The sequence below is a fragment of the Perognathus longimembris genome, chromosome 21 (genome assembly GCF_023159225.1).
Source record: "Perognathus longimembris pacificus isolate PPM17 chromosome 21, ASM2315922v1, whole genome shotgun sequence".
Classification (NCBI taxonomy): Eukaryota; Metazoa; Chordata; class Mammalia; order Rodentia; family Heteromyidae; genus Perognathus; species Perognathus longimembris.
The window spans coordinates 12629661-12773839 of record NC_063181.1 but is presented as its reverse complement, the minus strand read 5'-3'; the positions used below and the strand labels follow the sequence as shown (position 1 = coordinate 12773839).

General features: G+C 42.8%; 2 protein-coding genes, 1 long non-coding RNA gene and 1 other non-coding gene across 5 annotated transcripts; 2 read left to right on the top strand and 2 right to left on the bottom strand.

Moving 5' to 3' along the window:
- Positions 1 to 47614: 47614 nt before the first annotated feature.
- Positions 47615 to 117174, bottom strand: Cpe (carboxypeptidase E). Its single transcript, XM_048330725.1, has 9 exons — positions 116738 to 117174; positions 65239 to 65435; positions 62509 to 62676; positions 59546 to 59663; positions 57196 to 57378; positions 54584 to 54723; positions 52756 to 52855; positions 49615 to 49733; positions 47615 to 48391 (listed from the first exon to the last, which is right to left on the bottom strand). Exons 1-9 carry the CDS (start codon positions 117042 to 117044, stop codon positions 48293 to 48295), a joined length of 1431 nt encoding a protein of 476 aa, XP_048186682.1. The 5' UTR covers positions 117045 to 117174; the 3' UTR covers positions 47615 to 48292.
- Positions 110310 to 110380, top strand: Trnag-gcc. Its single transcript has one exon. It is a non-coding gene; the product is annotated as a tRNA-Gly (tRNA).
- An 8585-nt stretch (positions 117175 to 125759) lies between the features above and the next one.
- Msmo1 (methylsterol monooxygenase 1) lies at positions 125760 to 138705 on the bottom strand. Of its 2 annotated transcripts, none has more exons than XM_048330784.1 (6): positions 138636 to 138705; positions 135007 to 135290; positions 131552 to 131700; positions 129928 to 130054; positions 128232 to 128386; positions 125760 to 126179 (listed from the first exon to the last, which is right to left on the bottom strand). In XM_048330784.1, the coding sequence occupies exons 2-6, from the start codon at positions 135259 to 135261 to the stop codon at positions 125987 to 125989; spliced, it is 879 nt and encodes a 292-aa protein (XP_048186741.1). In that variant the 5' UTR covers positions 135262 to 135290; positions 138636 to 138705; the 3' UTR covers positions 125760 to 125986. The 2 variants fall into 2 exon arrangements, with proteins under 2 accessions (XP_048186741.1, XP_048186742.1); XM_048330785.1 differs by having other exon boundaries at positions 138616 to 138668.
- On the top strand, positions 127051 to 131380 carry LOC125339590. The gene is made up of 3 exons (XR_007208566.1): positions 127051 to 127263; positions 127503 to 127504; positions 131348 to 131380. It is a non-coding gene; the product is annotated as an uncharacterized LOC125339590 (long non-coding RNA).
- Positions 138706 to 144179: the final 5474 nt, after the last annotated feature.

The following is a 144179-nucleotide window of genomic DNA, read 5'->3' as shown; positions in this document are numbered from 1 at the left end:
GGTCAAATTAATTGAATCTTAAAGTCTATGTCTTACTCTTACTAATAATAAAATTAATACAGCCAATCCAATAACACCTTATCCAATATCATCTTAAGGTATTTATGCAAATGTCCTCATTAACTTTTCCTCTTTACTTGTTGAGATAAACAACTGAGGTTTGTTTTTTCTTAATCTTTGAAGCTCATGGTGTTAACAATATACAAGACACAGCATGCAGTTGGCAAGCTGTAGTTCGTTCCTTCATTGTACATTGTGCTGACCACGTGACCTTTCCTGTCTTGGCCTCAGGCCACCTTGCTCTTCTATTTGTTATTCTTCTCCTCCTCCATCTCTGAATATGGTTTCTCAAGAGATCAGGTTCTGAATCGCTTGTACTTAGGCTCACCCTCCTGCCTAAAGCCGGGGCAAGTTAACATGTCTGGTTAGCAGGTAAAGGTTTTTCTTCCTTGTTTTTGTTGAACATAGGCTTGAACTCAGGGCCTGGATGCTGTCTTTGAGCTTTTCTGCTCCAGGCTAGCACTGTACCATGTGGAGTCATGTCAGCACTTCTGGTTTTCTGGTGGTTCATTGGAGATAAGAGTCTCACAGACTTTCTGAACAGGCTGGCTTTGAACTGCAAACCTCAGATCTCAGCCTCCTGAGTAGCTAGGATTACATCCATGAGCCACTAATACCTGTCCAGGTAACTTTTAACCAGATCATTGAATTAGAAAGAAAGCTGTGTTCTCCCATCATTTTCCAATTCCAGCTGAACTGCTGTGTCTAACAGACGCCCTGCAGTTAGTTTCCAACTCTGCAGGAGATCACGGGGGCTTTCCACAGTCCCAGCATTAGCCCCCACCCATTTGGCCCTGTCTCCTGAAGGCCGTCAGCCCACCTCCTCAAATTTCATCTCTCAGCTAATGACACACCTGCATTTCCACACCTGGGACAGATCTACTCTAGCACTTGAAACACTGTCTACGACTGAATTCACACCTTTATCCTGACCAGGATCCTCTTGACTCTGAGACTTAATGACTTTTCCATCCGCCTTGTCTCCCAAGCCACAGCTCTTCTAACTCCCCATGTTCAGCTCTGCCTCTCGTATATTCTACATTCTTCCCATAGCCCCATTTCCCTTTTTATGTCCTTATTTTGGACTCTCTTGGTCTCTCATTCATCACAATCTCCTATACTGTCACTCCACAGCCAATCTCCCTTCCTCACCCCACTATTTAATTTCTCCTAGGATAATTTTTCTATAATAAGAACTACAATAAATTATCCAACCAATCAGTCACTTCCTGATTGACATCTGAACTTGTTATATGGCCCCTGCTTGACTCTCCTGCTTGACTCTGGCCAATCTCCACTGACACACTCGCATCTCAGTCATACGACACTTGCTCAAGAGCAATATGATTTGTGCATATGACTTATGTAAAAGCCATAAGCAGAAAAATAATATATGTGGTCAAGAGAAAATGAATTTTATCATCACCAGGAAGCCCCACAAATACAAATTAAAGGTTCTGAATACAAATGAAAGGTTATTAGCGAATACAAATTAAAGGTTAAAGAAACTTTTGAATATTTTTGATATACATTTAAATTATTTGACTAATTTAAAGGTAACTGTTGTCAAAGGAAATGGACATGTGAAAGAATGATTTTCATTTTTTTTCTTTCTTTTTCTTTTTTTTGCCCATCCTAAGGCTTGAATCCTGGGCCTGGTCATCATCCCTGTGCTTAAGGTTAGTGCTCTACCACTTGAGCCACAGCTCCACTTCTGGCTTTTTCTCTGAGATTAATTGGAGACAAGAGTCTCCTGGATTTTCCTGCCTGGACTAGTTTCAGCCAAGATTCTCAGATCTCAGCCTCGTGAGTCACTAGGATTACAGGCATGAGCCACCAGTGCCGGCTGATTTTCCTCATAGCATATAAACATGAATGTCTCTATCACTGGTGAATTATACAACGGGTTAGCTCTCAAATTTCATGGTACATATCCTTCATAGAGAGTTCACAGAGTCTTGGGCCAAACTTCCGACATTGTCTGACCCCTTTGTACGAAACTTCCTTCCCACTCATTATCCCTATCTCCAGGTATACACCTCATCCTTCAAAAGAGCCTCTCTCCTCCCATAACCTAATTCCCAAAGCACAGCCAGGACCCTTCATACACTTTCTTCTAATTGCCTTTTTGCCTTATCTGTGAGCTCAGGCCAAGCTCAATCAGGTTTGGTTGACCAATAAACCTCAACCCCTTCTCATTGTGCTATCCTGTCTTTAATAACTGCTTAGTATTAAACAATAGATAAGTGCTCACATTTGACTAGACATGATAAATACCAAAGATAGGAGAAGGAGATAGGATAGAGGGACACAATGTAAAATGTGCTATCTTGCATTAATTTATTCCTTTTGGAAACTTAGCAAGGATGTATTTAGTGAAGCAAGACAAACCCAAGAGAAATAGGAAGGGAGAAAGAAGTAATCCTACCCACATCGACATGGAGAAGGTGGGAACAACAGACTCAAAACAATAGTCCTGGAGTATTCATTCTGAGTATTCTGGTACCTTCTGAGCTGGCTAATTTCAGCTTGAACCCTCACCTGACATAGCTTCACATGGCCTAGCAACCCCAGATTAACTTGCAAAATTGCCAAGCATAGAGACAAAGGTTTTCTACAAGCTTACCATTTATATGGGGGGAGCAAAATGAAGTGAGAAAGACTAGTTATATTGTCTATCAACAATCCTTTTCTCAACCTATATTTTATACAGAAAAAAAGACTGAATTTTTTTTATTGAGAACAAGATACCCAAAGGAAAGTCAATGATGGCATTCTCACAGCTTAAGACTTTCTTGTCTTCTGGCTTCTTCAGCAAGCAAAACATTCTCTCCTTGCAGCAGTCATAGCGAACTCTCAATTTGTCCAACCATGTAGGCAGCACAGCCTGTGATAGCTAGTTTTATGTGTGAGGGGATTGTATTTAATTAATGCGGACCATAGCTGTTGATTTTTTTTCCTGTGCTCTTAAATTTTCATTCTCACAAATACCCATCCATCATGTCACCTTGTCTTGGAACTTGAATTTATGGAATACGTCATTTGCAAGCTGGTCATAGTCCATATTGCTGTCCCCGATTCCAGGCTTCCATTCTTAACAGCTTGATAAGGCCATGGCTGTGCACCTACCACCCGCTTAGTACATTACTAGGGCAATGTCATGCTAATTTTATCAATGCCAAAAGTCAGGGTTGAGTCATTTTCATTTTTTGAACAGAACATCATGAGCACTTTCCACCAAAACTTAATTAATCATATTTTTTAATCACTGCCTTGTTAACACATGCATGGCAGACTGTTCAAGGGAAAAACAGTAGGTTAGTCAGCTGGCTAATAAAACTCAATTGGTAAATTGCTGTGTTTACTGCTTGCTGTATGGACACGACAGGCAGACATTTCTGGATCCTTAGACATGACTCAGAGGCTGAAAATGTCCAGGCACATTCATAGATAGCTCACCAGGGGCCAGAGCAAAATTCTTCTCTCCTTTTTTGTTAATTTGTGGGCTTTAAACAAGCTATAGACTTGGGGGAAATCTATGACAGGCCATTTTCCCAAGTGCCAAGGAAAGAAGTCTGCCACCAGCTAAATGGCCCCTGTAAGTGTATGCCTGACTTCCATCAATCTATTAAGTTGACTTAACATTGGCCCAGGTCTGTAACTCAAGAGGTGGAGAACTTGCTTACCATGCATGAGGCTTTGCGTCTGATCCATAGCACCATGAAAACAAACAAACAACAAAAAAAAACCAGAAAAACTTTATTCTACATGTTCAGCCTACCTGGCTAGGTTTTTTTTTAAGATTATATTGTCTACAAAGACAAAACTGATATGTCAAAAGCCTCCATTATGCCACCTGAGATGAGAGAAGAAAGAGCTGAGGATATGGGAGCATGCTTCATATTGATCAGACTGATACAATCTAGAAGTTGGAAATGCAAAGGTGAAGCTTATGGTGATGGTTCCCTTCAACAACATTATCATAAATCCTAATAGGAGAACTATATGTTAGATGAAAATAAGTCCTTTGCTATTTAGAATTTTTTTTAATTTTTTACATCTCTCTTAAATGGTTCCTGAAAAAATGATCTGGTGAGAATACATATGCAAGGTAAGAACAATTAAATGAAAGTAAAGTGTTAATAGAGAGTCGAGTAGAGGTTACGATGGGAGCCTCAGTCAATATGGAAAAGTTAGTAAGGGCTTTGGAGAAGAAATAATGTCTAACTCAGGACTTGAAGACAGACATTAGGGCCTCATTTTTATAACCTAGCTACTCAGAAGACTGAGATTGAGGGATCTTGTTTCAAAGCCAGCCTGGGCAAGAAAGTCTGTAAGACCTTTATCTTCAGTTAGCCAATAAAAAGGTCTGGAAGGGAAGCTGTGGCTCAAGTAGTTGGGCACCAGTCTTGAGCAAAAAAGCCTAAGAGTTAGTAGCTGTGTCCTAAATTCAAGCCCCAATACCAACACACACCAAAAAAAGTGAACATTTCAGAAAATACAAAAAAAAAATGAGAAGACTGAAAGTGTGTATTTTTGAGCCTAGTTCACTCTCAAGTTTCTCAAATAGAGCCAAAAGAAAACAAGTTCACTAATTATCATACCAAATATATGTGGAGCGTGTATGATTGCCACAATTTGGATGTAGTCAGTATGCTATGACTAAAACTGATTGTCCCATGCACACCTTGGTTCTGGCATTGTCCTGATGACCTTCCACTGGGGTTTTGATGGGGACACGTGTCTCTAACATTTCACTGTGTTACATCCCATTGCACAGTGAAGATGACTTGGGTTAAGTTGACACTCACTTCCTAAAGCATTATGTTCTCTGCCATCTTCTGGGGATTATCGCCTTCCTCTGTCCATCCCCCAGCCAACACACAAGACTTCCACACAGTGAGAAAAGTGTGATACCAGAAATTCTAAAGTTAAGCAAATAACACCACTTGCTTTCATCCTCCATCTCAGGATATAACCTTGACCGTTATTTCCTCTGTAATCATAAATTGGCATTACAAAATGAAACATCTGTCTCACAACCGTTTAAATTCTCCACTGAGAAGTCAACTATAGCTTCTGTGGCAGATCTACAATTACTTATAGTTAGACATATTTGTCTCCTTTCTCTATATCCTCAGCTCCATGGGGGCTAAAAACTTAAACTTCTTTGTATTTCTTGTGGGAATAATAAAATTATTTTAAAGCAGCAGGTGTTAAATGATTATTGTTGATGGAAAAACCATATGAGATGACAGTAATAGGTTTTATTTGGAGCTCAAAGTTGGAAATAACTTCCCAGACAGAAAGAACAGAAATACTTTGAAAATAGCAGACTCCTTTACACTCTCCCTTTGTATCTTAGCAAGAAAAAAAATGTTCTAAAAGCAAAAATATATTAGATGTGTTCATGTGCCATTCCTTGAGCTTCAACTCAGGGCCTGGGCGCTGTCTCTGAGCTTTTTTACTCAAGGCTAATGTTCTACCGCTTGAACCACAGCTCCATTTCTGGCTTCTTGGTAGCTCATTGGAGATAAGAGTCTGCCTGGGCTGGCTTTGAATCCCAATCCTCAGATCTCCACCCTCTGAGTAGTTAGGGATACAGGCATGAGCCACCAGCACCCAGCATATCCTAGCAGATACTTTTACCCAGGCTCCTGTATATGTTAAATCACCTCTCAATTAATTCTATACCAATACATTGTGAATGATCTGTGAGTGATTGTTCTACTGTGTTATTTAAGGAATAATGACAAGAGAACAATTCAATACTATATATGTGTGAGTGTGTATGTGTGTGTGTGTGCATATTTATTCCAGATGCAAATATTTATGAAGAAATAAAAGCACAGAAGATTTCATAATTTGGTCACTGCAAGAGAAAGCGATGATTTTCAGAAGAATTAACGTCTTCATCTGAAATATTTTACTCTAAGAGATGGAGATTCAGATGCTGCAAAGTTTGACAAAGAGAGATATGGAATAAAATATTTTACTAAAGGTGTCCCTTAATTTAATTTTAAAATATTTGAAGTTAAAATTTAAGTTTGAATTTGGTAAAGCATTTTTAAAAAGAATTAATTTGGAAAGCATAATGGCTTCTAAATCCTGAACTCACACCCTATGATTAGACTATCCCAAAGAATATTGGTGTTTCAGCAAAGTCTTACTGCCTCTCTAGCTCTGAATGAGTTATAGGCAAATCTCTGAACCACTGAAATACTGTGGTTGACACTCAGAAAAACAATATGGAGGTTCCTCAAAAGACTAAGCATAGAGCTTCCCTATGACCCAGAAATTCCACTCCTGGGCATTTATCAAGTAGACCACAAACAAGGCCACACTGAAGCTACCAGCACAACCATGTTCATTGCTGCATTGTTTACCATAGCCAAGATATGGAATCAAACCTGTCGCCCATCAGTGGACAAATGGATCAAGAGAATGTGGTATATATACACAATGGAATTCTATTCTTCATCCAAAAAGTATGATACTGTACCATTTGTAAGAAAATGAAAACACTTGGAAAAAATTATATTAAGTGATATAAGCCAGATCCAAAGAAACATAGGATGCATGGTTTCCATCATTTGTACGAATTAGAATGTGCTTATAAATCTACAAGTAAACATGAAAGGTTACACTTGGGCATGATAAAGTAAACAGGACTCTAAACATTCACACAGTGAGACCAAAGAAGGATCATAAGGGCTCAATAGCTATGTTCATATGATCATAAAAATGATGTTTGTCTAAATGAACTCCAAGAAATGGAAATGAGGTCTGTTGTTTATTTTGCTTTTTGTTTTTTATTTGGGGTGGGGGATTTTTTGTTTTTTATTTCTCTTTTGTTGCTATCTTTTTTATTTCTGTACCTTTTCTCTTGTATGTAAGTTTATCTGTTGAGGGGAAGGCAAGGTGAAGGGGAGCACAGAAATGATGGGACAAATGGGAACAAATGAAGCAGTGATACACAACTTGTGGGGAAGGGAGGTTAGGAGGGAAAAATAACTGGGGGAAAATAAAAGAAGAGATGACACTGTTCAAAAAGAAATGTACTTATTACCTGACTTAGATAACTGTAACCCCTCCATGCATCACCTTTACAATGAAAATAAAATTAAGTACTGTGATTAAGACCTATGGGAAGGGGCTGGGAATATGGCCTAGTGGTAAAAGTGCTCGCCTTGTATACATGAAGCCCTGGATTCGATTCCTCAGCACCACATATATAGAAAAAAGCGGGAAGTGGCGCTGTGACTCAAGAGGTAGAGTGCTAGCCTTGAGCAAAAAGAAGCCAGGGACAGTGCTCAGGCCCTGAGTCCAAGGCCCAGGACTGGCAACAAAAACAAAACAAAACAAAAAAGACCTATGGGAAAGGCTAAGTGTCTAAAGCTGGTAAGAACCCTTTTGAGCTGGAAATGGGTTGTCACTCAAACCACTGGCTATGTCTGAGGAAGGAGGTTTTCTCAACAGAAACTCCAAATATTATAGGAAGCGGGATGCTGGGCAGCCAAAAACACAAATTTCTATTGAGGTAAAAATATGAAGATATCTTTTTTTGCATGAGTACTAGAATTGTCAAAATGATAAAACCTTCTGAGGACATTTCCTAACTATGATCTCCATGAATCTGAATAACAATGGAGTCCTAGAAAGCAGAAAAACACCAAACTCTCACGTAGCTAATTTACAATGCTACCTGGCCACTTGTTACCCTTAGAATATATGCAGCCAACTTTTTGGAACCATTAAAAAATGATCACATACCCATTCAAGAAATATTTCCCAAGAGCAAAAAAATACAAGAGAAATTAGTGTTTACTTTCTTGATATGTGCAAGAAATCCTTCCAAAAGCACTACCAGAAAGATGTACTCATATTTTAACTATGTTCTTCAAGAACTAAACTATTAAGCCTGCACTGGAGGCTCATGCCCATAATCCTCGCCACTCACAAGGCTGAGATCTAAGGATTACAGTTCAAAGCCAGCCTGAGCAAGAAAGTCCACAAGACTCTTATCTCCAATAAACTACACAGAAAAGGTGGCCAAAAGTGGCACTGTGACTCAAGTGGTAGAGTACTAGTCCAGCACGAGGAGGGACAGCACCCAGGCCCTGAGTTCAAGCCTCAGAGCCAGCAAAAAAAAAAAAAAAAAAAAAAAAAATACAGAAAGCTTATAACACGCTTGCAATTAATTTAGCAGGCTGTATCTACAATTACACCCATGTGCGTGCCAGCACACACTCAAACTAAAGTAGCCTGTGGAATAAACAAATGAAACTGAAGTCAACTAAGGAGCACGGTCTATTTGACTGAATCAGAAAGGAAAGATATTTTCAGTGACTCTGCATAGGCAAAGAGTTCACGGAAACCACTTTTATGATAAAGCTAAAACTGAACAGATGGTCATTATCTTCATTTCCAAAGATTTACAGTGTCTTACTCGAAACCACAACTATTACCAATCATTTGTTCCTTCTCTTCTGGACTCAGTCTCAGAACCTTATTGTCTGTTTCTTTTCTGTGTTGAAGGTCAGAAAGGATCACAAACAATGACTGCAGGGCAGCTGCGTTTGGCCTGGTGATGAAACTCACTGTATCAGCAGGATTTTCTGCTTTGGTGTGTTGGAGATGTGAGCAATATCAAAAGCAGTGCTATTTATTTGATCTAACTAAAAATAGACTTCGCTCCTGGCTCTTATTTTTATTCCAGTTTATCAGAGGTGTTAGGACTCACCCTCTCATTACCCCTCACTGAAATACGGAGCCCACCATGCCATTCTTTCTAGAAAACGCCACTCGCCAAAGTTAGTGCTTGGTTTCTTTTCTGTGTGATCTTTTGTCTCATTATTGGTTCTACTAGGAACTGGTTTGCCCAAAGATTTTACTCTCCTATTAGGAAATAGTGTTGAGTTACTTTCAGAAACATACAAATGGTATCCGTTAGTTATTGAGTTCCTCTGCTTTCATCTCAAGAGAACCCTGCTACAGGGAGTCACTTTGGCAAGCAGCTCCCAAGCGCCCCACCCTCCAATCTGCTAGAATGTCTCCATGAGGTCATGGTTTTCCCCAGACTGCAACCAAGCCATGACTGAGCACCGAGAGCGTGAGATGTGAACCATTTCTACTCGGCCAGGCCTCTCTGATTGTCTTTCTCTGGGTCTTCCTATCAGCCTGGTAACAACACTAAGAGCGGTATTTGGGTCTGAAATTCAACCTGCCCAGATCTCTCTCATTCCTTCTTTTACATCCCCGGTGTCAGTCAACATCATGGTCTAAATCAAGCCTTCTGCTATTTGCTCTTCCTCCTCATCGATTAGTACAGATTAACTCATAAACATCTGGTAAACTGGGCAATGAGGTTGGTATAATGTGGACATTGTTTATGGGCAATGATTTATATGCAATTTTTGTTGCTAGATGAAATTCTTCAATGGAGCCTCCAATTCACTAACAGCCTCAAGGCATTTTTCAACTCAGAAAACCCAGAAGCAACAACGACACACTAGGGTTCTGCCCCCAAAGAAGTTCATCCCCCAGGGCCCCCACATTTCTAGCCAGGTCCCCTTCTTCTGTGTCTACTTGTCCACAATTCTATTGGTCTACTCATCAGAGTTCCACTTCCATCTCTTCTCTTTGGCACCCATGGCCCCCATTTGGACTCCACTGGATTGTGCAAATGACTTATGCAGCCTCTGGCCACACTCCCTTGTGCAGCTGTGTTTGGATTGTCATCTGAGATAGCAACTGTTTCTTCTGAGTTCTAGGATTACGTATTGAATCGGGGTACTGATGGTTAACTATGAACTTTCAGCCCCCATGTTGTCCATATTCATTTTTTCTAACCCTGTGTATACCCAAGGTCTGTGGTATACAACCTCAGTCAATGGTGGGCTCACACTGCCCATGGCTCAGGGGTCTGATGAGAACTTAGGTGCGGCCTCTGCTCAGGAGCTCCTGATGCTGCTGTCTTGGTGCTGGCAGCACTGTGGTTCTCTCTTTGAGAGTTCAGAGCTGTCCTCTAATTCTCATGGGCAGCTATAGCAGGATATGGTGTTAGCACTTTCCATCCCTTCTTTCTTGCTAGCTGCGGGCCAGGGACCACTCTCAACACCTAGTTGTGATATGATCCCTTGGGTAGTTCACAACATAGATCCTTGCTTTCTAACCGGCCAGTCATGGAATGTATCCCAGAGTTCTAGTCCCTCTCCAGTAAGCTAGGATTAAAGTCTTGTACAGTGGTGCTGTAATCACAGGACGGATTATTCCAGCCTCATCAGGGAAGAAGATATCCCATGGTTTTCACAAGCTCTACCCACCTTCAGAGGCAGGAGTTGTCTAGAACTCACTTTGCCTCAGGAAGTTGAGGATCTCAAAGGTCATCCTCAAATCCTTCATTTATTTGTCAGCCAGCTTCCTTCTAAGTTCAACCTATGGCAGGCGGGATAGGAGAGAGAGGCAAGGTAAATTCTGCTTCCTGTTCCTGTAACAACCCTTCATTCTGGTAGGAGCAGTTAGTTCAAACTTCAGGGAGTTTTTGTTTTGTTTTGTTTTTTAATCATCTCAGCGTTAGTTTCCAGTCCCACTATTTTTTTCTAAGCCCTCTCATATTGGGAAAAAGTATTTTAGAGTAGCATCTTCAGGAAATGTACATAAAGGGCAATACAGATGTGTCAACCATCTACATTTTCAATGACTAAAAGTACTTCTAGCATACTTATTTACTATAAGCTAGATAGGCCTTCACCTTAAGAAGGAGATTTTAAACATCTTGCTACTATGTGTAACCCTACAACAAACTCAGGTAGAAATGTGTGCTTGCATTTCAGCTAGTTCTGAAATTCTTAGAAGTAAAATTATGAGCATAAAGAATAGCCAGGGTTTTTTAAGCCTTTCATATCAAGTTTTCCTTCTGAAGTGTTACAAACACATCCATGAGTGACATTGTCTATCTATGCTCTTATAAACACTTCTTTTTTTAAAAGTAGTTGACATTTTAACCAATGGAAAAATGGCATCTCATTTTAACTCATTATTAATTATCAAAAACCTATGTGTTCATTTGACCTGCTTCTTTTGTTAATAAACTGATGACTTTTCTAATCACTGCAATCAGAGATGGTATTGTTTCTCTCAGTCTCAATAATGCTTTATTTGATTTGATATTTACTATACTTTGTATGTGGTACTTGGCATTTTCTTTAAGAATTGAGAATGAGACTGCTTCTGTTTCTTTGCATTACTGTCAATCTGTCATCATTTTCCTTAGGGCTTATTTTGCATTTTTTACTCCACTTTATGGAGTAAATTTATCTTCTGGATAAAGATAAATTCTAATACAGAGTTGAAGCTGAAAAGTAACCTTTATTTAATCTCAGAACATATTTAAAAACTGACCCGTGGTAATTAGACTAGAAATCCCTTTGACTTCTTTCAGCATTTCTGTTTTATGTTTCTTTTGTCATCCTTCACGCCTTTTTGTCATAAGACACATTTTCAACTCATCTGATACTTATAAATATAAATTATGCATAATATTTCTGGATCTTCCCACTTTGATAAATTTGAATGAATCTGTCAAAGGCAATCAGTCCCTTAAATGAATCATGATAGTTATTTCTACAAGATGACAGTAAAAAGTCAAATGCTTAGTAATCACAATCTGATACAAGGCATGTTTAAACTCAAATGCCATTTTTGTTAATATTTCATTTAATGACTCCAATGCTTTAGTGTCCCCAGTATCTCTATTTTTCTAAATGAGAGAAACATATTTAACCAATGTGAAATAGCTAAATAATGTCCTATTAAGATTATGTAATAGTATTTGTCAGTTACATTGTCTGATAGAATCAACAAATACTTATTAATCTCTTGTACTTCAGACACTCTGGGATGTTAGAAATGTAACACCAGGGCTGGGGATATGGCCTAGTGGCAAGAGTGCCTGCCTCGGATACACGAGGCCCTAGGTTGGATTCCCCAGCACCACATATACAGAAAAACGGCCAGAAGTGGCGCTGTGGCTCAGGTGGCAGAGTGCTAGCCTTGAGCGGGAAGAAGCCAGGGACAGTGCTCAGGCCCTGAGTCCAAGGCCCAGGACTGGCAAAAAAAAAAAAAAGAAATGTAACACCAATAATGCATAGAAACTCTCTGTCCTAATTGAGTTTGAATTCTAATGAGAGGAGATGGACAATCAGAAATAAGATACCTGCATCCCATGGCATACCTTCCAAAGAGAGGGAACACAGAGTGTTAGGCAATGTACTAGGCGTGGGGAAGGTCAGGACTTTACAGAGTTACTTGGAAAGGCCTAATTTCTTTGTATTTGCTTGTTTTTGTTGGGTTTTTTGGATCCAAGACCAGGATTCAAACTCGATACCTGCCACTTTCATTCATTGACTAGCGCACTACTAACTGAGCCACACCTCCAACACCATGGAAAGGCATAATTGAAAGGAACTCTTTGAGCAGAAATCTCCAGGAATCAGGGAGAAGAACAGAAAGACGGCTTATGTTAGCAGTTGGGGTGGGAAACAGGGACATACAAATGACAGATCCCACCATAATGAAATAAATCAATTATCAACAGGAAAAAAAATTCAGATGCATTGAGACCGCCAAGGAGAATAAAATTTAAAATTAAAAACTCACCATTAACATTACCTGAAAACTAAGGCAGGAGAAGTTAGAAAAAAGAAAGGGGGGTTGCAGAGATGAACACTCCAACTTTTAGACTACCTAACACAATAGGAGAAAAAGAGCTTAGCTAGCAAAGGCTTGGAAGCTAAAACTGAAGTCATCTGTCCAAAATTCAAGGAGATGAGCATAGGATGGACAGGCACTCCCAAACAAAGGCTGGACACCACATTATAGTTTATTTTCCAATTGAGGACGAACACATGACCTCTCTGTCCACTGGATGGTTTTTCTCAGTGAAAAGTCTCTTTCAGCTGACAAGTAGGTAAGCCTGCTCAGTCCTGATCTGTCTGACTTGCCTGGACCACAGCCTGATGAAAATTTTATGCTACCTTTTATGAGGAGTTGTTGATTCCGCTGACAACATTCATTTTATCCCACAAAAATGTTCTACTTTGAATGACTTCTGAAGGTTAGCCAATGTGAACTTAGAAGAAAAAAAAACTCAGAAAAGCCCAATTCCTCCACTGTATGCTTATTAGAAGACCAATACCTGATTCATACACTTCCCTATCAAATGCACCAATTTTGGTTAAACCATATTTCCAATGCCTTGCTCACTTACTTATTTCACCTAGAAAGTATTTTTGCAAACTCTCCAGGAAACTAAAGCCAGTCAATAATGCATGAATTCTGTTCAAATAAATATCTCTGGGTAGTTTTCAGTTATTACTAAAAATATTACTTTTTCCATAATGTAGCTTATGTTTAATACTCAATTATGTTTAATACTCAGCTTCTTATTGTCATTCTTCACATTTGATTATATGTAATTAATTATAAAAATTTGATTTAAAACAATAAAAGTGAAGCTTAAGAAATATTAGCAAGTGTAAAGAAATGCAAAATTTGAACCAAATGGAATTTCTAGAAATAAGGATATAGCCTAGTGGCAAGAGTGCCTGCCTCGGATACACGAGGCCCTAGGTTCGATTCCCCAGCACCACATATACAGAAAACGGCCAGAAGCGGCGCTGTGGCTCAAGTGGCAGAGTGCTAGCCTTGAGCGGGAAGAAGCCAGGGACAGTGCTCAGGCCCTGAGTCCAAGGCCCAGGACTGGCCAAAAAAAAAAAAAAATTTAAATTGGCAGTTTTATAATCAGCTACATTGGCTAACCAGATGCAACTAAATAAGAAAATATTCTAAAAAAAAGAAGGATTTTACAAAATTATGCTTCCAATATAAATCAAGTATTAACCAAGTAACCCTGTTGCAAATACTCCTATTTCCTAGTCAAAATGTATGACGTAGTGAACTGATGGCACTGAAGATTGAACAGGCACTGGAAAATACTGAAGAAAAAAATTGAAGCTTAGATAAAAGAAGAAAAGAAAGATATATGAGCTTTATTTGCTTTCTACCTATGCAAGTGACAATCACTGGACAGTGAAAAATCTACCTATTACACAACTTCAAAACCCAGAATAAAGAGTGAAGGGTAACCAGGGCTCTTAAAAAAAAAAAGAAAGAAAGAAACAGGAAACAAGGAAGAAGCAAAAGAAGAGGAGCCCCAAATCCTGGACATGAATTTAGCCCATCTATCTGGCTATGCCAAGAATCTAAACAGGAGACTGCGCACTCCAGCCAGGCAGGAAAAAGAAACTTAAACAATGTTTTATCAGCTTCTAAAAACACAGCATGCAATTTTAGTCTAACCAAATTAATAGCCTTTACAAAGAAAAATATCAACACTCTTCAGTGAAATCCAGTGGATAATAAGAAAAGCAGTAATCTTCACCTCATCATAGTCACAAGTTCCAGGAAATAATATAAAACTATTTGATATAGGAAAGCCAGGAAAAGAGGATCCATGAAGAGCCACACTAAGACACAAAGTGCAGAAATAAAAACTCAGGTGCAAGCCCAGTCAGTGCTGGTGGCTGATGCTTTTAATCCTAGCTACTCTCAAGAAGCTAAAGATCTGAGGATCATGGTTCAAAGCCAGCCAAGGTAGGAAAGTCCATGAGACTTATCTCCAATTAAGCACCAAAAATGCTGGAAGTGGAGCTGTGGCTCAAGGGGTAAAGTTCTAGCTTTGAGCACAAAAGCTCAAGGACAGGACCCGGCCCTGAGTCCAAAGCCAAGAACTAGCACTCAAAATTGTTCATTTAAAATTTAAAATATTAGTACACAAGTGTGCTAGCAACTAACGTAACTATGCTCAATGACTTAATATATTCATAATGAAATACAACATGGGCAATCTCAGTAGAAAATATAAAACATAAATTGAAATTGTATAGCTGAATTATCTGAAAATATTCACAGCCTGGTCTACATAGAGTATTGAAGATAATAGGGATACAGTAAGTCAATAGAAATTATCCAACCTGAGAAACAGAAATGGCTGGAAATTCTATATAAAAACTCAACCATGACTCGGGGTCTTGTGGAACCTTGTCAGGAGGTTCAGGAAGCATGTAATTGGGTTCCCAAAAAGATAGAAGAGAAAGAATAGGTAGAGGATGAAAGAAATACAAAGACCAAAATTTCTCCAATTTGGCATAAATTTCCAGAGCCAAAAAAGACCAGAAAATTGCAGTCAGGTGAGTTGTAAAGAATAACATACTAGACATTCTAAAACTTTGGAAACCAAAGGCCAGGAAGAAATTTTGAATATGTGCAGAGAAAAACACCAGAAATACTAAAGAATAGTAATTCCACTTGCTGCTACAAGAAATTACAGGGGTCAGAAAGCAGTGCACCAGTCAGGCAAGAGGTGCTTACACTCACAACCTTAGCTACTCAGGGGACTGGGATCTGAGAATCCTAGTTTAGAACCAGCCCAAGCAGAAAAGCCCATGAGACTTTTAATCTCCAGTGAAATACCAAAAGCCAAACGTGGCAGAGTGACAGCATTGAGCCAAAAAGTTAAAAGACAGTGCAAGGCCCTAAGCTCAAACCCCATGCATGCTTGGGCACACACACACACACACACACACACACACACACACACACACACACCAAGCAGGCTGCGGGCCATATCTTCACACAATTAGTGGAATATAATTCCATCAAACCAAATGCCTAATAAAATAATTATCATTCACGAATTGATATAAAATAATCCAGGCACCCTATGTTCTTTATGTAGTGAAAGAAGAAACCAGTTTTGTCGGTACTGGTGCTGCTATTTTTGTGGGCAAAGTTAAGGAGTAAAAAAAGATGGTAATGTCTGTTTACAAGATGTAAGCATGAAGGATTGCTCTGGGAAATAGATAAGCCACAGTAGAATGGATGGTCAGTAAATAATGCTGCAAATAAGCCAGGTTTCTGCCTCTACTGAGCTTCCTGTGTTGGTCATTCTACATCTTCTCCATACCATACTTCTTAGAAAGAGAAGCCAGAGTCCAAATGCAGAGTCCAAATGGAAATTGACATATGGTTTGTCCGCCATCATCTGAATGTTTTCCCCAAATTCTACTTGAGAAGTAAAATTGTTGATGTAAAAATAATGGGAGGTGGAATTTTTTTATATAAATGTTTGGGTTTGGAGGAGTTGACTGCTGCCACTCTGAAAATGTCCTAAGAAAATGCATTTACTTTCTCTTGTCCATCTGTCTTTTGCCTAGAAGACACCAATAAGGTATTGATGAGATATTGATCATGGACTTCTTGCCCTCCAGATCTCTCTCTTCTATGTATACTTCTTCGCTCTCTCTTGCCTTCCTTCTCCCTTCATCACACACTCTCTTCCTCCCTCTCCCTATTTCTCCCTTCCCTACCCTTTCTCTTCTCCCCTGCACCTGTCCTTCACTCTCTCCTTTCCTCCCCCATCCTTAGTTCTTCCTCCTTGAATCAGGATGTTTTCTGCTAATGCTGCTGCCCTTGATGATCAGACTCAAGGTTCTTTAGCCAATAGACTCTGGCACTTGCACAAATGTCCCACTGAAGGTTTGCTGAGGCTGTCTTATCCATCCCCTAATTCTGGGATTTCTGGCTCCTTGGGCTGAACCATTGCTGCTAGATCTCCAACACAAAAATGGGTCTGGAGAACATTTCAACCTCCATGATCATGTGAGTTAACAAGTCTCTTTTCATATATATATAGAGAGAGATGTCTCTCACTAATGCATGCATGTTTCAGTCCAAATCCAAAAGCACAAAGAGCCAACATCCCAGCTCAAAGCATTCAGATAGAAGGAAGATCAGCCTTTTGGCTCGATTCTGACCCTCAACTGGATAGAGAAGGCCCATTCATATTCATTTTCCAGATACAAATGTAAATCTGCTCATCTCATGCAGAAACATTCTCCTAGACACACCCAGAATAGCATTTGACCAAATGTCTGGACAACTCAGACCTTGGTCACATGAGCACAGAAAGGTGGCTATCATGTCATTTTTCTATAAAAGGAAAAGTCTGATAAACTCAACTATACTAAAATTAAAAGTTCTTCATCCAAAGATAACATAAACAATATTTTTATTTATTTATTGTCAAAGTGATGTACAGAGGTGTTACAGTTTCATACGTAAGGTAATGAGTACATTTCTTATCAAACTTGTTACCTCCTCCCTCATTTTCCTCCCACCTTTCTCCCCTTCCAACCCCCCCCCCAATTGTACAGTTGGTTTACAGCATATTGTCTTGTAAGTATTTCTGTTAAATTGGTTCACCTTTTACCCTTTGTGTTTCCATTATGATGTTCCACTTCTCTTCCCTAGTTCTGATAAACATATACAATACCCAGGGTACCAACATCAGTTACAGTGACATCAAAGATAAAAATAATGGGGAAGAACAACAAAAGAAAAAGGCATAATTTCACATGGTACATTGAAAATAACAACAATAATGATAAACTACTTATTTCCATAACTTGGAGTTCATTTCACTTAGCATCATCTTATGTGTTCATATGGACATAGCTATTGAGCTATTGTGATCTTCTGCTAGGACTATCCTAGACATGTACTAATTATTCCCAATGAGGGAAACCATAGCATCGGGCTCACTTCACTTATGATATTTTCTAAGTCTTCCCATTTCCTTATGAAGGGGGCAATGTCATTCTTTCTGGTAGAAGCATAGAATTCCATTAAACAATATATTTTTAAGCCACACATTAGAAAAGGACAATAGCATTGTAAGTAATTGTCTTTGTCAGCTATAAAATAATGTCATAGACTTAACTAAGTCTATATGGCTGAAGTAACAAACACGTCTCATAGTTCTAGAGGTTGAGGAATTCACGATGGGGTCTGGGAATCATACCCTTTGTTGTTAGTAGATAGATGTTTTCTTGTTTAAGAGAGAAAGCAAGCACCACTTTCTAGTTTAAGGATAATCATGCACCAGTGGGACCTCCACTTCATAACTCCACCTAAATCTAATTACCACCAAAAGTCCCTATATCCTGACCAGCCCACTGGGGTTAGAGTTTCAACATAGCAAGTTTAGTTTATGTAGTCCATAACAGTAACTGAAAAAAAAATTAATATCTAGAATATATAAACAACCCCCATGACTCAACAACAGCTATAATCAAAGAAATGAAATGAAAACCAGAAAGAGATAATATTTCACACCACAAAATTGGTAAAACAATACCAAGTGCTGGTAAAGACACGAAGCAGCAATTATACATTATAGGGAGGGACTACATTGCATAATGACTTTAGGAAATGATCTGGCATTACCTAGTAAAGCTGAATGTGCAGAAACTCTACTCAGGAACAAATCTTTGAACAATTCTTATCCTTGAGTAATGAGCCCTAGACAGAAATACTTGTATCAGTAATGGTCACTACAACTAAAATCTGGGTTTGTCCAACAGTCCATCAGCATTAAAAGGAACTTGTCAATTGTAGCATGACCAAGAATACCAAATGGGGGCTGGGGATATGGCCTAGTGGCAAGAGAGCTTGCCTCATATACATGAGGGCCTGGGTTCGATTCCCCAGCACCACATATACAGAAAACGGCCAGAAGTGGCGCTGTGGCTCAAGTGGCAGAGTGCTAGCCTTGAGCAAGAAGAAGCCAGGGACAGTGCTCAGGCCCTGAGTTCAAGGCCCAGGACTGGCCAAAAAAAAAGAAAAAGAAAAAAAAGAAAGAATACCAAATGTCACAGACAGTAAATAGAATAGAACCACATGCATCCATATACAGCATTTAATAATTGACAAATACAGTAATAATAGTAGTGGTCATGATACTAGCTAACACATACTTGTTATTGTTAGCAAGTTTCTAAGTGCCATACATAATCTATCTTGAGAATTGGCCTAAGGAAATTATCATGAATGTGTGAACATTTTTCACTTCAGAAACTATCAAGGCAGGCACAGTGGTTCATATCTGTAATCCTAGCTACTTTGGAAGCTAAGATCTAGGGATCAAGATTCAAAGTCATGGCTGGGGATATAGCCTAGTGGCAAGAGTGCCTGCCTCGTATACACGAGGCCCTAGGTTCGATTCCCCAGCACCACATATACAGAAAACGGCCAGAAGCGGCGCTGTGGCTCAAGTGGCAGAGTGCTAGCCTTGAGCGGGAAGAAGCCAGGGACAGTGCTCAGGCCCTGAGTCCAAGGTCCAGGACTGGCCAAAAAAAAAAAAAAAAAAAAAGATTCAAAGCCAGTTCAGGCAGGAAAAAAAATGTGCGGTACTCCTATCTCCAATTAACCAGCAAAGCAAATAAGAAGTGGAGTTGTGGCTCAGGTGGTAGAGCATCAGCCTTGAATTAAAAAAAAAAAAAAAAAAAAGACAAGTGAGAGCCCAAGGCCCTGAGTTCAAATCCCAATAATGGCACATTAGAGAGAGAAGAGATAGAGACAGAGACACAGAGAAACTCTCATTAGTATATTCTTACAGTAGTAATAATTGAAAGAAATTCCCAACTACATGGGATCAAATAATGATACATATATTAAATGCAATAATTTTATTTAAATAATAATGAAAATAGAAAGTTACAAAAATTAATGTATGTTGAGTTGAAAACTAAATTGTTTTTAAAGTTAAGAGAGGTGGGGAAGAGCGAAGAGATGACATTGATCAAGATACATGGTACTCAGAAACTGATATGTTGAGTTGGAAAAGAAAACATTTCTAAAACCATATATATAACAGTATCGTGAATCTGCAGGAAGGAAGGGAGAAGGGGAAATGAATGTGAAACCTGGCAGTAAAGAGAAAAGCTTCAATAACAACCTTACTCCATCCGGATCTGAATGGTTCAAAATAAAGCCAACTTCTTGTTCTGAAACAGTTCTTGAAAGAGGATAAGTCCTAACCCTATGATAGGCATACTATTGAAGAAATGATTGAGAATATTCAAATGACCTTGGGTTTTTGATAACAAGGACAACTATAACTCGTGGGAATACAGTTTGCATATTGTCCCATCAGGACTCACTGAGTATGGCTAATGCCTGACATGAAGGTGATCAATTGTATCGAAATTAAAATGACCAATAATAGCAATCCCAAAGGAAAAGAACATCTTAGGAGAGCCTAGCTCAGTGATTGGGAAAAAAAATCACTTATAAGAGAGCCACTAGCCCTGATCGTAACTGGTGCATTAGCCCTGGGGGCTTGCTTAAGAGCTTTGCTGTGGGGAATCTCAATGCTTAAGGATTTGTACTGAAAGGAAATCAGAGTTTCTTTCACTTTCTCATGGCAGTTTATACATTCTTCGCCATCAAAAATAGGATGGGGGTGGGGAGGGGGCTTGGAATATGGCCTAGTGGTAGAGTGCTTGCCTCGCATACATGAAGCCCTGGGCTTGATTCCTCAGCACCACATATATAGAAAACGGCCAGAAGTGGCGCTGTGGCTCAAGTGGCAGAGTGCTAGCCTTGAGCAAAAAGAAGCCAGGGACAGTGCTCAGGCCCTGAGTTCAAGCCCCAGGACTGGCAAAAAGAAAAAAAAAAAAAAGAAGAAGAGGCTGGGGATATGGCCTAGTGGCAAGAGTGCTTGCCTCGTATATATGAGGCCCTGGGTTCGATTCCCCAGCACCACATATACAGAAAATGGCCAGAAGTGGCGCTGTGGCTCAAGTGGCAGAGTACTAGCCTTGGGCAAGAAGAAGCCAGGGACAGTGCTCAGGCCCTGAGTCCAAGCCCCAGGACTGACAAAAAAAAAAGAAAAAAGAAAAAGAAAAAAATCGGATGGGAGTAGAAAGCTAAGAGTATTCAGAATTGTGCATAGAGAATACAAAAATCAAGAGACAAAGGATAAAAAGACAAATGAATCCAAATCAATACTTACAAAACCATTTGATGTAAACCAACTGTACAACTCATTGGGGAAGAGGAGGGAAAGGGGGAGGGGAGAAAGGGGTAGGAGGTAACAAGTTGAACAAGAAATGTACTCACTGCCTTACATATGAAACTGTAACCCCTCTGTACTTCACTTTGACAATAAAGTGGGGTAAAAGCCAGCCTGGACCAAAAAAAAAAAAAGGAATTATGAACTTTCATTCAAATTCAGAGAGGAAATTTTGATGCACTAAGAAAACTAAGATTCTCACATTTAAGCCAATGGCTCATGCTTGTAATCCTAGCTACTCAAGAGGCTGAGATCTAAAGACTGTGGTTCAAAGCCAGCCCAGGCAGGAAAGTCTGTGAGACTCTTGTCTCCAATTAACCACCAGAACTGGAAGTGGTGCTGTGGCTCAGATGGTAGAGCGCTAGCCTTGACCTGCACCTGGGTCCAGACTTCAAGCCCCAAAACCAACCCAAAAAAATTTTTTTCACATCTGAGACACAGAATAGGTGAAGAAGACATGTGTGTGTGTTTTTAGAAAAAGACATAAAAGTCATGAAGAAGAACAAATATTTGTTGATCATAAATGCAGCCACCAAACCCCAAAACACTAAAATTAAATCAGAAAGGAGGTAGCTTTGAAATAACTTTACGGGACATATGGAAGTCATTTCTTCCACCCCAATAAATTGTATAAGACAAAATTAGAATAGTCTGGGATGGGATGGGTTATAACTACTTTGCCCATGGATTTAATACAACAAGAGAATTATATGCACACACACACACACACACACACACACACACACACACACACACACACCATCACAGCAAGGAACCAACAAACTGCTCCAAGAACAGATTCTTGTGTTCCTTAAAGTCACCAAATGCCACCTCTCGTGTTTGTATCTCTGCTGGCACAGTGCCCCATACGCAGTGGGTGCTCAGTGCATATTTATTCAATGACATCGGATACAATCTGTTTATCCCAGCTCCCCCCAAGCCATCATTAATCTTCAATCGGCTGTGTCATTGCCCTTAGGGAGAAAAGAAACTGGAGCCAGAGGTCTTTATCATATTATAATCCCCCAAATACTTCTAAACTCAGTAAAAGTAGGAAGTGAGGTCTTCTCCTTACAGAAATACTTTAAAAAGATCAAGACAGAGCCACTGAGTTAGTTTTGAGTTTCTAAAAGAGAGACAAGGAATGAGGGAGGAGGTAACAAACAGTACAAGAAATGTATCCAATGCCTAATGTATGAAACTAACCTCTCTGTAATTCAATTTGATAATAAAAAAAATATATATATAAAGAGAGAGACAATAATGTTAGGCTATTGTATTAAATGGAAGCACAGAGCAGGTATTTGATTCATAGTCATCCATTATTATGTATCTTCATATGTATTACTTATTATAAAATTTCAGTTCAGCCGGAATTACAATGTGATCTTCCTATTCCACTCCTGGGTAGCTAGCTGAAGGAATCAAAGTCAGCATACAATGAAGACACCTGCACACTGGTCCTCACTGTGGCACTATTCACAATGGCCGGTGATGAGCTCAGCCCGGGGAACCATCAGCAGCTGAATGGATAAAGAAACTGTGGCACATATAAACAATGGATTGTTAATCAACCATAAAAAAAACAAAATTATATTATTTAAAGGAAAATTGATGGAAATGGATATCCTGATGTTAAGTGAAATAGGCCAGACTCAGAAAGAAATATATCAAATCATTTCTTTCACATGGGGATTCTAGATTTAATTTTAAAAAAGAAAAAAGACATGAAATCAGAAGGGAAACTCTTAGGGAGCCACCAGGAGGATGGAGAGGATGCAAGAAGGCAATGAAGGGAGAGGGGGAAGAAGGCCAAAGTGCATAATAGACAAGTATGAAATCCATTGTTTTATCCAACTAATAACTGAGAACACTAACTTAAAAATCCATTCATTCAAGAATTTCATTGGGGGCTGGGGATATGGCCTAGTGGCAAGAGAGCTTGCCTTGTATACATGAGGCCCTGGGTTCGATTCCCCAGCACCACATATACAGAAAACGGCCAGAAGTGGCGCTGTAGCTCAAGTGGCAGAGTGCTAGCCTTGAGCAAAGAGAAGCCAGGGACAGTGCTCAGGCCCTGAGTCCAAGGCCCAGGACTGGCAAAAAAAAAAGAATTTCATTGGTATACATCCTCATCCTCCCTCAAATAACAGTTTAATACAATTCTATTACTTACCAACCAGTTGGCTTTTCAAAAGGCATATGACAACTCTACAGTTGTAGCTCTAGTTCTTATAGATGAAGAAGTAAAACTGATGAGAGGAAAAAAAAAACTTCTTTCTTTTCTGTCTCCCCTACTTGTGTGTGTGTGTGTGTGTGTGTGTGTGTGTGTGTGTGTGTGTGTGTGTGTAAGGCACACAAGGACATCCTTTTCAAGTAGTTCAGAATGCATGACTATGAACTCTGTCAGGCAAAGGAGGCAGACAAAACTTTTTAAAATGCTGGGACATAATGGCTTTCACAGGCATGCATGTAAAAAGTCTCCTGGTATTTCTCTCCTATTCATTGCACAGCTATCGCTAGCCTTCCTCTGAGCTCTTGCAATGCACTCTGTATTTACTGCATTTCTCCACGGGCCCTCTGCAGCCCACTCGTGCAGCTGCAGAGAAGACCAAGAACCAAGATCTTCCTTAGGTCCCTTGCTGTCACTTTGCATAAGAATCTGAGATGATGAGCCAGAAAGAAAACGTGTCCTATAAACTCACGGTGGCTGCAGCTTTCTGACTGATCACCATCTGAGAAGCAAGGAGGCCAAGTCCTCGGGATGGAACTCCACATGACAGACATAATTCTACCTAAGGAGTCCAGGCGGAACTTTGACCTCACGGAATGATCATGGGAGGAGAGGGCGGCAGGAGACTTGCCTGAGGGCTGGGACCGCCTCCCTCGCAACGGTTGCTACAGAGGGATTTCTGTCATTATTTTTAAAACTTTCAAATGCATACACAATCTAAGGAACCATACAGTCTGCATGAGTAACACTTCCCTCTCCCCCTGGTTTTGTGTTTGTCTTTCTTCATTTTTATTATGATCTTTAAATGACTATACAAAGAAGCTGCCATTTAACAAAGCAGTTTATGATACAGTACATGTTGATCCCCACCATCCCTTTCAGCATTCTGCTGCCCCTCCCCTACCCACCCCTCCCCGCACTCTTCTTAACTCCATAGGAAATACATTGGATTCTTGACACATTCTCCCCTTCTCCTCTCTGTTCATCTACCCTTCTCCCTTGATCCCACCCCATCCCTTCATGTACCCGCTTTCTGGTGCCAATTCCTGGTGTTTTATTTTGCTGAACTTTCACTTTGGTTTTCTAAGGAAGTACACTAGTTGAGATCTCTCTTGAATCTACCGTATTTTAGCGCATACATTTGTACCTATTTGCATACCACCCAACATAATAACTTGCAAGTTTATAAGCTAAATCTAGCTTTTACATATAAGGGAAAACACGCACATGCACACGCACATGCGTGCACATACACATACATACACACATGCATACACACAGGCACCTACTTTATTTATCTCTCTGCAGAGGCCCTGATGCATTCTGAATGTCTGCACCCCACCAAAATTGCTTACATGGCAACACTGACCTCCAAGGAAATGGTGTCAGGAGGGAGGGCTTTGGTCACAGAAGTGGAGCCCTCTTGAATGGCACTGGTGGCCTTAGAAAAGAAGATGAAGAGAGCCCCCATATCATGAGTTCACAGCCAGAAGGTGCAGGGTGTGATGTAGACCGCATGCCCTCACCAGACGCAGAATCTATTAACACCTGGATCTTGGATTTGCCAGGTGCTAGCATTGTGAGAATAAGTTCCTGTTGCTTCTAACATAAGCTTCCCAGTCTATGGCATTTTGTTAAAGCAATCCAAGTGGACTAAGACAGGAATTTATACATATTTCCTTTGTTTGTTTGTTTGTTGCCAGTCCTGGGGCTTGGACTCAGGGCCTGAGCACTGTCCCTGGCTTCTTTTTGCTCAAAGCTAGCACTCGGCCAACTTGAGCCACAGCGCCACTTCTGGCTTTCTCTACATACATGGTGCTGAGGAATCGAACCTAGGGCTTCGTGTCTATTGGGCAAGCACTCTTGCCACTAGGCCATATTCCCAGCTATACAAATTTCTTTCTATGAGTCAGTCAGAAGTATATTAGACCCAGGGGCTGGTGGCTCACACCTGTAAATCCAGCTACTCAGGAGGCTGAGATTTAAGGACTGAAGTTCAAAGCCAGCCCAGGAAATCTGAGAGACTCTTATCTCCAATTAACCACCCAAAAACTGCAAGTGTAGCTGTAGTTCAAGTGGTAGAGTACCAGTCTTGGGGGAAAAAATGTTCATGGGCAATGCCCAGGCCCTGAGTTCAAGCCCAAGTACCTGTACTGAAAAAAAATTCTAATTCTATCATTCTTTTCAAATTTTTCAGCTGGGATTCTGCTTCACATTTAAAAAAAATCCTATCTTTTAAACAACAAAATGATAAGCTGCTATTTAATTTAATTGAAAATTACTAAATAAAAAATATTTGAAACCATAAGGAAAATGAACCTGAAGCTTTGAATATATTGAGCCAAATAATAGCTAATTGTTACATATCACAACATTTAAGTCTACACATAGAGGAAAATTTCTAAACTAATTAGATCTGTTAGAAAAATAGCAAAATTCCCAGTACCCCTCATGAAGCTTAAATTTGCTTAAGGTGACTGACTCTATTACTTCATCAGGAAAATCATTTATAATGAATTGAATCTTCTTCATTTGAAAAAAGAAAGAATAGGCAAAACTCAGAAAAGCTGAGCCTTTTTAAGTCAGAGAAAAGAATACTGTATTAAGAGGAGAATAAAATAAAAGAAATAAACACAGATTGTTCCCAACTTACACAATGGTCCAAGTTATGATTTCACAAGAGGCGGGTCTCAGTTTCTTGACACCTAATAACCCCACCCTAGTGGATAATAAAACCCCACCCTACTGGCTAATAAAAACCTGAACCTAACAGCTTCAACACAATTGGCCCTTACCCAAACTCCTGACACCATATCAATATTCAGGGACACACTGTCACTTCGAATAAAAGCTTAAGCTCTCCTTTTTGTCTTCCTCTCCTCACTCGGTTGTATCACTATGAGAGCAAGGTATTTCTACATAACTTTCTGTTTCATTATCATCATAAGCGTTCAGAAGGTTAACCCATAGCAGATTTGATTCATAAGATCCTTTTCCAGTCAACTCCTCCACTGACATGTTTCTATCATTATTTAAGGGGTTTCTTGATTTATAGTTAAGATACTCCTGTTTAACCATAGACTCTTCCATCCAGACCTGGAATTGACCATTCCTCTAAGCAACTTCAAATTCATTTTGGTGGACAAAGAACACTAGATGTGTTCAAATGTCTAGTTTGAGCTGAACGAATACCACCAAGCTGTCAAGCAGCAAAATTCAAGATAAGGTGATGATTCAGGTCGAGATTTCTAAACACCGAAAATTAACTATGAGATATCATTTCTTTCTACCACAAATGGATGTCTACAATAAACTTCAGAACTGTGTGTGTGTCCAGTAATTTTAAAGCATACATTACTCTTATCAATAGAGAAAGGCATCAATACTGTAATATATTATGATGGAATATAAATCAGTGACATTTATCAGACATTGCTGTAGAGTAGGTAGATTGCTTTCTGTCACTGACTTTACCATTCAAGTTATGTCTTGCTTAAACCCATGATAAAATTAGCTTGCCTCCTCAGAGTTCAGCCTAAGATGAAACAAAATGTCTCAAACACTAATGGAAATAGAAGGAAAACCCTCACACATCAAGCACCTTCTGAAAATAATGTCCAAGTGAAAAATAATCCACTCTTTCTGTCATCCCCACCCCCCCTCCACGTGGCTATTTCCACAGTCTAGACACTCGCTGTGTCTCACGTACACCTCCACAGAACCTGGTAGGATGTCCTCACTTCCAGAGTCAGATGATGAAGTGTTTGGCACTGAGGGGATAATATCTAAAACTTAAGGAGTGAGAAATAAGTGTATAAATACAGCAGACTGTTCACATCAAATCCAGGCGCAGGATACAAGGGGATGCTTTCTATTGTACTTTCAAGATCTCTATGTACTTGAACTTCTTCTCAGGGAAGCAAGGAAATGGTTTCCCTAAATGGCTTCAACCTTTGTTTCTTCAAGGTTCTTCCGTAGCCATCAGCAGGGCCTTCCCTCAGCCTCCCCACGATCTTGTCCCTCTGATTCCCTTGCTCTGCCTGTCATGGAGCCTGTGGTCACACTGCTTGAGTTCACTACCCGCATCTCTGTAGTCATCTTCCTGGTGCAAGACCTCATCACACCACTTACAATGGCAGCCAATTTAAAACTTAGGAAATGTTTTCTAGCGTTTCTTTTCGATATGGGGAGGAGGGCCTGCTGTATACATTTGTAACCCTGGATGTACGTCTTAATCTCCTGGCACCTCAACTTCCACTTATACAAGTGAGGATGGCAACAGAAGCGCAGTACAAAGGGTCCTAAGGTTAAATGAGCTAATACATAAAACGGTGTCTAGCTTGTACTTATGGTGTGTAGCTACTAGTCCTGTGTAGAACCAAGGCACTTCCTTCCATGTGTCTATGTTTAAAGAATACTGTGACTCAAAAACACATCTAGGGGGTCAGGAGGGGAAAACGTGGAAGAAAATGAGGGAGGGAATAGCACTGTTCAAATAGAAACATACTCATTACCTGACTTATGTAACTAACCCCTCTGTATATCACCTTTACAGTAAAACTTAAATTTTAAAAAATCTCACATATGTAATCCTATGCAGGAGGCTGAGGTGTGAAGATCAAGGTTCAAAACCAACAAGGGCAGGAAAGTCTGTGAGACTCTTATCTCCAATTAACCACCAAACATCCAGAAGGAGAGCTGTAGCTCAACTGGTAGAGTCACAGCCTTGAGTGAAAAAGCTAAGGTACAGTGCCCAGGATCAGAAAACAAAAGAAGGAAGGAAAGAAGAAGGGAGGGAGGGAGGAAGGGAGGGAGGGACGGAGGAAGGGAGGGAGGGAGGGAGGAAGGGAGGGAGGGAGGGAGGGAGGGAGGGAGGGAGGGAGGGAGGGAGGGAGGGAGGGAAGAAGGGAGGCAGGGAAGAAGGAAAGAAGGAAGGGAGGGAGGGAGGGAGGGAGGGAGGAAGGGAAGGAGGGAGGGAGGGAGGGAGGGAGGGAAGAAGGGAGGGAGGGAGGGAGGGAAGAAGGGAGGGAGGGAAGAAGGGAGGGAGGGAGGGAGGAAGGGAGGGAGGGAGGGAGGGAGGAAGGGAGGGAGGGAGGGAGGGAGGGAGGGAGGGAGGGAGGGAAGAAGGGAGGGAGGGAAGAAGGAAAGAAGGGAGGGAGGGAGGGAGGGAGGGAGGGAGGGAGGGAGGGAGGGAGGAAGGGAAGGAAGGAACGAAGGAAGAAGGAAAGGGAGAGAGAGACTATTGTAAGAATTTCCAGGGATCAATGTTTGAATATCAGAACGGAGTTGGAATTAGATGGCTCTCATCCTCAGCATATCTCCTGTGATCAATATGTTGAACACCAGCTGTAGGGAGATGTTAAGCTACAGTGTGAACCCAAACTCCCCCGTGTGGTTCTGAAGACTTCTACCGCCCACCCATCAATGCCAGTCCCTTGCTCTCAGAGACTGGAGCCAAACATCCAACCCCGCTCCCTCCCTGCTCCACGCCTGCACTGACTTTTCCCCTGAGCTGTGCTTTCCACCATGGAAATCCCCACCCCCCACCCCACCTCCCAGCTCAAAGGCCACCCGGATACCTCTCCGGACACTTTGCACCCCAACCTTGCTTCCCCTGAAAGACAAACATATGACGTCCTGTCTTAGGGGCATTTTATCTCTGGTTTTATAAAATAATTTATTTGGATTCTTTGTAATTACTGAAGAAGAAAAAAAACACTTTTCAAGTTACAGAGATATTTTTTCCCACTACTGATCTTAATCTCTTCCATAAAGGAATTGTTTATGCCTAATAACGCAGGACTGATAGTATCACGTTACCTTTTATAAACATCTGCTTCCTTACAGGACTGTAAAACCTAGAGTGTAGAAGGAAAATCCTTGGTCATTTTTTTTAATCTCTAGTAATAGTTAACAGAGTTCAATAAACACAGCACAGACTAAATAACCATGAGAAAAATCGTTAGCTATAGAAGATCTGTGCTCATGGTGACTTTGATTCAAAACAGGAAACACTGAAAAGAAGTAGCTTCAGCAATCATAAATACCATGAAGAACTGACTATGTCTTCTATCACTTAAAATGCACCTGCCAACTGGAGGAAAGTAAAAGGAGTGACACTGTCCAAAAAGAAGAGGAAGCCAGGCACCAGTAGCTCATACCTGTAATCCCAGCTACTCAGAAGGCTGAGATCTGAGGATCGCAGTTCAAAGCCAGCCTGGGCAGGAAAGTCCATGAAACTCTTATCTCCAATTAACCACCAGAAAACCAGAAGTGGAGCTGTAGCTCAAGTGGTAGAGCACTAGCCTTGAGCCAAAGAGCTCAGAGACAGCACCCAGGCCTCAAGTTCAAGCCCCATGACCAACACAAAAAGATAGAAATGTACTATTTACCTGACTTAGGAAAGGGTTAGCCCCTCTGTACAATACCTTAATAATAATAATAAAAATCATTCTCAAATGCATCTACTTTGAACTGCTTAAATTAAAAGAATCTTAGCTGATTCCCTCTGTGAATTCTATCAACCAAACAAAGACAGGAATCGTAGAAGAGTTCTAATTGCTGTGAACATTTTAATTTCATTTTAGTATTTGGCAAGACGCAAGTCTCTAAGTTTACTAGGGAGAAAGTCTATGTCATTTAGGCAGAAGCTCTAAGTTGGCATTAATTCCAGTGGGAAATGGTAATTAGATACATTCATTCTGACCATCTGGAGCTATAGGAAGCGTCTAAATTGGATTTGTGTTGGAGGGATTGTGGTCAGGGAAAGAACACGTACACGGTGATTTGGATGAACCCCAATGTGTGTCCCACCTCCAAAAAAAAAAAACAAAAGCAAATGTAATCCTAGAAGAAAAATGTGAACCGAATAATGTTCCCCTTGCCCCAGCGCTGTTTCTTAGAAATCTGTCTGGAAAACTCTGAGTTCACTGATAAGTATCTAGGGGGAATTTCTAATCTCACCGTCAATAAACAAGCTGATATTTTGCCTTCACTTTAGAAAGATGTTCCAGCAAAATAAAATTTTAAAGAGAACAACAGTACAGAAACACACACACACACACACACACACAACACACACACACACCCCAGTTGCTCCTGTGAGCCACGTGTACCTCAAGCATGAGGTCGCCTCTGAAACAAAGAGAAACACTAGCAATGCACAGACAACCGTGTAGTCCGCAGTGATCATAACCACCGCAGAACCATGGGGCTCACAGCTGTTTCCAGAAATACCCAGGACCCTGCCCATGGCTTGACACTAATCCCAGAAGAGCAGTGAATCATTTTTGTAGAAAAGAGTAACATAAAAGTCCAGTGAAGCTGTATAAATGAGGTTTGCAAGCCAAACTTTCTGGAGTATACGGATATTAAAACAGGTCTCATGGCTGATGGACACAGCCACCGAGGTACGAGACTGAACAGACTGACAAAAGTGGGGAGGGACAATCTAGCTCAGCCTCTCACGGCGGCCACAGCCTAACTGACAATGTGGATGTCAGCCAAGCTCACAGAGCTCACGGGCCTACTGAGGTAGACACAAGAGAGGAGCTTATGTTTCCAAATTGCCACAGAAGCCACTATGGAAACCTAAGCGGGGCAGCAGCGGCTCAGGCCTGTCATCCTAGCTACTCCATAGGCTGAGATCTGAGGATCACAATTCAAAGCCAGCCTGGGCAGGAAAGTCCATGAGACTCTTATCTCCAATGAACCACCAGAAAACCGGAAGTGGTGCTGTGGCTCAAGTGGTTACAGCACTAGCCTTGAGCTGCAGAGCTCAGGGATGGTGTCCAGGCCCAGAGTTCAAGCCCCATGACTGGCAAAACCTAACTACACTTCGTTTCCAAAAGTGAGAGGGAGAAGGGAAGGAAGAAAGAAAAGGAGAGGAAGGAAGAAAGAGAGGGAGGAAGAGAGAGGAACCAAGAAGGAAGGGAGGCAGGAAAAGAGAAATAAAAGGAGGGAAGGAGGTCAGTAAGAAAGAAAAGGAGGGATAGAGGGAAGGAAGAGAAAAGGAGAGAGAAAGACTTTTCCTGGACTTCTGCATCCAGCTTTCTCCAACCATCTCTTTCTTTTCAAACGCTTTCCGTTCCTCTCCATGTACCCCCTGAATCATTCACTCGGTGCCACCTAAACAGTCTCAACTCCCAAACGTCTGCCTCCCATCTAGGCCTCTCTTCTTCACTCCAAAGGAAATGAACTGTTTCTCCTTGTGTGGATAACAGACATTCAAGCTTACCCTGTGTAACACTGGATTACTGGTTTTTAATTTCCCCTCCCAAAAAGAAAAAAAAAAAGAAATCTGCTCTACTCTGTCCTCTCCACCTCAATTCCCACTTTCCCCTCCCTGCAGCTGGTCAGGCCAGTGTCTGGCAGCCGTCCAGGACTCCTCTCTTTATCTCCTGAGTCCCGTCCCGTCCATCAGGAAATCCTGTTGGCGCTACCTTCAACATCTCTCCTGAATTCTACCACTTCTCAGTGCTTCTACTGCATCGGCCCAGCTTTTGTTAACTTTCTCCTGGCCTGTTGCTATCCTGGCTTCTCTCTTTGGCCTCTCCGATATTTTTTTTTGGCCAGTCCTGGGCCTTGGACTCAGGGCCTGAGCACTGTCCCTGGCTTCTTCCCGCTCAAGGCTAGCACTCTGCCACTTGAGCCACAGCGCCGCTTCTGGCCGTTTTCTGTATATGTGGTGCTGGGGAATCGAACCTAGGGCCTCGTGTATCCGAGGCAGGCACTCTTGCCGCTAGGCTATATCCCCAGCCCCTCTCCGATATTTTTATTACAATGGTCAGAAGAATCCTCCCATAACTCACATTCCTGCTCACAAGCCTTCCTAGTACCCGGGCTCGGTCTGAATGCATGTCACAGTGGCCCACGAAAGCCACAGCTGACCCACCACCACTCACCCATGATTCTTAGACTGCTAGTCATTCCATCCCAACCACAGTAGAACGCACCAGGTAACTCCTGCCAGGGGGCCTTTGCACATTCTGTGTTCTTTGACCACAACCAGAAGGCCATTTCTCCAATAGTCACCTGGTTCTTCCCCTCTCTTAGATCAAGCTTTCTGCCTAGGATGCACCCCCAGCAAGGGCTCTGCGACCACACTAGATTAAACCAGACTCTCTTCCAGGTCACTTCACTCCCTCCTCTGCTTTGCGTTTCTCCATAGCACTCATCTTCTAATTTAGGGTGCAATCAACTTATTCTGCATGTTGTTGATGATCTTCAATTCAAATATGCTTCCATATTGTTAGGAATCATTTCCTGTTCACCGCTGAGTCTCCTGCACCTAGAACAGTACCTGGTAGCACACTGTCAGTAAGAAGTTACTAAATGAAGCAAGCCTAACTATTCATTATATAAATCACTGTATTTTATGAAATCATTGATTTAATTTTCTTAATGATGAGATTATTCAATGTATCTCTTTTCTGCCAGATGAGAAGCCACTGATTCCCCTGCTATTATTGCAATCATCAGTGTACATTACTCACAAGATGCATGCTAATATTTGTTGAGTGAATAAACAAAATAGTTGGCTCTGGTTCTGTTATAGACTTTAGACTGCTGGCAGTGTCATCAACAGGTCACTGATTTACAGAAGTTATCTGGAAACTATAGAGGGTTTCGACAGAAAGTATAATGGACTGGAAACCTAGCTACTCCGGAGGATCATGATCTGAGGATCATGATTCAAAGCCGGCCCAGGCAGGAAAATACATGAGACTCTTATCTCCAATTAAACACCAGAAGTGGTAAGGTGGCTCAAAGTGGTAGAGTACTAACCTTAAGGGAAAAAGCTCAGGAACAGTGCCCAGGCTCGGAGTTCAAGACCCATGACCAAGAAAAAATTTTTTTAATATATTTTTAAATGGATTTAAACTTTTTTGACCCTTACCATACAACTACCCTTCTCTAAAGTCTTCTTTAAACTGTCTTAGCATCAAAATTAAGTTAACTTGCTTTGAAGTTGGGACAAGGATGGGGTTTGTTGGGTTGGTTTTTTTTCTATTAGTATTCTACTGCCATCTAGTGGCCACAATACATATGCTTCACCTGCACAGAGGAGGAGTCCCAACATTATAATAAAGAATCTTGATATGTGTACAAAATCTGTGTACAAAATCTGAGGGTAGCACCAGACAACAGCACTAACCATTCCACTTCAGAATTCTTTTTTGCTTTTTATCCCACTAAATTTTATTTGAAAATTATAAATCTTTTTTTTTTTTTTTGGGGGATTTTTATTCTTTTATTTTCAATTTATTTCTACAAGTAGGCAAGAGAGAAAAACAGCCCTCATTAATTCTTTTTTTTTTTTTTTCTCAAATGAAAATTATAAATCTTTCATCAGAGATCATGATTGTTTTCAAGTAGTATTTATAAATTTTTTAAAGTTCAAGGTTTCTACATTTGGACAGAATTAGGTCAAATTTTATTTTTACACAGAAAGGACTTAACAAAGTTGTATTAATTACCTGTTAAAGAAGAAGACAGAAGGATCAATATATCAATATATCTCAATTAAACATTATTCCCAAGATAACATATATTAGTAGTAGGAGAAAAGGAAAATATACCTTAACTTGGATCCTTGAGAAACTTAAGCTAATGAAACTGTTCAATAGTTAACATTTCAAATGAATCTAAGAGCTCTGGCCTGCCTAAGCTTTATGGACTGAGATGCTGGGAATCAAAATATTTGTGAGAAGATTCAGTTTAGGTCAGATGCTCCCTTCCCCCTCCCCCTCTCCCTCCCCCCCCTCCTCTGCCTTTCTCTTCCCTGAAAAGTTGAAGCTGGTAGCAGAATGTCTTCTTCCACATCAGAATTTAAGGTGACTTGGCCTGGCGAAGGATCTGGGCTTCTATTTAGCAATGGAGTCCCATGGCTGAATCTGCGTCTGAGGACCCGGACCATCTTCCTCCCTTCCTCGGAGTGAAGTCAAACTGCAGCAGCATTGGCGGGCACAGTCCTCTAGACTGTCAAGGTTGCTCCCCACTTCTGACTCCAACTGTGAGCTCTGGGAGCCCCCAGAACCGCCTCTTCGTTGGCTGTCTCCACAAAGACTCGGCACTGGGGGGAGGCTGTTCGATTCCTGGGAATGGATGACCACGAAGGGGAAACGCCCCAAAGGCGAAGCTCCACTCTCCTCGGCGTGTCACCACCTCAGCATTAATGTCACCCACGCGGCAATGGCCCATGTCCTCGTGGGCACGCTTGTTACTGGGGCTCCTTGAGGAGGGAAAATTTGATTGATTGATTGGAGTGAGTGATTGGATGATTGATGGTCCCCATGGTTACAAATACAGCCTCCAGTTCTCCTGAGACCAGATCAAACCTAAAGTCTGAGCTTTCTGGAGTGATCCCTAAGCAAAAGTATTGGTTTCCCTTCTAGAAACACAAAGCAAAGCTCAGACCTCTCTTTGAGACAGCAAATTCTTTTTTATATATTTTTGTTATCACTCAGTAGATGGACAAGGAATTGCCAGTCAGCAAAAGTTTATGAATATAAACTGTTGATCAACATCACCCCTTTCGGCATTCTCACCCAACCCACCCCTCCCCCGCTTCCCTGATTCTGTAGGCTAGACACTGAATTTTTATTTTTTTATTTTTTTGCCAGTCCTGGGCCTTGGACTCAGGGCCTGAGCACTGTCCCTGGCTTCTTCCTGCTCAAGGCTAGCACTCTGCCACTTGAGCCACAGCGCCGCTTCTGGCCATTTTCTGTATATGTGGTGCTGGGGAATCGAACTAGGGCCTTGTGTATCCGAGGCAGGCACTCTTGCCACTAGGCTATATCCCCAGCCCCAACAATGAATTTTTGACAAAAGCAAATTCTTTACTGTATGTCACTTAACCTCTCTGAGTCTTACCTTTTCATCCATCGGTGGTCATAACCGTTCATACTCTCGAATTTCCAAGCCTTAATTCATGAGGAGCCACAATGCCCCACATCCAAAAAAAAATCCAAGGTTATAAGAGAAAATTTGACTTTCCCAACATAGCTCAGGCCATCCTCAAACTTAGGGTCCTCCTGTCTCAGCCTCCTGAGTGCTAGGTTTACAAGCGAGTGCCAACATGCCTGACTTGCAGAGATACACAGTGCTCTGCTGAAATGCGCTAGTTTCTGTGTCTGACCCAAACATTGCCATAGAACTCATAGAACTCCTGCCCCCACCCCAAGCCATTCAGGTTTTTTTCCTCATGGGGATAATACACCAGGTATTATATCATAAAAGTTGTTGCACAAGAAAATTAATATTGTCGAATTTCAAATTCAGGATATATTGGGATGTGGAGATAGTCATATGGTACTGATGAGAATGTTCAGGTGACAGGTGCTGGCCCTTCTCAGTGCCCCAGCGGGCAGGACCGGTCACATGCTAAAGAAAGTGACTGATGTGGGCTAGGAATATAGCCTAGTGGCTAGAGTGCTTGCTTCATATACATGTAGCCCTGGGTTCGATTCCTCAGCACCACATATACAGAAAAAGGCCAGAAGTGGCGCTGTGGCTCAAGTGGCAGAGTGCTAGCCTTGAGCCAGGGACAGTGCTCAGGCCCTGAGTCCAAGACCCAGAACTGGCAAAAAAAGAGAGTTCAAGGCCAGCCTGCACTAACACAAGACTGTATCTCAAATAAATAAATAAACTTTTTTAAAAAAGTGACTGATGTGTCACAATAGTGTGGCCTTTAGGTTACTTCTAAATAAAGGGAATAGTTTGTATATGCGTGCTATGGTCTGAATGTTTATGTTCCCCCAAATTCCTATGCGGATGTTAGGGATATATATATATATATATATATATATATATATGGATATATAGGGAGATATAGATATAGATATAGATATATAGATATATCTATATCTATATATATATAGAGAGAGAGAGAGAGAGAGAGGACTCTAGGAAGTAGATCACAAAGTCTAAGCCCAATGATCCTAAAAGACTCTGAGAAATCCCTTCTCCCTTCTCCACCACAGGAGGGCACAGGCAGAAAGCATTAGCTGTTTCCCTACCATCTTCCCAAAGTACAGTGAGTGTGTTTTCCACGTCTTGGTTTAAGTAGCATTGAAGATGTTTTAGTTCCTGCCACGGGCACAAGTGGCTCATACTTGTCTTCCAAGCTACCCAGGAGGTTAAGATCTGAGGATTGCAGTTCAAAGCCAGCCAGGCAGGGAAGTCCATGAGACTCCCATCTCCAATTCATCACCAAAAAGTCAGAAGTGGAGCTGTAGCTCTGGTGGTAGAGCACTAGCTTCGATCAAAAAAAAAAAAGCTCAAGGATAGCGCTCGGGCCTTGAGTTCAAGCTGCAGGAGTAGCATAGGGGGAAAAAAAGATACTTGAGTACTATATATTTAGTCCTACACACCCAGGCGCAAGACAAGGGGAACAGATTTTTTTTTAAGACTATACACTGCTTTGGCTACTGATGCTGAGATGTATTTTTCACTATGCCCTTAAACCTGGAGGAACTCAGAGACTGCTTTGTTGAAGGACCTGGATCAAGCCTCTTTTGCCTCCTTTGCCTCCCTCCCTAACAGCTCAGCCCCTGCCGGCACAGGGGAGCCTCTGCCTCCTTCCCTACACTTGCTTTTCTGGCTGCAAAACCAGGAAGGAAGGATTTTTCTTTAGCTCTCCGCAGACAGAGAGCTCCCGCATCTTTTCCACCAGGCCCTGACTAGGATCTTTTTTTTTTTTTTTTTTGGCCAGTCCTGGGCCTTGGACTCAGGGCCTGAGCACTGTCCCTGGCTTCTTCCCGCTCAAGGCTAGCACTCTGCCACTTGAGCCACAGCACCCCTTCTGGCCGTTTTCTGTATATGTGGTGCTGGGGAATCGAACCTAGGGCCTCATGTATCCGAGGCAGGCACTCTTGCCACTAGGCTATATCCCCAGCCCCCTGACTAGGATCTTAATGGCCACCCCAGAAAGCAGGTGAGCCTTAAAAGGCACAGAGAGAGAAGGGACAAGATGGTACCACTCAAAGCGATCCAGAACCCAGAAACTGACAGCCACCTGCAAGGCTCCAAAAGTCCACAACCCAAATCCCATTAGCCAATAACATACAGCCATTCGACCACGCCATCTGCACTCTCCTCCCCAACATGGATGTCGTTTCCTCCTTCCAGAGCACCCTCCTTCCAGCCCTGTCCCTTCCCTTTTAATTCTCTAAGAAAGGCTCCAATTCATGTTGTCACCTGTGGTCCCATCCTTGAACCCAAGGAGCACTGTTCAAGGAGCCCCAGAGCCCCAGCCCCTACCACATAGTACTTTCCATGGGGATCTGCTTAATGTCATCCTAAATGAGCCCAGGCAGCTAGTTAGGGACCAATCCAAAAATGCAAATTATTTCTCTGTTGATGCATGACTTATAAAGGGCTGAATGGTGTAGTTCCAAATTTCAAGGCAGGTTTCCTCGCCTGTACGCTGCTGACACGAAGGGTGAATGAGTTTGCATAAGCAAAAAAAGCGGGGGGCGGACAGATATAGAGCAGACATGAACTGTTCCTGAAAGGAAAGCCTGTTCCCCACCAAAGCCACTGCTGCTTCAGGAAAATAAATGCAAAGACTAAACAGGAGACGACTGCATTTCTTCATCGGATAGGGCCCAGGGCCAACCTGTCGGAAACTTCATCTGCTCATTGGAGAGACAGGAAAAATAGAAATTGGAAACTGAGATTCGTGTCTGTAACTTCAAGAGGCAGGCACAGACTATTTCTAAACAAACTAGTGCTGTGTTTAGAATTGTATCAGCCCAAGGGCTGGCAGGGAACAGAGAACTGGGTGAGGAGATGGTTTTAAAAATAAAGGAGGCGAAGAGGAGTAGGTAGGTTTGATGGAGACCAGCAAAGATGGCACAGACTGTGACTAGCAACAGCAGAGTCCCCGTCCTGGGCAAAGGTGGACCCTGGAGAGGTGACAGTGGGTAGAGAACCATCTGAAGGGCATAGAGGATTGGATAGGAGAACAGAGCAGCCCACTGCGCCAGGGCAGAGGGATAGCCAAGGACACCCCATGACCACACACCCTTCCCCACCTCCAATCTCTTGCCCAGGCCTTCCACTGGTAACAGCCATTCTAAAGACACAATCTAGAGACAGCTGGGAGCCAGTGGCTCGTGCCTGTAATCCTAGCTACTCAGGAGTATGAGATCTAAGGATCCCAGTTCGAAGCCAGCCTGGACAGAAAACTCCATGAGATTCTTATCTCCAGTTAACGAGCAAACAGCTGGAAGTAGAGCTGTGGCTCAAGTGGAAGAGCATTACCAGCCTAGGATAAAAAAAAAATAAAAAAGCTAAGGGAATTCTTTGATGGACAGTTCTTGAACACAGGGAATTGGGAAGAGACGAGTTATCTTGCTTTTAATGTATTTCTTGCTTCAAAATGTTCTATTTGTCAAAACTGTACAAAAAGTACAGAATCATGTGTATATAAAATGGTTTGCTAATGTGCTGTGGAAATTTAAGTTTGAAATTTTTTAATGATTAAAAAGCAATAATAATGATTTTTTTATTTTTTAAAAAGGGACAGCACCAGTTACCGAGTTCAGACTCCAATACCACACACACACACACACACACACACACACACACACACACACACACACCAATAATCTGAGGACATGAGAATTGAGGAGGTTCTGCAAACCACAGCATGAAAAAGAGAGTGGATTTAGAAATACTGACAAGAAATCAGAATTCACACAATGATCCATTACATGTTCAATGTTATAAAGAGAACTATCATCTGTTGTTAATTCTTTCATTGTCTTCTAAACCTTCTAGCCATCTAGGTCTGACCAGGTGCCACAAGTAACTTGTGAACATCAGTTCTAAATAAACACCCACCTTGGCTATAAACTGACCGATCTTTGAGATCAACATCATTTACTAAAGTTTTTTTAAGTCTTTCTTGTTCTTACTTGCCTTGAAATTACCAAATATCACTACCAAGACAGACAGGCCTCTGTTCTCTATTTTCTTGTTTTGTGAAGAAAATGAAAAACCATCTCAATCCTTTCTTTGGTTTTCTCTGGTTTGGCCAGAACAATTCTGGATTTTTCACTACCCAGTTATGTATCTGAGAAATGCTTGTGTTATGTTATATAAATTCATTTGGTTGCATGGTTTTGTAAACATATTTAATTTCTCATGGGTCTTTCCGAAAGGCAGAAACTGGTTTCCCTAAATTATGAACTTGTTCAGGAAAAGAAAAGACCATTTTTTATTTCTTCTCAGACTGGGACTCAAATTCAGTACTTGACACTTTCACTCTTTGGCTGGCACTCTACCCACTGAGCTATGCTTCCAACCCCCTAGGAAAAGACCTTGATGGATTTGGGGGTATTTTAGGTAATAACCATCTAGCTAAGGAATGCGTTACAAAGTCTTCTCAAAAGATTACACAGTGCATGAGCAGTGGAGGCTAGATTTGAACCCAGGCTTGCCCCACCACAAAAGTCCTATGCCTTTTCCACAACTCATCCCTACTACCAGTCAGGGATCGGCTGTTGGCACCTCAGTCTTGATTAAAAGAGAGCCCTGGAAGTCCTTTCTTAGGAGCCGGTGAGAGGTCAGGGGAGGGAGTATCCCTCAGTAAGGTCCGGTTGCCTAATCCTCTGGCTGAAACTTGGTGAAGAGCCAGCAGCTGCCTCCTAGCAGTGTGCAAACAATTCTCAGCCTGCCTCAGCCTTGCCCAAGTCCCACACCTCCAATGCCTTCGCCCATCTCTCCATCACCCTGGGCTTCTTGCAATGGCCTCCCTCTAGGTGGCGCCTGTCCTGGGACTCAGAGGACACAGGTGCTGCTGGAAAAAATGGTCTCTGGTTGTCTCAAAAGGGGATGGCAAGAAAACCAGGCCAAGCCAAACCCAGACAGGATGGGAAAGCGCAGGAGGACATTTGTCTTCTTTCCTTCCTGCTCTCAACCTCCCTGCCCCAACTTCAGCTCATTCTCTTCCTTCATAATTTCTTCTAGACTTTGGGTTGGAGCCAAGCCTGGTTTTCCTGACAGGTCCCATAATGCTTTCTTTCATCCTCACTGTACTTCCTCGCTTCAAGAATGCCAATGCGTGGAACAGATCGGAGACATAATTAACAGTGAGCATTTGCTGAACACTTACTAGGAGCTGTCAGTGTGCTGAATACTTCCTACAGGGTCATCAAATATGCCCATCCAGAAGGAAGGGGAAAAGACTAGAAGAATGAACAGAAGTCCTGTGACTTCAGAAAAACAGTGTGGCGGGGGGGGGGGGGGGCGGCTGGCCTGGCCTGTTTGCATGGGCATCGTGCACAGTTTAGCTACTGGCTACCCAGCATCTGCCAGCCTAGCTCTTGGGTCCTACGCAATGCCCTTTCAAGAAAAGAGGAAAAAATAATAATATCAAAATAGACTTGCAAAGCCAGGACAAATTTTGACATTCAAAAAAATGCCATTAGTCCACATGAATGATAATATTTTGAAACTAAAATGTTGCATGATTCGGTCTCTCTACCATGTGGAATATTTGTGGCTGTGTGTTACCACAAAACAGACAGAGGCGGGCTCGCTCTATTGCTTGCTTGGGTGTTGTTACACACTGCTTTCTGTCTTTGAGCAAAACATCCACTGCAAAAAAAAAAAAAAAAGAAAGAAAATTAATAGCAGGGAAATTTTCTTCACAAGCAATTAAACACAATCTTGCCCTAATTGCATCTTAACTGTTTTGTCATTATTTCGTCCACTTAGGGTTATGAAAACATACATCATCCTGATCTTATATGCATGATGTAATGTTTTTGTATAGACCCATTCATTCTTAACACTGTTCTGGTATGTAAATAGGAAATGTGTCTCAGATGCCTTTCAAGCTAAAATGGCCTATTCCAGCTTTCCTAACGCTCAGGCTTTCTTATAGGATTCTTAAAAATTATGGGCTGGGGATATAGCCTAGTGGCAAGAGTGCCTGCCTCAGATACACGAGGCCCTAGGTTCGATTCCCCAGCACCACATATACAGAAAACGGCCAGAAGCGGCGCTGTGGCTCAAGTGGCAGAGTGCTAGCCTTGAGCGGGAAGAAGCCAGGGACAGTGCTCAGGCCCTGAGTCCAAGGCCCACGACTGGCCAAAAAAAAAAAAAAAATTAAAAGAAGCCTGGTGTTGGTGGCAAATTCCTATTATCGTAGCCACACAAGAGACTGAGATCTGAGTGTCACAGTATGAAGCTAGCCACAGCTGATAAATCGAGAAATTCTTATATCCAATTAACCAGCAAGAAAAAATGGAAATGGAGCTGTGCTGTGTCTCAAGTTGTAGAGGGCCAGTCAAGCAGGAAAAAGCCAAGCAAGAGCGTGAGGCCTTGGGTTCAAGCCCCAGTACTGACACAAAAAGAAAATTGATTAGATAGATTACATACATACATACATACATACATACATACATACATACATACATACATGATAGGTAGATGATAGAATTTTAAGAGAAGAAGCGGGTCCATATAATACAGAGAATTTCCAAAGGTAGAGCAATGCTTAAGAGGTAATCTTCTTCCCTCCTTTCTCTGACTCTATGACAGAATCCCCTAAAGATCCTGTTATCGACCCCAGCCCCATAGATACACTTGATAATGAAGAAGTGCTATTTGTTCCTAGGCATAGCAGGAAGTTGATCTTACAGACCTAAACACAGATGAGATACACATGCAGACCTATTTGCCACATCAACCAATCCAGTTGTTGCAGTCTTTTGAGGAACCTCCTTACTTTCTTCTATAATGGCTCTGCAGTTTACATTTTCTCCAACAGATTATAAGAATTTCCCTTTCTCAGTCTCCTCTTGTTGTTGTTGTTTATTGGTCGTGGGGCTTGAACTCAGGGCCTGGGCGCTATCCCTGAGCTCTTTTGATCAAGGCCAGTGCTCTACTACTTTGAGACACAGATCCACATCCAGTTTTCTAGTGGCTCATTGGAGACAAAGATTCTCACAGGCTTTCCTGCTCAGGGTGGCTTTGAACTGCTATCCTTAGACCTCAGCCTCCTGAGTAGCTGCGATTGCAGATGTGAGCCACGGACCCCTGGTCTTAGGATTTGTTTTTATGTTTTTGTAATTGGGATGAAATTTTGTTGGAGTTTTGGGTTGCATTTCCCTGATGACTAGTTATGTTGCCCATTTTTATATCTTTTTTGTGGCTTGTATGTGTTTATTCAGATGATTCATGCATATTTGATTGGATTATTGGGGAGCTTATGCTGAGGTGTTTGGGTTGCTCCTTGTATACATGTTTTGGATATTAAGATCTTATCGGATTGTTACTTTGCAACTCTTTTCTCCATTTTGAGGATTGTGTTTTCACTGTGGGTTGTTTTCTTTGCTGGGCAGAAATCTCCTAGAAACATCTCAGTTGATAGAATTCCATTTGTGTGCCTCTGAAGTCCTATCCATACCCATGTCCCTAATCGTTTCCTAGTTACAAGTCTTAAATTGGCGCCCGGACCCTTTGAATTGACTTTTTATGTATCCCTCTCCAGCTTAGCTAAGGTTACAGGAGGGAGGGGGAGGGGCGGCACCCCCTTCAACTTGACAAAGAACACACGTGTGTGGTTAGGTGGAGCGCAGGATGGGAAACACAGCTGTCACTTTCTCACTGTAATTACATGTGTCAGAACACCTCTGGCTATTTAATTCACACGGAGGTGGGGGAGGGCAGGTTTCAAACAAAGAATACTGTACCACCCACAGCTTTAGTCACCCCCTAATCAGACCCTCCCCCAAAACCGCACAGCAGCAGATCATGGGGCCAGATAAGACATGGCAGCAAATTTATGAGACCTGGTTAAACTCAAGGCTATTTTCTTGCTATCTTGAGGAGTTGGAATAACAGATGTGCTCCTTCATGCCCCCAAGAAGCTTTTAACAATATAGGGGAAACACTAATTTCACACAATTTGGAGTATAAATTCATTAGCCTTTTATCCCTTTCATTTTTTCTATTTTTGGCAATATGATGGCTTGAATTCTGGGCTTTGAGCTTGCTGAATGGGTACTGTGGCTTTTTTTTTTTTTTTTTTTTTTTGGCCAGTCGTGGGCCTTGGACTCAGGGCCTGAGCACTGTCCCTGGCTTCTTTTTGCTGAAGGCTAGCACTCTGCCACTTGAGCCACAGCGCCACTTCTGGCCGTTTTTTTCTGTATATGTGGTGCTGAGGAATCGAACCTAGGGCCTCGTGTATCCGAGGCAGGCACTCTTGCCACTAGGCTATATCCCCAGCCCTCCTGTATAGTTTTTAAGTCACCTTCATTTAGAAAGAAGGTAGTAAGTGCTTTTTCCAGAAACCCAAAGTATAGCAAGCAGTACCTGTGAAGTAGTCACACGAAACAAAGGTGCACTTAATGAAGAATAAAGGTATCTCTAGGTCATGCCAAAGAAGGTAGTGGAACCAACATGAGGTGCGGTCCAACAGACATGGCTGTCACCCCTGCTATGTGAGGTGAGGCTTGAAACGCTGAAGCAATTGGGTCTTCTTTTGTTGCATAGGAACCTTGTCACCTTGTTGGGCTGCCGTGGGGCCTGGGAAGCACACCGAAAGGCCTGTGGGACGGAGGCTCGAGTCACACGCTCCTCCTCCTCCGTCATGGTGAGGGTCACAGCGAAGGTGACGAAGGTGATGAGGATGATAGCAGAGGTGCTGACGGAGGGCCACCCGCCACGTGCCCTCCAAATGCCTACCACACGGTGAGCACTTAGTAACTCAGCAAATGTTCCAAAGGGAAGAAGGAGGGAGGCAACTGGATAGAATACTGAAAGACCTACCACAGCTTGAATCTAAAGTAATTATAGAATACTGCCAAAGCTCCATCCTGTGACCAATGGCATCATGGGGAAAAACACCTAATAACCTTCACCTAGATGGTTCTTCTTGCCTGAGCCACCATTACAGACCATGTTCAACATCAGCTTGGTCACACTGGTAACCCTTAAGACAGGTCTTCAATCTGGTTTTGTTTTTTGCTTTTTGCCAGTCTTGGGGCTTGGACTCAGGACCTAAGCACTGTCCCTGGCTTCTTTTTGCTCAAGGCTAGCACTCTGCCACTTGAGCCACAGCGCCACTTCTGCCTTTTTCTGCATATGTGGTGCTGAGGAATCGAACCCAGGGATTCCTGCATGCTAGGCAAGCACTCTACCACAAGGCCCCAGTCCTACCCCTTCAATCTGTTTTTAAATACACTGATTCTTAGGGAACTTTGCCATGAGTAAAAATAATCATATATACTAGAGTGATATATAATACTCAATTCATAGTTGAGTTGATTCATCTACATGGAAGGGAAAAGAAGGAAGGAAGGTGGGAGAAAGGAAGAAAGGAAGGAAGGGAGGGAGGAGGGGAGGGAAGGAACAAAACAAGGGGAAGGTTAAGAGAGGAAAAGCTGAAGGGAAAGAGAAAAAAGAATTAGAGTATTTATATGTACCTAAGATGATGTTTATTTAAAAATAACAAAACCAGGATGCGGTATATTTGTAAAGTGAGAAATCAAAGGCTGAGTCGATCCTCTCTTGACATTTTTGAGGCAAAAGGTGCAAACACCACCCAGTCATAACCACAGAAGACAATGCTCATGAGAATTTCGCAAAGAGAACTTGAGTCATTCATTGGAACAGACAACAGTTTCTTTAACCTTCCACAACACCAAATCATGGGAAGATTTCCAGGGTTGTCTGGATAAATAAATTGTGAATATGAAAGGTCAGAGGTCCCTTCCTGCAAATACTGTTTATCTTTGTTCATGTGAACAACTGGAAATCAGATGAGTTAAGCAAGGCTAGTTGTTGCTCCCAGATCCGTGTGTCTGGCTTTCATTGTCAGTGAGGAAATAAAGCAAAGGCAAGATGTGCTGTTTAATTCACATCAACTGCCCAGGCCCTTCCCTTTCGGAATTTTGCTACCTAAGACAATTTCACTCTGCTGTTCATGGCCCCCTTCTATGAACCCTCCAAGTTCATGTCCTCGGTGTTCGTGCTTGCTCTCTCCCCTTCAGCTACAAATAAAGCTTCGTGTGTGTGTGTGTGTGTGTGTGTGTGTGTGTGTGTGTGTGTGCCGGTCCTGGAGCTCGAACTCAGAGCCTTGCACTCTTACTTAGCTTTTTTGCGCCAAGTTACTGCTCTACCCCTTGAGCCATCCTACCTTTTTGGTTCTTCATTGGGGCTCAAAATGTCACAGATGTTTCTGCCTCACTAGCTGGCAATGAGAGCCTCAGATCTCAGCCTCCTAAGTAGCACTGGCCCTGGCCCAAACCAAAACTTTTTTTTAATGTAATTGTTGTTATTATTAGCAATAGAGGGGTTACCATTTCATAAGTCAGGTAATGAGCACATTTGTTTTTTTTGCCAATGTCACGCCTTCCTTTGATTTTTCAGTCCCACCCCATCCCTGCTCACAGCTACATATTCATTTCCCACATGGTGTTGACTGAGTACCATGCCCACATTTGTTCACCCTTCCTCCTTCCATTCAAACCAAAACTCTCAATCCAGAATACTGAACTCTGAATTCATATGAAACAGCAATGCTTTCAGAAAAAAAAAAAAAGAAAAATACCAAGCCACCTTGGGCTAGAGTAAAAACAAGTACAGAATTCCACACAAAATAGCTATTTCTACCATTCCTGGGTCAGAATAAGTTGGAAACTAAGACTAGTTGGAAAGAGACAGCTGGAGATTAAAACGTCTATTTCTACTCTGAGAGCTGAGATCTGCAGATTGGGGTTCAAAGCCAGCCTTCTCAGGAAAGTCCAGGAGACTCTTATCTCCAATCAACTACTCAGAAAAGGCCAGACATGGTGCTGTGTGCTAGCTTTGAGCTAAAGAAGCTCAGGGACAGCGCCCAGGCCTGGAAGCTTATAGAATGCCCCCGGCCCAGACATAAGATCTGCCCTTGGCAATATGACTCCGCCCTTGGCTAATGATACCTCAGGGGCAGCACCTCCCACCTTAGCTGCATGAAGGTATAAAGACCTGCTGAGAGAGAGCTCCTGTGCCAATTCTTTTACACCTTTGTGGGAACTTGGCCTTGCCGGCCCTGCTGGCAATAAACTCTTGCTCTACGTGACTTCATCTATGGTCTGTGGTTTTCTGGGATAATTTTCCTTTCAAGGTCCAGAATCCAAGCCCCAGGACGGGCAAAACAAAAGTCAGCTTTACTATTGAAAAAAAATCACTGGAAGAAGAGATGGTAAATGTGTGGCTAGCACCCCCTCCTCAAACGCAGTGTTCCCACAGGTCCCTGAGGTTCCCCACCTCAGCCCGGGGGCCGCCTCTGAGAGGAACTGGGGCGTTCCTAGGCTTTTGGCAGATTTGTCCTCCACCTGATGCTGCACCTGCTGATACCAAGCCAAGTGGGTCATCAACTTCTCTACAGAAAGGAGGGAGGAGGGTAAGGAGTGGAGTTGGGGGGGGGGGGCCTAGGTGGTGGCCTCCAGCACAGTGACATGAAGGCAGCACTTGGTTGGACTCTTCATTAAGTAACATTGGAGCATATCGGAGAATGTGACCAGGAAGGAGGTGTGGTTCAAGTGGTAGAGCACCAGCTGTAAATGGAGACTGTGCCCAGGACAGTGGGAAGCTTGTGGTCACAAGAACCAGACATGGACAAACCCCTCAATAAAAATAAAGTTAGGTATTAATACATAAATAATATTTTTTATGCCCAATGGGTTCTTCCCATGATTGCCCCTTTCCCATTGGCTGCAACGCTGGTGGATGTGAGAGACGACCGATCTTCTGTCAGTGAGTCCCAGAGGATGCTCCCACACTGATGGAGAAAAGCTGTCTCATCTTTGTTTTCTGCTCAGAACAGGCACCTAAGCAAGAAATACACTTCACACAGAGCTAAGCCACTGGATATTTTGGAGCCTATTATGACAATGGTGGTATGATTTTAATTTTTAAAAAATCTGTACCTACAACATTGATGGAGCATACTACAATCACTACCAGCACCTCTCTCTCTCTGTCTCTCTCTCTCTCTCTCACACACACACACACACACACACACACAGGGCATTCCCACACTTACTCACTTGCATTGTTACTACATGTTCCTGTTTTAGGTCTGGTTTACAGTGTGTTGGAAGCCATTCCTGACTCCCCTCATCCGGTCTTCTTAAAGCTGCTCTGTTCCTTTCTCTCTCTCTTCATACTCTAGTCTTTCATTTTACCCATCACAATGTATAGTCACATTGTGTATGCATGTGTTTAAAGTCTGGGCCCACAAGACATGACCCAAAAGATTCATAGAGTCAGAATCTTCATCCCCCATCATCACAAAACCATAATTTTTGACCAAACACAATAATTAAAATGTGCACCAAGGATATTTTTTAACCTTTATTAATTCAGAATGCAGTTCTAGGCCAGTCTACATGAGGAAGCCCTACACTCTGAAGGAGCATTAACAAGCTAAATAGGAATAGCAAATTTCCCTTATAATTACAAGCAAGAAGTCAACTTCCATTCTTCTCATAAAATCTCTTGTTACGTGGATGTTTTCTTCTCGTCAGAAATGCAGTAACAGGAACATGCTTACATAGCTCGTCAGAGACAAAATGCAATTGGTACTGAGCTATTCAATTCTTTCAGGAGAGCGCTCATAACTCCAAGCTGGATCTGCTGGTTTTATCAATGGCATCCATTATGTAACATTGACCCAAGTGACATGAAAAGAACTGCACTAATTCATTTTTATAGCTAGAATGACCCAAAAAGTTCGGCATTGTAAATGACACCCGGAATAGTGCAATAAGTTGCCAGAACTACTTAAAACTTTTCTACAGTCCTCTGTGTAGGAAAATGAATGCTCTGCAGAAGAATAAAATAGATCAGGTTCTTATATTTCTACCTAAGAGTCTATTTAAGTATTGTTGATTAATATTTAATGAGTAAAAATAAATCAATGTTAAATATGAACTGCACAAAATCTAAAAATAAAGTGGCCACATTACATCATACTACATGAGATAAATGAGATTAAAAGTAGCTAATTAGAAGCATCTTTAAAAATTCAAAGTTTCTGACATCATTTTCCACCATTCCATCAACTCTTCCTTCTCCTCTTCTTTCCTTTCAGAAAACGACTCCAGCTCAAAATCAACCTGAAGGAGAAAATCGATAACGTCTTGCTATCAAACTATATATACATTTTTAAAATAAGAGAAGTTGTATAGGTTATGTAATGAGCTCAATCCAGCCTAACTTGACTGAATTAAAATAGATTTTTTTTTAAATCTCTTGCAAATATAAACAAAATATATTCACGGGGAAATAGCAAAAGCCATTGTATCTGAAGCATGCTTTGAAGGAATAATGGCTTCAAAGACAGAGTTCTACCAAATCTGCTGCCCTGGCCTCTTCCTCCCATGAAAAGTTATAACTTAGAATTGCATTTCTTTTTAATTTTCTTTGGGAGATGCGTTACTAGGGATTGCACTCGGGCCTCACACACTTGCTTAGCTTTACTCACTCAAGGCTGGCACTCAACCACTTGAACCATAGCTCCACCTCTGGCTTTTTACTGGTTGATTGAAAGTAAAGGTCTTCGGGACCTTCCTGCCAAGGCTGGCTTTGAATCACAATCCTCAGATCTCAGCCTCCTGAGTAGCTGGGATTACAGGTATGAGCCCCCAGGACCTAGCTTGTAATTCATTTTCTGCCTCTGAGGGTCTAATGAGGCCTTCTGTCAGCCTTCAACTGGGTCCTAACGGAGGGGGAGCAGAGGGGAGGGTGGTGCCCCAATCCACAGACTCTGCTTTCCGGAACCATGGATTTGTTCAAGAGAGTCTGACGGAAATCTGCATCACTCTCTCCCGCTTCACAGAGCGTCTTCATCATGTCTACAGAGATCCACACACTCCTGGCTAAAGAGCTGATCCAACGCCGGCCTGATCGTGGTCCTCCTCAGACCTCATTCCAGACGGAACGAAAGGCTCCTTACCTGGGCCACCTAGACCCTGGGTTATTCTCCAAGGGGACCACTCTTGGTCAGGAGAACAAATGAGCTGACCCTTCTACGACCTGTCCCGTGCAGCTACTTGTCCCCAGGCTTCATTTGCCCACATTGACTTCCTGCGTTTTATAAATACACCCCATGAAATAAATGACTCTAATGAGACCTTGGGTGATTTCAGGCAAGCCACTTAACACTGTTAGGCCTCTCCAGTTTCTATTTAAGTGCGGATAATGACAGTACCTATTTGATAGGGTTATTAGGATGATCACATCGAAGTCATTTAAGTATTCTTGGACCATGGTAAGTGCTGAATTATTGTTAGTTTAATTATGATGATAATCCTTAGCTCTCATGATGATGATCACTTACCCCAACCGCAGGGCTGTAAGGAACCGCCACTTTCTTTGTTGTTGCCAAATAGCCTGGAGCCGAGGCTGTAAGTTTATAGTTTCCAGGTACAAGCAATCTCCAGTAATCACCATCCTTGGCTATAAGATAACAGTAACAGAACTTCAACCCACAGGCAGGCACAATATATGAAATGTCTGATTATACCATCTAAGGAACATCTGCTGTAATCACTGTAAAGGAATTGGGGTTCCCTCACTGTAATCTCAGAGGGCTCTGGGTCTGCACTTCCCAAGGACTGGGACTCAATAGGTTGAGCATATCAGTGTGACCTTGAGTCTTGTACGCATGCGCTACCTTACATCCCATTGCACGTAGCCTTGAGCTGGATGCGCACGCACGGCCCTGCGTGGCCAGCTGCCACTCTTTGTCTATAGAGAAGGTATAAACAAGCCCCACTGCTGGCCAGCGGGCTGCCACTGGAGGACAGGAGGTGAGAAGAGCTGCTGCTCAGAGACAGAATGCAGAAGACAGAGCGATGGACAGGACGGGACCCTGTGCACAAAACGCAGTCGGTGTTGCTGTGTAGTCTCTGAGTCTATGCTGGAATGGGCCAGGGCACAGAGTTATACTATGCTGCTGTCGTCAGTGCTGTGGATGAGTCTGGAGACAAAGAGCTTTGAATACATATGACCTCCGTCCCCACCAATGCCTGGCTTCCTTCTGTGGCCTGCCTGAATCAGGGAGTTCAGTCAGCTCCACGGCCTTGAGTCTCTACTTTTAAAGTAATATGCAAGAAAACTCTAACGACATCCTGTGAAAAAGAGTGTGAAGCTTTCTCTCCAGACCTCATTTCTTAGAAATCTTTGGTAGAAATTAATGCTAGATGTTTAAGAGACCTGCTAGGACCATCGATTGTCTAATCATGCCAGAGAAAAACACAGGTAAAAAGATGCATCAAGGCCCCACAAAGTGGGATCAACGCACCTGTGCATTCTCATCAGATGAAGAAAACCCTAACGGTGTAGGAATCTAGATCACTGTTCCACAAAGACTTCTAAAGACCCAGACTACATCGGTCCGAGGCACCTTCTAGAAGCTGCATCTTCAATGAATTCTGCAGGGAATTCTGAAGCAGAGCTGTGATTCGACCTCTTTCTTTCCCCCAGTTTCCTTCCCAGGATGTACCATCTCATCAGGCTCATGCTCAGACCTTCATGTCATCAGCTTTCCTCCCTGCGTCCCCACACCGGGAGAACCACCCGTGTTGGATAGCGCCCAGCCGAAGAGCAGGATGTCCTAGCCACTCGCCACGCTTTCTCCTTTCTTTCCTGATGCTGCCGCCGCACCCTTCCTCATCACCACACTGTCACTTGAAACTTCACATCGTAATTCACTGGGAAAGTAGAAGCCCTCCTTCTCCCTTTGGCCAACACTGTATGTATCCTCTGGGTGCCACAGAAAACATTCTAGCATATTCTCTATCCCCAATGGCTGTCTTCCAATTCTCCCCCTTGGGCAACAACGGGGCTCCCACCACTCACTCCATGGAAACAGATTTCACCGAGATCCTCCGAATCCCTGCCGAATCCAATGACTGATTCAGGGGTCACCTCCTTGATGCCTTTATTCCTCCTCCCCCTGAAAACACTTCCAGCCTTCCTGGATAGCGCCCATCATTTCCTTTCTACTTCAGACTCCACTGCTAGCTCCTTCTTCTTCTCCTTCTCTTTTGGAGGCCAGTTCTGAGCCTTTTACTCAGAGTTTCATCCACTCACTGGCACTCAAGGCCACACCTCCATGAGAGTTCCTTCACGTTCACTATCCAAGACCAGAACACAAACTCGGCATGTGCCACTTGCTTTCGCTCATTGGCGGGCACTGTACAACCTGAGCCACACCTCATTCCTTCTTGTTACCTCCATGTTAGTTTTCCTATTGCCCTCAAAAAGTTGGGCGTGCCCTCGAGCTCAGGCCTCCTAGTTCATTCCTCTCTACCTAGTTATTCCTTAGCTTAGATTTCCCTCAACTTTTCACATCTTGAAATACAAAGGTCAGGGATATTTGTTTAGCACACTAGGAAGAACAGAGAATATGGCACAAGGGACCCCAGCCCCCCACCCCTCCCTGCTAAGGGCAATATTGTCTTGGCGTGGAATCTGAAATGCCAGCTGGAAGACACGCTGGAGCTTAGGGAGATGTTGGTAAATATTTGCTGGACAAATGAATGCATGAAACTTCAGAAAATAACTGTAAAAAGGGTTTTTTTAGCTACAAATATGGTAGGAAAGAGATAATGACATAGAGCATTATTGTTTCAGAAAATAAGTTTAAGGGTTAATTAATTACAGGGTCTAGAAATACTGTAAAAAGTTCATGGCTAAGAAAATATTGCTGTTGTTATTAATGGTGAAAGATGCCACTAAGAGACAATTGAGCTGAAATGAGCTGGATAGATGTTTAACAGGAGTGAAGAGACTTCCCAGGAAAATACATCATTTGCCCCAAACTGAGACAAATGAAAATTGGCCCTTTTAAGTCTAAAAAGAACTGACCAACATGACATTGATCACATAGCATCCAGATTCCCCTGAATAATCAAGAAGCATCAACAACTCCTGGTTAAATATATGTATATAGGGCTGGGGATATAGCCTAGTGGCAAGAGTGCCTGCCTCGGATACACGAGGCCCTAGGTTCGATTCCCCAGCACCACATATACAGAAAACGGCCAGAAGCGGCGCTGTGGCTCAAGTGGCAGAGTGCTAGCCTTGAGCGGGAAGAAGCCAGGGACAGTGCTCAGGCCCTGAGTCCAAGGCCCAGGACTGGCCAAAAAAAAATATATATATATATATAGATTATAGAACGAAATGGATGAGAATTCCAAGACTGAATCCAGGGAGGAGTTTTGCCAGTGCCTGAACAACTTCAAAGCCCCACCTGCTGCTCTGGGGATGGGGAAAGGGCGCCCCCTGCTGTCCTCTTGTTCTACAAGCAGCATCCACCCAACCCTCCACTGCCTGACCAGTACCCACCAACCAAACTTAGCCGAGATCAAAACTGAGTTGGAGACAGGGCTAACGGCTTAGAAGAGTATGGGAATTATTGCTGTTATGATTGTGCACAGCTGTGCTTGGGTGTGTGTCAAGCTAGAACACCCACCCGATGTGACATCATGGTCTATTCCTTCCACTGAGATGGTTGCGTTGGCAATCGGGTTACCTTGAAGGTCTCGGACAAACCCTTTCACTCCTCGATGTATCTGCAAAAGGCAAGAACAACCAAGACATTCATATCCGAAATGGCTGAAAATGTTGACGGTCGAGTGACTCCTAATTTCATAACAAGAAGCCACAGATCCCCACTCTAAGAATCAAGCTATGCTCAAATGATCAGTGAAATGTTGGTCATCTCTTTCTCACGTGGACAAATGAGAAGGGACCTTCTGATCCTGCATGCCCTGTTTTGAGTCCAGAAGAAGACATGGAAGTACATTTTTGAAGAACAACAGTAATCTTTTCACCTCAGTCGTGTTTCTATCCAGCTGGATGGCATGCATGCCCACCCAGCACCGTACTTCTGGCCTTTTACAAAGTCTCACTATTCATCCCAGGCTGGCCTGGAACTCCCAATCATCCCTTGCCTCCCTTCTCCAAGTGCTGGGATTCACAGGTGTGAATCTGTATACTCTATATTAATGTGCTATGTTATAGATGTATCATTGTTGGCGTTGTTTTTGCTGGTCCTGGGGCTGAACTCTGGGCCTAGGTGCTATCTTTGGGTTCCTTTAGATTAAGGCTAATGCTCTACCACTTGAGCCACAGTGCCACTTCTGGCTTTTTCTGTGAATAATTGGAGATGCAAGACTCATGAACTTTCCTGCCCAGGCTGAATTTAAACCAAGATCCTCAATTCTCAGCCTCCCGAGTAGCTAGGATTACAGGCATGAGCCGAGTAGCTAGGATTACAGGTGTGAGCCGAGTAGCTAGGATTACAGGCGTGAGCCACTGGCTCCTGGCTATATATTATATACTACATGTTACTATTATATTACATGTCATACTATATTATATATTTTATTTGTTTTTTTTTTTTGTTGTTGTTTTTTTTTTGGCCAGTCCTGGGCCTTGGACTCACGGCCTGAGCACTGTCCCTGGCTTCTTTTTGCTCAAGGCTAGCACTCTGCCACTTGAGCCACAGCGCCACTTCTGGCCATTTTCTGTATATGTGGTGCTGGGGAATCGAACCCAGGGCTTCATGTATACGAGGCGAGCACTCTTGCCACTAGGCCATATCCCCAGCCCTATTATATATTTTATACATGTTGTAACATAAAATACTATATGTTATGTTATGTTATGTATTCTAATATATAATTGCATATAATGTTGACATCACATATTAAATATTAATATATAGCATATATTAAAATTTAATCTATATTATATTAATATATTGCATATATTTATATATGAAAGAAGATCTGCCTCACTTCTGTATAACTCTGCAGTGTAGTCAGTGAAAAGTCATGGACTACAAACTACCACAAATTAAGTGCCAGTAAACACACACACACACACACACACACACACACACACACACACACACGCCTCCTCACTTACAAAAGTTAGCAACTCAAACCAGACACTGGTGGCTCACTCCTGAAATCCTAGCCACTCAAGAGGCTGAGATCTGAGGACTGTGGTTCGAAGCCGGCCCCGGAAGGAACATCTCATCACCATTGAACCACCTCAAAACCAGGAATGGAACTGTGACTCCAAGTGGTAGCCTTGAGAGAAATAACCCAGGGACGGCACCCAGGCCCTGAGTTCAAGCCCCATGACCAACACCACCAACAACAAGAAAGCCTGAAAGAACCACTGCAAGCATCCCATCTCCATCCAGGCTTAGGCAGTCAGCCCCGGCCAGGACGCCTCTGCGAGGCAGGCTGCTCCTGTAGTCCCCGTATGCCGCGGGGCACTGTGCTCACCTGCTCCAGGTAGCTGATGAGGGAGTTCTTGTTGTCCTCCCAGTAGCTCTTCAGAGCCTCTTCAGGAGGGAACTTCTCACAGCTGAGCTCCACGGTGATCTCAAAACAGTTGCTGCTCAAGTAATTGAAGTCTTGCATCCCTGCCAAAGCACCCAATGGAGAGCCCATGAACGCCTATGGCCGCCAAGACCCCACTCGGGCCGTTCTGCCTAACTGAAAACTTAAGTAAACAACACTAGAGCCTGGAGAAAAGCACAGGGAAATCATCTACTATGTGGGGATGGGAAAAGATACCGGGGAGATCATTAGCCCAAAGCACAAACTCTCCCTGGATTTATGCCTTCCTGTAGCGTAATGCATTGCTGACACAGGAGGCATGCAAAAGCAGGTGCTATCCACCCTGCTTGACAAAGACAAGGTGAAGAGCTCCATGCTCTTAGCCTATTAAGAGAGACAAATGCGCATCTCTCTAAGCCTGCTTTAGAGTCATATGGCATATTATGTATCAGTTCAATAATCACTGAGTACCTGCCATGAGCAGGATATAATGTTAACTAAAAAGTGCTGCAAGCCAGGCCCTGGTGACTCACGCCTGTAATCCTACCTACTCAGGAGGCTGAGACCTAAGGATCACAATTCGAATTCCGCCCAGCAGGAAAGTGCTTGAGACTCTTATCTCCAGTTAACCACAAAAAGCTGAGGCTCAAGTGGTAGAGCACTAGCTTTGAGTGCAAAAGCTCAGGAACAGAGCCCAAGCCCACAGTTCAAGCCCAAGGACAGACCAAAAAAAGAAAAAAGCTTCAAATTGCATCAAGGAGACTCTGCACCTGGAACAACCTGAACCTTATTCACATCAGTAGAGGGTGCTATCATAATATTATAACTATTCATATTTTACTAAGGTAGATTACTTCATCATGTATAGACTATAGGTAGTTAATCTCCAATTAACTACAAGAAAAGAAAAGAAAAACGCTGGAAGTGGAGCTGTAGGACAAATGGTAGAGCACTAGCCTTGAGCAGGGCCAGTGCCCAGGCCCTCAGTTCAAGTCCCAGAACTGCACTAAAACAGGATAGAAAGAATAGATGAGATAGACAGACAGACAGATGATTGGATGGATAGATAATAGATAGACAAGACAGACAGAAGCTCTGTGAAGTCCATGTGGAGAGATCGGCCTTGACTAGGGAGAAAGTGGCCTTCTCCCGCTTCCGTTCTGCACGTGGCTTTCAGCCTTGGAACACCTTAACGGGTTAATGGAGGAAGTCAGGCTCCTTCACAGTAACTTCCAGAGGTCTTTGGGCCTGCACTTCCCAAGAACTGTGGTTCAGTGGGTTCAGCATATTCAGGTAACCTTGACTCACATAAGCGGGCGCTACCTCTGGTAGCCTTGGGTGACATGCCTCTAGGAGACCGGGAGCAATGGGCTGGTGAACAGAGCGCTGCCGGGCTCTGTGAGTAAAGACTGGCCACCATTTCTACCATGCCTGACATTTTGTTTGGCCTGTCCAAACTCCTCCCCAAACCACCACAACACAACAACAGCAGCCTACCTGATCAAATAGCGTGTATTACAGTAGTGAATACAAAGGAAATAGTTTGCATGAAAGAGTCCCCTCTTCCTCCATTTAAAAAATAATTTAAAAAACCATACACATACTACATACACTGTCCACTAAAACATTTATCTCTCTATGATACTAGTAGGACTAAACTTTAATCAAGGTACTATTGTATTGCCCATTGCCTGAACTTAATCAGGAAGGTAATTCACATTTAATATGTTTTTCCAAGAAACTCCTACAGTTTTCTGTATCTCTCAGATTAACACCTAGAGGGGGTGGGGGGGTGGGAGGGGGGCTGGGGCTTAAACTCAGGGCCTAGGCTCTGTCCCTCCACTTTTTTGTTCAAGGCGAGTACTCTATCACTTGAGCTCCACTTCTGCTTCTTTTGGTGGTTAATCAGAGATAGGAGTGGCATGGACTTACCTTCCCAGGCTGGTTTTGAACTGTGATCCTCAGATCTCAGCCTCCTGAGTAGCTAGGATTCCAGGCATGAGCCCCCATCACCTGGCATTTCTCAATTTTTTTAATCAATCAAAACAAAATTATATGTAATATTTATTCATGCAGAAAATTAACTTTAAGGGTAAGAAAGAGTAACGAGTGGGCTGGGAATGTGGCTTAGTGGGAGAATGCTTGCCTAGCATGCACAAAGTCCTGGGTTCGATTCCTCAGCACCACATATATAGAAGAAGCTAGAAGTGGTGCTGTGGCTCACGTGGTAGAGTGCTAGCCTTGAGCAGAAAGAAGCCAGGGACAGTGCTCAGGCGCTGAGTCCAAGGCCCAGGACTGGCAAAAAAGAAAAAAAGAGTAACGAGTGATTTTTGATCAGGGTATATGATATGAATACATGGAAATATCCTACTGAATTTCCTTACCCAATTATGCTAATAAAGTATGCTGTTAACGTACGGTGATAAAAAGTGAAAATGAGCTTACATGGAAGAACTGGAGATTCGGTCTATGCCGTAATGATGGAGGAAGACTATCCGTTCCCTAAGTGAAAATCCAATGGGGATGCTAAAGAAGCCACCAGGATGGAAACTCACCACCAGGCACGCTGTACCAGGCGCCACCGTTGGTCGTCCCATCGATGAAGCTACTGTCATCGTCATTCCTTCGACAGGGCTGCCGATTGGGGTCGGACATGGCGGGGTTGAAGGAAGAGTATGCACGGGCCAAGCTCTGGAAGATGGCATCATCCGGACAGGAGCTGTATTCATGAGCACTGCCTAACAGAGCGGGCAAAGGGCACTGTGAGTTCCAAAGAAAGACTGGATGTTGAGCCATTGCTGATGGTGGTCCTGACTCTTATTATGGGTAAAGGGCTGAAGTTTAAGAACGAAACAATCACACCATGGTTGTCCTCTCAATGTGCCTCTCAATCTACAAGTAAACACACTGGATGGCAAAAGGCAAAAAAAAAGACACCTGAGCATGATAAATGATACAGGACTCTAGACATCCATTCAGTGAGACCAAAGGAAGATATTCTTAGGAGAGGATCACAAAGGCTCAAAAGCTATGTGCATATGATCATATAAAATGAGGTTTGTCGAAATGAACTCTAAGAAATGGAAACAAGAAGTTTGTTATTTTGGTTTCTGGTTTTCTCTTTTGTTGCTGGTTGGTTTTTTGTTTTTTTCTGTGCCTTATGTCTTGTTTGTAAATTTGTCTGTTTGGGGGAAAATAAGGGGAACACTGAAATGGTTGGACAAAGGTGAACAAATGCACTAGTGATATTCACTAGACAGTATGTTGAAAATGAACTACTCAACTTGTGGGGAAGGGAGTCAGGAGGGAAAAAACTGGGAGAAAACAAGGGAAGAGGTGACACTGTTCAGAAAGAAATGTACTCTTTATCTGACTTATGTAAGTTTAACCTTTACAATAAAAAATAAAAATAAAAAATTGTATTTTGTGTTTAGGTTATATAACTGCTATTGCTGATACTACAAAACTAGAAAATGGACAACATTCACCACAAAAGGTTATAAGGCCATAACCCACTAGGGCAAGGGGAGTTCCGTCATGAAATTTCTAATTTAAAAAAAAATGCACCTGAGCCAGGTGAAGTGGTTCACACCAATAACCCTAGCCACTTGGGAGGCAGAGATAAGATTTGGGATTCAAAGTCAGCAAGAGCAAAAAGCTAATGAGGCCCCATCTTAGCAAATAGCTGGGAATGGCCGTTCACCTTTCTAATCTCAGGAATGTGGAAAGGACAATCATGGTCTCAGGCTGGCCTCGAGCCAAGAAAAAAAAAAAGCAATGGGCTCAATGTGAATGAATAACTTAAAAAGTCAAAAGGGCTAGAGCATGGGTCAAGTGGTCAAGGGGTACAACATCTGCCTCTCAAGAGCAAGAACCCGAGTTCAAATCCCAGTACCCACTCAAAAAAAGAATAAAGCACTTGTGCACCAGTGGTTCACACCTGTAATCCAGGCTACTTTGGGAAGCTGAGATCTGAGAACGGTGGTTTGAAGCCAGCCTAGAGAGGAAAATCTGTGAGACTTTTATCTCCAATTAACCACCAAAAAATCCAGAAGCACAGCTGTGGCACAAATGGCAGAGTTCTATTCTTGAGTAGAAGGGGGGGAAAAAAGCTAAAGGACAGTGCCCAAATCCTGAGTTCAAACACCAAGACCAATTTTTTTTTTTTTTTGGCCAGTCCTGGGCCTTAGCACTGTCCCTGGCTTCCTTTTGCTCAAGGCTAGCACTCTGCCACTTGAGCCACAGCGCCACTTCTGGCCGTTTTCTGTATATGTGGTGCTGGGGAATCGAACCCAGGGCCTCATGTATACGAGGCAAGCTCTCTTGCCACTAGGCCATATCCCCAGCCCTCCAAGACCAATTTTTTAAGAAAAGAAGAAAACACGTTTAAATTTTAAATGTACCTGTACCAACCCCTACAGCCACTATGAATCACAACTATTTAGCGTTCTATTTTAGATTTTTTTATCTCCTATGTGTTTATAAAAGCAAACTATTTACTTTGATAATAATTCGTGTATTACAAAATATTCATGTATAATTATTATGGGTATTTGTGTGTTATAAAATAGTCATGTATCATTATTGTGCAGTATAAAGTATTCTGGCCTAAAACTTTCCCAGCTATTGATAAACCACATAAACCTCAAAGTGTATTTAGTAATGTCATTTAGCCATGTTCTCTTCAAATCCCCAGGTTTCTGATATGACAATTATCCTCCTGTGTTGACAAAGAGCTTCCTCTTCTAAGGTCAGAGAATAGATGAAAAAGAGGAAAGTTCCTAGCACAACAAAACCTTCAGACACTGTCACTCTTGCTCACGCCTGCTCACCTGAAGCTTAGCTGTAACTAGTTAGTCAGAGTGTCTCTTCCCATCCCCGAAGCCACCAGGCACAAATACCCACCACTGCGAGTCTCATCATACGGGTAATTGGCCACCAGGTCTCCTCCATGCAGATTGGCAGAAAGCACAAAGGGGATGTCCATAATCCAGTGAATGACAGCCTTGGTTTCCGGAGCAAGCTGTAGTAAAGATTGCAGATTGAAAGGATTGTAAATTTGATGATCACTGCTTGATCCTTTGATAGAAAAGGGCTTTAAAAAGACAAAAGTAGACATTGTTCATAATTCACACATTTTGTGGTTGTTTTGATGGGGGGCGGGGGGAATACTCCCAATAAGAGCAGCCTGCCTCAGGCCTGGAGGTCTGTCTATCTTTCTCAAACCTATAATAAAAAAAAAAGATTTCAATCCTGTTTCCTTAGAAGTTCAACTTTGATGGGACACCATTTTTTCCCCTTTTGTAACTTGAAAATAAACATTCAGATGACTCACGACTTTAGGAGCACCAACTGAGCCGTCATAGCTCAGACATCTTTTCAAATAACAGTTATAGATAAGACAAGCAGAAAACAAACCCCAGAACAAAACACATCTTCCAGGGGATTCAAATCTGTGGCACGTTTTATTTATAGTTTTTTCCTATTTTTTTTCAATGCCTTTTAGCAGCTTCAGCCATGGTCCTTATAAAAGAAATTCAACCGAGGCTCTTTCAGAGACCTAATGAAAAATGATCAGTTTACTTTGGAATGGTCATCTTAAATTTTAAAACAAAAGTTTCAGGAATTCATGTGAAGTCTTTTGAGGGAGTCGTGGCCCTCTGTATCTTGGAAACAAAACAAATGAGGGAAGAAATGTCTACCAAAGAATTCATCTCCGGCCTAGGCCTTGATAGTTTTCTGGGATGGGTTTTTAATGACCATAGGAAGACTCAAAGTCTATGCAGCTCTGATAAGAAGCAAAGCTTTCACTGGAGACTTGTTCCGTACTGCTCTTGAGGACCAAAAATCTATAGCATCTCTAGGGTTTGGCTGATTTCATGTCACACAGACACGAAAAGAAAGGGAAGACCATCCTGACCATTTGAACAGCAAGTCCTAGGAAGACAAAAAGTATTAGAAAACGGCACCTTTGGGAAGCAAAAAGTAAGAGAGTATGAGCCAACAGAGCCAGGTTAAGGAACCCAGAACCACGATGACATGGAGGAACTGTACTTTCTGGGCTTTCACTTAGGAAAAATACTGAGGACAGGCACAAAGGGAAAGCCGAAGCCAGCAGGGAAAGGCTGTGCTCAATGGAGACAATGTCTCCTTTTCTCTTTCTCAAGACTCTGGGAAACAAAGAACAGCTAAGCCCCTGACAACTATGGGAGAGAACCACACAGGAACAGGTGTCCCTCCCCCTGGGAGGGGGTGCCTGGTAGCCCAACCAGAGGCCAGAACAGCTGTGACCCAAAAGAGGTTTTGAAAAAAGGGCGAGTTCAAGTCCAACTTCCTCTCTTGCACCAAGTAGTCTGCATCCTTTCCCCTTCCCCTTCCTCTGCCCTCTCTCCCCCCCTCTTCCCCTCCCCCTCCCGCCCCTCCTCACCTGGGAAGCAGATGGACAGGACCTCAGACAGCACAAGGCAGCCTTCCCAGACACAAGTCCCAGTTGGGGGTTAAGCCAACCTCCATCCACAGCTTTCCTGATGCCTTATTCTCACGTTCAAACCAACTTTGGGTCTCTGCTCCCATTTCCCCACCTCATCATTCTTTATTTAGTAAAGAAAAAGAACCCAAGGGCCCTAGATGGCATTAGTACCTGACAGAGTTGACACAGCAAGGCAGAACTATCTAGAACAATAGAGAAGGAACTGAACCCTGGGGGTCTCTACCAGGAGCTTCCCGTTTCCTCTCAAGTAACTAAAAGCAGTAATGGGCGAAAGACACAACAGATGTTTAGTGAATGTCAATGTGTCCATCTCACCCAGAAGTATATAACACAGAGTACTGAGTGATTTGCTGAAACAGCAATATCCACTCTTGTAATCACTCTACAAGGCTACCATTGATCTCCATTTCCAGATGAAGAGGCTGAGCACACAGATGTGAAATAACCTTCCAATGGGCCAGGATTTGATCTCAGGTAGCTGTGTCTAGCATCTCTATACTTAACCATCACACTACTCTGTCATATTGAATTTTCACTTTATCCTCTGAGAATTAGAGATTAGGTTTGTGTGTGAAGGCGACCAATAGAAGGACACTGCACCAGTCAGAAAAGGAGACTTTATGCCTCCAAGATTGGCCTACAATGAATCCACAGAGGAGAGGAACATAAGAGAGGTCGCAGAGGCCAAATCCCTGGGAAGTGGGAACTGACTCCTGGGGTGGGTGTCAGAAATGGACAATCCAGAGGCTTTGGTGACTGGACAAATGAAACAAGTATGGACAAGCTGAGTTTCCAGTCACAGGCCCAACAACCAAGGGGACCTGTGAACAAGTAAAACAGACAAATCAAGCTCCTTGGGAGGTCTAGAGTGAGGAGACCATCTGAGAAAACTTAGGTAATGGCTGATATTGAAAGTTTAGTAGACACGGAAGCCAGGAAATAAGATAAAGGAACCAAATGGGACATGAAGAAGACCAGCACCTAAGCCGGGACAGAAAATGAAGAGAAAGAAACTGAGCAGCAGAGGAGAGGAGGAAGATTGCAGTTGTGAAAGTGAAGGTGGAGCAAGTTCTGGAAAAGATGACAAAGTTCAAGAGCAGTATAGTGCTGTAGGCACCTCTGACCACATGAACTGATAAAGGACTGCTCGCTAAGAGGGACATGGTGACATGGTGACTTTCTACACCCACAACAGGGTTCTCCCCTCCTAAGCCCATCCCTAACTCCCACGCCCCAGCCCTGCCCAGTCGGAAAGAGCAAGGCTGATTTCCAAGCCCAGCCCCTCCAGCCTGGGCGGGAATCGGCCCAGGCGACGGTGAGAGATACTGGGACCCACTCCCTTACACTGCACGCCAAGAAAACTTCACACAGCCTCTACCTTTGTGTTTTGGTCCACAATTTTCTTCAGATTTTTCAGCAGATGATTATTGGGTCCTCCTTCTTTCTCATTAATGTAAACGATTCTATCCAGATCTGGAAAGTTCCGGTTCAGATCTATGCCCTGGACATTGCTTCGACCCACAAACCAGTCCTTGAGCTCACCAGGCTAAAAAAAAAAAAAAAAAGCAGGTATTGATTTTGATTGTCACTATGTCTATGTAAGGTCACCATTAATGACTTGAAAAATAATTTACTGAGTGTGGTTACTCAACCATTCATTCCCATAATGACAGCTCACCATTTTACTGATAAAAGCATGGAGACAGAAGGTTTAAAAGTGTTTATATCTTGAAAATAGCTTCAATGAATAGCATTTTATTAGTAAAATATCTATCAGATTGCAAAGAAGTATATATATTCACTTAGATTATTTAACTAAGATATTCCTAGTCTCTGTATTATTTAATCCTTATTTAGCATCTAAAAGTAAGTATGATTATCCCTCTCCATTTATAGATGAACAAATTGTCAGGACTGTCAAAAAGCACTGTGCATTACACAGCTCACAAGGCCGACATTCAAATCCTGGTCTTCTGTTTTAGTTAAGAGATTCCCTAGTAAGGCTGAAGCCCTCAGTTCAAACCCCAGTACCACAACATCAAAGAGAGAGAGAGAAAGAGAGAGAGAGAGAGAAATTTGAAACTTAAAATGAATTTAGTATTTTTTTTTTTTTTTTGCCAGTCCTGGGCCTTGGACTCAGGGCCTGAGCACTGTCCCTGGCTTCTTCCAGCTCAAGGCTAGCACTCTGCCACTTGAGCCACAGCGCCGCTTCTGGCCGTTTTCTGTATATGTGGTGCTGGGGAATCGAACCTAGGGCCTCGTGTATCCGAGGCAGGCACTCTTGCCACTAGGCTATATCCCCAGCCCGAATTTAGTATTTTTATGCATCAAATGTATCTCTTGTAACCTTCATTTAAAAATATGAAGATTACATTTTAAAAATCTAGAAAAAGGGATTTTGAATGTTTCCACCAAAGGACAATGGTAATTCCTTAAGAAAATGGACATACTCACTCTGATTAAATATGTGTATTGCTGGGGATATGGCTCAAGTGGCAGAGCACTTGCTTAGCATGTGTGAGGCCCTGAGTTCCATCCCACAATTGGAGAAAACAAAAAAGGGAGGGAGGGAAGGAAAAGAAAAACAAACATCTCATTGTATCCCCTAAAGATGTGTGATTCTTATGACTTCTTGTATCAGTAAAACAGATTGGATTTTTTAACCTAAGCAATGTAACTTGTAGACCAAAAGACTTTGTATTCTTTCATTTAAACCCTTCATTTGGACTGAAGGTGGGATTTAATGGACACAGTGCCTGCCTAGCATGCACAAGACTCAGATTTCAAACCAGTACCACCAGAAATAAATGAATAAATAATCTTAAATTCTTCTTTAATAGAACAGTCTGAAAAATTAATGAATTTCTATGCTAACCAGTTTTACTTGAGAACACTGTCTTCTTTTACTATTAAATTACACCAAATCTCTGGTGTAAATAAAATTACCGTATTTTTAAAAAACATGTGAGCTTAGATATCTCAAATTATTTTTTTAAAGATTTGTGCATTCTTTTATTTATTTATTTATTTATTTATTTATTTATTTATTTATTTATTTGCCAGTCCTGGGCCTTGGACTCAGGGCCTGAGCACTGTCCCTGGCTTCTTCTTGCTCAAGGCGAGCACTCTGCCACTTGAGCCCCAGCGCCACTTCTGGCCATTTTCTGTATATGTGGTGCTGGGGAATCGAACCCAGAGCCTCATTGGCAAGCACTCTTGCCAATAGGCCATATCCCCAGCCCGATATCTCAAATTATTAAGAAGGGGAAAACTCTAATATGGCAGAAAATGGAAGAGATAAATCTTTCTCCCATTTACCCTTGTGAATATGACCTTAAAATACTGAACAATTCAATTTTATATGTTACTAGAATTTTTCTCTCATAGTTTTTGGAATCCTATTGTTTATTTTTAAAAGTTCTCTATCTTGGTTTCTTACAATGTCAAACTTATAGGGCTTTGATCCTGTAGGTAAAAAAAAAAAAAATAGTATTTCGGTCTGAAAATTATTTCAGATGGCAAATAACTGCAAATACAATTTCCCCAATTCCTTTCAAAAAAACGGAAACACCATCTTATCTTCTCTTAAAAAGCCATCAATTTCCAGCCTAATAGCTAAAATGTAAAAGATTGTTTTTAGTTCAGAAATATTATTGTTTCTTTTTCTTTTTTTTCTTAATTTATAAGACTAATCATTAAGCAATGGTCTGGCCATGATTCATTCTTCCTTGTATCCAGTAGAGGGCGCGATAGCTCCAACGAATCCAGATACAGCAGGCTGGCAATACAGAGCAGTATTTTCTGTACTTGAAGATTTTTTTTTTTTAAAGGAAATTTGCTCATTACAAATGTGGACCAATATACGACATTTACTTAACAACACCAACCAAGAATTATTAAAAGTATAAGCTAATAAACCTCTGCTGAAGAAATGTTCATCCCTTAGTCGACACTGAATAGCATGATTTGACTCTTCTGCCTGCCACACAGTCTGAACGCTCTGTGAGGTCATTGCTATAGATACACTGCTGTCTGTAATACAAGCTTAGGTACCATCTTATCAAACCTGAAAAAGAAAGCACACCCAATTCAGCCTGCCCACACTCACCTGGGAGGCCGCCTTCTCAAAGCCGTCCGGGTTCAGGGAAGGCATGATGTGAATTCGAGTGTTATGGATCAGGTTGACGATGGTCTCGTTCCCCTTCTGGTATTCATTGCACAAGTACTGCGCCAAGAAAATGAGCAGCTCCCGTCCAACCGCCTCATTACCATGCATATTCCCAATGTATTTGAATTCAGGCTCACCTAAAAGACCAAATACCAAACAGAAGGCAAATGGCACACGGGGCCCAATACGCTGTATATCCACTAACTGAAATGTATGGGGGACATTCAACTACTCCAAACCCACTGTTCTTCTACCCGCCTGTCCTCCTCCTCTCCCACCTGTAGCCCATCTATTACCAACTGAAATGTGCCACAGAAACCTTCTGAGTCTATCATCCTTCTACCTCCACCTCCCACCTCCAAGTACCTGGAATTACAGGTGTGTACCACCACGCTCCACCACTTCCCATGTTTTCTTATTTAACCCTTACCTAACATCTAAACATCAAGTCGTAGTATCCCTCTCCACTTACAGATGAACAAATTATTCAGACTCTTAAAGAGGCTTCATGGGTTACACAGCCCTTGAGGCCACGATTCAAATCCTGCTCTCTGTTTTAGTTAAAAGATTTCCCCAGTACCACACAAAATAAAAATCTATATCCTCTCTCTCCATCCCTATGCCATAAGGATTCAAAAAAGAGCTCGACGGCATGGGTTCAAACCCTGGCACCAATCATAAGCAAGTTATTTCAGCTCTGTGTGGCTGTTTCCCCACCTAAACGACAGAGCCACAGGTTCTGCCTCAAAAGAAAAGGATATTAGGAAATAAATGCTTAGTATCTGATCAGAAACAACTGCTATGTGGTTATTACTTTTTGTTGTTGTTGTGGGGCTTGAACTCAGGACCTGGGCACTGTCCTGAGCTCTTTTGCTCAAGGATAGTTCTCTACCATTTTGAACCACAGCTCCACTTCCAGTTTTCTGGTGGTTAATTAGAGATCAGAGTGTCACAGGGACTTTTCTGCCCAGGCTCTTCATATCCTCGTATCTCAGCCACCTGAGTAGCTGGGCTCACAGGCATGAGCTACCAGTGCTCAGCTTATTGCAATTATTTTTAACATTATTATTGTGTCACTTATCATTGCCTCGTGCTTTGACATAGATGGTCTAGCTTTCAGTAAAATGCGGACCCCGGGCGTTTGTATTATCGTGATGGCTTTCAAAGCACTGAAGAGGCTAAGCAAGGCTGGATGCTTCCCAGCAGAACACACACGGGGCTCCTGGTCCAGTTCTGCTCATCCCCAGTGCACCCTGGGCGGCGCTGGGAACCCAGAACCCGGCAGCTACGTGATCTACCTTAATCCTGTGCAGCCCCGTTCTGCTTTCATCCATCCCAGCTTCCCCCCTTGGAGCAAAGAGTCTCCATTTATAAGAATCACCAGGGCTGCCCCACTGACGATTAGATGCTTGCAATTTCTTTTTCCCTGGAAATAGGTCATCTAACACACACTCTGCCCGAGATGCCTGAGTGGCTGGCTGGAGCTGACTGCTTCCCGCAGAACGTGTCCTTGCACGCCCTCGGAGCTCGAGTGTGGGCTAATCTTAATCTAAGGATCAGGTGTGAGCAAGGTCAGGGCTATTTATAGCCACGGTGTCTACTCGAGCCACAGGCACCCCACTCGCTGGGTTCTTTTAAGCCTGTTGACTCATCTTAAGAGATGGGGGAGAGCCACAGGGTTTAAGAATAACATATACTGAGCCTATATATGCAAACCCAGTGTGACCCAACCACCCAGGCGACCCATGAGCAAGTACGACCACATTCCTACATGCAAGGAATAGGGAACCTGGAGGACTCAGACACACAGGTGAGCTGAGTCAGGAGCGAGGCAACTGTGAAAGAATGCTGGACTCACACCCCTCCAGCTGCATGTTCTAAACCTCACTACGCCCCTCTCCCCTCTGGCCTCTTCCCAGCCCGGTTCCCTCCTGTAGGCAGATTGACCTTTTCCAAAACAATTCTCCCTGTATCATCTCTGCCTAGAAACCCAGAAAGAACTTGTTGGGTTGTTTTGATTTTTTTAATGATACAGAGGAAACTGTCTACAAGACCTTCAACTTCTCTGTTGTCCAGGCAAGCCTCTGAGCTCCATCCTTTCCCTTCTCTCCTTCAGCCTCAGGGCTCTGGCCTAGACTGTCCACTGCGTGTGTGCGCACACACACACACACACACACACACACACACACACACACACACAGTCCTGAGAGTGATTTGAGTCTAGGGCCAGTCCCCTTGTCGTTCTGAAAACCTGTTTGAAAGTGTACGTTAAGGAGAAGAGGGAGGCAAATGCAGACAAGAATCCTGCAAGATTAAGAAGAGTGAGGGAAGGGATGAGCAGGGAAGGAAGAGGTGAGACTGTTGAAAGGGATGACACCGATCAAGGCATATTGTAGTCATAAACTTTTTAAAAATAGCGACTCCTTAACGAACAAGAAGAAAAGGAAATGTACATTAATCAAGGTGCATATTTGATTGCCACCCCCGCACATTCTACTAATCTTGAAATGCTATCTGCTTTAGGCCCAGTATTACCTAAGTGCTGGTGGCTTGTGCCTATGATCCTAGCTACTGGAGAGGCTAAGAGCTGAAGATCACTTTGTGAAACACAGCAAAAAGCCCAACGTGGAAGTATGGCTCAAGTGGTAAAGCACCAGCCGTGAGCAAACCAACCAACTGACCAGCATGAAGGCTCTGAACTGTGACCCCACTCCTCCAAGCTGTAAGCCCAGTGGCAGCAGCCTCAAGAGGTTTTCCAGAACCCAGAAAGGAATATGTGAGCAACCAAAGGGCCTGGGAGGCAGCCCTGCAGAAGCTTCGGGGGCCATTGTTGTGTGGGAATCCCCAGGCAGGAAAAGGAAGCCTCCTTTGAGAGGGAAGGCGGCAGTGGGAAGATTCATCTCCATGGCCACCGCACGGCCTCCCCAGCAGCCTCTCCAGGGCTGTTTTTGAGGGTGCGACTGAAACAATGGATTCTGAACAGACTTGGCCTGCAGAAGCCTTCATCCAGAAGGAGGGATGACATGGAGGCCTGGATCTGTGAATGGCCTTCTCGGCGTCTGTTTACCTTCCTTTTTTGTGTTTTTCTTTAAAAAGAGCAGCATGACCGTTTTTCACCCTCACCCAATGTTCTTTTCTGGGTTTAAAAAAGGCAGGCTGGCAAATGGGTGACGCCTGGCTTCCCGCGGGCCGCGATCACGCACAAGAGCAAAGCGCGGGTTCCACAGGCCACAGCACCACGCGTCATTCCTGGCCGAGCCCGGGGGCCTGGGCTTGCGCTCAGCTCTCTCCTAGCAACAGCATGCCCAGGGCCCCGGCCAGGGGGGTGTTTGCATCCACCCGTGTTCACGCATCATCACGCCTCCCCCTGAGTGCCTCATTATGGCCACACCAGCACCGATGGCCTGCAGAATATTCAGGAAGCACAGTTTCCCCTTTGGGCCCATCTCCCCCTCCCCTCCACCTCTCCACGCCAATTTTATGTAATTTCAGTGTTGCTATTACTTCACATGACATACACACCACCACGCAAGTGGGGGGGGGGGCATTAAGAGGCAGCCCCTTCACAAACCCCATCAGACCTGGTTGGATCCACTTTGCCCCCTTCTGTCGCCTGGCGATGGGATAAGGAATGTTCCTAACCAGCTTCGCATCCACCCGTGCAAGATCATTCCTTTCCAACATAAAATCCAACTAGCTTCCCTTTGTGTTTCTCTTTTTTTCTCCTCCGTTTGTTTACTGTTGATGTAGGGGTTTCAAACATAAAGTCTATATGTCTTTTCAGGTTTGTAAATCTTCATTTCTTTTTCTTTTTTTTCCAGACAGGATCTTACAGTGTAATCCAGAATGGCTTCAAAATCCTCCTGGCCTTGGCCTCCTCAATGCTGGGATTACAGGCATGTGCCACCAGGCCTGGCAAGATTCACAGTTTGAATGAGGGCAGAATTAACTACGCAAATCCCAAAGTGAAACGGGCAAGTGATTTTAAGTTCTCTCTATATGGGAAAGCTATAGCAGAAGGAAAATTGCTAATAGAAAAATGAAAAAAACAAATGTGAAAGTTGTAAATTAGCAAATTTGCTGCAAAGGTGGAATCATCGTTTAGAACAACTAAATAGGTTAAAGACATGTTAAGAAAGACTTTACTCAAGAGTAAACTGCTGATCATCTCACAATACATATCCTAGTCCTAGGTAGTATTTGTCTAAGTATGTATCCATGCATAGATGCATGTAATTTCTCAAGGATATTGTAAAGAAAGCAGTGCTTTTGAGAAATTAATAAATGGCTGGAAAGGCAACACAGTCACTAAGCCAATCTTCAAGAAGTGCTAAGTATGCAAGTAGAAACATCTTTGGAACAGATGAGCCCTTTAATCAATGATCTTTCTCCCTTGGTGGTTAACCAGGGGGTAAAGACTTTGGAGCTGCTAATTGTTCCTACTCATTAGACATTCTATCTATAACGGCCTGTAAATGATTGCCTGCAGAAACAGGAACCCGAGCAAGTTTCCTAGCACTTGTCAACAAGAACATCATTAATTGGTTTATTATTATTTTTTCAGCATATTGCAGCAGCCTACAATGTGGAGCCTATTCCTCAGGGAAAAGTAACTCTCCAGGGTTCAAGTAAACAATAGAAGAAATGGGGATGGGAATAAAAATAGATCCCTCTTTTATAGAACAAAGAAGGCAAAGAAGAAGAAAGCAAAGAAGCAAACCAAGAAAAGGCCAAAGAACAAAGGATGCTTGCCAAAGCAATGACGGAATATAGAAGCACCATATTCTCTCCGCTTGCTACTTTTTAAAAAAAATTTTATACCTTAGTAGTACAGGAGTTTCATTGTTCTAATTACATAAATACATTGAAGGCACTTGGGGAAATCACTAAAATAATATGATAACCTAAAAGTAAAGTCTTCATTGGACTTTGTAACAGTCAAAAGAGAATATATTATATAATTATTCTGCTGATATACATCACAGAATTATTTTGAAAGTGGTAAGAATGTTATTACAGATGAATAGACTTTACACTGTCTTAAATATGGTACCCAGAATGTTTCTGGTAAGATTCCAATTGAACAAACAGAGGTGAACAGGAGACTAGAAGATGTTTGCAGCCTCAGAAGGTTACAAAGCCACAGCAGAGATCTAATATTAGCAGAAATGTCTTCATTCTCTTAGGGAAAAGTTGAGTGCCTTCACAAAAGATGCCAGAAATGTGTTAGAAATACGAAATTCCCATACACAGTGGCATTTACGGGCCCGTAAATATCAAATGCAGAGCTGTAACTTGTAGCGCTGCCTGTTTCTATGGTGTAAACAGTCTCATGCTGGCCTGTTGGAAAGCTACCAGGCCCATCAATTTCCTGAAAATTAAAAAGTGCATTTGCAACCCAATTCAAGCCTACTTTAACATAGTACTGCAGATAGTGACAGAAGAAGGCAGGAGGACTGTGAATTCAAGGCCAGCCTGTGCTACATAGCAAGATCCAGTCAAATAATAATAATAATAATATAGTGGAGGAAAGTATGAATGGGACTGGTTTATGACAAAAGATTCTGACTCAGACAGCTAATTCTCTCAACAACAGATATTGTGATTTGTACACATGTATTTTTTTTTTTTTGCCAGTCTTGGGGTTTGAACTCAGGGCATGAGCACTGTCCCTGGCTTCTTTTTGCCCAAGACTAGCGCTCTACCACTTGAGCCACAGTGCCACTTCTGGCCTTTTCTATGTATGTGGTGCTGAGGAATCGAACCCAGGGCTTCATGTATACAAGGCAAGCATTCTTGCCACTAGGCCATATTCCCAGCCCACACGTATACTTTTGAATATAACTTGATGAGGAGTGGATTTCATAGTCTAAGATAACAAATTTGGACAGCAGTGTCATTTCTGAAGGGCGAAAGCTCTTTAAGATTTTGATGGCTGTTATGTGGGGAAGGACAATGATTTATTCTGAAAAATTCCAGAGGGTAAAACCAGAATCAGTAATCAGATGATTCAAAGAAAGAACACCGAGCAGAGCTAAAGGACAAATTTTCTTTCAGCTAGAGCCATTGAAGGGCAGAGAGCTGTTCTGAGGTCTCATCTCACAGAAAGGTATCCAAGGTATCCAAGAAACACATCGCAGAGGCTGGCGTGAATGAGCTCTTAAATCCTTTGAGCCTGCAAAAGGAAGCCTGTATCTTCCAGTTGACAAATCCTTGTTTTGTTTTGGTTTTTAAGCTTCTTTAAAATAGCCCCATACAAATGAAGGTTCTCATGAAATGTTAGTTGGTACTTTTGACAGAGAGAGTGGACAGGAGCCGAGTGAACGTCATGGAAAAACACAAGTCCATTTCGGTTCCTCATCTCTTTATGCCTATGTACAAACAGCTCATGTGCTGGAAGGTAAATAGAGTATAGGGTGAATAAAAGCATCGTTATCATGTCCAAGTAGCCTAACCGACCTGTTACATGGAGGAGGAAAATTCCCAACTTATCCTAAGCAGAGAAAGAGGAAGCAGACCACCTAAAACCAAATCAACAATGGAAAAAAATAATCACCGGAGCTGTTTCATCTGAAATGATCCTTGGAATATTTTATTTCTCCCAGAAAGAAAATGACTTAGAAGTCAAATTGATTTATCAAAATATTTTCACAAGGTTAGTTCTCAACACCATAACTAGAGACTAGCAGTGCTGAATGCACAATGGTTTCAGAAGCAATAGGCAATGTAATAGAACCTTCCTTTAGTAAGAAAAAAAGAGAGTAAAAGGCTGGGCGTTGGTGGTTCATATCTGTAATCCTAGCTACTCAGGAAACTGAGATCTGAGGATCAGGAAGCCAGCCCAGGCAGAATCGTCCTTGAGACTCTTGTCTCTTATTTAATCACACACACACACACACACACACACACACACACACACACCCCTGAAATGGAGCAGTGGCTCAAGTCCTAGAGTGCTAGCCTTGAGCAAAGGTGAGTTACAGCCCCCAGGCCCTGAGTTCAAGCTCAAGGACTGGTTCCTTCTGTGTCGTGAGGACTGCAGAAAGCTAGTGGCAGCTGATGTGAATCGTGGGTTGGAATGGGTGTGCTCTGCACATCCCTTCAGATCACCCCACACCAGGGCAGGCAGGAAGGATCCTCTTTGGTTCAAAGTGCAAAATGAACACAAGGCTGCGTAACAGAACTTCCACATACATCCTTGATGAGTGTATCTCAGGTCTGGCAGGGGGCGTGGACATCTGTATTCTGCAGTGCAGAGGTGGTGAGGATGCCCACCAGGAGGGAGAAGGGGGATTGGGAAGGAGAGACACCATAATGTCAGCAGACCACCAGGAATTCCAGCCAAGGGGTCCGGGACCCCTGTGGGAAGTGATGGTTCTTAGCCTGTCAGCCATGAACTCTCCAGGAATTGTGATTTGCAAAGCTATGGATGTTCCTCTCCCACATTTGCAACTAAGTATTGGAAAAGGATACAATGACTTTTACATATGAAAGGCCCCTCATAGTGCACATTTATAGAGGAGACTCAAGGAACAGAGACTTCACATCCACCATGAATATGAGCAGACATTTCTTACCTAGGCTTGCAGGGAGGAAGGGAGAGAAGAAGAAAGGGAGGGAGAAGAGGAAGGGAAAGGAAAAAAGAAGGAAAGGCAGAAATGAAGAAAGGAAAGAAAAGAAAGTTCTTTTCTTCCAAAGTTGGAAGCGGGACTTCTAAGTATGTTCTTTTGGTAAATACCTCTTCTGTTGAGTTGTTGAGGATATTAAGTAAGAATATATACACTAGACATTTAATACAAGTCCAGCAACTAGTTGGTGATGGATAAATAGAAACTACTGACTATACCTCACATTGTTGACCATGATAAATAAATAAATCTGCCTAGACATATTAAATCTGATTGGATGCAGGGAGATGGTAGAATATTCTAGAGCTTTCTGAAATAACCCTATCATGTTCCAGAACTCTCCAGATTACAGGAAGTAGTTTGCTCTCTTCGGTTTAAAATCTTAATGTTTAAATTTTAAATACACACTAAAAATAATGATGCCCAGTTTTACATTTTTATTGTACTCATGAGTAAATTATAAGTGGAACTAGATCCTTACAAAAGATTCTCTATCATATTTTGTACATAGTCCTGCCAGTGAAGTATTGTCCAGAGTTTTCACCTCCCACCCAATCTCATCTGTCCACTGCTCTTTTATTAATTCTTCAGGGACCAAGATAAAACCTTTAATGATGGGGGGGGCAGCGAAGAGGAGCATGTAGTAACTGAGTGTTAAAAATCTCATACATGTTAAACAGATAACAGGTTCACCCTGTGCCCTATGAAAACTTGAGATTTCCAACATTCTAACCCTTTTCACTGCTTTACATTAGTATCTTACCTCTAACTTCTCCCAAGGATACCCTGATGTCAAATTAATGAAACAACCTACAAACATTCACAAGTAAAAAGGATGTTGAAACACGTTTCTGAATAAAATAGAACCCACTTGACTTTGATAAAGAAAAAGATAATTACTAAATATCTTTCATTTTATGTCTCGAAAACAAACATTATTTCTCTGAAAAGAACAGAGTAGAGAGCCTCCCAAGTTTCTATACATACACAAGTGTCAGTATTTAAAAGTTTGTTGGGGCTAGGAATATGGCCTAGTGGCAAGAGTGCTTGCCTTTTATACATGAAGCCCTGGGTTCGATTCCCCAGCACCACACATATAGAAAATGGCCAGGAGTGGCGCTGTGGTTCAAGTGGTAGAGTGCTAACCTTGAGCAAAAAGAAACCAGGGACAGTGCTCAGGCCCTGAGTCCAAGGCCCAGGACTGGCAACAACAACAACAAAAAAAGTTTGTTAACCTATATGTAAGGCATCATACACATCTTTAAGATGGTATAATGACATTGGTAGTTATAAGTCAATTTGGGTCAAAAGTAAATTATTTTCCTGGATCTAGGATCTCAGGGTTGCTACAATAGCAGCCTGCATGTACTTAGCACTGAGACAGGAACCATTTCCTATGTACCTATTAATGTAATACACGCATATTCTTTCTGCGTATCTCTTCTCTCTTTCTGGACTGGGAACTATTTTCATTTATATTTTACAAAGAGAAAAATCAAGGATACTCAGGGTTTTACTACCTACATCATATTTTACAGATGGCCATCACAGAATTCAAGGCCCTATCATCTTGCCCCTTAATCAAATAACTTCACTAAGGTACTATTTAGCCCCACATTTCAAGTTTTAAACACTTGCCTCTTCCATTCCAGCTCTCTCTTGGATTAAATTCTAATTTACAGATGTTCTGGGTGGTGCACTTAAGTTCAATCTATTACACTGCATCTATTTTTCCAGAGGTTTTGTTTGTTTGTACAAAATCTCTTCCTGGGGCTGGGAATGTGACTTGGTGGTAGCGTGCTTGCCTAGCATGCAGGAAGCCCTGGGTTTGATTCCTCAACGCCACATAAACAGAAAAAGTCGGAAGTGGCAGTGCTATGGCTCAAATGGCAGAGTGCTAGCCTTGAGCAAAAAGAAGCCAGGGACAGTGCTCAGGCCCTGAGTCCAAGCCCCAGAACTGGCAAAAAAAAACAACTCTTCCAACATCAAGTATGCATATACATATGTATATGTATATGTATATGTATATGTATATGTATATGTATTTGTCACAATCTTGCAAATCTTTTCTTTAAAAAAAATTTGGGGGGGGGCTTGAACTCAAGGCCTGGGCACTGTCCCTGAGCTTTTTTGCGCAAGGATAATGCTCTACTACTTTGAGCCGCAGCTCCACTTCCAGTTTTTGAGCGGTTAATTGGAGAGTTTCACCAGGACTTTTCTGACTGGGCTTTGAGCTGCAATCCTCGGATCTCAAGACTTCTGAGTCGCAAGGATTACAGGCCTAGCCGCCAGTGCCTGGCTTATCATTCTTATATCATTCATATTATATCACTGATTTACAGAAATTCCAAACATGACATGAATAAAATGATAGAATGAATATAAGGATTTTTTGGAAGAATTACCGTTTTCATGATGTTAAAGTCCCCCTGTGAACTCCATTTCCATCTATTTACACAAGGTCAATAAAGGACCCCTTTCTTCACACAGGAGCCACACCTTTTGTGTTAAATCTATTCCTGAGTATAAAATTGTGAAAGGAACATTTTTCCACTTCTCTATCTAACTTGTCATCGCTACTATTTTTAAAAGCTGCTAAATTTTTGTCACTTCTTTCATCTTTTCAAATCCAGAGAAAACACCACAATCAACGCAATGAAGGCAAGCGTAGAGATTTTTGAAGATAATGGCAAAAACTGATGTTTAAGAAGACATTAAAAGGGGCTGGGGGGCTGGGGATATAGCCTAGTGGCAAGAGTGCCTGCCTCGGATACACGAGGCCCTAGGTTCGATTCCCCAGCACCACATATACAGAAAACGGCCAGAAGCGGCGCTGTGGCTCAAGTGGCAGAGTGCTAGCCTTGAGCGGGAAGAAGCCAGGGACAGTGCTCAGGCCCTGAGTCCAAGGCCCAGGACTGGCCAAAAAAAAAAAAAAAAAAGGGGCTGGGGATATAGCCTAGTGACAAGAGTGCCTGCCTCGGATACACAAGGCCCTAGGTTCGATTCCCCAGCACCACATATACAGAAAACGGCCAGAAGCGGCGCTGTGGCTCAAGTGGCGGAGTGCTAGCCTTGAACAAGAAGAAGCCAGGGACAGTGCTCAGGCCCTGAGTCCAAGGCCCAGGACTGGCCAAAAAAAAAAAAAAAAAAGACATTAAAAATGAAGTACATCTTGGTACACTGTGTATTGTATATATGTCTACCTGACCTAGGGAAGGGAAAGAAAAACATGGTGTAAGATAGCACAAGAAATGTACACACTGCCCTACTATGTAACTGTACTCCTTTTGCACAACACCTTGTCAAAAAATTTTTAATAAATTTTTTAAAAAAGGTATTTCCCCCTTCTACCTGGAAAATGGAGTCATGAATAGACATCAATAAAAACTCTGCCTGCTTAAAAAAAAAATGAAGTACAAAAGCTGAGCATTGGTGGCTCACACCTGTAATCCTAGCTACTCAAGATATGAGGATCGTGGTTCAAAGCCAGCCCAGGGCAGGAAAGTCCATGTGAGACTCCTAACTTCAATCAACTACCAAAATATTTTTTAAGGGCTGGGGATATGGCCTAGTGGCAAGAGTTCCTGCCTCATATACATGAGACCCTGGGTTCGATTCCCCAGCACCACATATACAGAAAATGGCCCGAAGTGGCACTGTGGCTCAAGTGGCAGAGTGCTAGCCTTGAGCAAAAAGAAGCCAGGGACAGTGCTCAGGCCCTGAGTCCAAGCCCCAGGACTGGCCAAAAAAAAAAAAATATATATATATATATATATATATATTTAAAAAATATATTTTTTAATAAAAATAAAATGAAAAGCCAGAAGTAGAGCTGTGGCTCAAGTGGTAAAGTGCTAGCATTAAGAAAAAAAAAAGCTCAGGGACATCACCCAGGCCCTAAATTCAAGCCCTAATACTAGCGCACAAAAGAGGTAGAGGAGAAGGAAAAGCAGCAGGAGGAGGAGGAAGAGGAGGAAGAGGTAGAAGAGGAGGAGAAGGAGGTGATGGTGGAGGAGGAGGAGGAGGAGGAGGAGGAGGAGGAGGAGGAGGAGGAGGAGGAGGAGGAGGAAGAGAAGTAGGAAGAGAAGTAGGAAAAGGAGGAGAAGGAGGGCAGCAAAAGATAAATAACACTAATAAAATAAAAGTAACAATGATGAGAGTAACTTCCATCATGGGTTAAAAAAAGGAGACAAAAGGGCTGGGAATATGGCTTAGTGGCAAGAGTGCTTGCCTCGTGTACATGAAGCCCTGGGTTCAATTCCCCGGCACCACATATATAGAAAAGGCCAGAACTGGTGCTGTGGCTCAAGTGGCAGAGTGCTAGCCATGAGCAAAAAGAAGCCAGGGACAGTGCTCAGTCCTGAGTCCAAGCCCTAGGACTGGCAAAAAAATTAAAAAATTTACAAAAGATACACTAGCTTGACTCATCTAGATTTTTACCAGAGCCCAGCAAGTGTCGTATATATGAGTTCTACCTGATTCTTAAAACTTTCTGAAAGGCTACCAGCAGCCTATATCCCAACATCTGATTACTTGAAGTGTGGCTAATGCAACAGAGGAACTAGATTTTGTAATTCCAAATAATTTTAATTTAAACTTGAGTAGCTCTATGTGGCTACCACAGTGAACAGCTCACTTCTAACACCTGTGTTTATACGTTGGTCGATATAATCCAGGAGATGAATTTAGTGGGTTTTTTGGTACAAATTCCCTTCCGTTGAATTTATTCCATCTCAAGATGACAGGTTTGACATTTTCAGAGGGAAATCAGGAAGTGGAGCGAGGGACATGCTAGCATACGCTGCAGTTCTACTTTCATATAAAACACCGCTTGTTTTGCTGCTGCAGGAAGAAATGTTCCTTCGTGGGGAAAAGACTCTGCCAAACCAAAAATTGATTTAAATAAGAATTTACAGAATGAGTGCTTTCTTACTGGAATGCATTCTTCCTCCCTTCCCGGCAGAAAGAGAGGCTCAGGCATGACTAGCAGGATTTGTGACAGTCACTGTGAGTTTATCTACATTCACAATCTTAGGCAGCAGCAACAGATTTGTACCAAAGTCATCATCATTTTGGTTTGGTCAAAATGCCTCTCTGTCCTCAACCATAACATTCCTCAAGCGAAGAATGGAAGTCAAGCCCCAAATTTTCAATGGTGTCAAAGACAAAAGAAAACAAAATGTAAAAGACACACAAAGAGGAGGGAATACATATGGCGAGTGACTGGAACTAAGATCCTCTAGGAAACGCCATCCCTTCAGGGTTGTAATCACTGGTGCTACAATGCAATTTGGAAATAAAGTTAGTATGTCTGTGGTTCTGCCTTACACAGCTCGCCCCCCCTCCAAGTTCAAACTCCACATTGGTCTGAGTCACCAGAGGCCAGCTTCAAGAGAACATGAGGTTAACTTTACAGCCATGGATTTCCTGTTTCCTGCTGACTCATCACCAGAAGAACACCTGGTGCATCTTAGTTCCAAGCTTCACAGAATCAGAGGCACTGTCAAAACCTTGGAGAACGTGGATCATGCCAGGAATCCTGGCTACCTGGGAGGCTGAGGTCTGAGAATCATGGTTCAAAGTCAGCCTGAGAAGAAAAGTCCATGAGACTCTTCCCTTCCATTAATCAACAACATGATGAGAGCCTAGGCCTTGAGTTCAACCCTTAGCACTAGCGCACACACATACACACACACACACACACACACACACACACACACAAACAAACAGAAAGCCAAGTACAACTGTTTTCAGCAGGTAAAGAAGGAAGAAAATGTTGGTCTGGAAATTTTATGTGAAGTTATATAATTGCAATTAATTACCTCAGACAAATGATCATCTGAGTTAAGGTGTTAAAAATCAAAACAGGGCTGGGAATATGGCCTAGTGGCAAGAGTGCTTGCCTCCTACACATGAAGCTCTTGGTTCAATTCCCCAGCACCACATAAATGGAAAATGGTCAGAAGTGGCGCTGTGGCTCAGGTGGCAGAGTGCTAGCCTTGAGCGGGAAGAAGCCAGGGACAGTGCTCAGGCCCTGAGTCCAAGGCCCAGGACTGGCAAAAAAAAAAAAAAAATCAAAACAAAGGGGCTGGGGATATGGCCTAGTGGCAAGAGTGCTGGCCTTGTATACATGAAGCCCTGGGTTCAATTCCCCAGCACCATATATACAGAAAACGGCCAGAAGTGGCGCTGTGGCTCAAGTGGTAGAGTGCTAGCCTTGAGCAAAAGAGAAGCCAGGGACAGTGCTCAGGCCCTGAGTCCAAGCCCCAGGACAAGCCAATAAAAAAAAAAAAAAAAAAAAACATGGAAAGTGGGGAAGGAAATTTCACAAACAAGTGAACAGCATTTTGTTGATTCATCAGGTTAATGAGCGGGTCTGGGAGCCTCCTAATTCCATAGGCTCCTCCCTCTCCCTTCATCCTGACACCCCAGCATTCCTCCATCTCCATGGATGTAAGATCCTCCCTTGTTGAATAAGATTGCTAACCTAGCCTCGTCACAGACAAGCAGCAGGTGTCAGTGTGGATTGTCTCATTGCTAACCATATCCTACTTTTATCACTAGCCTCCCTGAATTTATTTGAGCAAGAAATGAGACATTAGATGTGTTTGAAACCAAAGGCAGTCTTTACAGTGATATGAGTCACATTCCCCCCCCCGCAAAAAAAAATTACTTCAGCACAACATATTGTTCCTCTTGTGTGGATAGACCAGTGCCAGAGAACCCAGATGGCTCTAGTGTGGATAAATTATTTCTAACAATTGGAGTAGGAAATCAATTTCCTGTTGACTGATAAGTGGGAATGTAAGCAAGGAAGCCGTAGTCCTGATAGCCTTCCCTCAGTGAGTCTGTCCACCTCTCCTCCCTTATCCATCTTCTCCATTTCCTTTCTTGTTTTTGTGGGGGTTTTGTTTTTGTTACTGTCTTGTCACTACTAAATTTTAAAGTTGGCTCATTCCCAAGCTACCTTTGGGGAATTGTGTAGAACCAGTTTGTAAGTCTTAACTATTCTTGTTTTGTTGGTGTTAATATTGGATTGATTGGAGATTTTGGTGGTCTTCCTCCTCTTTCCCTTTCTCTCTCCTCTTCTTCCTTCTTATTCTTCTTCACGTGAAGTTACACTGCTTGTCCCCAAGTAGTCAGCGTGGCAAATAAGGTGTTTCTCATTATTTCTTTTCTATTTACGAATTAGAAGGGCCATGTTCTCCAAAGGCTTATATTTCTTTCTCATGGTAAATCAGACAATTCTGAAAAAAACACTCTTAAAACACTAAGACAAAAGACTGCAGGGGAAAGAAAGGCCTCTGGAGATTTTTCAGAATACAGTGAACATCTCTATCAGTGGCAGTGGCTAGTGGAGAGACAAACGTGATAGAAAAGCAACAACACATCTCTCCCCAATAAACCACCACCCAATATAACAATAAAGACTTTCAGGATGATGATACTAGAGGAGGGGAAAGTTTGGGGAAGACAAAGGCATAGTTTAAGAACTTAACACCAATAAAATAAAAATGGGACAACCACCACAAAAAAGTGCTGGCTGGCAGAGAGACTTGCTGTAGCTTTTGAGTTCATGGCAACTAATAAAAAAAAATAGGCATATATTATAATGTCTGCATTAGGGCTTGTGGGAAGAAAGCCAGACAGCCAATCTCAGAACAGATGGTGGGAGCTGGAGGACTTTGTGGTCGAGGTACCATCAGAAGTGTGAGTGAGGGCTGGGAATATGGCCTAGTGGCAAGAGTGCTTGCCTCATATACATGAAGCCCTGGGTTCGATTCCCCAGCACCACATATATAGAAAATGGCCAGAAGTGGTGCTGTGGCTCAAGTGGCAGAGTGCTAGCCTTGAGCAAAAAGACCAGGGACAGTGCTCAGGCCCTGAGTCCAAGGCCCAGGACTGGCAAAAAATAAATAAATAAATAAACAGAAGTGTGAGTGAGGAGTTCCTGGATGATAGGTAGGAAACAAGGTATCTAGACAGAAGTAACAGTATGCGTGCACATGGAGATGAAGCAGAGCTGCAAATGATTTCACAGGCTTGAGAGTGAAGCCCAAATGAGGGAAAGGCTAGAAGGGTAGACCAGTCACTTGTTTTCTCTTTTTAATTTTATTTTATTATACAGGTGATGTACAGAAGTTGCAGTTATATAAGAAAATGAGTATATTTCTTGGTGTTTTTTATGTTTGTTATTTTTGAGGGAGGGTCTTAGATGTGTCCAACCATGGACTCTAGGAAAATACTGTGTCTCTATTTTTCCCTTGAGTTTCCAACTCACTATGGTTGTTCTCAAATCAGTCTTTTTAAAATATGGACTGATGTTTATTTATTTATTTAGCAAAGAGTCACTAAGCTCCTCTTATACAAGGCAGTGGACCAGGTGTGGAACTCAAGAGGTGAAAATTCAGGCATCTTCGCTGCGAGTTTATTGTTCCTCAAGGAACTAGATATTAAACAAGGACCCCAATATTAAATTAAAATGGAGACAAACATTAGGAGGAAAAAAAAAGTATGGATATAGCAGAAAGAAGCTAAGTGCGTTTGGAAGGACAGGGAGGTGTCTGTGAGCAAGTGACATTTCATCTGAGAACAGAGGGTAGGGGGGAGCTAGAACAGAAAAGGCTTCCAGAGTGAAAACAGCTTGCACAAAGGACCCAAATCAGCAAAGAACTTTTGACGACAATGTGAGTGATCTAAGGCCAACAGGACAAATGCAAAAAGCACAAGAAGGAAGGGCTCAGGAGAAGCAGGATTAAGAAGTAAGTCCTTACCAGTTTAGTGCTTTGAGCAGCTGAGCAGCACTTAAGTCGCTTTAAGCGGCGGCCTGATGAGTTCCTTGTGAATTCAAGTCACTACCTACCAACTACTGCTCTAGCACCAACCCCACCATGGCCCATTTTGAAAATAAAGTTTTCCTGGAACACAGCTTCACAGGCTTGCTTGTTTATGTATCCAACGCAGCTCCTTTCCTCTACCAGAGAGAGCTGAGTAGTTGAGACAGAGACTGGATGGTTGGCAAAGGTAAAGATACTTCTTATCTGGGCCTGTATGGAGAAGGTTTTCCAGGCTGGGTATGTAGCTCCGTGGGAGAGCGCTGGGTTCCATCCTCAGCACTGGATAGCTGCAGGCAACAAGGTTGGCTGATTTCCGGTATGGAGAATGAATTAGAGGGTCAGATGGGAAATGAGGAAAAGCCTGCTTGTCCTTGACCAACACACTGACCGGCACTCGGCTGCGCTCACAGACCTGCCCGCCAAGGAGCCGGAGCCGGCAAGCCCCGCTGCCCACCCGCACTATTTGCAGGTCGTCATTGCATTTTTATTTTGCTGCATTGTTGTTAAATGCTTAAATTATGCCTTTTTCAGGCCCCAACTTTTTTCCCTCTAGCATCATTCTGTCATCCTGATAGTCTGGTATTGCATTTGGTGGTGGTTTATTGGAAGGAGGGGTGTTAGCAAAGAAATGTTTTGCTGCTTTCCTACCATCTTCATCTCCCTACTGCCTTAGAAATAGGGATGCAAATAGGGATGTTCATTTTATTCTTCCATGTTTTCTTCCCCTTCAGATCTTTCATCATTTAACCATTTGAATTACCAGCTGCTATATTTACTACATATACATGCCTACATATAAGAGTGCATATATATATATACACACACACATACATGTTTGTATTTAGTCATGCTAGGTTTGAACTCAAGGCTTCTATAAGCAAGCACCTATCACTTGAACCATGTCCCTAGCCCTTCTTGCTTTAGTTTACCCGTTAGATAGGGTCTCACACTTTTGCCTAGGGCCAGCCTTGCACATTGATCCTCTCATTTCCATTTGTTTTCTAGCTGGAATATTCTCTCTCTCTCTCTCTCTCTCTCTCTCTCTCTCTCTCTCTCTCTCTCTCTCCCTGCCTCCCTCTCCCTCTCTTTCTCTTCTCTCTTTTTACTATATTTAATGCCTCCTACTCAAGCAAGTACCCGTCCTGATGCCCTAAATAAATTTCCACTCTCTCTCCCTTTGTATGCAGGCAAGTAGTCCGTTCTGGTATTCCTTGTCTGGAATGATAATTTCATAGTATTAAGCACATATATAATCCCTAGGCTAACTCCAGTGATGTAAGGTGGGTGTGGCCACTGGAAAGCAGAGATGTCCTACCAGAGCAAGATGGACAGATGTGAAGGGAAGCCATACCACAGCTCCCAAAGTTTTATAAAATATGGCTTACAGCCAAAATGGGAGGAGGAAAAAAATTGTAGATTCTTACCCATCGTTTTTTGTTTTACTTTAGAAATAGTACTCCACAGCATGATTAAATCAATTATACTCTGGTCCATAAGATGGACTCTTATGCAACCATTTGAGTATCCTAAAAATAACTATAGAAAATGATTGAGAAAAGGTTTATGGTGGGGCTGGGAATATGGCCTAGTTGTAGAGTGCTTGCCTTGCATACATGAAGCCCTGAGTTTGATTCCTCAGCACCACATATACAGGAAAAAGCCAGAAGTGGCACTGTGGCTCAAGTGGTAGAGTGCTAGCCTTGAGCCAAAAGAAGCCAGGGACAGTGCTCAGGCGCTGAGTTCAAGCCCCAGGACTGGCAAAAAACAAACAAACAAAAAAAGATTTATGTATCTTATTTTATGAAGGCCAAATCAAACTGTAATATATCCATGCCGTGGGTAGAAAAAGGACCAAAAGGCAGTTGCCAAAGGTTAGCTGTGGTTACATTAGTCATACCTTTCTGAGTTGTTCTCAAATATTTATGTATCTTTTACAATTAGAAATAACCAACTTTTTTTTTTTTTTTTTTTTTTTTTTGGCCAGTCCTGGAGCTTGGACTCAGGGCCTGAGCACTGTCCCTGGCTTCTTTTTGCTCAAGGCTAGCACTCTGCCACTTGAGCCACAGCGCCACTTCTGGCCGTTTTCTGTATATGTGGTGCTGGGGAATTGAACCCAGGGCCTCATGTATATGAGGCAAGCACTCTACCACTAGGCCATATCCCCAGCCCCAGAAATAACTAACTTTTAACAGACACAAAAGATTTTTACCTTGTCCTACTTCCAAATGAAATAAAGCTTACACATTGTACACTAGATAAAATAGAGCACTGAGACTGAAAATAAAAGCAAAAGACATACACTCAATGTGCACATGAATCACCTAGGATTCTTGTTAACACAGTTTCCAACTTGGAAAGCCTAGACTATGGGCCAAGAGCCTGCATTTCTATGGTCTAGGTGTGGGCTACACAGCTCGGAGGTGGATGGGCTGGAGAACCATACTATAGCAAGAAAAGAACGTGAGTAGAGGTCATTGAGTTTATGAGATGACTTAATCACTGTGCTTGAACCCTGGGTTTAGTATTCTCCTGTTTAAACTGATTAAACCACTCTACCTAGCAAAGTCTAACCTTCTCTGTAACTCAACTTTTAAAAACAGAATTTTTCCAATACCTAACCTTTAAACTTTTTAAAAAACACAGAAATGAAACATGTCCCTATCTTTTTGGAAGGAACAGTATTTATAGATCTGAGCCACTAAAAATAGAGCCTTTCAATTCTTGGCTTGAAAGGCATTCCCCTAAGAGAATATTTTTCAGTATGGGAAAATGATCAGTTACTTTGTTTTGGCGATGATTCTGGATCCTCATTTCTGAGCGCCTGTAAACTCCAAAACACAGAAAACAACACAGAAAAGTCTGTGTAAGCTCTAATAGGCATCTCCACTTTAAACAGAAAAATAAAATTAATCACAACCCATCCTTTTAAAAACAAAGAATTTCCCTTGAAACAAACACACAAAATATGACAGCTACTTACATAGCTAGGGAAATTTCAGTGACTTTTACATATGTATATTATGTATATATTTACAATTATATAGATTTATATATAAGTATTTATAAATCATTCTCTAATGGCTCTATAATAAACTGGAAATTAAGAAAGCTTTTTTGAAAAAAGGTATTGAAATGATGTAAATAATCTGTTACTATACTAACTTTACACAACAAGTATTGCTAATATTGTTCAGTATTAATGTCATTGTTCTATATGAAACTTTTCTGAAACTGGCCCTTTGCTCTACGGTGCGTAGCTGCAATTGCCCACACGCGTAGCCTCCCAGGGAGGGCTACATCCCGTTTTATTACCTGATGGTCAGATGGATGCCATTATGGTCAACATGCCCTGACCTGTTTGTAACCAGTTGCTGGACATTTCTCGTTCCTGGACACTTCTTGAAATTAATGAGCCACTACAATTAGGCAAAAGGGGAAATTCCTGTGGGTTTTGGATTTAAACGCAGCCTTCTGAGGTGGCTCAGGGCTGCATCTTGAGATCTCAACCTCGAGTGCAGTCCTAGGGCACCAGTACTTTCCAGCTCAATAAAATTCTTTCCATCCCCAATTGTCACCTGAATGGTCTGTTTCCAGACCCCATAACTTGAAGTCTTATCCTCAAAACAATGAGATTGAAGAAAAATTAGGAGTCAACAGCTTATAAAATAGCAACAGTGATGTTGAAAAACAAAACTTTTAGGATGAGTTGAAAGGCATACTCAGATATTATTGTAGCATTACATTTTATTCTTGCTTGAATACTTTTAAAATAAACAACCTCTAATTGCACAAAGAGAGAACTATTTCTTTAAAATGCAAGTTATCATTTCAATAAATACTACAAAAAAATCAGATGAAAACAATGCTTGAATGTATTTCAAGGCTCCTTAATTGAAATGGTAAGGTTGAAATAATCCATCACTTTTCATGATGACTTTAGGAAAAAATTCAAAATCTATGTTGTGGATATTAGTCACTATGCCAAGAACAAAGGCTTTCTCAATCCAAGTTAAGTTCTTTATTCTTAATTCCTTTTAGTCATTTAATTGACTTCAAAGTACCCCTTTTACTTCAAAATGTCTCCAGTCTTTTCTTATGTTAATATGTACTTTGCCTGCGAAGAAGGGTATTTAGTAGGATTTCCCAAGCTTATTTGCCCTTTTAGTATTCTCAGGAGAGCAGCTTGCAAAATACTGAACTAGACAAACCTCTTGCAAAACTATTACAGGAAAAAGAAAAACAGAAATAATTAAGTTGGAAACAATAAAATGGGAATCATACTGAATAGAAGAAAGTACATGACAGTAGACTGTTATGCGTAACTCTAGATGACTGAAAGTAGGAGAAACATGATTTAGGACAATACTGGCCATCCAGACATGAGCTCCTGAGAATCAAGCTTTATCCTCCCATCAAACGATATATACATATATATCTTTGGTATCAGTACTGGGGCTTGAACTCAGGGCCTGGGAGCTTAGCCGTCTCTTAACATTTTAGCTCAAGGCTACCACCACTTAAGACACAACTCCATTTCCAGCCTTTTGCTTTATTCTCTTGGTTTTAAAATATAAAACTTACACTTAAGTAAGTGTGGTTAAAAGCCAAGGAGAAAAATAGCAAGAAAAGGCAAGCTAATACATGGAACTGCTCTTTCTCCTAAAGGAGAGCATGGAGCTTAAAATAAAGCTCTACACTGAAGCACATAGCAAAGAGGCTTCAGTGGGCTGGGAATTGAAAAGACCCAAACTTTCTTCATTTGTCATGTTGGAGGCTGCCACACAAATGGAATACATAGTTCTCAAGCAACACTTCAGCCAAGAAAACTAGATATTTCCTTCAAGAGCTCTGATCAAGTCTAAATGTTTAACCACATTCATAATAAATTTTAAAACATTCATAAATAATTTTTCAGGTCCACCGACCACTTCCACTTAATGGTTTTCTCTGCTGGTAGTTTTCTTAACCTTCAAGTTCAAATTCTGCACCTTGAATTTCAACATTGTTATCTATTGTTTTCTTTTTTTTAATTTCTGCATTAGCACACATTAATAATACAATGGAGTTCCATTGTAATATTTCCATGGAAGCATACAGTGTGCTTTGAGCAAGCTCACCCCCTCCATTATAGTCCAAATCCCTTCCTCATTATAATCCAAATATGCTGTGTGTGTGTGAGTGTGTGTGTGTGTGTGTGTGTGTGTGTTTATAATGTACTCCAATCTTCTTCAACCCCAATTGTCTCCTCTTCCAATCCCCACATGCACTGATCTCTCCCAGGGAACAATATCCCTTTTACATTCATGTTCCATCATCACCACCACCACCACCACCACCACCACCACCACCATCATCATCATCAATCATTTTACGTCCAGAGTCTATAAATGAATGAAAACATGCAATATTCGGCTCTCTGAGACTGACTTATCTTGCTTAATATTATGATCGCTGGTTCTATTAATTTTCTTGCAAATGACATACTTTTCTACACAGCCGAATAACATATACTTGCATTTATGATATATATATAAATAAATTTCTTCACTCATCAGTTGTTGGACACACAAGCTGATTCCATAGCTTGACCATTGTGAAGAGAGATGAATAAACATGGTGGGCAGGTATCTCTCTTCTACATTGACTTACACTCCAGACTTACACCCATGGTAGCATAGCAGAACCATAAGGTAAAATCTCTCTAAGGAAAGATAGATTGAAGATACCTAGTATGTTCTTTCAGGTAAGAAGTTACCATTGCTACCTTAGCAACCTGGTATCATTCTTAGGAAAATGTTTTCTTACCTCAAAAATGTGAAAGAAGGGCTGGGAATGTGGCTTAGCGGTAGAGTGCTTGCCTAGCATGTATGAAACCCTGGGTTCAATTCCCCAGCACCACATACACAGAAAAAGCCAGAAGTGGTGCTGTGGCTCAAGTGATAGAGTGCTAGCCTTGAGCAAAAAGAAGCCAGGGACAGTGCTCAGACCCTGAGTTCAAGCCCCAGGACTGGCAAAAAAATAAAACAAAACAAAAATGTGAAAGAAACAGATTTGATGCAAATCCAATTACTCGCGTTTTTCCCCAGTGCAAGAGATCTAACAGATTTAATATAAAACAAAACAACGTTTATCATGTTGGTCACAATCTCTTAAGTAAGCAAGACTTGCATTCCAATAGAATGATCCATCTCACATTTCTTTGATACACACTTTGTTAGTGTGCCTTTGCTGTCCAATCTCTGTTCCCTGAAATACTAGAAAAGAGGTTAAATTTTCTCAAACCCCAAACTACAGACGGATAATTTCATAACAATGATTTTTAGCACAATCACCCCTCAGTGAACACTTCCTGTCACCATCTGCCTCTTTTAAGGCCAACCAGGATTTCTTGGCTTATTTTTCTCCCAGTCTGTTGTCTGGCATTTTCCCTCACCAACTTCTGGCCTTCTGTAATTTTGGCTAGTTGTTCCAATTGGATCTACTCTATGCTCACCCACTCTTGTGTGTCTGAAGTTTTCCAGTGGGTTTTGAATGTCAATCAGCTGAGTTCTCATTCACACGGAGTGTGTTTGTCTCACCACTGGCTGATAATTGTGTTTCAAAACAATACATGTACTGAATACTTGAACTTATGATTCTAAATGACTACGTGAATGGGTGTCACTTGTTTTAGAGTGAAGACATGTGACAAGAAATTTTCATACCCCTCAGAATTTTATTCCAACCATGAGTATAATAGCCACAAATGAATTTGCCCCTTGAAGTTATTTGCAATTTATACTTAGTGAACTGCCTCTTACATGAAACGACAGTAACAAAAAGTCAGGTTTTGTTAATACTGAACAGAAAATTTTTTCTCATCTGCTATGAACTAGCTATTAGGTACCCACTATGTTCTGAGCACTAATCCAGAGAGCTGGAAGGAAAATAAATAAATAAAAAGATGAGATCAGGTGCTGGTGACTAACACTTGTTACTCAGGGTGCTGACGTTTGAGGATCACAGTTCAAACATATCCCACGCAGACAAACCCAAGAGACTCTTATCTCCAATTAACTAGTCACAAACTGGAAGTGGAACAAAAAAGCCAAGGAAGTGTGTTGGGCCCAATACTGGCATCATAAACAGGCTCAGAGGGAGCCTGTTTTCCTTATCTGTAACGGAAGTACCATTCCCATTTTGCACATGTATTATTAAGGGAAATAATCCATATAAAGGGCTAGTCCATAGAAACTGATAAACAGTGGGTAAATACATCTCTAATTTAAAAGTCATTCAATAATACCAAGCAAAACACAATTAACTGAGTCCAAAGAAATTGATATGGGTTTGGCTTCTAGAAAACAAGAGAGGAGAGAAAAGAGAAAGAGAGAAAGAAAGAAACAAAAGGGAGAGGGGAAAGAAGGGAAGGAGGGAGGAGAAGGAAGGAAAAAGAAAAGGAAGGAACGAACGAAGGAAAGAAGGGAGGGAGGGAGGGAGGGAGGAAAGAGAGAGAGGGAGGAAAGGAGGAAGGGAGGGGGAAGGGAGGGAGGGAGGGAAGGAAGGATAGAAGGGAAGGAGGGATGGGAGGGGGAGGAGGAGATGGAAGGGGAAAGGAGAGGGGAACCCCCAGGAAAACTGAAAGATTTACCAATTTTGAAAAATATCAACTGCACAACCACTACCTGATAATCCACTAACCCTTTCCTGTTCAACCTACCCAATTTCATATTATTTTCCAGACTGAGAAAATGGCTTTCTCTCTGCTTCCTGGGGCCATTGGTACCTTTGCCTCTTTGTGAGGAAGTTTCCTACTTTTCTAAGTAAAACCAAACCCAAGTCCTGAAATTCTGTGAGAAAGGATGGCTCCCGGTAGTAAAAGGTGGCCAAGGGTCAGTATTCTGGCTCCTCTTTGAGGATTCCCTTCACTCACTGACAGAAACACCTGAGAGCCCACTGTGTGGCAGGTGCTGTCCAAGGTGCTGATAACAGGAAGAGCGGCTCCTGGCCATGCTGAGTTTGTGGTCCAACCAGGTAAACTACTGCCAAAGCAGGAGGATGACATAGCCAGGACTCCAAGCCATACAAGGGACAAATAGAATCCTGGCCTGGGGTATCTAGCAGGTGAGATAAAGCATGAGCAGATGAGGAGGAGAGGACAGAGCAGGCAGCCTGTGCAGAGCCTGGCATGGCAGAGCCTGGGCTCTGAAGTGAAGTGCCACTGAAGAGTTCAGCCAGTCACCTGCTGCACTGTCTCCTGCTGGTTGATATCGTGTTGCCTCAATGCCCCAGTGTCCTTTGGTGTGAGTGTGTCACCTTGTCACAGTATTGGGAATGTAAAACAGCATATGTGCCCCCTCTCCCCAGAAGCCAGGTGCTCACCTCCAGCTAGCCAAATAGTGGAAGGTGGCCCACGTCAAAGTCAGAGCTTGGTGACATCTTCTCCACATACCTTAAGCGTTCATCATTATTCATCATTCCAACCATGCTTTAAAAGGAAATGAAAGGGAAAAATTCATGGATGGTGGGATAGCTCTTCTGAATAATACTGCTTTTATCTTGCTGTACTGATTCCAAATGACAAAAAAAAAAAAGTGTTAAAGCTGCATGTGGTGTGGTGGTCCATGAATGCTCACATGCCTGAAAGCCCCGTGCTCGGGAGGCTGTGGCAGAAGGCGCTCAGGTTCAAAGCCAAAGGACTGGAGAAGGGCAGTGTACACCTAGAAAATCTGCCTGCCAGGGGCGTGTCTCATTCCTGTAATCCTAGCTGCTCAGGAGACTGAGATCTGAGGATGATATTTGAAGACAGCCTTGGTAGAAAAGTCTGAGACATGTCACACCATTCAAGACCCACTACTAGCCAAGAAGAAGAAGAAAGAAGAGAAAAGGAAAACCTTCCTGGTTATAGAAAGAGGCCCTGAGTTTGAACCCAAGTCCTGCCTAATAATAATAATAACAATAATATTAATTCCTAGAGTAATTTTAACAACTTTAAAGCTTGATATGAGAATTATATAAGCTTTAGAAATTCTAAATCCTGGGGCTGGGGATATAGCCTAGTGGCAAGAGTGCCTGCCTCGGATACACGAGGCCCTAGGTTCGATTCCCCAGCACCACATATACAGAAAACAGCCAGAAGCGGCGCTGTGGCTCAAGTGGCAGAGTGCTAGCCTTGAGCGGGAAGAAACCAGGGACAGTGCTCAGGCCCTGAGTCCAAGGCCCAGGACTGGCCAAAAAAAAATTAGAAATTCTAAATCCTTTGGGGGTCTTTTTGGGGGTTTTATTGCTATCATATTGCAGGAGAAAAACATATAAATCTTATAAAAAGAAAAAAACACCAAGGCTTTCCCCAGTATTTTATAAGCAAGCTCAGAAAATATTTCAAACTGAACTCCTCCCTTTTCCATATTAAAACAGAATATTTCTCAAAGGCCATTACTAATTTAGTTTGAACAGAATCATAAATATACATGAATGGCTCTTTCCTCATAATCAGAAAGACCTTTGACTAGTTTCATTAAATTTATTCCTAATGTAGAAGTGGTTTCAAGACCTAAGTTAGTTCTATACAACAGCTTCCCTGAGAACAACAATATCTCCTATGGAGAGACTGAAAGCATACACCCATCAGCTGGCTCACACTGAGAGGACAGCAGATTAACTTGTTTCCATGGAAACCTGTCAGATCTTTTTCCAAAGGCTTTTCCATCCATCAGAAGGTCATTGGCCCAGAGGTATTTTCAGGATTGGCTCAAGCAACATTTTCACTAACTTTATCTATTTATAATTTATGAGCAGCAAGGCTAAAATAAATTAATAATTCAAAACCACTGTTTCCTTCAAACTGATTCATCTGGAATTAATTTATAATGAGATACTTATAAGTGAACTCATTCTTCTGGTATTGAACATATTAAATACACACACACACACACACACACACACACACACACACGCTGGTTTCCTGCTCTGTCAATCACCACTTTGTGAAGTCACTGGAGTTCACTTGCAATGCAAATCTATACTTAAGAAATAACCAGCTGTTCCTACTTTTCAAGCTCAATTTTATTTCCAGGTGCATTCTTCTCTTTCCAAATATACATATGTATGTGTGTGTGTGTCCAAAATTTCTTCTGACTATGTAGAACAGTTAATATTTGCCAAACTCCCTAAATGGTAGAAACAAGTAGAAGACAGGTAGCTGACAAAGGACTATTGTTCAGTCTGTTAACACACACATACACAATTTACACAAGAAAATATTCTTAACTTCTTTATTGCAGCATTGTTTATTTTTCTTGCCTAAAGCCTATTCTTACAAGCACAACATTTTGTTTTTCAAATAAGTATGTCTGACTTTAATGTGTGTACAAATATACTCAAATTATTTCAACTCGGGGCTGGGAATATGGCCTAGTGGCAAGAGTGCTTGCCTCATATACATAAGGCCCTGGGTTTGATTCCTCAGCACCACATATACAGAAAATGGCCAGAAGTGGCGCTGTGGCTCAAGTGAGAGTGCTAGCCTTGAGCAAAAAAGAAGCCAGAGACAGTGCTCAGGCCCTGAGTTCACGGCCTAGGACTGCCCCCCCCCAAAAAAAAATTATTTAAACTCACTCCTCTATTGTAGGTCATCCTATTTTACAGCAAGATTCTAAAAAATGTAGGCCTTTGTTTTTGCTTATTATTTAAGAAAAACCTTCTTTGGGAAAAAAATGTTAGTCACATATACAGAACGCTTTTCAAGATACAGTTGATCAGATAGATTTAACAGATTGAGATTCTCTTCAAATATTAATTCCTAGAGTATTTTTAACAACTTTAAAGCTTGATATGAGAATTACATAAGCTTTAGAAATTCTAAATCCTTTTGGGATTTCTTTTTTTTTTCCCTATCATATTGCAGGAGAAAAACATATAACTCTTAAAGAATCAAACAAACAAGATTTTCCCCAGTATTTTGTAAGGGAGCTCAGGAAATATTTCAAACGGAACTCCTCCCTTTTGCATATTAAAATAGAATATTGCTCAAAGGCCATTACTAATTTAGCTAGAACAGAATCATAAATATACATGAATGGAAGGTCACGTGACTCTTTCCTCATGTTCAGAAAGACCTTTGACTAAGCATGTCCAGAAACATAAAGAGCTACCCAATTTTCAGGTATCTCCTGGCACCTTTATGCCAGAGGCTCCAAAAAAGTATGAAGAAAAACTCTGGATAACCACTTCTTGGACCCTTCCTCTTCTACATCCCCAAACCTTTTTTTAAATGACAGTATCATTGCACTTAGCCAGTGCCATAATTATCTCACTGCATATCCATTTCCCACACAAAAGTTTCCAAAGCATCAGCAATCTTTGCTTTTATTTGCCAATACTGGGACTTGAACTCAGGGCCTGAGCACTGTCCCTGGCTTCTTTTTGCTCAAGGCTAGCACTCTATCACTTGAGCCACAGAGCTACTTCTGGCCTTTTCTATATATGTTGGGTCTGAGGCATAGATCCCAGGGATTCATGTATACGAGGCAAGCACTCTACCACCAGGCCATATTCCCAGCCCCAATCTTTGCTTTTTATTTGAGAAAACAAGCTCAGTCACTTGCTAGTCTCAAGGTAGACAATGATCAAGCTAGAATTCAGGGGCTGGGGATATAGCCTAGTGGCAAGAGTGCCTGCCTCGAATACACGAGGCCCTAGGTTCGATTCCCCAGCACCACATCTACAGAAAACGGCCAGAAGTGGCGCTGTGGCTCAAGTGGCGGAGTGCTAGCCTTGAGCGGGAAGAAGCCAGGGACAGTGCTCAGGCCCTGAGTCCAAGGCCCAGGACTGGCCAAAAAAAAAAAAAAGCTAGAATTCAGTTAAGATCTCTCTGATTCCCCCCAAACCCGCCATGATATAGTGTCTGTGGAAAGTGGGTTCCAGGACCCCTCATCATGGATACCAAACGCCTTTATATAAAGAAACTGTTCCCCTCTAAGCTCTCCCCCCTTGGGCATCAGTTCAATGCTTTTTGAAAGTCATACTGGCTCAGCCAATAACAGCTGCTCACTCATCACTGACTAATCAAAACAGTTTACCAGCGAGGCCAAAATAATGGCATCCTTGTGGACAGAAGTTGTTGGTGAAATCAAGAACCGGTTTCATTCTCCTAATGGAATCCAAGCCACTGGCCTTCCACTTGCTTTCTTATACTGCTCTTCTCCCCATTCTTTCCAGTAAATAAATCAAGAAAACAAAATCAAGCTAGGTGCCAATGGCACACACCTGTAATCCTCGCTATGCAGGGGGGCTGAGATCTGAGGACTGAGGTTCAAAGCCAGCTCATACAACACGGTCTATGTCTTATTTCCAACAAACCACCCAGAAGCCAGAAGTAGAGCTGTGGCTCAAGCAGTAAGAGCAGTAGCCTTGAGCCAAAAAGCTCAGAGACAAGTCACAGGCCGAGTTCAAGCGCCAGGATCAGCACAAAACTTTTTAAAAATAAAATCACCTCTCAAATCACCAGCATCAGCTGTAATGTTTCATGGAGATGAACGTGAAACCTCCTAACCATCACAGTACAAGGAACACTTGCCATTTTGAGTGTTTATTATACGAGTTATCTGATCAGATAAACACAACCTGTTTGACGTCCACCCTCCATCCCCATAAGTGTCTAGATGGCCATGAGAAAACCCCCTCCAACACAGCACAAGTTTCCAAGGGAGCCTTGAAGAAGAATTGGAGCAGCCACACCCCTAAAGGAAAGGAAAGCCAATGTCCATCTTGATCCAGTGGAGACTAGAAAGGGGAGACACAATTACTCATCAAAGCTACATACTTAGCACCAATCACTTAGCACTTTATGTGGTACTGATTAACCAAGAGCATACAATAAAGAGTACCTACCAGATGGCTGACCTCAACCTCTGCAGCATGAGATAAACTAAATTAAACAAAGTCATAAGGAAAGGCTAAGCAAATAAGAGCCGGGGGAAGAAGAGGGAGGGAGAAAGAAGGACATGGAAGGAGATTTGAAAGAAAATATCAAAAAAGAAAGTCCGTTTTAAATACAAAAACCAGTCAGCACTGACAGTCCATCGCATGCTGCTAAAAACTCCATTTCCAACACTCATTTGTTTTCACAACTTCTTTCTGCTAAGGAGAGAGGAAGGGGGAAACATTCCCTTGGAGAAGACACAGAGGCCAACTCTCAGAAACAATGAGCCAGATTTCCATCTTAAGAGTTTCCCAGTAAATAATCACTCTTCTATTTCCTTTAGGGTTAGAAGACACGCAACACCCTCTGAGAGGCATTCTCTCTGGCCTTGGGTTTGTCTATCGACCACCTTGAAATGTAGCTTTCTGGAGTATGTTTTGCCCTCTAGCCTCTGATTCTCAATCTACCATAGAAAGGAAGGAAACCCCAAATACACACACACACACACACACACACACACACACACACACACACAAACACTCCCTCCTTTTCTTCCTAATCTTAGGGAGGCATAGCTCCGTCTGTGAAAAGAAAAAAAAATTAAACATTGGATGAGATGTTCTCATTCTCTCAGCTAACCTCAGGCTTTCAGTTCGATCTTTAAAATATCTCCTAATATTATTCTTTATTAGTATCCATTTTTGGAAAGAACAAAAAGAAATACATGGTTCTTTCTCCTTTGGTTCTCTGCTTTTTTTTTTTTTTTTGGCCAGTCCTGGGGCTTGGACTCAGGGCCTGAGCACTGTCCCTGGCTTCTTCTTGCTCAAGGCTAGCACTCTGCCACTTGAGCCACAGCGCCACTTCTGGCCATTTTCTGTATATGTGGTGCTGGGGAATCGAACCTAGGGCCTCATGTATACGAAGCAAGCACTCTTGCCACTAGGCCATATCCCCAGCCCCTCTGCTTTTTTTTAATAACAGAAAATTTACAAAATGTCTGCCTCTTACATCAAATACTAATGAATTTCTATTTTTCTAGAATGATGAGATTCCAAATACATAGCAGAAATAAGTGACCATTAATAATTGGTTGTTTGGCAGCTGGAGTCCTCTGGGTCCCTTACTCCTCAGCTGGGGTGACTTTTTCACAGGCTGTCAACAGGCCCATTAATAATCAATCTGTAACTATGGTTTTAATTTTTTTTAACTTTCATACACTGGGCTTGTTCTTCTGAGTTGTTCATAGAGTAAATGACTGACCCATAAAGCTCTCTTATTAAGGGAGGGAGGAGGCCTCATGTGCTTGACAGATAAAACGTCTTCAAAAAGAGAATCAACTGGTACACAACCCTGAGATTCTGGAAATTCCATTTATACAGAGCCTCTATGGAAGTTTTATAGAAATCAATCATTTTTAAAAGTCCTGAGTAGAAGTGAAGTCCAAAGAAACTCTATAAAACAAGTAAATTGCCCAGGTACCAGTGGTCATGCCTATAATCCTAGCTACTCAGGAGACTGAGATCTGCAAATAGGTGTTCAAAGCTAGCCCAGGCAAGAAAATCAGTGAGCTTCTTCTCTCCAATAAACCACCAAAAGCCAGAAGTGAAGCTGTGGCTTATAGGTAGAATGTCATGCTTGAAAGAAAAAGCAAAAGGGCGGAGCTCAAGCCCTGTGTCCAAGCCTCAGAACTAGCACCAAAATAAAAAGGTGAATTAAGACTGGTACTTTCCATTAGTTCAAGGAAGGAAGCATCACCATATTCTTCAGCTTCTTGGAAAAGGGCTGAGTTGATGTTTTTAATCAATTCACCTGACTGTGGGAGGTAAAAATGGCTAGAAGCTTCCAACCAGCCTCACCCACCTTGCTTTCCTGTGTTCAGTGTATGTCTGTCAATCCATCTCCAAGATGAACGTCTCACATGCTCAAGAACATAGCTGCTTCCAGCATACTAGAGATACAACTAACAACAACAAAAGTGGTGATTTCACCAATGGGAAGAAAAGGCTCACCATACGAATCTATTCCCATCATGTACTCTTGTGACTTTGTATTACTATTCTGTACACTTACGAGCTTTGTCATGGCTCTTCACTGACGGCCAGTTATTTCCTCTTGTGTCTCCCTTACTGCACTTAATGAATATGAGGAACTCATTGCAGTGTCCTGTCATGCCAAACATTCAGGACTTACCCAAACCTACTGCATCAGAAATTAGTGGCAGGGCCCCATCAATCTGTGTCTTAATAAACTTTCTGAGGATTCTGATGTCCTTTCAATGTTGGGAAGTGCTGGTTTACTGCAACAAGTATGCATTTTAGAAGTGACAACCCATAGTTTTTAAGTTCCTATATAACACTACTGTTGAATTAATGACACTAATCAAATCATTTGTTATCTCTGAGTTGTCTCTCCTTTCCATAAAATAGAGAGAATACTGAGAAATGCTTGATATGGAATGAACCCTCAAGAAATGCTACTAAATGTGTCTGTGTATATATTTGTGTATGTGTGTGCATATACATATATACCCACTATATATATACATATATATATGCACACTGGTGTGGGTATACATTTTTTGGTGCCAGTACTAAAGCTTGAACTCAGGGCCTTAGGCTCTTTGCTTGGGTTTTTCACTCATAGCTGGTGCTCTACCACTTAAACCATACCTCTACTTCTGGCTTTTTGCTAGTTAATTCGAGATAAGAGTCACTGATTTGTCTGCCTCATCTTTTCTTTTTGAGGTAATGAGAAATGTTCCAAAATTGTGGAACTCATGGCAAAATTCTGTAAATATACTAAAAAAAAACTTTTAATTGTATCTGATGTGTGAAGCGTTTGATATATAACTCTATCTCGGTAAGGCTTTTTGAAGTAGTTGCAGAAAAGGTTTTCTGCCATTGAAAAGAAAAGAGGTTAAGTTTTAGGTTAGAGCTTGAGAACAGTAACCTCTGAAATCTCAGGAAACTGCTGTGAATTCAGCTCCATGATAGTCTCCTGGATTATAATGAATGGAAAAAGAGATTTTAAAAAACAAAACTGAGAATGCAATTCAAAACATGACTAACAAGATGTTGATGTTAGCAAGCCAGAAAACACATTCCCCGTGGCATGTGCTGCAATTTAAATTTTGTGCAACAATTAAACCATTGTGTGTGGAAGGATTTCAGAGCTGGACTCCAATGTTATCTATTTCAACTCGCAGGTTTTCTTTTTTAAAAAATGATTAATGTTTTTCCTACCACTTCCCCTTCATCAGTATCCAGATAGCCATTCATATTTAATAGAACTCTAAACAACTGTTTTCTGGCATATGGAATTCAAGACTCAACCATGAGATTTTTTTTTATTTGGAATTTGTTAAATTATCTTCTTTTCTGGGATGGGAATCTGGCCTAGTGGCAAGAGTGCTTGTCCCGTATACATGAGGCCCTGGGTTCGATTCCTCAGCACCACATATACAGAAAATGGCCAGAAGTGGCGCTGTGGCTCAAGTGGCAGAGTGCTAGCCTTGAGCAAAAAAGAAGCCAGGGACAGTGCTCAGGCCCTGAGTTCATGGCCTAAGACTGGCCAAAAACAAAAGCAAAAACAAAAACAAATTATCTTCTTTTCTATTTAGTTGACATACACCTTTCTTTGTTGGAAAGTCTCTCGTGATATCCCCACATTTTACAACAGTACCTTTCGACATTTTTTTTCAACACCTTGCTCAGACAGTCCTACATAACATAAAAGAACCAACTAGCAATCAAAATATTCCTCATAATCCTGAGAACTTTCCACTCACTCCTTGTATTGGCTTTTTTAAATCTGAACTCATGGAGTGCTTGCATTTCAGCTCAAGACCAAATATGGCCCAATATTAGATTTTTTTTTAAGGGAGGGAAAGGGGGAATAGAGCCTACCATTTCACATTCCAGATTTCCAATTAATCATTTTATTCTAAAGGGGAAAAAATCACTCCAATATTTTTTAATCTTTCTCCTTCCCATTTTTCAACTTGCCAAATTCCCACGGTTGTTATGACTCTTTCTTCTCCAGTGGAGTTAATAAATTTTTTGGTGGTAGATTTGAAATTTGGATTTTAGGTCACATGGCATCATATAACAGGCCCAAATCATCTGAAGCACAAAAATCCTTAACAACTGAATTCTGTGTAATACTGAGAATAATACACATGTTACAAATAGGACCAGTCATTTACAAAATGCATCCGAAGAGGCTGGGTGTCTGTGGCCCACACCTATGATCTAGCTAACTCAGGAGGCTGAGATCTGAGGGTCACTGTTCCAAGCCATCCAGGGCAGGAAAGGCCCCTGAGAATCTTATCTCCAATTAACCACCAAAAACTAGAAGCAAAGCTGTGGCTCAAGTGGTAGAGTGCCTGCCTTGAGGGGAAAACACTAAGGGATAAAGTTGAGTTCAAGACCCAGTACTGGCGTATCCCCCCCCCCACACACACACACGCAAAGAATCTGTATCTAACATCTTAGTGAATATGTCATAGCATTCTCTATCAAAACTGTACCTTTAAACACAGCTAATGCCAGATGGTCTCCTCAATTAAAAAAAAAAACACAGCAGGAAGCAACATATAAATGCAAGGAGCTAGTCTACAGTCTCTTAACCAATGAAATCATTTCCTAGTTGCTAGGCTATTCTCTTACCATAGCAACCCCTACTTGGGGGGGGGGGGAATTGGATTTCATGACAAATGAACTGCCCACCTTAAAACTTCAGATCACTTACTCTATGATAATAAGATACTTTAGCTGAAATAAGTGCCAAGATTTTTTTTCTGACCTCAGATCAGTGATCTTGAAAAGCCATTTTTGTATTTGACACTCAGTTTCTAATTTTCTGTTGCCCTAGATAAAAATACTTTACTGCCATTACAGAGTAACAGTACCAAGTGCAAAGTCAAATGTTAATGTCTTAGAAATTTCCCCTGGTACATGGTCTTCTTTAGTTTTGATTTGGTTGGGCTGTTTGGGTTTCTGATTTCTTTTGTTTGTTTTGTGAGAGGATCTCACCATGTAGCTCAAGCTGGTCTCAAATTCATAATCCTCCATTTTAGCCTCCCAAGTGTTGGGACTATCTGAGAGATATGGGCAAAACATTTTTCACCATAAATAATATGACAATCAAAAGTTATGGGAAGAAAACTGGGAGTGAAGAAAGGGGTGACATTATCCAAAAAGAAACATATTCATACCTGACTTACGAAATTGTAATACCTCTGCATATCACAGTTATAATAACAATTTAAAAAGTTTAAGTTATGTCTGGGCATCAGTAAGTAACTCATGTCTGTAATCCTAGCACTCAGGAGGCTGAGATCTGAGAATTGTAGTTCAAAGCCAGCCCAGATAAGATAGTTCATGAGACTTATCTCCAATGAACCATCAAAGTAGTTCAAACCCTAATACCAGCATCAAAAAGAGAAGGAAGATGGGCTGGGGATATGGCCTAGTGGCAAGAGTGCTTGCCTCTAATACATGAAGCCCTGGGTTCGATTCCCCAGCACCACATATACAGAAAACTGCCAGAAGTGGCACTGTGGCTCAAGTGGCAAAGTGCTAGCCTTGAGCAAAAAGAAGCCAGGAACAGTGCTCAGGCCCTGAGTCCAAGGCCTAGGACTAGCAAGAAAAAAAAAAAAGAGAGAGAAGGAAGAGAAGAGAAGGGGAGTTATATGAAGTCTCTTCATGCCTTTATTCGTCCCTTCTGCTCAAGTGAGATGCACCCTTTCAGAAACCCTGTCTAGAAGCACTGTGCTTGCTCCGCTCCTGATGCTAAATTGCTAGTAGAATTTATCATCTTACCATTTCTCATAGGACAAAAACATTCACGCATATGAGTTTCACATATACTCCTAAGTCTTTACAATAATGCATGCTACTCTTTTTCTGTTTAGAACAGGAGACTTTGTTCCAATTATAGCTCTTATATATTATTTTCCTTTCCTTCTTTCTTCCTTTTGCCAGTCCTAGGGATTGAACACAGGGCCAGAGCCCTGTCCTTTAGCTTTTTTGCTCAAGGCAGGCATTTTAACACTTGAGCCACAGCTCCACTTCTGGCTTTTTGGTAGTTAATTGGAGATAAGAGTCTCATAGACTTTCCTGTGTGGGCTGGCTTTGAACCTCAATCCTTAAGATTTCAGCCTCTTGAGTAGCTAGAATTACATATCTGAGTCACCAGCACCTAATCCACATTTCTACACACACACACACACACACACACACACACGTTTGTACTATCTTTAAGTAGCTGTACACTAGAATCACCATTCAACAGGCAGCTTATGAATACAATGTATCTTGATCAATGTCACCCCTTTATTCAATCTCTCAACCTGCCCAACTCTATAACTTCCCTCAATTTTCTTAATTTTACAGGATATGCATTGAATTCTATGACTGCATTCTTCTCATCCTTTCTCTCATCAACCCCTCTGCCTGTCCCCGTTTCTCTCCTTTCAAGCACCGGTTTCCTGGTGTTTATTTTGTTAGACTGTGAGTTGGCCTTTCTAAAGAATTGCACCATTTGAGTTCTCTCCCAAATCTACCATATTTGTGTACACCTGCATACCAACTCAAATGTTTACTTATGTATTTATGAACTAATTCTAGCTTCCACAGAGGAGAAAAAACATGCATTCTTTGTCTTTCTGGGCCTGACTTACCTCACTTACCATCATTTCTTTCCCCAGGTCCTCCCATTTCTTTGCAAAAAAAAGGCACTTACTAAATACATGATATTTTAACAATTCTGACATCATTTAATATGTTTCATAAAACAGCCATGAATAAAGACACTGTGTGCAGGTTGTTGGTTTGGAAAACATTCTCCACAAATATGTGCTTTTCCTTCGCACAAATAACTTTTTTGCACAGTAACACTGAGGGCAGACATAGGAATGGATCAAGCCAGGTACTGTTTTCTCAAAGGAAATCTCACCCAATTTGGGGTTGTTTGTTTTCTCTGCTCTAACCTCCAGCAATACAACATGTGATTCATTCTGCACGGTGCACACCAACAAGGAACCATCTTGGCATTTGTAGACACCCTCTCCAAGGCCATTCCCAGTGCGCATGCTCTCCTGGGACCAAGACTCCAGTGAAGAATGCTATCAGGAATCGGCACTGAAAAACACCACTGAGATGGGAAGGACCTGGTTGATAGTCGTCTCCCAGACTACGTGTGTGTGTGTGTGTGTGTGTGTGTGTGTGTGTGTGTGTGTGCACGGGCACATGAGCCAGCACTGGGGTTTGACCTCAGGGCTTCACATGGTCCCCTTAGCTTTTTTGCTCAAGACTGGCATTCTACCACTTCTGGCTTATTGCTGTTTCATTAAAGATGAAAGTTTCTCAGACTTCTCAGCCTGGGCTGGCTTCAAACCATGATCCTCAGATCTCAGCCTCTTGAGTAGGTAGGCGTGAGCCACCAGTACCCGGCTGGACCACTGTGAATATTCATTCTAGGAAGCACTGTGGTAAGGTGGGCATCTGATCTTTTCTCATAGAACTTCATAATGTTATTGTTCCTGGCATGGCTGTCTTTCCTCAGACAATCATTCCTTGAACAATCTTTAGGTTTTCCTAATGCCTTTCGTCTGCCAGTTTGGTTTGGTGGAACCCAGAGCCTCATGCACCTGCATTACCACTAAATTAGAACCCCAGTTTCTATCAGGGATCCTCTTGAAGCAAGATTAAATAGCTGATTCCATCTCCCAAAGTCATCTGCTTCACAAAAGCAAAGGAACCCAGTAAACTACGATACTTCCATCGTCTCTATTAGCCCCCCAACTTTCCCTTCAGCCACCAACCATCTCTTCTCTCGGTCTCTCCCTCTGTGTCTCTCTGTCTGTCTCTGTCTCTCTTTCTTTCTCTGGCTCTGTGACTCTGAACTAAACACATCCCTCTCCTTTTTTATTTAATTTCACTCATTCCTCTCTTTGGAGGCCCAGCCCTCCAAAGACTTCATCAGAGCAGTCTTCCAACAAAAGCTTGTTTCTTCCTAGAGAGTGGATTTTAACTGCCAAGAAAAATACCATTTTCTGCATGAGTTTATAGTATGCCGGAGTGATTTATTTCAATCCCTCCCCCCCATCCCTGTCTATCCAGCTCCAGCACACACATAACCATTTACAGTACCCAGGTCAGGAAGCTCTGCAGGGACAAACTGAAAACACCCGGGTAAGTTAGATTCTAGTGAACGCTCTTACAGGGCAGGTCCACACAAACAGGCCTGGCCATAAGAAATAACGATGCTTACTCTCCATCTGTGTACTTTCTTAGAAGACACAGTTTGAGACCAGCATTCAACTGCACATCAGGAAACAAGTTCCAGGCTTCACGACCCTGAACAGATTGTTTTATCTCTCACTGAAACTCAATGTAATCATCTGTAAAATTGGAGTGCTCCTTCCAATGAGGAAAAGATAATCTCTCATTCTAATGGCTCACAATTCTATGGCACCCTAATGAAGACTGAGTTCAACATTAAGAGTAATTAGAAACAAATTCACCCTCATCAGAAACCTATAATTGGAAAAAATTGTTAAATATTAAATATTTCTGCATAGTACATTTCTCTGCCAAAACCATCTGATAAACTACATGTTCATTATTCAAGTGTTAGAGAGATGTAGCTCAATGAATGTTCTAGAACAGCTGCCAATTCAGGGAGCCAAGCTGCAGGCTGAATTCTCCTTTAGTAACTCATCTGTGCCACTTTGGTTGTTTTTCTTATGTTTTCTATGTTGTTTAAAAATATGGTTTGTGGTTTGGTTTGGCTTGGTTTTGAGACAGGGCCTTGCTATATTGCCCAGGCTACCATTGAACGCATGTCTTCCTGCCCTCAGCCTTCAGAGTATGCAGGCCTATGTCCAACCCAAGCATACTTTTTAATTGCATAGTCAAAACAGTATTAACTGAACTATATTTAACTACTAAATCAAAGCTATCTAATATCTTTCACTTCTGGACTTAGTAGAGAGTGTTGAATAGTAAGTTACCTAGGGAATAATGTTGGTAATCAATTGTTTTGCTATAATAAAATATATACGGTATATGTTATACATTTACTACACTATGCTTATAATTATATGATTCTATAATACCGATCAAGTGATCAACTTATGTATGGAAATTAAATGTCAGCATATGTTTTATCCCAAACATATGTATTGTCCTGGTGAGAGAAATAGACCCCAAAGACAATAACTCCAAAACTATCTTTTCTGACAAGATGAAAAATCTCATGTTAACAGAATGAAGTCATCACGTACAATAAGTACTGAAAACTTACATTGGACACGGTGAAGAAAAATACACAAGAAGCATAAACAATAGTCTGTGTGTGTGTGTGTGTCCATGTCCTGGGACTTGAATTCAGAGCCTGTCCCTGAGCTTTTCTGCTCAAGGCTGGCACTTGAGTTACAGTTCCACTTGCCACTTTTTAGTTTAACTGGAGATGAGAGTCCCATGGACCCCCCTGCCTGGGCTGGCTTGACACCACAATCTTCTAGCCTCCTGAGTAGCTAGGATTCCAGGCCACTAGCAGCCCTGCTGCATGAACGAGATTTAACTTGCAAAGAATGAAGTTCTCTGTCCTACTTTCAAGTTCCTTCATCTTTTAAATACTACTCAAATTTCCATTTCCTTCTGAGAGTCCTTCCTTGAGGATTTCTCTTCTCTCCTCTCCCTTCTCTTGTCCTTATGAAAAAAATTTAATACCTTCACACTAGTTACTGAAGAGCAACACTGTTACTGTTGCTACCATTTGAATACCTGTTCCATTCACTCCTACAGTAGGTACTTAGCTATTATTGTTAAATATGCCCATTAGAGCTATAAATTAAGAACACATTAAGAAATGAGAGCAACAGCACTGTGTGAAGTGAGCCCTGCTACTCAAGAATTTAATTTTCAAATGGGCATGGGTTTGAGAGCATTTCTATCTACTATTTCAAAATGTCTGAGGAATGAATGACTTTATCGTTTCTTAGTGATCTACTCGCATTTGGGTGATTTAGAACTAAAAGCTGTGAGTGGGGCCCTTTGATAATAAAACATTTTTACCTTGGTCTACAAACCAACACCATCATGGAAAAAGTGGCATGGTGCAGAATAAGCGTCTGTTTGGCCTGTTGGAAATGTTGATGGAGGTATGAATATTTTCCTTACAACACTGTCTTTATAGAGTCCATAAACCCATTACATTTGTCCAATGATTTTCAGAGGAAAATCAGCAAGTCTTACCGTTCTGTGCATTCATTTAAAAGTGGAGGTATGGCTCAAGTGGAAAAGTGTAGCGAAAAGCTCAGGGACAGCACCCAGGCTCCATGATCAGCACACACACATACACACATACACACACACACACACACACACACACACACACACACCAACTATCACATAGTTCATGGATATAACTGCTGGAGCAAAGCCTAGAGATGTTCTCAGCCCATAATCTATCAACACAGACATGAGTAAAGCAAGTTTTTAATATCTCTAGCTCCGTCTGTAGTTCCCAGTAGAGGGTAAATTAGAACCTGTACTGAGTTTGAGATATGCAATGAAACTCAATATAACTTGTGAAAATATCGATCTCTATTAATACCAGATGCTAGCCTGGACAGTTGAACACCGGACCCAACGATCCGTTGTTTCTTTGAAAAGAACTTTACAAACAACACTGAATTCAGACACTATCCTAACATGAAGAAAGCTAATTTGGGAAGGCTTATACACTCTTTCCCTTCATTAACACATAGCAGGAGGAATTTTTACCAGGTATTTTGCACATGTTCAACACTTCCGAAGTTTTTTACAGAGCACACAGTTGCAACCAAGAAGTAGAAAAATACGGTAAATACAAGAGAGAATTCAACTTACAGTCTAATAAATGAAAACTAGGAAGCTGTTACTTGAGGTGGGCAGGGAGGGGGAAGTTCTTGAGGGGGGGAGGGAGAGACAAATGAAGACAGGAAGTGTAAGAGAACACAGTCATCATGCTCAACGAGCACGTGTGGAAATGGAAGTAGGAAAATGGGTGAGTGGTGTTGGGAGGGCTGGGGAGAATGATGGACGGTGTGACATTGATCAAGAAGCATTCTACTAGGCTGGGAATGTGGCCTAGTGGTAGAGTGCTTGCCTCTCATACATGAAGCCCTGGGTTCGATTCCTCAGTACCACATATATAGAAAAAGCCAGACGTGGCGCTGTGGCTCAAGTGGTAGAGTGTGAGCCTTAAGCAAAAAGAAGCCAGGGACAGTGCTCAGGCCCTGAGTTCAAGCCCCAGGACTGGCAAAAAAACAAAACATGCAAAAAAAACAACAAAAAATACATTCTACTCACTAACATCTTGAATCAAAACCTCTTTGTACAAATACTTAAAGATTTTAAAACATGATTTCTTTTTTTTTTAAAGCAGTAGCAAAAATTCTCTCAGAAGAACACTTCTGCTAATTGAAGAATCAAGCTGTGAGCCACTACATGCAGAAGCTGGTGCTAAGTGTATGCTTTCTGATGCCCTGTGGGGTACACCTTATAAGACTCATAGAAAGATCTGACTTATTTGATTTTGAAAAATCAATAGTGGGCTGGGAATGTGGCTTAGCAGTAGCGTGCTTGCCAGGCATGCACGGAGTGCTGGGTTCAATTCCTCAGCAGCAAATAAACAGAAAAGGCCAGAAGTGGTGCTGTGGCTCAAGTGGTAGAGTGCTAGCCTTGAGCACAGAGGAAAGAGCCCAGGACCAGGCCCAGCCAAAAAAAAAAAAATCAATATTCATCTTACTGAGGTTACAAATTATAAATTCAAAATCCTAGTTATTCTTGCAGTCGTTAAGTTCCATTCACAAATCCTAATCTACTCATAAATCTAGCCGATTCTGTACTCACTGTAAAAAGGAAATAGGCTATCTATGGAATTGATTACATTCTCTTAAAACATTATTTTAACACATATCCAGCTAGACACGGTAGCAGATGCCTGTAATTTTAGCACTCAGGTAGAAGCGGAAGGAGCATAAATCTGAGGCCAGCCTAGTTCTACACAGGGAGATCAAGACAAGCCTGCAGTACATAGTGAAGCCATCTCAAAGCCATCCTCAAGGCCTTGAGGACGGAGCTTAGTGGTAGAGCACTTACCTAGAATGGGCAAATCCATGGGTCTGACCCCCAGCACCACATAATCGATCTCTCTCTCTCTCTCTCTCTCTCTCTCTCTCTCACACACACACACACACACACACACAGCCCTTCAACTGTACATGTAACTTTAATATATTAACTACCTTTTGTTTGGCATACAAATACCAACTTATTAAATAATATTAAATATAATAAAGTATATTACATGATATTCTTGTTTTCTTAAATGTTCCAATACTGTCATTAAAATTTCCAATCAGAAATTCCAAAACTAGCCAGGGGCCAGTGGCTCACACCTATAATCCTAGCTCCTCAGGAGGCTGAGATCTGAGGATCATACTTCGAAGCCAGCCAGCGCAGAAAAGTCTGTGAGACTCTTGTATCTAATTAACTACCAGAAAACTGGAAATGGAGCTATGGCTCGAAGTGGTAGTATGCTAGCCTTGAGTAAAAGAATACAGAGACAATACCCAGGCTGAGTTCAAGCCCCAGAACCAGCATGCACGTACACACACACACACACACACACACACACACACACACACACACACACACAGTGTCCTAAATTTAACTACGATGTTTTCTTTTCTTTTTTTTTTTTTTTGGCTAGTCCTGGGCCTTGGACTCAGGGCCTGAGCACTGTCCCTGGCTTCTTTTTTGCTCAAGGCTAGCACTCTATCACTTGAGCCACAGCGCCACTTCTGGCCATTTTCTATGTATGTGGTGCTGGGGAATCAAACCCAGGGCTTCATGTATACGAGGCTAGCACTCTTGCCACTAGGCCATATTCCCAGCCCCCAGTGCCCTAAATTTAAATAATTTATATTAAACGTGTGAGCTCACCCATTTGCTATTTTAGTGACATCCTTATGTTTATTTACCAGATAAATATAGAAAATTTAGCTTATAAATGACTACAAGACAGCCCAACCTTTTTTATTTATTATTATTATTTTTTTTTTTTTTGGCCAGTCCTGGGCCTTGGACTCAGGGTCTGAGCACTGTCCCTGGCTTCTTTTTGCTCAAGGCTAGCACTCTGCCACTTGAGCCACAGCGCCACTTCTGGCCATTTTCCATATATGTGGTGCTGGGGAATCGAACCCAGGGCTTCATGTATATGAGGCAAGCACTCTTGCCACTAGGCCATATTCCCAGCCCCGAGCCCAACCTTCTTGTACTTTTGGTATATTGCGCTAAGAAAGAGGAGAGAAAAGGAATCTCCAGAGAGAAGGAAACCCCACAACAAGCAAAACCCGAAACACGATCTTGTGACTCAGTTAACAAGCAGGAGCCTGCAACCTCCTTTCACAACTCTTATTTCTGTCAGAAAGAAGTGGAGGAGTGTGAAGGAGATGGAGAGATACCGCTGGGGTGGATTATGGAGCTGGTAACATTCTGTCCTTGCTTGAGAAAGATCGTACAGACGTAGCCAAAGTCTGACTGTATAAGACTCAGATTGTGTCTGCCTCAACTCCATTCAACTTCTTAAAATAAATTCGTTACCTGTGGAACTATTCTTAAAATGTTTCCTAAACTATCATTTCTGTGCTTTTTGGGGGGTAAGAGATAAACGAAGAAAATTGTGATAAGATCTTCTCTGAAAATGAAGGAAATGATGTTTTCCTTATGCTTTATTTATTCTGCATTAATGGGGCTTGAACTCTGCCTTGGGTCCATTCCCAGCCCACGTTCATCTAAACACTTCAACAAAATCAAACTACCTGCATCGAGTTCCTATAAAGATAAATGTCACCTAAGTCTTCCTGTGGGACAGATACAGAAATGCTATTAACTCAGGACCAAACTGGCAAATATCTACAGAGAGGGCTAGGGAAAAAATGTCTGATGGGGAATGTGTATACACATATCCAGTGAGCTTATGAACCAAGTTTATCAAACAAAAAAAACCCTCCCAATTACTATGCAGACCACTTTGCTTTCTTAACACCCACAGCAAAGGAATAAAGCTAAAAGGAGAAAGAAAAGAAAATCTAGGGCTACATTAGTATTCAATAATCTCTCCAAACCTACCTTGGAGGGTACCCAGTAGGGACCCACACAACAGCAAAGGCCACCTATTAAAAAAAAAAAAAAACCTGTAAGCTGTCAGACTGTGTAAGTAGAAAGTAGTCATACTCAAAGAAAATCCCTCAAAAGGAAAAAAAAAGCTTTTGAAAATAGTTTTGCAAAGGAATAAGTAACTGAAATAAAAAGACCAAGTTCTCCATGCCTAGTGAGACTTATGAATCAAAGTAAAAACAAGAAAGAAAACTAAAGGCTACTTTATATATGCAAGTGAAACCTATAAATATAAGTGCCAGAGCTAAACTGGGTGTGTGTGTGTGTGTGTGTGTGTGTGTGTGTGTGTGTGTGTGTGTTGATTGATCCTGGGGCTTGAACTCAGGGCCTGGGAACTATTCCCAAGTTTTTCTGCTCAAGGCTAGCATTCTATTATTTGAGCCACAGGTCCACTACCACTTTTTCTTTTCTTTCTTTCTTTCTTTTTTTTTTTTTTTTTTTGTTTTGGTAGTTAACTAGAGACATTTCTGCTCAGGCTGGCTCCAAACTCTGATCCTCAGATCTCAGCCTCCTGAGTAGCTAGGATTACAGGCGTGAGCCACCAGCATCCAACTTGGATTTTTTTTTTAATCCCATTTAAATTGAGCTGGACATTGTTCAAAAAGAAATGTAATCTTTCTCTGACTTACGTAACTATAACTCCTCTGCGCATCACCTTTATGATCACAGTAAAAGAGGCATGAAAGAAAGACAAAAAATGAATTATTAAAAAAATTGGGTTGCATTAGGACAAATGGGGAGAATGTTGGGCACTAATCAAGATGCAATTCAACTGACATGTTGGACTGAGATTCCTCTGTACAACTACTTAAAGATAATTTAAAAAATTAAAGTAAGTAATAAAGGGGACACAGAAATGAAAGGATAAAGATTGAATGAACGCAGTAGTGGTGCTCACTGGACAATATGTTGAAAACAAACTATACAACTTGTGGGTGAGGACAGGAGAAAAAAATGGGAAAGAGGGAGGAAGGGGTGACATTGTCCAAAATGAAATGTACTCATTATTGGACTTTTGTAACTGTAACCCCTCTGTATATCACCTTTGTAATAAGAATAAAAATTAAAATAAGTTAAAATTTTAAAAATAAATTAAGATTACTTCTGTACCAGGCATTGGTGGCTCATGTCTATAATCCTAGCTACTCAGGAGGCTAAGATCTGAGGGTTGCGGTTTAAAGCCAACCCAGGCAGGAAAGTTCATGAGACTCTTATCTCCAATTAACTACTAAAAAATCTGGAAATGGCACTGTGGCCCAAAATAGTAGTACACTAGCCTCGAGCACAAAAGTTCAGAGACAGTGCACAGGTCCTGAGTTCAAGCCCCAGGACCTAAATAAATAAATATATAAATAAAATGACTTCTGCATTCACAATCAACTTGCTACCATCAAAACCTAGACCAACTTATGCATGGGTGGTTCAGTGGTAGAATTCTCGCCTGCCACGCGGGAGGCCCGGGTTCGATTCCCGGCCCATGCAGTCCAATGCTACACTACATTTGGGCTGGGGATATGGCCTAGTGGCAAGAGTGCCTGCCTCATATACATGAGGCCCTGGGTTCGATTCCCCAGCACCACATATACAGAAAATGGCCAGAAGTGGCGCTGTGGCTCAAGTGGCAGAGTGCTAGCCTTGAGCAAAAAGAAGCCAGGGACAGTGCTCAGGCCGAGTCCAGGCCCCAGGACTGGCCAAAAAAAAAAACAAACCTAGACCAAGTCTTCATGTATACATGGTATTACTAACTATATACCCATACAATATCATCCATCTATAGTTTTTTTTTGGGGGGGGGGGCATTCTCCAAAAAGTGAATCTGATTCTTAAGAAAAAGCATTTAACAAGCTCACTTCTCTTTGCATGAGGGTCCTGTCCATTTTGTCAAGTGAATGCGGTTTCTACAAGTGTGTGAACTTCATTCTCATCTTGGAGAACTGGGCTGACATTGACAGTGCTGCCACCACGACTAGAAAACTTCAAACAGAAAATCTGTGCTGAACAATGTGACGATTTGGAGCAAATGAAACTATTTCTCTAGGACCAATGTTCTTTAACACACAAAAAGGGCCAAAAGACATTTCTTTCTATAAATGCCTCTCACATTTCCACTAGTTCTGCCTACAGGTATTTTCTTTACGCTTGCTCTTTCAAGGGTATGACTGGGAAGTCCAAAGCAGGAAACAAAAATAGTATCCTTTCTCAGAGGGTGATATTCATTTTCATACTGAAGAACCAATGGCACATTACCTGATGGTGCAAAATGCTTGCTGTGCACACATGCAAGGGTGGAGGGCTTTCCTCTGTAATCTTAAATGGGAGGTCAATCTGGACTGCACAGCAAGTTCAAGGCCAGTGTGAGCTACATAATACCAAGGACTGATGATGGAGCTCAATGATAGAGCTCTTGTCTAAGCATGCCCAAGGCCCCAGGTTCCATCCACAGCACAGAAGGGAGAAAGGAAAAAAGAGAGGAAGGGAGGGGGGAAGGATAAGGGAGGGGGGAGGGAGAGAGGGAGGGGGGAGGGAAGGAGAGATGAAAGAAAGGGAAGTAAAAGGACAGAGGGAAAGAAGGGAAGAGAAAGAGAAAAAGAAGGAGGAGAGGGAAGGGAAAGGAGAAAGGGAGGGACTGAAGGAAGGAGAAAAAGTTAGGCAAGTAGGGGGGAAGGGTTTCCAAGATTTTTACTTCTGCCAAGACTACAAGAAAATTTAGTAAGCATCTAAGCAATGCCATGATAAATTCTTTAGGAAAACAAGTCAGACTGCCAAACGCAATGTTGACCTTGTCCTAGATTCATTTGCCCACCTGAATGAACAAGCCAAAAAGATATTCTCAAATAATGATAAACATTTCGTTCCCACTGAGTGAAATAACATATGATGTCAACCTGAAGAAAAGCAGGAAGGCCTCACCTTTTTCAAATCAAAGAAAGACAAACACTTGTGGAGAAGGAGAAAAACTCTTCAGAGCTGTCTCGGAGGCCTGAGCAGCCCTAGGAGAAGATGATGGCGCATCTCTGAGGAAGCACCCCACTTTCCATGATGACAGAGCCAACAAAACACCTTTCACCCCAACAAGTGAAGTTCATAAGAACTAGACACAGGCAACTCCATGGAATTCTTTTCTATAGGCAGCATCCCAGTGGGAAAGCCCGCTTTGAAAGTGGTTCCCTTTCCCAGGCAGAAAGAGGAAGTAAGCAGTAAGAGGAAGTAAGGCCAAAGCCTAAATTCACCAGCCAAAGGAAGGGTTCGGATGCACGGGTCTCCTATTGCAATGTCTGATCAAAATTATTTCTGCTGTGGTTTCAAAAGCATACTCATTTCAGTAAACATATCATAAAGCATACATTACCTATCACTAAGCTAGTTGTTTATAGGCAACAAAAAAAGAAAAGGGGACGTTTTCCCCCACCTGATAAGCTTTCTGTATGCAAGGGAATTGACAAGTGAATCCTGAAAAATATGATAAAAATAAACAAGGGGCTACTGCTGTATTTCTCAAGATAGAAGTTCCAAGAAAAGGGGCTGGGAATATGGCCTAGTGGCAAGAGTGCTTGCCTTATATACATGAAGCTCTGGGTTTGATTCCCCAGCACCACATATATAGAAAATGGCCAGAAGTGGCGCTGTGGCTCAAGTGGCAGAGTACTAGCCTTGAGCAAAAAGAAGCCAGGGACAGTGCTCAGGCCCTGAGTCCAAGCTCAGGACTGGCAAAAAAAAAAAAAAAAAAAAAAAGAAGTTCCAAAGCTCTATTTTTTTAGAAGCGGGATTCCCTTGTGAAAGAATGGAAAAGCCATAGTAAGCCCATCTAACTTGGAGACTTGAAGTGGACATTAGCGTATCAATGAGTCTCATCAGCTTTGCAATATATCAACCTGATGACCCTTGTTTTCCTAATTTCTATTAAACCATGCTAAATCAATATTCTGCTGAATACACTTTGGGGAAAACTGGATTAAAATGTCACCCTTTGCAGAACAGCTTGTTATTTCTTAATAATATATTTCTCAAAGGAAATGAATGGAAAAATGAGGACTCCAACCCATATATAAACCATTAAGAGTCACTGCTGACACCCCTCAGGGACCCATGTTCGAGGCCGGCTCCCTCGCTCATCTCTTCTTTCAGACAATCACCACTCAGTTAAGAACATAACTTCTTGCCAGTGCTGTGTTGACTCCTTTGGTTTCAAACTAGCTCTTGACATGTGTGGTTGGATCTAGTTTCTTCTCCTGAACCTACCATCTCCTTTCACCAACAGTAAGGTGCTACCTGGGAGTGATCAATCCATAGGGATCCATATAACCTGTTAGGAAAATGCATCAAACAAATAATCCAGCCTCCATTTCTCTTTTTTCCCAAGTTTGCTAGAAATTTTAACCAGCAGACCATCTCACGTGCAGACACAGTATTTGGCAAATGCTTTCTGGCATTCATCCACTTCAAATTTTTACAGATTTCAGAGGAATAGGTCCAAAATAATCATTCCAGAGAAAAACCCATGCTCTAAGAATGTGGTTAAGATAATATTTCATCATAATTCAGATTTCCTTCCCCAGTGCGATCCTGGACTACAGTAAGAGAATTCGGGTTTTAAACAAATGAATCTTGACTCCTACTTAACCCTGAGAGGGATGGTTTGGGAATATGCGCTCTATCACTCAGCCATGAATTAGTGGAAGTTTCTTTTTTTGTATTCCAGCTAGTAAAGAATCAAGCTAATTCCCATGGTACCATCAAAGAATGTCTATTCCTCACAAATTAGTTTGAGATTTCCCTTCCTTTCTTGACAAATTCAAATGTTGAATGTCTGAGGAGAATCATTGTTAAGAGACAAGTGTGTTCGGAACAAGTATACAAATCTCTTCTCTCAGCTCAGAAAGAGGTGGTATATAAACATCCTTCTGCAAAGTGCTCATCTGACCAAGACAATCTCCCTTGCTGCTTAGACCTCAGGGAGAGACATTCTGTGTTTCTGTTATTTCCTTGTGCTACAGACTTTCTACTATGATAACTAACTCCTTAGAAATTAGCTTGTTGTTGTTGTTTGGAGCTAAGCATCCAACCCAGAGAATTGAGCATATAATATTCTACCACTGAGCTGGTTATGATTTTGTTGTTGTTGCTTCAACTTTAAAGGGAAAAAAAAGCTAAGAGAAATAACAAGCTTGATACTTCCCACTTGCAGGACAATAAAATGAATATGAACAACTTGATGATTTAAATTATGTATTATTTTCTAAGGCTAGACTTAGAACGTTATTTCAAACCTCAATGAGGCACTGAGAAGGTAAACACAGTTACAGCCCTTGCTCTCTTGCAAAAGCTATCTGAGTAACAATGGAATTTGTCAATTTGAATAATCTGTACATTTTCTCGTTCTTTTCCTGCACCAGGCTCTGAACTAAGGGCCCGCAGAGTGCCATTTAAGCTATACCCCAAACCCTTCTGGGTTCATTTGTTTTCCATTAAGCTCTTTCCAAAGACTAGAGGCATCCTATCTCTGCTTCCCAAGTGGCTTGGATTATAGGCATGTGCTACCACACCAGCACCTTTCCATACACTTTTCAATAACTTAATCCCCCTTACATCTTATACCTATTCCCTTTCTCCAGTCTTTGCATACCATTAATACCTTTAGGTTGTCTTTGCACTTGCAATTCCCCATTCCCCGAGGGCAAGGACTATCTTCTGTACCATTCATAGAATCTGGCTCACCAGGCACTGGGGGTTGGGGGGGAGAGGGGGAGAAAAAGAAGAAAAAAACTAAAGGAGCCAATTTCTACTTCACAATAGGTTTAAATATTCCTTTCACATTTCCCTTTTACCTTATATCTACGTACTGAAATTACTACATAATGTCTAATCAGCTTTTACTGTTTGTCTTTTCTGTCCCTGTTCATTTTTCATTTCTTAAAAAAAAAAAACTTTAAAGGGAACTTAAATGGTCACTTATAAATGACTATTATCTCTTTTTCCAAAACTTTCTATAAAATTATTTCACTGGAGGCTAGGATCATGGTAGAGCACCTGCCTAGCATCAATTTGTACAAGTACTATCAAACTTATATACTAATCATAGCTCTACGTTTCCTAGTTGTGTGGTAGTGTCTAGCCTGCCTATCTGCTCATAAAAGGTGTTGGGGAGGGGGGGGAATGAATCCAGTAGCTTGTATTTAAGTCTCTATTAGTAATACTGGAACCTCAAACTGACTTATTTATCAAGGAACTGTAAAGCACCGTGTTGTCATTTCTGAGTTTATCTTTGTAAGATGAATTAAATGTACATATATAATTTTTAATATTTTATTGTTCAGCACTGTTATTAACGGACTCATTTTCCCCAAAATATATGTTGAACAAATTTTTCTGTAATGTATATCCAGGCCTGCCTTGTCTCTGCTGGTTGCCGATTGCAATGACCAACCCCAGAAAGTTAGCAGTCTACATCACGCAAATCTCCATGGCACATTCCCAAGCCAAAGGACCACAGTGTCCATTTTCAAAACCTTATCTCAGCCATAATTCCTCCTGTAATCCTAGCTACTCAGAAGACTGAGATCTGAGGATCACGGATTGATGCCAACATGGGCAGACAAAATCCAGAGGACTCTTATCTCCAATGCATCTGCAAAATCTAGAACTGGAGGCATGGCTCAAATGGTAGAGCACCAGCGGTGAGCTAGTGGCCCCTGAGTTCAAGTCTCAGTACAAACACACACAACCCACCCACTAGACAGGACTCGGTAGTAGCGGCTTGACATATCCTGGGCAAGGAAAAGAAAGGAAAAAGAGAAAAGACACATAAAAGAAATGATTCTAGCCTTCCACTGCAAACTCTTAGCTTATTTTTCTTGCTTTCTTTGCCTTAAAGCAACAGAACACTGGATGCTCATTTACTACCGGAGATAACTGTAGCGGAACGTCGACCATCAGAAGATCGGGCCTGGCCTTTCCAACGGCCGGAGGCATCGCCCGCAAAGGCCCTAAGAAGGCTTTACAGTATGTCTTTCTTAATACTTAGCGTTCCACACTCAACGTGCGTGCAAGCGTGCCCTGGTGTGCTGGGAAGGAAGGTGGATGTGTGGGAGCATCACTTGGAATCAAGCCCGGTCTTCCCGGAGCACCGCATGGGGAAATCCTTTTCCGCGTGGGGAGGCGGATGCGGGGGCGCCCGGCGGGAGGCGGCCCAGCCCGCTCCACCGCATCCTCCCGGTTCCCAAGCATCCACATCCACGGCCTGCCCCACGCGCGCGTGCGCACGCGCACACGCACGCACAGGTGGAGGTGGGCCCCATAGAGGGATCGTCCGGAAATTAGGAAAGAAATGATGAATGACCCTTCTGGGTTTCCGGCCGCACCTCATCTATTCTCTCCCGTCTGCGGGGAAGGCCGGCCCCGCCTTCCCGGCTGAGGCGCGCGCGCGCGCGCACACGCACACACACGCACACACGCACAAACACACACACACACCGGTGCGGGGGCACTGCAGCGACCGTGAGCGCCCGGCCTTCGCGGGCTCCACCCCCCCCCCTCCAAAGGGCGGCCGGGGGCTGCGGGTGACGAGGAAGGGGGTCGCGCTAGGCTGGGGTCTCCCCCCTTCCCGGCCTTCTACCCCGACACCTCTTACACACACATACACACAAACACACGCCCGTTCCAATAGCGCTTCCAGGATGAGGGGGATGGGGAAGGGGGGAGGGCAAGGAAAGGGTGGGGATGATCAGACGTTAGAGATGGGGAGGGAGGGCGGGGTGATCGGACGGGTGGGATGGGGAGGGAGGGCAGGGGAAGGGGTGATCGGACGGGAAGGGAGGGTGGGCGGGGCGGCAGCGCCCTTACCGGGCTCGTGGACCCCGGGGTGGTCGGACAGCTCGAGGACCAGGAGCTCGCGGCCCTCGAAGCTGCGCCCCACCGTGTAGATGCGGCTGACGGCGGTGCACTGCAGCCACACGGCCACGAGCGCCTCGCGCAGCTCCGGGTAGCGGTGGTACTCGAACGAGAGCCCGTCCTCCTTCTGCAGCCGCCGGCGCCGCCGCACGCCCGCCGCCGCCGGCCCGGGCTCCTGGGCCGCGGCCCCCAGCAGCCACCCGCAGGCCGCCAGGGCCGCGCACAGCGCCAGCAGCGCCCGGCCTCCGCGCGCGCCCATCGCCGCCTCCGGGCCTCCCCTCAGCCGCCGGCCTCTGTGGTTGTGTCCCGGGGGCTCCCGGCTCCGCAGCGGCCTCCGCTCGCCTCGGCGTCCCCGGCGGAATGGATGGCAGCTGCGCGCGGGGGCCGCGTTCAGGACGGAGCCGGGGCGCAGCGGCTGTGCGCGCGGCTCCACGCGCCGCCCCGCCCGGGCAGCGGCCGCACCAACCACGGAGCGAGGGGGCGGGCGCGGGCGGGGGAAGACCGGGGCGCGGGGAAGAGGGGGCGCCGCCCGCCAGCCCGTCTCATGGGGGGGGGGGGGGGAACTCCGATCCGTGGCGCCCGGGGCGGCGACGCAGGTGACAGGACAGCTCGGGTCTGGGGTTTGGAACGAGGCTGTCATTGACAAAACCCCTGACCTGTGACACTGCGGGTGCCCAAAAATACATCGACGAGTGGATACATTTAATCCAAGGCCACCGGGGATGCCATCGGAGGCAACCAAGAAGTGAAGAATGTTCTAGAAATGTGAAAACCAGCAGCAGCAGCTTCTCTCTCGGATGCATCCCTCTATCCTTCATTTGCATGAAGGTCTGGCTAGGTATCAGAACCTTCTGAGCTTTGTTTAGAGACGGAACACAAGTGCTGTCTGCCCGTGTGCTGTGCTGTCTTTAATTGTATTTATACCCAGTACTGGACCTAGGAGAATTACACAACCCCGCTGGTGTGTTGCACAAAGGATTTATTTACGCTAAGGTGAAATCCTGTTAGGGAAAGGAAGGGCTGACTGCTTGTAACCACGGCAGCTCTATTCTTCTCACCGAGCTATTGTAAATATAGAAAATTATTTACAGCGTTCCATGTTCAGCCTCGGGCAGGATTTATAGTCTTGGCCCAACATCTGGAGCAGATGTGACTCTGGATAGGTTGCCATTCGGCTTGAAGAGCAGCCCAAGTCTGGATAAATAAGCAACCCTCTGGGTATTGCAACCAAAGAAGAAAAATTGGGCCATCAGCATGGTAATTTTTCATGTTCTTTAGACATTTTTTTCCTTAAGCTTTCTCCTTCCCCACCTGTCTCCTAATGTAATTTCATTGAATAAAAATGTTTATGTAAATGATGTTACTGAATCACAACATAGAAACCGGAAACCAAGTGTGGTGGAACATGCCTGTCATCCCAGCACCCAGGAGGTTACAGGGAAGGGTGGCCAAGTTCAAGGTCAGTTTAGACTCCCTTAGCAGATCCTGTCTCAAGTAAGTAATAAGTAAATAAATGCCCAAACATGGTTGGTAAGTCCTGCTGAGGGGGCGAGCTCCCAATCTGTCTACGTTCCCCAGATCAGCCTAATGCTGCTGCGGTTTTTTTCCCTCTGGGTTTTTTAGGGGGAAAGGAAAGAAAGCTGCCCCTTCACACCGGCTTTATACACAGACACGTCACTGAGTTGCCAGCCATGCTCCTGGTGAGCCAGGCAGAGCCAGCTCTGCCCCATATTTTTGCTACTGTGACCTGCCTCTGATCTGTTTGGCCCACAAGTTTGAAACCAGAGTTACAATTACACTTCTAAAATCATACCCCTTTGTGCAATCCTGGAATCCCAAGGAAAGAAAATAGAGTAGCTAAAACCCATGACTTCAAACATGCAAGTCTTCAACTTGCATCTTAGCCATTTAAAGTAACCACACTCGTTTGTGGCTAGGTGGGGCACGCCGAAGAGTGACTACACACAAACACACGACATACTTCCATCAAAACCTTCTGCTGTGCCTGAGCTGCCTATGTCCTTAAACCAGGACTTGCAATTTTCCTTTCTTTTTTTCTCCAAAATGTCAGTTTTATGGAAGGGTTTCCTTTTTCTCCCCTTTTTACTATTGTCTTTCATTAGTAAAATTAAAAATCAAGTTTTAATTTTAAAAATAAATGAGCCAGGCACCAGTGACTCACGCCTGTAATCCTAGCTAGTCAGGAAGCTGAGATCTGAGGATAGCAGTTCAAAACCAGCCTGGACAGGAAAGTCTGTAAGACTATTATCTCCCGTTAACCACCAGAAAACTAGAAGTGGTGCTATGGCTCAAAGTGCCAGAGTGCTAGCCTTGAGCAAAAAAAGCTCAAGGACCGCTCCCAGGCCCTGAGTTCAAGGCCCACAACTGATCAAAAAATAAATAAGGGGCTAGGAATATGGCCTAGTGGTAGAGTGCTTGCCTTGCATACGAAGCCCTGGGTTTGATTCCTCAGCACCACATATACAGAAAAAGCCAGAAGTGGTGCTATGACTCAAGTGGTACAGCAAAAAAGCCAGGGACAGTGCTCAGGCCCTGAGTTCAAGGCCCAGGACTGGCAAGATAATTAGATAGATAGATAGATAGGACCTTATGTCTTAGATGTTTGTTTCCCTAACCTATAAAATAAAAATTCTGGGTTAAATTATTCCTCCTCTAATTTATTCTCTTAATTCTCTGTGTTGCACGTGAAAGGAACAGAATCATCTGGGAAATGTATAAAATGTGTCGGTTTTCACATGTCAACAATGCATTGGATGGAAAGTGAGTTTCTGGTATTAACAAGATTCTAGGGTTTCACAAGAAGACTGGCCATGTGTGATTTTTTTTTTATATTTGGTTCACAAACAGACTTTTGAGAAGTAATGATCCATCTCTTTTGAATCTAGAATGCCAGGACGATGGAAGTTTTCCTTCTTTGGAAATCCATTCCTCCACATCTGCTAGGTGGTCCTGCTTCTTCATACAGCAGCCGCACACGCACACACGGGGCATCGGATCAAAGGAACTTGTCTCAAACTGAGTCTTCCTTTTGCTGGGCTATTTTAGGTGCAGGCCAGCTGTGCCCAGTTTACTGGAGCATGTATTACTTGCTTGTGGTTTCACAAATAATTATGCAGTTATCCATTTTGATTGTTGGATAAAAGATCTTGTAGTCTTTACTCTGTTTGTGTACCCATGATTAAATCCAGTACGCAGGCCCCATTTTAAACTCCGTACAGACAAAAGAAATTGAGAGCGACGGCTGCTTCTTTCTAATGTCACTTCTGGATGTTTCTATTTTTTTTTTTTCTGGCCAGTCCTGGGGCTTGACTCAGGGCCTGAGCACTGTCCCTGGCTTTCTTTTGCTCAAGGCTAGCACTCTGCCACTTGAGTCACAGTGCCACTTCTGGCTGTTTTCTGTATATGTGGTGCTGGGGAATCGAACCCAGGGCTTCATGTATATGAGGCGAGCACTCTTGCCACTAGGCCATATCCCCAGCCCTTCTGGATGTTTCTAAAAACGTATTTAAGTTCCCGCAAACTCTGCTCTGTCAGCTTTACTTCTATTATCATCAAATGCAGAAACTACGCCTACCCCCAAAGACATTCTGTGAACACCTAGACCTACATCCGGGAATTGCATGAGTGTTGGTACCTGGCTAACACTCAGTTCTCTGATCCAAAGAGCTTGCTGGTTTACAGTGTGAACCAATCCCAAGGCTGATTTCAAGCTACCAATGTAACACCACTGAACAGAGATACACATGCCCTGTGGTGACACGCTCTGATGGCATAAATGTTTTATTTTTCTCCTCCCTTTAAAAAGATGGGGCTTGGGGCTGGGGATATGGGCTAGTGGCAAGAGTGCTTGCCTTATATACATGAAGCCCTGGGTTCAATTCCCCAGCACCACATATACAGAAAATGGCCAGAAGTGGTGCTGTGGCTCAAGTGGCAGAGTGCTAGACTTGAGCAAAAAGAAGCCAGGGACGGTGCTCAGGCCCTGAGTCCAAGGCCCAGGACTGGCCAAAAAAAAAAAAAAAAAAAGATGGGGCTTAATGTCCTTCTATCTAAGTGTAGGTAAGACATAGTGCCTCAACTCTGGTGACATGATGGAATGGAGCTGGGTTTCTAGTTCACTCCACACACTCCTAGGTTTTATTTTTAGCAGTCACTACAAGGAAGAAACACACACTCACACAAGAATAAGTGATAAATTATCTAATGTTGTATGTCATAGAAAGACCATAAGCTTCCTTCTTCACCAGCAATCCCCACTATTGATTGCAAATGAATTGGAATTCTTGTAGCAAAATGACATCTACACTCACACATTTATTGCAGCGCTACTCACAATCACCAAGATACAGAGCCAGCTGTGCATTATAAGATGAATCAATAAAGAAAAGGTGATGTCCAATATACAATGGAATGTTTTTCATCCAGAAATGGAATTTTGTCATTTGCAAAAGCATGGAATTAGAGGACAATATATTTTTCGTTGCTTTTGTTTTCATCTTTGGTGCCTCTTTCTGTATCTGGCATATCACATACTCTCTCTGCTAGATCTAAGCACAAGTTATTTCCTTTGCTTGGCTGATTCTGCCCCGTTCATTTCTCAGTAATTTTGTCATCATTCTGATCTCACATTACACATTACCTCCTAAGGGGGCCTTCCCTGACAGCCTCCACTAAGTAAGAAATACCCGCTGCTCTGTGTTCCCAAAGCGACTTGTGCCTCTCTCCTCTTTCAGAGACTTTTAATAAGCACTAATTAGCCACACTCTTACACCACACATGGTGTGAAGGCAGGAATTTTGTCTCTTATGCCCCCTAGTGTAGATAAGTAGAATTAAATACAAAATGGAAAATAAATATTCATTGACTCGAATATCTAACTATTGAAATTCATGAAGAGGTCAAGCTATTTTCATTGACTCGATGAATATCTAACTAAGAGGTCAAGCTCTTCCCTGCATTGAAACCTGATATTCTGCCATTTAAATTACTCCGACAATTCACAAACAACCTGCCCAGGGGCTGGGGATGTAACTTGGTAGCATGGCGGCTTTGTAAGCAGGGGAAATCTGTAGTTCTAACTTTGAGGTCTGAGAAAGTGAACTAGACAGGACTTGATTGGTTGCAATGGAACTGAATTCAAAAAGGAGGTGGAGGAAAGAGGGAGGGAAGGGAGGGAGGGAGGAAAGGAGGGAGGGAGGGAGGGAAGGAGGAAGGTGGGGGGAAGGAAGGACAACTCAGTATCTCAATAAAGGCCAAGAAATGTGTTTGTGACATCCCTAATGTGCTCCTTATTTATGAAAAAGAATCTCTCTCCTCACAACTCTTGGCCAGAGCAGAGTGGTAACCACTGCCAAATTCTCAGTCTTGGACTGTTCAGGCTGTAACAATTAAAGCTGCCAGAGCAACAGGCATGGCGCCACACTACTGGGGATATATCTTAATAGTGGTTCTCACGATTCTGTTGCCATCTCTTTGCTTGTCTTCACTGCTGGTGAATGCCTGTGAGAGCAACATTTAGTCAATGTTCCTGGTCTCACAGCCTTTCCTATCTGGACTGGCTTTGAACCTTGATCCTCAACTCTCAGCCTCTTGAGTAGCTAGGTTTGCAGGTATGAGCCACCAATGCCCAGTTTTCTTTCTAGAATATGAAATGACCGTTCATTTTGGCAAGCATGGTCCTGTAATCCCAGCACTAGCAAGATCAGTTTCAAAAATAAATAAAAAAATAAAACTCTGGATAAATTAAGTCACCTAGACCACTTAATTCCAGTTATTTTACTCCTTCATACATAATAGAAAAATAACTTTCATTTTAGATGTGTTATAAGAGATGCTAAACAGACAGGCATGGACAAAGGACATAAAGAGAGACAGACAGAGACAGACAGAGAGAGAGAGGGGTTGAAGACATGTTTACAAGCATGTTTTTAAAAGTAAGACATAATTCATTCAGACTAAAATCATCAAGACCATTTTTGTGTAAACTTTCCTGATGAGCTGAAAATAAAAGTGGACCAAGTTTTAATCCCTAAACTACTAAGTTATCTGCTGTGATCTAACAGATGGCTTAGTTTAAGTGTGTAATTGATATTTCCATAATTGATACTTGCATCCGATTACTATAATGCATTGAATGTATACCCATCACACTTTATATGAAAAGTTTTCCATAGCTGTATATATGAATATGTATGTCACAGTGAAATAGTAGCACACAACAAAAAGGCTCCGCAGGGCTTCACAATTGTTCTATTTCCTTGGACTAAATTCATTTGTACATTTTGAAGTAATTTTTTTTTAAAAGCCTCAGTTGATTTCTTTAAATTGCTTATTGTTGCTTTGTTTCAGTTACGAGTTGGGCACTATTATTTCCACTTGACACGTGAAACAAAAGATTCAGTTGGAGAAACTGAGGCAATTCACAGTAAATGGAGACCTCTGACCCCAAACCAAGGTCTGTGTAGTTCCTGTGTCCTTTGGGAATCCATACATCCAGACACAACATTGTCACCAGTGGCCAAACAGCTGCTTGGTGCAGCATTTCTCCTCAGTCCTCTCGGTTATGTCTTTTTCTACATTCAAGGTCTAGAATAATGTAGTAATTTAGCATATTCAGCCTCTTCTAACATATTCATAAAGTGCCTGTATTGCTGCAATCTCGCTTTATGATTTTTGATGCCAATACTAAGGTTTGAACTCAGGGCCTAGAGCACTGTCCCTTAACTGACTGAGGTGGCTGAGATCTGAGGATCTCATTTCAAAGCCAGCCTGGGCAGGAAAGTCCGTGAGACTCTCCTCTCCAGTGAACCAGCAGAAAACCGGAAGTGGTGCTGTGGCTCAAGTAGTGGAAGAGCTGAAGAGCTCAGAGACAGTGCCCAGAATTCAAGTACCATGACCAAAACGTAGAAATCTCCACAGGGAGAGTGCTGAGCTTCCAATTGAAAAGAAGCAGGCCCCACCTGTGGTCAGAAAACAAGCTGCTTTCCTCTCCCGCCACTGGGTGATAGCGGCTTATCCTATGCTTTTTCTCATGGTTCCTTTCCTTTGAGCAGACAATAAGCCTGCATGCACCCCCTGAAGTGACTTATTTTCTTAAGTTTGAAAACAATATTTGATATATCAGATTCTAGACTCTTACATCCTTTCATTAGATTCTCAGACATTACATTTATACACGATCCTCTGGAGATTTTATGTAAGAATGTCACGATTTGGCCCAAAAGATCATGTCTTGGAGCTAAGGGGAAATCATTCTGTATCTGGGCTGAAAGTAGCCCCTCTGGCAGGTTACAGGAATACAGGGGAAAACATGGTGTGCTCCTGCTTTTTGCTTTCAGATAGGTCTTATCTCAACCTCCCAAGTAGCTGGGATTATAGGCAGGAGCCATTGTATCCAGTCATAATTCACTTTTCTGTATTAAGCATGCATGGGGATAAATCTTTCCTTAGATGACTACAGGCTTAGACTTTTCCTTTTGCAATGATGACATTCAAAATTATTCCTTTTTTTGTGTGTGTTTTTTTTAAAGACTGTACCTCCCCAGGGTAGTAAGTGTAGTAGCCACGAGCACAGGTTAAGACTAGTCTTGTCATCTTAACCTCAGACAACTCCCTCATCCATTAGAAAAAAGAAGAATGCGTTAACACTTCTGTATTGCCACCCAGGATATAGGATGTGCTTAGTAAATGTTAACTCGTGAGGAAGCAAAAGGCAAAAGATGGAAGAAATCCTATAGGCACTGCATCTTAAATGTGGCCTCCTACTTGCTGCTTGAGGGGGTACCCACAGGAACCACGTACAAATAAACATACAAAAATGTATCTTGGCCCATCCTCACTATACATAAACAGTTTAATGCCAGGCAGTATTGTTTTCCTACTGGGAAAAAAAATCACTCGTAACAATGTTCCACACTTGTGGTAGATAGTAATTGATGAGTGAGGAAATTCCCAATATTGAAGCGCCTCTTACGGTCCAGTTTTTAAAGAAATGAACTAGTAAAATAAAGAATATACATGGGAAAATCCCTAATATTGAAGAAACTTTTACTGTCTAGTTTTGAAATAAAGAAATCAATGAACTAATTTAATAAAATTTATCTTGGCTGGCTCAATGGAAGATTCTAACATATACATGATGGGCTGGGCTGAGCGTCGTGGTGACGCCTGTAATCCCCACCAAGAGGCCAAGGCAGGGGGATCTCCAATGGAAAGACACTCTGGGCTCCACAGGGAAGACCTGGTCTTAAACCCCAACAAACACACAATGAGATCACCCCAAGAGTAGCAAAAGACGCACCAGAATCAGAATCATGCCTTTTATAGAACAATAATTTAATGACCTGCATTTTTCCTTATAAGAATAAAAGGTGACAGTGTATGTTTCAAAACTGGAAATCAGATAAGACAAAAATCACATTTATTTCAAGAGCTCAAAGTGCAAATACAGGACACCAGTTCACAAATGTTCAGGTTCTAGCTCTACGTTTTAATGAAAACCTGATATACAAAAATGAAAGGGTAAATAGCAGAAAAGCGCCTCAATTACCAAAAAAAAGATTCAAGTCTTTGAAAAACCTTTAGGCTAAAATATTTCATTTTCACCAAGTCAGAAATCTTGAATTTATAGATGCTGGTGGCGCATTACACTGGAAAATGATTCTCCATCGAGAGGATCACGCTGGCTGTCATTCGGTCAGCTCCAGACAGAGTGGAAGGTACTGGTACTGGTTATTCCTGACCTCACAGCTCCAATCCTCCACTGTATTGGTTGATGTGGTTTAACTCATGATATTTTTGTTTTCAGCAAATTGTAAAAATGTTTGCAGTCAAATACAAGGCCAGTATCATTACTGCCAGTTTTCTGAAATCACCAGATTTAAGGACTAATGCCAACTTCTGGCAGTATTGGGGGCAAAGAGTAATACTTTTTCCATTGCTTCAAACCTTTTCTTAAGGTTAGTAGCATGGCCTTTAAAACTCCCTCATGAAAACTGTGCTCAAAGGCACTCCTACACATACAGAACTCGTAGAAGTAGGAAAAGCCCCAGGAAGAAGGTTGTTAATGTTCCCTGTCCCTTAGCAGCCAAGCCACATGCTTATTTCTGCTCTCCAGAAGCAAGGTTAGCTACTAGCTTCAATTCAGGGAATGTGTGTCTTTGGGAAGGCTTGAGAAAAGAGTTAGTCCATCTTCTTCCTAGACTTCATCTTTTCATTATAGGCGTTAAACTGAGCGTCGGTTCCAAAGAGCCAATCCCACCAGGTAAACGTGGATGCGTAGTTTCCAACGAAGTTCATGTGGTGGAAATCATGGTGGCGGGCGCCAGTATAGAAGGGGATGAGGTGGAGGGGATTGAGAGGAATATCGTAGCCACTGCAAGATTGTCAAAGCACAGCCATGATCAATGCATCTCAACTAATCGGCATTTTCATTCAGTCACGTGCCCGCTAACCAGTTCAAGTAAAAAGTTCCACTTTATTTCTGGCATGGTTACAAAAGGTCTTACAGAAAAAGGTGAATGTTCTACAAACTACTTAAAGAAAATTATTCTTAGAAACCTAAAAAGATCTATGGAAATGGCACATCAGGGAATGAAAGAGAGGGGACTAAAGTGATAAACCCTTAGACTATCAAGAATCATTTTTCTTTTAGAGGAGCTTTTCTATCACAATCTAGAATACATGTAAATAAATCCCCTAATACGACTTACATATGTTAGGAAAAGGTATCTGAAATTTGCATCAAGTATGAAAACAAGTTTATGTTCAAGAATCACTGGGAGGGGCTGGGAATATGGCCTAGTGGCAAGAGAGCTTGCCTTGTATACATGAAGCCCTGGGTTCGATTCCCCAGCACCACATATATAGAAAATGGCCAGAAGTGGCGCTGTGGCTCAAGTGGCAGAGTGCTAGCCTTGAGCAAAAAGAAGCCAGGGACAGTGCTCAGGCCCTGAGTCCAAGTTGCTCCAGGACTGGCAAAAAAAAAAAAAAAAAAAAAGAATCACTGGGAAGTTCATTTATCACAAAACCAACTAAAATACCATTGTGTCTTACGTAGCTGGGAAGACATACATGATTTAAAAGCATCCCACTGAAAGTATCTCCTTTGAGATCTAAATTTGGACTATAACACAATTTGAGATTTTTGCATTCCTGAGTATACTTTTAGTATACTATAGTATACTAATTTTAAAGCAATGAAACATTAGAGTATGGAGACCTTCAATATAATGCAAATCATTTATAAAATGTCTTCCAGTCGACAGGACTCTATAGGGTAAGTGCTTTTATTTGTGCTAAACAGTATAGACTAAAATGGTCTTATTCTGTGAGAGTTGAAGGAATCAGTATATTTTCAAATCAAGAGTTAGGTTCAGCCAGGAACCGGTGGCTCCTGACTAATTCTATCTACTCAGAAGTCTGATCTGAGGATCACAGTTCATAGCCAGCCTGAGCAGGTAAGTTCTCCAATGAACCACAAAAGACCAGAAGTGGAGCTGTGGCTCAAGAGCACTAGGCTTTGAACTCAAAAGCTCAGGGATAGCACCCAGACCTCAAGCCCCAAAGCCAGCAAAAAAAAAAAAAAAAGAGTTCAGTTTAGTTTATTATTGAAGGATTAAGGTTGATCTTGAACATTAATTTTATTTGCCCAAGTAACAAATAACATACTTTCACTTGAAAACAGTAACAGACTCAGATGTCAAAAATCTGTTAATTAGCCAGGCACTGGTGGCTCATACTTATAATCCTAGCTATTCAGGAGGCTGAGATCTGAGGACTGTCATTCAAAGTCATCCTGGGCAGGAAAGTCCGTGAGACTCCTATCTCAAATTAATCACTAGAAAACCAAAAGTGGCCCTGTGGCTTAAAGTGGTAGAGTGCTAGCCTTGAGCAAAAAGATCTCAGGGACAGCGCCTAGGCCCTGAGTTCAATCCCCATGACTGACAAAATAAAAATAAAAAAAAATCTGTTATTTGACCTTTTCTCTAATGATTATTCTCTCTTCTTATACTCTTAAATAACAGCAACACGAAGCCAGCGCTGGTTGCTCACACCTGTAACCCTAGAGATTCAGGAAGCTGAAATCTGGATCTTGGTTGAAGGCCAGCCTGGGCAGAAAAATATCCACAAGACTCTTATCTCAAAAAAAAAAAAAAAAAACAACAAAAAACACCCCACTCAGAAAACCGGAAGTGGTGCTGTGGCTCAAATGGTAGAGCGCTAGCCTTGCACTGGAGAGCTCAAGGACAGCACCCAGGCCCAGAGTTCAAATCCCATGGGCAACAACAATTAAAAAAAAAAAAAAAAAAAAGAAAAGCCATGTGAAAAGGGTTAGCCTTTCCTACTTAGAAAAAGAAATAATCTCCTCACATGAAAATCAAGGTATCTAACAGGACCTTCCACCCAAACAGAAATGACAACTCACCTGTGCACATCAATGGTTTCTATCAAACGCATGGTCACCCACACCCACAGGAGAATCACATGATTGCACAGCAGCACGATTCCAAGGAAGAAGCCAGTTCCGAGAATCAGCGTTTCCAGGGGGTGTGCGTACTCGGCCTCCATGCCGAACGGAGCCTAAGGCAGAGGGAAGCCGGTCCTCAGCGCGCTCCATGGGGCTAATGCTTACCGCGCGGGGAGGCCTGAGCGCCTGACTGTGTGCCCAAACACGCTTCCATGTTGCAGCCAAGGTATTTTCTAGATGCCATTGTTATTTATTCCATAGACTTTGAGTAAAGGAGATTCTCTCCACACATTTACTTATTCTATTTACAGCTTTATAAAATTATTTTACTGGCAATGTTATCTAGTCATAGATATGAATAGTAATATATATGTAGTCATATACACAAATAATAATTTTCAATAAAAGTAACTCTTTAACAATCAAAAAAAAGCCTAGGGATATAAAAGACATCTTTAGTGGTTTAGGAGACATTTAATAATTGCCATGAACATTCACTTTTATTCGTGTTTGTGTTTCTTACGTCAAGAAAGAGACACTTGATTTAGTATTCCATGTTTAGTAAGTAGTGCCTCCTTATGCATGGCTTTGTTTTCTCAGATTATACTTGTCCATGGTCATCTACTGTCTGGAAATTTAAATGGAAATTCCAGAAACAATTCGTAGGATCCAAATTGTGTGCCATTCTGAGTAACGTAGTGAAATACAATCTGGTATCCGCTAGAGTGTGAACACGCCTTGTGCAGTATAGCCAACTCATATATACTACCAGGCTGTTAGATATTTAGCAGATATCTCAGTGATTACTGGAGCTCCTAGGATCTATGCCCTAGGATAAGAAGGGAATCAAATTGGGACAGGTGGTTCACACCTATAACCCTAGCTACTCAGGAGGCTGAGATTTGAAGATCACAGTTCAAAGCCAGCCTGATCAGGAAAATTTGTCAGACTCTTCTCCTAATAACTACCAGAAAACCAGAAGAGGTGCTGTGGCTCAAAGTGGTAGAGAGCTAGCCTTGAGCAAAACAGCTCAGGGACAGTGACGAGACCCTGAAGTGCAGCCCCAGCTGCAGAATACATCAACTTAACCACTTTCAAAAAGCTACATCAAAGCACTTCTGATTTCCAAAACAACTAAAATTGTTTTCTTTTTTAAAGTCTGTTTATGGGGCTGGGGATATAGCCTAGTGGCAAGAGTGCCTGCCTCAGATACATGAGGCCCTAGGTTCGATTCCCCAGCACCACATATACAGAAAATGGCCAGAAGCGGCGCTGTGGCTCAAGTGGCAGAGTGCTAGCCTTGAGCGGGAAGAAGCCAGGGACAGTGCTCAGGCCCTGAGTCCAAGGCCCAGGACTGGCAAAAAAAAAAAAAAAAAGTCTGTTTATGTGAAGAGTTAGCTTTGTGATAAAACTATGCTAAAAATCAAGTGAGTATTATAAGTTTTATTTGGGGGTCTCATTTCAGTGGCCCTAACACTGAGACCTACAGTCACTACTACCAAACTGCCAGCATTGAGTGGTGTGACCTAGAGCGCTCTGGCCAAAGGATGAGTGAGAGTCTGAATTATTCCTTGTGCTATTGTTCTCTGGCATGTCAACTTAGCTTTATAAAGTTAAATGGTGCAAGTCTGAAATACAATCCTCACTCACATACCTGAAATTCATGATGAACTTTATGAATGTATTTGTATATACTTCTGTGGTGTAGGAGCCTGTGCAGGAAATAATGCCAGGTGTCTTCAATGACGGCGCAGACAAAGCACCTTGCCAAGATTGTATACCTATAAGAGAAGGCAGCGAGTATTCATGAAACCATCTCTTGCACACAGTGGTGCTGGAGATATTATACAACCAATCACCCATGTATCAGCTCAACCTAGCTGGATACATTCATCAACAAAAATTCTCAAAACTACAGATATGGCTATAGGATAGAACCTGAAATGAGGGAAGATTATTTCCATTCCATTTTATTTTGCCCAAACCCACATGTATAAAGTCATAGTTAAAGGGGGAAAAAAAAAATCTAACTCTTCTAAGAAAATAATATGGGAAACACTAGAAGGAACTAATTTAAATGAAATGACGAAAGAAACTTCGATACAAATATGCAATTGTTTTTCTTTTCCCACCAATACATGGGCTTGAAACTCAGGGCTTACTGCTTATGCTGGGCTTTTTTGCTCAAGGCTGAAATTCTATCAATTCAGCTGTATTTCCACTTGCATATACTCAAAGATTCCTATATATGACTAGCCATTATGTACCACAAGTACATTGTTATCCCTCGGTACACAGGGACCAGGACTAGGTGTACCCCAACACCAAAATCCAGTCCTTTATACAAAACGAGGTAGCCCTTGCCTATAGTCTAAGTACTTCTTCTTGCATATTGAAATCATATCCAGGTCAGTTAAATACCTAACATATGTAATGCTATGTGAATAGTTGTTTTATTCTGTTGTTTAGGGAATAACTAGAAGAAAAAAACATATTCAGTAAAAATGCAAAGTTCTATGTGTTTATGTGAGTACTAGAACTGAGACTAAATGCGGGCCTTGTAATTCTTACCAGGCTTCACGGCTTTTTCCACTTAGAGCTAGCTACCACTAGATCACTAGGGCCACACTTCTACTTCCGGCTTTCAGCTGGCTAACGAGAGGTCACTCAGATTTATCTGCTCAGGCTGCCTTTGAACCATGATCCTCACATCTCAGCTCCTAAGGAGCTAGCCATGAGCCACCAGTGCTCACCAAGGTATGACTGTTTTCTCTTTTTAAAATAAATTCACTCTGTAGTTGGTTGAATATGGGCGAATACAAGAATATAGAAGGATAATTGCATCTATACATTGACATATCTGTATGCAGTTATGCAAGGATAAAAAAGAATCTCAGGGACAGTGCCCAGACCATATATATATATATATACATATATACATATATATGTATATATATATATAATAATAATAATCGTAACTGTAACTGTCAGGCACTAGGGAGCTCATGTCTATAATCCTAGCTACTCAGAAGGCTGAGATCTGAGCATCACAGTTTGAAGCCAGCTTGGACAAGAAGTCTGTGAGACTCTTATCTCCAATTAGCCACCCAAAAGGAAGAAGTAGAGCTATGGCTCAAATCATAGAGCACCAGACTTGAGAAAAACAAAAACAAAAAAACTCAGGGAGGGTGCCCAGGCTCTGAGTTCAAGCCCCAGGATTGGCACAAAAACAAACAAACAAATAAAACCATGGCTGATTATAAGTCCAACATACATACCATCTTGGCATTTCTTGCCAACTATAAGGAATGTTGAAGTATTCTGTAAAATAATAGGTTCCACAAATCAGAGGCAGCTGGATACAAAAGTGGTTAAAGATTATTACTTTAAAGCATTTCCATTGGCCTTGGAAGGTTTCTGGTTTATCCTACAAAGAAAAATAATATTCAGTATTAGTCTCTGTTATCTGTAGTTTAGCTTGACAACAATAACGCTTTTTTTTTCCAAAGTCTATAATAGACCTGAATTCTATGTCATGCTTATTTTATGAGGCTAAGGCTTAGACTTGCAACAAACATCCTTCTAAATCCCTGACAGCATGTTTTCAGGCAGGTGAAGAAATGGCTAGCAAACCAACCCAGCTAGGATCCAAAAGCTCTTCAGAACAAGCTTGATCTTTGCTGCTGGCAGATCACTCACTGTTCACAACCTTCAAAGGAATTAAGTGTCACTAAGACTACAGGTGGGGGGGAGGGGTGGACACACCAGCTGAGCTTCCCTACCGAGGCCCCTCAATACTTCCAGCACTCGGCGGCACCCATTCGAAGAAATCAAGCACATTTTGTTCATATACACTGGCAGAATTATGAACCCTCTGAGCTGGAGGAACTTCAAAAGACAAATAAGGTCTTCTGCTTTTCCCTGGTCAGCCTGGCCTCCGACATAGCAAGACCTCGAGTCAAAACAAATCAGGAGTACTTAGCAGGTGGAGATAGGGGAAGTCCAAGGTAGAGCTAGGCAAAAAGGGAGTGCGACTTGCTTAGAGCTCGAGGCTCACTCAAGCCTGTAATCTTAGACACTCAGGAGGCTGAGATGTGAGGATTGGGGTACCAAGCCAGCCTGGGTAAAAAAAAGTTCCTGTGAGATTCCTATCTCCAATTAACCACTCAAAAACTGGAAGTGAGCTATGGCTGATAGTGGTAGAGCGCTAGCCTTGAGCAAAAAGAGCTCAGGGTCAGTGACCAGCTCTAGTTCAAACCCCACAGCCCCCCCCCAAAAAAAGACTAGCAAGACCCCATTTCAACAAGTAAGTTGGGCATGAGGGTCCACAACTGTAATACCAGCAACATGGGAAGAATAGGTAGGAGGATTTCAGCCTGACGCTATCCTAGACAAAAAAAGCAAGATCCCATTTGAAGAAATAACTGCAAGCAAATAAAACAAAACAAGAGGGGCTGGGGATATGGCCTAGTGGCAAGAGAGCTTGCCTCGTATGAGGCCCTGGGTTCGATTCCCCAGCACCACATATACAGAAAACAGCCAGAAGTGGCGCTGTGGCTCAAGTGGCAGAGTGCTAGCCTTGAGCAAAAGGAAGCCAGGGACAGTGCTCAGGCTCTGAGTCCAAGGCCCAGGATTGGCCGAAAAAAAACACACACACACACAAAAAAAACCAAGAAATAACTTTAGCTACAATAAAACTATATGCGCTAAGGCAAAGTACAATGGTTCCCATCTGTAACATCAGCTACCTGGGTGGAAAAAACTGGGAGGAGAGCAATTCAAGCAGAGTCTGAGACAAAAGTTTGAGACTTCCATTGCAAAACTACAAGCTGAGCCATGGTGGCATAGTTGTAATACCAACCACTAGGAGGCACAGCTAGAAAGAATATGGTCTTAGGCTGCCTGGGCCAAAGCTGAAGACCTTATCTGAAAAATGACCAAAGTCAAAAAAGATGGAGTTGTGATTCAAGTGGCAGAGAAGCAGCCCTGAGCATAAAAGCTAGGAGACAACACCCAGGCCCTAAGATAAAGCCCAATATAGGAAGGAAAGGAGAGGGGAAGAGGGAGGAGGGAGGGGAAGGAAAGAAATCCTGCTTACAAGGTCTACTTTTCCATCTCTATAGAATTTCCTCTAACTAGCAAGCATGGGCGTTGCTGTCCAGATACCCATTACATTCAAAAGCAGAAAGCTTTTATTCCGGATCATTTTACCCCCAGCAGCAGCTTCGACAAGCAGGGAGCAGTTTTAATACTTCAGATCTTAGGATATCTGAGGCACTTAGCAATGAGTGCTGGCATCTGCTCAAAGCATCCGTGTGAACTAGGTTATGTGGCTTTTCAGCTTAAACCTGTCATTGACCAACACCATCTCTGACACTGACTGGGGCTGTTGGGAAGGAATCCACGATCCTTACAGAGGAGGGAAATGCCCACCATGGAGACACCCAGCCCTTAACGTTGTCATCCTTTTCTATGGTGACAGCTTATACACCTGGACTGAGAGAGCTCTCTGGTCTGGCAAAGTGCTACTGAGGAGAAGTGTAAGAAGAAAAGGTTGGCCTGGCCAGCCATTCAATGATGAGCCTTATAATCAGTGCATGACAGTGGCAGCCAGAACCACCCAGAGATTTATCACCACCTAACACTCCCTTGCAAAGCAACCTCCCAATGCCTGCCACCTTAATTGAGTGTGAGGGCATTTCCCTACCAGGCCTCGTCCACATGGGCCACAGTCCCAGACCCCAGAGTTATCAGGAGAGGGACCCAGGTGAGGACTTCCTTGATGTGACTAGCTGATAGAAATGTGTGTACTCACACAGAGGAACCCTCTCCCTGTCCCTACTTCCCACATGACGATGGTGCACCCTTAAGCTTTAGGCAGGCAGGACTTACAAGAGTTAGAGCCAACTCATTATTAAGAGCTGATTCCCTTCATTCAAGAGACACCCTCTTGCCATGTATACGAAGCTCTCAAGAGATACCTTCTGCAGTGAGGATCTCCAGCTACCCATCATATCCACAAATCCCCACATCTTTCACTCCCAGCTAGTTTTTCTTTATGTATGTGGGGGCAGGGGTGCATGTGGGTAAACTGAGGATGAAACTCAGGGCCTCAGACATGTGCCCACATTAAAAAATTCAAATATTAGATGAATACCACATCCTCTTAAAAGTTCAAGAAACAGTTCTCCAGACATTATCAACAATGATCTAGGGCTGGGGATATAGCCTAGTGGCAAGAGTGCCTGCCTCAGATACACGAGGCCCTAGGTTCGATTCCCCAGCACCACATGTACAGAAAACGGCGAGAAGCGGCGCTGTGGCTCAAGTGGCAGAGTGCTAGCCTTGAGCGGGAAGAAGCCAGGGACAGTGCTCAGGCCCTGAGTCCAAGGCCCAGGACTGGCCAAAAAAAAACAAACAATGATCTAAGGCTGTGTTGTTCAGTACAGCACAAACTAAGACACAGCTAACTGAACACGTTTATGAAATGGGCTAAGATTAGCATAAAATACATGAATCCAAAGACTTAAGAAAATAATGATATAAAATATTTCATGAAGCATGGTTTTGATTACCTGGGGGAAAATATCCTACTGTACAATTTTAAATTATGTAGGTGGCTTTGTTACATTTCGATTAGACAATACTGATTTCAAGAGTCTCAAAGCTACATTGTCTTTAAGAATATTCAACACCATTCATTAGAATCAACTTCAAAGTCTATGAGACTCACCTTTTGAATTTTGTACTTTCTCATGAAAGGTAAAAACTGAAATAAAAATCCAGGCAAAGAGAACAGGAAATAAAGGAATTCATGAACTATCAGAGACCCCCATGTGGCAATCTGGAACTTGGTGTAATTATCCAGCATGTAATCCCATGCACTTTTAAAGGAGGCTTGCAGAGGATTCTCGGGCAACATCGAATCCACGAACTCCACAGCCAAGGCCGCAGAGCCAAAGACTGTGACACTGGCATTGGCCACCATGCTTCGAGTCTCCGAGGGGGCCTTAGGCTCTGTGAAAACAAGCAGACACATAAGCTAAGCCAGAAAACTCTTGGAATTCAATTTGATAAGCATCATTTTATATGATCATATGCACATAGCTATTGAGCCTTTGTGATCCCCTCCTAAGAAAGTTCTCCTGTTATCTCATTGAGTGAATGTTTAGAGTCCTGTTTAATTTACCATGTCCACGTGTAATTCTTTGTAAAGCACAGTTTTCAAATATACCTTCAGTTCGTTTTTAAGAATTACTACACAAGGGGCTGGGAATATGGCCTAGTGGTAAGAGTGCTTGCCTCATATACATGAAGCCCTGGGTTTGATTCCCCGGCACAACATATGTAGAAAATGGCCAGAAGTGGCGCTGTGGCTCAAGTGGTAGAGTGTTAGCCTTGAGCAAAAAAAAAAAAGAAGCCAGGGACAGTACTCAGGCCCTGAGTCCAAGGCCCAGGACTGGCAAAAAAAAGAAAAAAAAAAAAAGAATTACTACACACGTGCCAATTTCGCAGGTTCTAAATATATGATGGACAAATAAGTTTGTGGAATGTTTTCCACATCTTCACTTGTAGATAGATACTGCAGTAAAACTGTAAAAATAACACAGCCTTGCTACTTAATGATACCCCATCTCATATATCAAGTAAGTAAATAATAGAAAAAAAGGTTAAAAATAGTAACTTCCTGAAAATGTCCACTGCTCTTTATTTATAAGTTAACAATGATCCATTTAAAGCAGGCACACATCTCCTAGCACTGACGGAGGCAAGGTGCTAAGAGAAAAAAAAATCTGAATATTCCTTTTCAGAGAAAAGTTTTCCTATCCCAGCACTAGGCTGAGGAAAGAGGACTGGGATTTTGAAGCCAGACTGAGTTACATTGCAGAACCTGTCTCAAAAGAAAAAAGGAAAAGAAGAAAGTCTCTTAATCTCTACCACCTCTGAGGTTAAGATGGCACACGCTTGTCTCACGAACCCCACCAACTTCTTGGTCAAAGGAGAGCTGTAAGGTCCACCACGGGAGGGCTCCATGCAGATGCCCCCCACCTGTTTAAGTCTGGGCCCAGTACCTGCATTACTCAGGTAACTGGCACACCTGGAGGCGGTTACCTCCTCCTTCTGAGGTCACACCCAATTCCTCAGGCCCTATCTCCTGCCCCTGCCCTAGATAAGGCAGGGCCCTTCGGTGGTCCAGCCCTTCTCTCCTGCCATACATCACATCACCTAGGACAGGGGAATGGATGTGACCTCAGAGAAGGGGGAGGTAACCACCTCCAGGTGTGCCAGTTAGCTAGGTAACACAGGTATTGGGCACAGACTTAAATGGAGGAGACATAATGCCGACGCCCCTTGCTAGCAGGAAGCAGCCAGAGAGAGTCTGGAAAGGCTGGAATGTAAGGTCCTCTCCCTGAGGGCTCCAAGTAGCTGCCCCCACCTCATTAAGTCTCCACCCAGTTACCTGGGTAACCTGCAGACCTGGAAGCAGTTACCTTCCCTTTCCCTGAGGTCACATCCTAATCACCTGGCCACACCCCTTGCCCCTGCCCTAGATATAAGGCAGGGCTGGGTGGGGGTCGCTCTCTCTCTCCCTTCTCTCTGGCCATGGATCATCTTGGCCACAGGCCAGCAGTTTGGCAATAAACTTTCTTTCCTGCCTGAAAAAAAAAAAAATGAGGAGACAGGTTGTGCCTGAATGGAGCACTTCTGGAAGTAGACCTTACAAGAGCTTTGCATAAAGTACCAATCCCTGTCAAATGCTGGCAGCTCACACTAGCTACTCTGGAGGCTAAGATCTGAGGATTTGCAGTTTGAAGCAAACTTAGGCAGGAAAGTGTAAGACTCTATCCTCAATAAACTACCAAAGAAAGCTGGAAGCAAAGCTGTGGCTCAAGTGGTAGAGAGCTAGTCAGGAGCTAAAAGGAGTACCCAGGACTTGAGTTTAATCTCCAGGACCAACAAAGAATAGGATTCGACTCTCCTAAGCCTTCACCCACACACCAACTGGCCTTCCAAGTTGCAAAACAATTATTCCAATCTTCATTTTTCTTGAGTCCATCACAAATGTGGCAACGCTGTATCAAGGTTAAAACATGTATTAGCCACACCCTGGAGCAAATTATGTAACTCCCAGTGGCAGTTCTAGAATGTAATAGGAGTTCCCCCATATAAAGCACAAGACAGGCCACCACAGGTGACTCAAGCCTGTAATCCTAGCAATGCAGGAGGCTGAGATCTGAGAGCTGTGTTTCCAAGCCAATTTAGGAAAAGTCAAGAATCACCAGGGCTCTAGGGCACAGAGGATCAGAGAGAGTTCTAGAGAAAGGTGCAAACGACCCAGACCCCAAACCTGGAGCCTGAGGGTCAATGGATCAGATTTACAACAGTGACTCTGTCACTGAAGAGATAACAGGAGCCAGAGGCAGCGGCAGACTAAGCCAGTTACACTTGAGAACAGAAGCTACACGTCTCCCAGGGATATGTACATCACCTATTTCCTGCTTTAAAGCAAGCTGGCAACCAACTTGCTTTAACCTAGGTTCTGGCTGAGTGTTGGTGGCTGGTGCAGGCTGATTCAAAGCCTGCCCGAGCAGGAAACGTCCATGAGACTCTCCAACTAAAACAGCACAAAGCCTGGAGTGGCCGTGTGGCTCTAGTGGTAGAGTGCCAGCCTTGAGCAAAGGCTCAGGGGCAGCACCCAGGCCAGAGTGCAACTCATGCGTGTGTACACGTACACACACACACACACATACCCAGGCTCTGATTACCAATGCCAGTCCTCTCCACCCGGCACAGGCGTCGTCTAACTTCAACCTATGCCCACTAAGTTTGATGAAGTGCTTCCTCCAGGCCCCTCCCCAGTACACTTCATTTCCTTCCAACCTGCACCCCACCTTCTCAGCCACCCCCGACCCCTATCCCTGCTGCCCGGATGTAAGTCCTCCAGCTCTCACTCAAGGCTGGGGAACGGATGCACCTGCCTCTAAGATTCATCCCGACCCCCTTCCGTGATGCCCTCCCTCCAGGCCCGCCCAGGCCTCCTCACCCCGCGTCCGCCCTCCCATGCCCGCCACCCTAGGGCCGTCCAGCGTTCCAGCGCCAGGCCCCGCTTTGAGCACATGGACCGCATACCCCTTGCGGGCTAACCAACTCCTATTCATCCCACAGGAACCTCGGGCGCCCAGCCCGGGCCCCACTTCCCGGACCGGCACAAGCAACACGCCTCCTCTCCTCCGCAGGGCCCGCGGGAGACTCACCACCGCGTGTGTGACTACCGAGACTTCCAAGCCGTCTGCAACTTCCACCGCCCGCCCCGCGGACCCCGACCCGCCCGCCCGCTTCCCCGCGTCGCAGTCCTCTCACCTGCACGGACCCGACACCAACCCAGCCACGGTCACCCACCGCGAGCAGGTGCTGCCGCCTCAGAACCTACTTACCCCGGACGGGGGGTGGAGCCTAGAGGGCACGGCCGGTCCCTCCTTCCGTTATTGGCCAGCCAGGACTCCAGCCCCGCCCTCTCGACTCGATGATTGGCCAGTACCACTACCGGCAGCGTGTGACTCACGTCCACTAATCCCTGGCGGTACCAGCGATTGGTTCTGAGGATGGAGTGAGGATAGTGAGACCCTGAGATCTGACCAATGGCCGGCGCTGTCGCGTAACCTGGAGGAGGGGGCAGCGCGGGAGCGCGGGAGCGCGTGACGGCGCGAAGGGGCGGGACGGCAACGCCTCGCGAGCCATCCCGCGTCGCCTAGGCAACCGCGTTCCCTGTCGCTCCGGGTCTGGGCGCGAGCCGCCCGAAGCCTTCTTATGTTTACTTTTAAATACGTGTTGAAATGGCCGTGCGCTCCACGGGTGAGTGTATGGCCGCTGTGTAGCGGTGGGAACAGAACACGCGTGGCTTCCTGCAGAAATCTAAGCCCGTAGAATGTGCTCGATCATTGCTCGCCGCTGGCACGGGACTCACACCGTGTTGTGTGTGTGTGTGTGTGTATTTGGGCTCGAACTCGGGGCCTAAGTATTTGTTACCCCTTAGCGTTTTCACTCAAGGCTGGCACTCTACCACTTGGACCCCAGCTCCATGTCTGGCTTTTGCTGGTTAATTAGAGATAAGGGCCTCGTGGGCTTTCCCACGCTTAGAGACACAGTTCTCAGATCTCAGCCTCCCGAGGTGCTGGGGTGACAGGCGTGAGCCACCTGTGGTGGCTTGTCTTGCACTTTATTATTTTATTTGTTTGTTTGTTTTTGCCAGTCCTGGGGCTTGAACTCAGGGCCTGAGCGCTGTCCCTGGCTTCTTTGTGCTCAAGGCTAGCACTCTACCACTTGAGCCACAGTGCCACTTCTGGCTTTTTTCTGTGTCTGTGGTACTGAGGAATGGAACCCTGGGTTTCCAGCATGCTAAGCAAGCACTCCACCACCACTGAGCCACATTCCCAGCCCGTCTTGGGCTTTAAGTGGGGGAATTCCTATTACATTCTAGAACTGCCACTTGGGGGGAGAGGGGGTTATGTAATTTGCTCCAGGGCCAACAGGTATTGTTGTTTTAACCTTGACACACATTGCCACATTTGTGATGGCCCCAAGAAAAAGTGAAAATTGGAACAGTTGTCTTGTTTTGCAAGGCCAGTTGAAGGTCTTTTGGTGTGGGTGATTGTGTAGGGGAGGCTTGACCCTGTGGTGTTTTTGTTTTTGTTTTGCCAGTCCTGGGGCTTGGACTCAGGGCCTGAGCACTGTCCCTGGCTTCTTTTTTTTTTTTTTTTTTTTTTGCCAGTCCTGGGCCTTGGACTCAGGGCCTGAGCACTGTCCCTGGCTTCTTTTTGCTCAAGGCTAGCACTCTGCCACTTGAGTCACAGCGCCACTTCTGGCCATTTTCTATATATGTGGTGCTGGGGAATTGAACCCAGGGCTTCATGTAAACAAGGCAAGCGCTCTTGCCACTAGGCCATATTCCCAGCCCTCCCTGGCTTCTTTTTGATCAAGGCTAACGCTCTACCACTTGAGACACAGCACCACTGCTGGCTTTTTCTATATATGTGGTGCTGGTGCTGAGGAATCGAACCCAGGGCTTCATGTATATGAGGCAAGCACTTTTACCACTAGGTCATATTCCCAGCCCAGACCCTGTGGTGTTGACCCTGTTCTGTATTGGTGTGTGCAAGGGAGGCTTTGACCCTGTTCTTTATTGGTGTGTGTAGGGGAGGCTTTGACCCGGTTCTTTATTGGTGTGTGTGAAACAGAATGAATGAGTTTTCACAGGTGGAACCTCCTATTCTGCCCATGAGCTTTCACATGTTTTACATCTTGCCTCCTCCTCTGCAGGGATTTAAATCCTTTTTCCCCTTTGTCCGCCAGGCCCATCAGATCTTTAATGGATCTTCCTTTAAAGCAAGATGGACTTCAGAGGGAATGTGAATTCTGCACATCTGCACAGTCCCAGTCCCAGCCAGATGCACGTGCTCCACAGCCCCAGGCCCATTTCACGCTCTCTCCAGTTGTGTCCAGGGTGTGCTCAACCCTGGGTGACAGGATAAGGGATGAATCTAAGCTTTTGAGACTGTCTTAAAAAAAAAAAGTTTCTAATTGCACAAGGGTGCCATTTGAGCCAGGTCATCTTTATTAGTGCATAACTGACAAAAATTCTAAATGGGTGTTATTGGTTTGTTTTCACCGGTGCTAGATTGAACTCCAGGCCTGGGCTCTGTCCCTGAGCCTCTTCGAGCTCAAGGCTAGTGCTCTACCACTTAAGCCACAGCACCACTTCTGGATTTTTCTGAGTAGTTAATTGGAGATAGAAGTGTTACAGACTTTCCTGCTCGGGTTTGCTTCGAATCAAAAGCCTCAGATCTCAGCCTCTTGAGTAGCTAGGATTACAGGAGCCACCCATGCCCCACGGGTGTGTAGCATTTTAATACGTGTATGTGCCTATCGAGGGGCGTAATTCTTAGTCTGGGTACAAGAGGTCCCTGAGTTCAAATCCCAGAAGAGCCCCCCTGCTGTGTTTCTATTCTCCAGGCCTTTGGCTGCAATGTGTTCTTCTGCCTGAACCCTAGGCTATCCTCTTCCCTCTCTCCTGAGAGCTGTATTGTGGCCCAAGGGAAGTCAATCCTGCCTTTAGCATCAAAACCCAACCTTTCGCCCCAATATGGGGCTTTGCTTGTCAACTTCAGCTGCAAAGCTCACTTCCTGATGGTTCGGGTGTGTGACTCACTGCACTGCAGGCTGATTTTCCCTCCACCCAAACCTGCTTTCCCACCAAATGTGCACAAGGAAGAAAATAAAGGGGGGTGGGGGAACCTGGTGGTTCACACTTGTAAACCAAGCTGGCCAGGAGGCTGAGATGAGGATCATGGTTTGAAGTCAGCTTAGGGAGAAAAATCTGAGACTCATCACCAATGAACCACGAAAAAGCTGCAAGTGGAGCTGTGGCTCAAGGACTAGAGTTCCAGCTTTGAGCCAAACAGCTAAGGCACAGTGCCCAGGTGCTAAGTTCAAGCCCTGGTATCAACATGTGCGCATGCGTGCACACACACACACACACACACACACACACACACACACACTGAATACACTGTGGTCAGACTTAACATTTACTTGTATCTGATACGCAAGTGTTCGTTGTAAGTAGGGGGTGTAGTTTCACTGTACAGCACTTGCCTGCCATCCCCAGAAACACACTACACACACACGCACACCTGCTCAACGCATGTTGGTTACTATTTAGAATTCTGCCACGGTTCTAAGTCTGTGTGGAAGAGTCCCATAGGTTAAAGATGTGCAGCTGGGTGGGAATGGACGCAGTGGCACTCTGGTTTACAGCACTGGAGAATTGACGTGGAGCTGGGTGGGAATGGACGCAGTGGAACTCTGGTTTACAGCACTGGAGAATTGACGTGGAGCTGGGTGGGAATGGACGCAGTGGCACTCTGGTTTACAGCACTGGAGAATTGAAGACGTGCAGCTGGGGGGGAATGGACACAGTGGCACTCTGGTTTACAGCACTGGAGACTTGAAGACGTGCAGCTGGGTGGGAATGGACGCAGTGGCACTCGTTTACAGCACTGGAGAATTGACGTGGAGCTGGGTGGGAATGGACGCAGTGGCACTCTGGTTTACAGCACTGGAGAATTGACGTGGAGCTGGGTGGGAATGGACGCAGTGGCACTCTGGTTTACGGTACTGGGGAATTGACATGCAGCTCGGTGGGAATGAATGCAGTGGCACTCTGGTTTACAGCACTGGAGAATTGAAGATGTGCAGCTGGGGGGGAATGAATGCAGTGGCACTCTGGTTTACAGCACTGGAGAATTGAAGACGTGCAGCTGGGGGGGAATGGACGCAGTGGCACTCTGGTTTACAGCACTGGAGAATTGAAGACGTGCAGCTGGGGGGGAATGGACGCAGTGGCACTCTGGTTTACATCACTGAAGAACCAGCAGGCTCAGAAAACAGCAACCCTGCAACTTCAAGGGCTCTGTATTTCAAGCACCTAAAACAAACAAGCAGTGTTTTTTTCCCCTTGCCTCCTGATACCTCTGCAAGAGACATAACACTACTGTTGTCATTTTAGTGGTGACAAAGTAGGGCAAAGAATGAAGTACTATACCGAAGAGGTCACAGCTGACAAGTAGTACAGGAGGATGCAAGGGGAGAACACTGATGTCTTTGCCATGAGATTTTCAATACAGCAGTTTTTCCTTCTTTTATCTGTTCAAAACCCAGGATCAATTTCTCAGAATCGTGTGTGTGTGCGCACGCATGCGCATACCCGATTATGCCAATACTGAGGCTTGAACCCAGGCCTTGGCACTGTCCCTTAGCCTTTTCACACATGGACGGTGCTGTACCACTTGAGCCACTGCTTCACTTCCAGCTTTTTGTAGGTTCATTTGAGATAAGTCACTCTAGGGAGCCGACAGCAAGTTCATCCTGGCACCTGGCTATATTGTTATCTCAAGGAACTGCAAGGAAGGACATGGCTTACTTGAAAGACAGTGAAAGATAGCACTATGTCCACAAGAGTCTGTTTTATGTTAACCAACCTTATCTTGTCTTTGCTGCCAGCTGGTATTGCCGACTTCAAAGCTTTTTTCTGTTCTTGAACTTTAGTAACCCTATGCTATTCCTTGGTTTCTAAACTGCATATAAGCTGGAAGTTAAGAATAAACGACGCTGCAGTCTTGAGTTACAATCTTGGGCTGCAGACCTCCCGGACCCCATCTTTGTCTCTTGTCTTTTTTCTCGTCTTGTATTTTTCCTTTTCTTTAATCCTCGCCTCCCTCAATCAGGATTCCCTCTCGTTGCTGGCTGGCTCCGGCAAGTCACATACCTCACATCTGCATGGTCTAAATTCAAGCGGGACTCACATCTCAGCCTCGTAAGTAGCTACAAGTACAGACCTAATAAGCCACTGGCATCCAGCTAGAACCCCAAAATCTTGACTGTTCTCCCACGTAGCCTCCTCTCCAGAACAAAGAAAGTACTGGCAGTCATGTAAGTCAGTAAGAGCACTTTTTCCTCAGGACAAAGCTGGAGTAAGGCAGCCTTCCTGCTCTGCAGCTATTACAATTATCAAGGGCCTCTGTAGTAACATAATGCATGGGGATAAATACTGGAACTTGTATACCAAAGCCATACAGAACAGGAAAGAATGGGGAGCCTCCTGGCAGCTCACATACCATGCACCTTGACTCTAGCCATCACTGCTTCGAGATTCAAGCAAACAGGCAGCAATGTTGCCTTGCAATACAGGTACAAGGATCTAGCCTCAAACTCTGCTTATTCCTGCAACTGCTTTCTTGACAAGTATTTTTTTTCCTCAACGTGTAATCTCCTATAACAATATGGGCTGCTAAGGCTTTATTTTGTGGCAAAAACACACCATACAACGTTAAGACATTCCCAACTAGA

Coding starts and splice junctions, on each gene's coding strand:
- Cpe (XM_048330725.1), bottom strand. CDS start 117,044: ATGGGCGCGCGCGGAGGCCGGGCGCTGCTGGCGCTGTGCGCGGCCCTG. Junction 62,677..65,238: donor TTGAGAAGGCGGCCTCCCAG/GTGAGTGTGGGC, acceptor TTTTTTTTTTAG/CCTGGTGAGCTCAAGGACTG. Junction 52,856..54,583: donor TCATCAGCTACCTGGAGCAG/GTGAGCACAGTG, acceptor TGCCTTTTGCAG/ATACATCGAGGAGTGAAAGG.
- Msmo1 (XM_048330784.1), bottom strand. CDS start 135,261: ATGGTGGCCAATGCCAGTGTCACAGTCTTTGGCTCTGCGGCCTTGGCT. Junction 131,701..135,006: donor GAAAGTACAAAATTCAAAAG/GTGAGTCTCATA, acceptor TTTTCTTTGTAG/GATAAACCAGAAACCTTCCA. Junction 128,387..129,927: donor AAGTTCATCATGAATTTCAG/GTATGTGAGTGA, acceptor CCTCTGCCTTAG/GCTCCGTTCGGCATGGAGGC.